The 144,179-nt window shown below is 39.4% G+C and overlaps 1 protein-coding gene across 1 annotated transcript; it reads right to left on the bottom strand.

Moving 5' to 3' along the window:
* Nucleotides 1-27,191: 27,191 nt before the first annotated feature.
* On the bottom strand, nucleotides 27,192-118,515 carry ADAMTS20 (ADAM metallopeptidase with thrombospondin type 1 motif 20). The gene is made up of 39 exons (XM_065691669.1): nucleotides 118,320-118,515; nucleotides 117,668-118,014; nucleotides 102,117-102,273; nucleotides 97,339-97,598; nucleotides 89,683-89,766; nucleotides 88,849-88,973; nucleotides 88,338-88,378; nucleotides 87,929-88,034; nucleotides 86,707-86,853; nucleotides 85,943-86,084; nucleotides 84,529-84,633; nucleotides 74,903-75,048; nucleotides 73,383-73,564; nucleotides 73,150-73,286; nucleotides 71,870-71,987; nucleotides 67,948-68,043; nucleotides 66,987-67,153; nucleotides 66,750-66,879; nucleotides 65,454-65,580; nucleotides 64,555-64,765; nucleotides 63,870-64,034; nucleotides 63,070-63,234; nucleotides 62,382-62,504; nucleotides 61,182-61,289; nucleotides 60,282-60,446; nucleotides 59,770-60,060; nucleotides 59,293-59,454; nucleotides 58,100-58,276; nucleotides 39,363-39,530; nucleotides 38,141-38,314; nucleotides 34,831-35,001; nucleotides 34,253-34,453; nucleotides 33,989-34,118; nucleotides 33,737-33,831; nucleotides 33,544-33,638; nucleotides 33,017-33,150; nucleotides 32,217-32,308; nucleotides 29,131-29,235; nucleotides 27,192-27,901 (listed from the first exon to the last, which is right to left on the bottom strand). The coding sequence occupies exons 1-39, from the start codon at nucleotides 118,408-118,410 to the stop codon at nucleotides 27,812-27,814; spliced, it is 5,730 nt and encodes a 1,909-aa protein (XP_065547741.1). The 5' UTR covers nucleotides 118,411-118,515; the 3' UTR covers nucleotides 27,192-27,811.
* Nucleotides 118,516-144,179: the final 25,664 nt, after the last annotated feature.

The raw sequence follows: 144,179 nt of genomic DNA, 5'->3' as shown, positions 1-144,179 counted from the left end.
CATAAATTTCTCTCTATTGGAGGCATTTGTCTTATTCTCAGAGGCTTAATTGTTTCTTCCTTCCTCATCATCGTTACGTTTCTTAAAATATGTCTAATTTGTAGGATAGTACCAAAAATGCATGGGAGTACATATAAGCTCTGAGCAGACTAGCCTGATGCTGGAGGGGATTGAGTAATGCTAAGCTCTGCTTGAAAGCAGGTCACTCGCAGTACCTTGCAGGACTTTCCATGGTTCTTCCCCAATTGGTTGTGAGTTTTCAGGGATTTAGCATGAAACAGTTCCTAGTGGAAAGGGTGCCGCCTTTCCCAAATAGTCATTTAGCTATCCTGTAAAGGTTTTCAGACACCTTTTTTTTTTTTTGTTACTTCGCTGCTGAACTATTTTGACCTCCCTCGTCTTGGAAGTTGCTGTGGTTCTGCTTGTTGCTTCAGTTGGAGCCAAGTCTGAGGACTTTCAGTAACAGGGCTAACACCTCCCAGGGCTTGAACCTGGACATGTTCTTGATGTTCTGCAAACCTCCTGGTTTGGTCCTGTTTTGATTTCTTAATCTCATCCCTTAGCATGTTTCAGAAAGAGCCTCCTAATTGCTTAGTATGGTGTGGCCTTGCTCGTGGCATCTTTTACAGATGAGACAAACACCTCAAAATTAACAATCCTGAAAGTCTTATATTTTGAAGTGTTCAGCTCAGACCTTAAGAAGACGGCTAGAAAGCTAGCTGGTTTCTGGGTTGCGTGAATTTTCTCTGAATCCAGGAGCAATTTCATGCCTGAAGAATTGGTTCACTAATGCATTTCAAAAGTTGTTTCCTTGTAATAAAATAAATAATACTTCTGCTCTTGTTTAGTTTGCATTAGGGGCAATGGGAGTTTACCATAATGGATAAGAAGGAGAAATGCCTAATTACTTATTACGTGGTGTGATGAAGCCTATAGGCCTCAAACCAGTTGTCTTCCACTGTATAATTGCTGTATATTGCATTACACTTCAACCAGCTTATTGGAGAAAAAGGCTGAATTAGGAAAAGAACAGTTTTCTTCTTCAATTGCTGAAAAGACTACGCAGAACCATCACAAGATTCTAGTTTTAGATACTGTTTATGGTTTCCTTAAGTGATCCATGTAGTTTTATACAGGGTATCTAATCAGTCTTACACAGCGAATGTGTTACATACAGGATACCCATTGCCTCTGAACTAGGGGATAGGACCATGGAACTTGAGGTTCTATAACCTTTCAGAGCACATTTGGGTTTTGTAACTTTCAGTAATCTAATTTCAGCCTGTCTTTTCTCCCCAAACACAAGTTTACCTCTTCTTAAAAAATGAATGCTCTAAACATCTCAAAGTTACTGCAACACTTCCATTTTCCCTTTGGATTGCTCCTCCCTCTTTCGCATTCCTGAGGAGTTTCTTCTAAGAGCTGTGGAAACTGAGTAATGCTCAATTTAGTGTTACATTTCCAAACCCATCTTGTTAAATAGGTCAGAAATTTGCTAAAGCAAGCCTGATATTTTCCCCTTTCCAAAGGGATAATGTGACCCTTGAGGACGTTGACGCATTTGCGGTTAGGATGTGCTAGGGAATAATCTGCGGTAGGACTATATTTTCAACAATAGAGTAGTTCAATGAAAAATCCATTTACATGTGGCCATTAATTTATAAAGATCAGACCTATAATGCTATCACATCTGCGCTGTACAATATTTCTTTGTCTAATCTCATTTCATCCCCAGGTAGTGGTTTGGTACAGCGTGTCTGAAGTGACTAGTGAAACTCACTTGCTTAGAAACTCCCACTCTTGGTTCTAATGAGCAGTCTGCAAAGCTGTAGTGGGGAACTGATGATTTGCTGAAGTCACTCACAACGCAGCTTTCCTTGCAAAGAAGGTACACCTCACAAACAAGTGTCCACAAGCACATACCGGCCTCAGCCGATTACCTTCTTTTTGTCCCACTTACTTAGATGGAGCATCAGAATTTCTTCGTTCGTAAAGAAGAGTCTTGAAAAGCAGGCTCTTGAAGAGATGATGATGAGACCAATAGGGGAAGCTTACAAAAGGTAAAAAAGACAGAAGTATGGTTCATTTTACTGGTACAAATGGAAAAGTCAAGGTGAGCCTGATGATGAGCTAAGGAAAGGGAGGAGAAGCTTACTGAGCAAGGCAGAAATTTTGATTGACTGATGTTTCACTTAACTGAGCAAATGAAGGTAGTTTTTAATAAAAGAATTTGTTATGTTTCTGATAATATCACTATCCAGTCATCTAGGTAGATTGTGTTACTTAAAAGTTAATTCATAATTAATTGACTCTGCCGTTTTCAGCATGAATATGGTTCAGTTCCAGCCGGGGTGCCCACAGAGAAATGTGGGCAGCAAAAGGGACTTGCAGTAGCACCGCAAACACTGTGAGGTTTGTACTTTGTTGCTGTAAGACACTTTCTGCTCCTTACAGCCTTTTGCAGCTGAGGTTGTTGGATAGTATTTATAATGCTTGATAAACTTAATTTTTCTATCTGAGTAGCTTTGGATTTTCTGCTGCTAAAATCAAAGACAGACCATAGATGCAGAACTAATATACTAACTGGATGTTTATTCTCCTTCCATCTTATTTTACTTTGCTATCAAAACATATTTTGTTTCTGCTAATCTAGAAAATTAAGCCGTAGTAATCTAAGGCTATTTACCCTGAATGAAACTATTCACATGGAGCTTTAGTATGCTGTAACTTACATAAATTGACTTCACACCTTAGCTGATTGACTTATTTAACTTTCCTGAGTGACCCTGTGTAGGCAGCCCAAACGGTTTCATTGGCAAAATGAGGACTGCTCTTCAAGCTGTATCTGTTATGGCTACCCTCAGCCCCTGTCCTGCCCTTTTTCATTACTCTGAAAATTTAAGAGCTTGCAAGGGGCCCGAGGCCAGCTTTAGCTCACTGCTGTGCACTGTGCTTCAGAGACAGCCTTTCACTCCCACAGGAGCTTCTCTTCCACCTCTGCTTCTGTGACACTTCATGCCCCCACCTAAGCAGATTTGCAGAGTCAGGCCTCCCAGGGCAGGGCACCAGAATGTCTTCTAACATTACCCACGCACCTCCATTTTTCTCCTTTCCCTTTCTGACAGATTTTCTGCTTCTTTATGGTATTATGTTAATTTGGTATTTTTCCTGCAGCCTTTTTCAACAGGGACTCTCTCAGATACGTTTCCTACCAAACAAGCCCTCAAGTAGGAAATGCATGAGTGCCCCCTCTTGTCTGCTCTCAAGTAAAACAGCTCCACCACCTTTTCCATGGAGGGAGAATAGAATAAAGTAATTTTGCTTAATTAGTCCATTTGCATTTCTTTACAGACTGAAATGGAATAAAACAGAGACATCCACAGCCTGATAAATGTAGATGTGTGCACATGCTTGCAGTCTGAAAGGCTCTGCGGTTCTGATGTTTTTGGTGGGGAGCCTGCTCAGAAGTACAGGCGCACATATTATTGAATGAGCATTAGGTTTTCTGCCTACTCCACATTCTTCATTGTTTTCTCTGCAGACAGAGAAATGCTTTTGGTATTGCTTTGATCACAGAGATCACAGACAATAAAATATTCCCTTTTTTCTCAGCCCTGCTTGAACCTTGGGATTCACTTTTCCTTGAAACAGGGTCTTCAAAATGGTTACGCCATGATATGAAGTCTGACTTCCCAGCTAGTCAGACCCATAAATATTAACATTCTCACGGCCCCTCTAGAATAATTTAGGAAAAGAAAATATGTCTGTCCTTTTGAAATGTCCTGGCTGATGAGAATGGAAGTGGCAAACAGAAGAGGCAGCACAAAAGAACTACCAGGAGGACGGATCCCTCCGTGGCTTCTGTAGCTGTGCTGTCAGCTTCAAGATGTCTGCAGAGCTAACAGGGCTGCTGTCAGGGTGCTGCACTGCTGGGTGGGTCTATGGGTTAAGAACTACTGGGAAGGGAATTCATGTAATGATTTGTATGTTTAGGGACAGACCCAACCCGGACCATCAGCTCCTCGCAGTTTGACAACATAGCAGGTTGGAGCGTAAAACCCCTATTTTGTGCATTTAAGCATTTCCCCATAAAAAGCCCTCAAAGTTTTTCATATCTTAAAGTGAAGGTCTGCAAAACAGCCTGATATATTTTTTCTCTCTCTGTCTTTGCCTTGTTTTTGTTCTCCTGCATAGCTTTTGGTTTGCTGGCTGGAAAGTGACCCCTGGAGACAAAGTTAATCTTATTTCAGGAACTGTGCCCGCAAAACAGGGAGATGACTGTTGAGTTCTGGGTAAAATTAAAGAAAAACAAAACACAATGCAGCATGAAAGTCCATGTGAAGGCAGTGCTTGTGAGCAACGCCACGCTGCCAGTTACAGAGAGTAAAGGCTCTGATTCATCTGGGTAACATGCAAGCCAAGTGCTGTGTTATCCCGCTAGCATGTCAGGGCTAAGTCTCTACCATCTAATCAATATGGCACTGTGCCTGGCCTAATTAGCTCCATTTCTTTAATTAGGCCAGGCAGGATGCTTTGCTGATGTGGCCACGCTGCTTTGGGACTTTGGTGAGTGTCTCTGCTGGGCACAAACTGCTTCATATGGACCTGCCAGCTTGCAGGGGTTTGAGATCCCAGTGCATGCTGTGCAGGAAGCGGGAGGTGTTCTCGTGGTGTTTGTTCAAAGTCAAGCCCTTGCTGAACCCCCAAGAGCTGGTCAATGACTGAGGAACTTGTGTGCTTTGCTGGTGCTGGAGTCCTCTCCTGGGGAAACAAATGATCCTGTAGCAGTCGTGGGGCACTGCTCTGTGGAAAGCACGTTTCAGGGCTTTGCCTTATTAGTCTCCAAATAATGGACTCCTCGGTCACAGTTTCTGTCTCCTGGGCGGATTCCGCAGAGGAAGGAGTTCATGCCTCGTTCTTACTATAATTGAGTTAAAAAGTCAGTCATCCACAAAACACGAGTCCACCAGAAATGGGCTTTGATGAGTCCCAGAGGCTTGCGAAGGGATGTCTCTCCCAGGCCTGCCGGGTGGGTTGACGCCAGCCACCTCCCCGTCTTTGTTGCCCAAGTCACTGGGTAAGGAGATTCACTTACCTCTGATTTACTCCATTTTTCATTGAAGCTTTTCAATGCTAACTTATTTTTATTTTCTTTACAGCTTCAGGATATTTTTGCTTTCCTTGGATACCATTCCCAGATGAAACTACACTGTATTGCCTTGGATCTCTGCCAGAGAGAATTACAGATGTTTCAAAGGAAATGTGCAGAAACCACGCGGCTGAAACAGAATAAATTATGCTTAAAATCAAGGAAATGTCCTAATAAGTGAGAAATGCAGCAATTTCTCTGAGAGCTTTTTTCTCCCTGCCTTTGCCACCTGTTTGATTTTTTGGCTTTTACTGTAGTATGTGGTACAACAGCTGGTTCTTCCACATGAAAATTCTACAGTAAGGCCAAAGTTTTAAAGGATTTTTAGAATTTCTGAAATTGTCTAACTTCGGAGTATTTGCTAAAATGCACAGATATATTTCTTTGTCTGTATGACAAGAAAACATGTTTCTGGAGCAGCTGTCAGAGTTGTAGGCCCTGCCTGACAAACTACAGGTAGAACACTTGACCCGGTAGCCTAGCAGAGCTCCAAGTGTTGGCAGAAGCGTTCTCACCTTGAACTGGTGGAGTACAATGAGTCCCTGCACTCAGCTGGTGACACATCACTTTCCATCTGCAATGTGCTGTAGTCAGAAAGGAGCATTACTAATTATTTTTGCCTTTGCATAGCTTTATCCCAGGTGAATCCACAAACCTGAGTGATGTGCTTTGGCTCCTTGCTTTCCATTGCAATGCCCATCACCTGCACATACACGTATTCCAACAACGTAAAATACTTCAAGATCTGTTAATTCTAGGCTATTCTTCATTTACTTGTTTTCCCTTTGGAAACATTCAAACAAAAACCCTACTTGAAAACCTGGTCCAAAATCTCAGAAAAACCTTGTCCAGCAGAAGGTACCGGATTTTCATGCCTTCCTTGCCAAGCCATAGCTATTAATCATATATAGAATCATAGAATAGTTAGGGTTGGAAAGGACCTTAAGATCATCCAGTTCCAACCCCCCTGCCATGGACAGGGACACCTCACACTAAACCATGTCACTCAAGGCTTTGTCCAACCTGGCCTTGAACACCACCATGGATGGAGCATTCACATGTCCCTGGGCAACCCATTCCAGTGCCTCACCACCCTGATAATATCTGATGAGATCTTCACGTAGTCACCTGTTCCAATGCTTGCTCATTCCCTTCAAGCCCTTCTGAAGAATAGGCATTTCCACCAGTCTCAGGCAGGAAAATACATCTCAGATTGCAGTTTATCTAAAGAGGTTGAAGGTATTTTTCTACACAGTTGTACTGTTTGCTACATTTTCCTCTTTTGTGTTTGGCTTCTTTAATTTACCATAAGCTCATACTATCTAACCATACCTGAAGCTCACTGTCTCTTTGGAACTTCCCTCGAGATCCATGGTAGTCACAGTAATAGCATTCATAAGATGAGATCATCTGGTCTGTTATGGAAGAAAAATGTAATTCCACAGGAATTTTATTGTAATTTAGCATGCATTTATGTCTGCTTATTTGAAAGTTTATCTGGATAATGAATTGTATCCCTTAGGCATTCCATAATAGTTCTTATTTTAGTAATATTATATCTTCAGTGCATTTCTAAGACCAAAAAGTCCTTGTCAAGCAAAATGATCAAAACTGAGTGTAGTTTCCTCAGTGCAATTTAGCCCAAATTTGAATTCCTTTCTAGCTATGTATTTTAATTATGCAAACTAGGGACTCAAAACAATTTTCCTGTGTTAATAGAAAGCACAACAGATTTTCCCAATCCTGAAAAATGCAAATTTCTTCAGCCTTTTCTCAGCTCCCAGACTTACTGCATTTTGATGCTTCTTTGTACTTAAAGCTCTGATATATTTATAGCATCGCCTCTCACAATACCAGGATCTCGCTGTCCTGAGTTTGGTTTGTAAATATGCAGTTTGTTGTTTGTTGCTTGTTGCTCATGCGTAAGCTATAGCTTACATGTTCTCTTTTTTTAACATGTGATCCTTGGTCATCTGCTCTCTGTTTAAGAAGAGATCGAGCTTTTTCTCATGGAAGACCAAGGTGTTTGAAACCACGGAATCAAAACACATGATGACCTGTTCTCAATGCATCCACAGTGTAATACTAACCAGTGTGCCCAGTTATGGTTCTTACACCACCGAGATCCACATGTGACCAATAGTTTCCTGTATCACTTCACACACTGCCAACTATTGTCTCCCCGTGTCTCCCACAGCAGCCTCAATCACGCCTTCCCTGACTGTGCTGTCATGGCCACAGGGATTGTTTTCCTTTGGACTCCAATAATAAGTCAATTAGAGCAGGATTAGCCTCTGGGAAGTGAAACCAGTTCCTCCCTCTCTCCCAGGGTAAGGACCTTAAATGATCTGCCTGAACATTTTTATTTCCTTCCTTTTGTTTTTCCTGCAATCCAGTGAATCTCTTCTCTTCTAATTAGCTTGCCAGTAGGCATCTATCAAACGCTTCTCTCATTAACTTGCTGCCAGCAGAGTGCTTTGTAACATCTTGTCAGGATACAGCCAAGTTTGGTGTCTGATAGAGCTGGAAAACAAATAAGCAACACAACCCACCCGCCCAAAAAGGCTCTGCCTGGCTCCGTGCTGAGTGTTCAAGCAGGAACAAGCTCGTTTTCCTCCCTGGCTAAAGCTCTCATTTCACTCTTCAGGCAGTTGGGAAGAATCATGCTGGATTTTTGGTCCTTTTTCCTAAACACCAGCATGCCAGCGTTCAGAAAAGGGGGCTGCACTTCTGGTCATGGTTTTCATTTCCTGGATTAGGACAGCAAAAGCTGTGATTAACCAATACAAATGAGCTTTGGCCTTTTCCTTTTAAAAGGCAAGCTAATTCAAAATATCAGCCAGCTTGCTGTGCCTGTACTTTAAAGAATCTTCTCCGGCTCCTTGCCATCCCCTCAGACCCATGCTCCAGCCCCAGGAAAACCTGATCCTCCTCCTGTTTGCCAGGCTGGTCTTGAAGGCATTTATCCCAACATTTGTGCTGGAAGGCCCTTGGGGTTATGAATTGCCTGACAGCAGTTTCTCACAAGCCTCCATACTCCGTGAGCCTGGGAGCTGCAGCTACAGGAAAGGCATGGAAAGAACCAGGGGGGCACTCCAGCTGTGACCACAGCTGTGTGAGTTCTCTCTGCATCCCCTCCCGCTACCCTAAGCCAGGCAGTGGCTTCCCCATGGTGTTTTGGACTTCTGCACTCATGTTAAATATGAGATGCAGGATGTCAGTTTTGCTGCAGGGCCACAACCATCAGTGGGCAAGAAGAGGAGGAGGAAGATGATGGCATTTGCTGGCAAATGAGTTTGTGAGGAGCTGCAAGAAAAATAACACGGAATGACCCTGAGACCTGTCTGTGGACCCCTTTTAGGTGATTGCTCTGAGACCTAAAAAAGGTGCAGTTTGTTCCTAACAAAATCAGTGTAACTGTAGCCCTATAAATACCTGTCTGTAACGTGGGCCTCGATTTAAGCAAAGAGCATAGCAGAAGAGTTAGATTAAGAGAATCACAGCACGGATTTTTGCAAGCAAGGCCGTTGAGGAAAGCTATTGGTTCCCAAATCTGGAAATTTGCTGTTTCTGCTTTTAGCTTTTCGACCTGCTGTCTGCTGCCTGCAAGGAGCCTGCAGATTCAGCTGAACGCTCTGGGTGCTTTGCTTGGTACCACGCTCTGAGTTGCACACTCATGAATCTTCGTCTTCTGAACTGCAACATGTTTCCTATCTTTTAAACTTAATAAAGCAAATATCCGTTGACAGGGAATGAGAGGTTTATGTCAGGTGGAGCCAGTAAGAGAGATAAATGTAGAGATGTACACACAGGGAACGTTCAGGCAGTTGCCAAGCTTCATCAGCTCCAGTGATGGCTTCACGCATGGCATTCAGCAGTGCTAGTGCCCAGTGTGGCTCTCCCCATCAAAGAACTCTCAGCTATCTGGGCTGGACCCGCCGTGCATCAGGGTCTTCTTGACATCCTCCTCTTGGCAGCGGGGCTGTGATTAACAGCCTGGCCAGCCTGGGCCAGCGGCCTCTTGATAAATTCAGTGCTTCAGAACAAAGCCATCATTCTCCAGAGCAGTTGAATGTGCCATAATGAACTGAAGTAAGGCAGAATGTAAAAGGCAGGGAGATACAGGCACTCTGCTGGAAAGCAAGGTCATTAAAAATAATGAGCAGTCTTTCACTTCCTTCTTTTTATTAACTTTCTGCAGAGGACAACCTGGCTCTTTATTTTTAACACAGCCTCCACTTTACCAATATCCGTTAGACAGACGGCCAAATTTTTTCCTGCAACATGCCCCACAATATTTAGAAAAACAATAAAAATGGAAAAACAAAAGCAAATCTGAGCTCCCCCCTCCTGCATTCTTCTTCTCTGCATCCCTCAGCTGATTGCTTTCCACTAACCCCTTTGAATTCGGCAACTCCTCCAGCACTTTGTGGCTATCACCTGCAAAGTGGCACACAAAGGTGCCATGCCCAGCAGAGTTTGAAGCACGTGTGTATTGTCCATCATTTACAACCAGTGAAAATTTGAATGAATGAAGTTTTGCAAGCTCTTCCTTGGGATGGATGTTGTCTGCAGCCACTGACAGAGCCCTGGCATCCCAGTTTGGGATGGGTAAATCAGTCCTGCACTGCAGAGCATGGACAACATGGGCAACAGCACCCACCAAGCATCGCACAGAGTAGGCTGCTTTCCAAATGACTGCTCAGGCTTGTCCCCCCAAACCCTTAGAAAGGTCTGCTCACCAGAAAGCAGGCTGTTGATTGCTCTAGTGGCTGTCTCTTCCCCTATAATCTCCATAAACTCCATCCCCTGCTCAGAAGTGGGAGGTATGATCCTGCCCCCACTCTCTGCACCAGTGCCGCCCCCAGGCTCCCCTGCCCACACCAGCTGGCCAGGCTTGTAGTGCAGAGATTGCCCTTTGTGGACACTGAGGTACTGAGTACAGTGAAGATTAAGCTGAGTTACAAGCAACATTAAAAAGTGCCCTTACTATAATCAGACATGTGGCTCAAATCATCGCCCCAGATCTTAAGAGCTGTCGAGCAGGATTTAAGCTTCTAATTTACAATCGTAACTTGTCTTCATTGCAGCTTTAAATTGAATTTTTTATTTATTACTGCGATTCTACCACCCGGGTCGGGGTCTCCTAGGCTCCTAAAACCCAAAGCAGCTCTCCCAGCCTCCTTGGGTGAGATGGGTCCCTGCTGGCCCACAAGGCACTTCCCTCCCTGCAGCCATGCACAGCCCCTCTGCACTTGGACTGCAAAAATCTGCAACGAGGCCAGAAATTAAAGTGTGAGATAAACTGAATGTAACATCAAAATAAATAAGCAATGCATTTCCATCAGGCTTGAGAAGGAGTGGGAAGGGGGAGGGAATTGGGGAACTGGCTGATGATGGGAAGGGTAAGGGAAGGGGAGGGAACTGGCTGGTGACAGAGAGCAATATCACGCAGACCTGCACTATCTGCTGGTTACAGCCCAAAGCACTGGGAAGGCCTCAGAGGTTTAGTCATGGTGGGCAGACAGAACCAGATCTGCTCAGGCATGTACAGCCCCAGCTGAATTTAGCATCAGCCAACTGCATTGGTCCTGCAGCCTAAAGCACCCAGAAAGCATCCTTTACAAGCACCTCCACAAGTGATTGCAAAGCAATTTAGGGACTACTGTATATTGCTCTGACAAGTTTGTGTAACTTGCACATGCTTTGTGATTTCTCTGGTGTAAGCATTCAGAGAAGAGGCTGAAATACTGTGCCTGCCCTCCGACCTTGGCCCAAAAGCTGAAGCAGAGTAATTGTTGGTAACACTTATCCAGAGAATTTAAACTATTTTTTTTTATGCTGCTTTGACGTGGGCGTTCCTCCACACCTTACAGACCTGGGCTGTGTCTCACATCGGTAATCAGTTGAATCACTGGCTACTCCCAGTCTCCCTCTCCTGACACATTTGTGAGCAGGCTGTGATTTCTGCTCACTCAGAGCTCTTGCAGGCACCTCTCGGAATGAGCAAGCCATAATGCAGGAGAACGCAATTTCAAGACCATGGGCTGAGGACACATCTGCCATACACCTTTTTCTGAGGTTCGTTTACGTCTGAGGCTGTTTGGATGCCCCTGTCAACGGCAGGTCTGGTCCAAGCAACCCATGCCCGGGTCACATCACCTACCCAGGACCCCCTGCAAATCCACAGTGGCACCACCACAAGGTAACGCCGCTGGGAGCCCACACTGCTGCCTCCCAAGTGGGCAGCACACAGCGGATCTGGAGACCCGCATTCCCCTAATATTGGCCCATGACAGTTCTCCGCCGAACCCTGTGGACCAGGAGAATCTGTAAAGTATTTGTAGTCCTTTTGATCTGTTGTGGCCAGAGGAGGCTTTGGAGCTCGGAGGGGTGCTGAGGGATAAGCTTTTACAGTCACGGCTCAGTACCAACAAACCCAGTTCATGTGCTGGGCAAGGACAGGTCTCAAGTCACTGCTTTTCAGTCCAGCTTGTTTTCAATCCTCCTCCGTCATTAAACACGAGTATTCCTGAAGAAAAATTCCCACTACTTGTCACAGTGTTTTATGTAACCAAATCAAGCATTTTCCTACATGACCACAGCACAACTCCCTATCGTTCACATTAGTCGTGTTAGCCTGGATTTACACTGCTGTCACAACTGCCTAGCACTGATCACCTGGTAGCAAAGCAAATATTTAAGTCTGGGTTGGTTGCAAATTTGCAGTTGAGCTGTTCTTCCCAGTTATAATTGATAAAATGCATGTTGTCCTTTCTGACAAGGAAGGTCTGGTGACATTTTCAGGTTACCTTCCTATGGCATTTCTCGCTGTGTTTGCTATCCATACCCTAGCTAGTTTTACAGCTACTTCCAGCAGCGGCAGAGTGAACAAGACCATACACCATCAGTAGGCTTGCATTTCATGTTGGATGTTCAGATTTCCAGGTTGAAGATCTGTAGGATTCCTTGTGTGTATCTGGATTTATCCGCACAGCTATTTGTAAAGATTATGTCTGTCCTGGTTGGGACTGAGCCAAATTTCCAAAAATCTCAACCCTTTCCTGAGCAGCATGAAACAGCAGAGCCTTTGTTTCAGTCAGTTCACTACAGAAGGCCAGAGGAAATTCAACTAGGAGAAAAATATTCCTTGTGCTTGCGTATCATCATATATTAGTCTTCTTCCTCCTGTTCTACCAATTGCTGTGGGCTATACTGGTATACAAGCTACACACCAGCTGAGGATTTGTTTTAGTAAATCCCTTTTGGGTTTACACGCCAGCAGGGCCTGTGCCAGTGACTATCTCTGACAGCCCAGAAGAGATAGGAACTGTAATTGATTGTGCCCCTGAGAGTTTTCCTTCCTGTTTGTCTGTGTGAGAGAATGAGAGAGACTGTCTTTTATCTTTTGCCAGAAGTGGCTTTAATCCAGCACTGAGCTTTTCTTCTTCGCTCATGCTCCCAAACGCAGCAACATTTGGTATTTGTGGGGTGGGATCGGCAAAAGGCAGCTTCAGAGAACATCTTGCTCCATAAATTTCAGAAGGCAGCCTTTTCCCTTTACAAGAGAGGCGAGGGAGGCAGCAGAAGCGATGACAGAGCTCAGTTCTGAAGACACGGAGGGAACAGCATCACCACACCAAGCCGTGCCCCTGCCACGCTGAAGGGCTCTGGCAGCAGGGCTCTGGCAGCAGAGCTCTGCCAGACCCTGCTGAGGCAGCTGGAGAGGTCACAGCTCACCCCATCTCTGCTCTTCTAATTCCCTTTTCCTTCCAGAAGTCCACATCCCAGTCTACAGGATGCTGGGAAAGGAGCAGGCTGCTTTCACACCCAGCCTGAGAGATAGTATGGAGGAGGCTGGTTTCTTCTCCATGCTGCAAAGTGCAGTGGAAGGATGTGAGCTGATTCCCCTCTGCTGTGTCCACCCTAGAGGTCATGGTGTCTGGAGAGGTGTGCCATTCCTCTTCCCATTCCTGCTCTCCTCACCATCGTTCCCTGAAGCTTGGGGGCTGCAGTTGCCTGTTGGCTTGCCAAAGCAGCTCATAACGTATCCTCCAGACTGTAGATGTCTGTCTTCCTCTCCTAGTTAGATTGCTCTAGTTAGCAATTTGCAGGCCAAGCAGACCTGTGCTGGTAGAAACTGATATCAGGAATACCATCTACTGGAAGTGCACAGACTATGTATCATGCTGTCTTAAAGTAGGAAAAGAATAATGGTAAAAAAATATTTGGCCACATTTTTGGACAAAGTAGTGACACAGAACTTGGGATATTCATGTCTTTTCCTGATTCTGGTCCAATTTTACTCTATAGTTGTCTTAAAATCTCATAAACTGAGTAATTACAAATCACACCTTCTTAGTGTCTGTAAATTAGAATCATAGAATCAATCTTAGCATAGCCCATATTGGAAGGGACATTGAAGGATCATCTGGTCCAGCCTTCTATGGGAAAGGCAGACTAGATGAGATTATCTAGCACCCTGTCCAATTGCATCTTGGAAACCTCCAGTGATGGGGACTCTACCATGTCCTGGAGAGATCCTTCCAGTGAATGATTGTTCTCACTGTAAAAAGTGTCTTCCTTATATCAAGATGAAAACTCTTCTGGTGCAAGTTGTACCTGTTATCCCTTGGCCCTGTTGCACCATGTGGCTTCTCAAGGAGAAAGAGCCTCCAGCTTCCATTGTCTTTTCAGCTGCTATTTAAGTACTGGAATATTGTGATGAGGTGCTCACCCACCCTGAGCTGTGTCTTCTTAAGGGAGTATTTCTCAAGTGCTTTCATTCCCATTATCCAGATAATCTTGAAAAGGCTGAACAGGAATATTGGAAGTTGCTTCCAGTATGGAGGAATGTGGATGGTGACCAGCAAGAGTAAGGACTGTGAGCAGCAGGGCAAGATCCATCCAGTGTCTAGTAAATGGTGACATCTTCAGGGATCAACACAAAACCAATATACTTCAGCATCTTTATTAAAACTCTGGATAACTGAATGTGATGGGCTCTTATAGGTCTGCAGATATCAATTTCCCTTATATTCAGTACTTGTGAAACCAGGTTTGATGTACTTTGTCCAGTTTTGGTCCTCTTCAGTACAAGAAAGACATTGTCAAAGTTAAGCAAGTGGAGTGGAGCCACTAAGCTGCTCAGGGGCTATAGCATGAGGCATATAAGGAGACACTGGGGGAGCTAGGCTTGTTCACCCCATTGAAGAGATGTCTTTATGGGGACCTTAATGTCTACAAAAACTTAACGGGGGTATAAAGTAAAAGAAACCATACTCTTTTTGGAAGTATGTAAGGCAGCAGACACAGGTTGTAATGCAGCAAATTCCAATTAGATAGTAAGATATGCAGAGTTTCCCTACTATGAGGGTAGTTAAACTCTGAAGAAGGGTGCCCAGAGATTGTAGAATCTCCATGATCTCAAGGTTCGTTCCAACCCTAACCATTCTATGATTCTATGTTCAAAACTCAACTATGGGATGAGATCCTGAGCAACCTGATCTAGTTGGCCTTCTATTTAGAAAGACAGCTAAGATTGGAGGGATGGGGTTCTGCATTTTCTGTGCAATTTTTCATTCATAGATGAAGATTTTTCCCCTTCATTGTTTTATAGGGCTAAAAAAAAGAGTCCCTGTGGGGCCTGACTCAGTCATCTGAAGAGGTTTTTTCTTCTACAGTAACATTTTATTACTACTGTTAATGAAGAAAAACCCCACAATGATTGCATTAAATGCCCTGCAGAAGCCTAAATAAATTTTATCAGTCTTCAAACATTTATCAACCAACCTCATTTTGTTTAAACATCCGTGTTAAAATAGCTTGAAAAATGATCCTAGGTGAGTCTGACAAGCCGTTTTCCATAAAACCGTATCAACTAGCATGGCTGATACCATTCTGCTGCAAAGAGAACTCTTTATCAGTAACTCTGATGTTTTGCCAAGGGTTGACACTAAGCCCAGAAGCCTGTTTTCAGATCACTGTATTTATGCCTTTAAAATAATGGCACACAAATGAGCTTACTTGCAGGCTTCTGGAAACATAAGCCAAAACTTTCCCAGTTGAGTGCCAAAGACTGCACATTTGAATAATGTCTGCAAAGGCCATGGGAATGGCAGATGCTTAAAATGAGGTCATGTTTATTTATATGTTGAACATGAGTTTAGGCATCTAGCTTCTTATATGAAAATTATGTAAGTGTGAAAAGCCCACTTCCAGACAAACATGGTTCTGCTTGTGATCATCTGCTTTGCTTATATGTAAAATCCTGCCAAAAGTGGGTGTAGGCAGCAGGAACTCGTTCAGCATGGCCATGCCAGCAGGGGAAGGGAGGGTTTCCTCCACTGCCAAGTGTCAAAGGCAGCATCAGACAAGAGCAGAGGTGTGAAACAGTGCAACATGAAGATACACCTGCATGGGAATTTGCCACGGAGCAGGTCTGGCATGGAATTTGAAGAAAGAGACAGAGAGGGAGGGAGAGGGAGGCGACAGGGAGAACAACCCTTAAAATCAGAATTCAAGCAGTAAGTCCTGCCAAGTCCTACGAAACTACTGCTGCTACGGGTAGGGCTGTCTCTGAGTTCAAAGAATCTCACCTGCTGCCATCAAAGTGTACTGTTCCAACAGGCTACATCCCATCTCCCAGGGTAGGAGCTAAACCCTGCTATAAGAAATCCAACTGAATCTCATATGTGGTATTACAAGTCATAAGTGCATCTCAAGCAGCCTGTGTCAGCTGTGGCCAAAACCCACAGGAAAGAATTTTGCAGCAAATATCTTTGCAGTGCTGAGGTCCAGAGGTGAGATTCTGAAGTCAGATCAATCGAAGTACATGCTTCAACAAGGCTGATTTTCCTGGGCGGGCTGCTGTGCTCATGTGGGTGCATCACACATGATAGCCAAACAGGCTTGTGCAGAACAAGCCGAGCGTCCCTGCACAGCCCTGCTATATCACATAAGCTTTTCATCTAACACTGGCTCCTGAATGTGTAAGTAATTTTTAAGTGGTACTTCTGGCCAGAAATGGAACATATTTAGACACCAAATTAAGATTAAATCACTGGGAATTCGATGTCTAAACACCCTTGAAAATCTGGTCCTATGGCTTTCAAGTCACCGAAAGACATGTGTAACTCTTAGCCAAAGGACTAGTCTGATCTTGCCATCTATTGATAGAAACCCACAGCTACAGCTGGGAATGTATTTTCTTTACTATCTTTTCCAAGCACCTGAAAGGCCGGAGCCATTCAGTCTATGAAAATCAGCTCCTGCCTTCACCAAAATGAAGAGCTGGTATTTACGGGGTATTTCTATTGTCCCTTGACAGGCTAGAAAAAAGGCTTTGTCTCCTTTATTGTTTCTAAAACAATAGCAGCAACTGTTTCTAATATTGAACAGTACATTTACTCTTCAAACACAAGCAGTTTATAATGTGGGATGTCTGCTCCATCTCCAGTGCCCAGTTTGAGGGCACAGTTCTTCAGTGCAGGCCACTTTCAGGTTTATCAATTTGATTCCTCGAAGAAGCAAGCAGCCCAAACTAATAATAGTTAAGAAAAAAAAAAAAGAAAAGAAAAAGAAAGAAAGTCTAATAAACTATCATGCTACTAAGGTCAGGGGAGATGGTTCCCAACCCTCCTCTGCTTCTCAGGCTTCAATTCTTCCCTACCATATTTGTTCCTGGCCTTCATAGAATCATAGAATCATAGAATCGTAGAATCATAGAATCATAGAATCATAGAATAGTTATGGTTGGAAAGGACCTTAAGATCACCCAGTTCCAGCCCCCCTACCATGGGCAGGGACACCTCACACTAAACCATCCCACACAAGGCTTCATCCAACCTGGCCTTGAGCACCACCAGGGATGGAGCACTCACAACCTCCCTGGGCAACCCATTCCAGTGCCTCACCACCCTAACAGGAAAGAATTTCCTCCTTATATCCAATCTAAACTTCCCCTGTTTAAGTTTGAACCCGTTACCCCTTGTCCTGTCACTACAGTCCCTGACGAAGAGTCCCTCCCCAGCATCCCTATAGGCCCCCTTAAGACACTGGAAGGCTGCTATGAGGTCTCCACACAGCCTTCTCTTCTCCAGGCTGAACAGCCCCAACTTCCTCAGCCTGTCTTCATACGGGAGGTGCTCCAGTCCCCCCTCGTGGCCTCCTCTGCACTTGTTCCAACAGTTCCATGTCCTTTTTATGTTGAGGACACCAGAACTGCACACAATACTGCAGGTGAGGTCTCACAAGAGCAGAGCAGAGGGGCAGGATCACCTCCTTCGACCTGCTGGTCACGCTCCTTTTGATGCAGCCCAGGATACGGTTGGCTTTCTGGGCTGCAAGCGCACACTGAAGCCGGCTCATGTTCATTTCCTCATCGACCAGCACCCCCAAGTCCTCCTCCACAGGGCCGCTCTGAATCTTTTCTTTGCCCAATCTGTAGCTGTGCCTGGGATTGCTCCGACCCAGGCCTTGCTTCTGGAGAGTATGCACCTGCTCTGCAGTGGCCACCTTTCTTATGCCTAAGTTTCCAAGGCTTTTTTTTTTCATGCTTATTTCAGAAAGGAAAAAAAATATGGACTATAAGACCTCACACACACAAAAAATCATTGATGGAGGGAGAAGAAGCAGTCTGGCAAAGGGGTGGATCAGAAGGAATAAAAATGCTTTTCCTTCTCCAACATCCCGAGGAGCTTGTGACTCTTAATGTGGGAGGACTGAACCTTGCTATGTAGTCCTGAAGTTAATTTAAAATGGGATCAACAAAGTACTTGAAAGAATGAACCTCTGCCAAACGATTAAGCTATCAAAATATGGCCAAAGTATGTTATATAAGCGGAGTTTAATACAACTGCATGGTAAGAAAATATATGGAGTCGCTTAGTCTGTATGTGCTACAAATCAAAGTGCTGTGTAATTAGAATTATTTTGTCACCATCTTGTGGGGCATTAGGGTAACATGTGACATGCTCCTGATTTCAGCTTGTGGGTCCAATATGTGCTGAACAAAAAGGTGAGGAAGTGATTGCTCTGAATATCACACTGGTGCCAGGGCACACAATACTGTTAAAATGGGCGTTTTAAAGCTCCTGCAGTTTTACCGTGCTGCTGAGCAAACCTTCCTATTTACAGGCCAAATATTTCTCCCAAAGGCTGTATGCAGATTCTTATGAAAGCTGGCGCAATGAAGGGGGAAGAGAAATCAGATTGCTGACATAAACAGTTCTGTCTTCTCTGAGAACGTCTCTGTTTCAGCCATCTGATTTCAAATGGTTTCCTTAAGCCCTAATTTATTACTTCAAGTCAAGTCCAGAAACTGCGCCTAGCCTGAAGATGACTGGGAAATACACTCCCGCTCTCCATCGGCCCAAGCAGTTGGTGTCTGATGCAAACTTTTCTGGGTAAATGTGAACCAGATGTTCCCCAGTCCTAACTTGTGAACTTCTGTCCCGGGTTTCTAATCAGAGTTAGGACGAGGTGGTTGGGGAGCTGCACCGTAGCAAGGGTCTCTCTGGGTAAACGCTGCTCCAGACACCCATCCGAAGAGCTGCTGCAGAGCTCCTCCCTCCCTCCACCTCCACCAAAACACAGAGCATGCTCTTTCCAGCACACAAAACAGATCTGTAGTGAGCAAACACGCCACACTCTGGGTTTCCAAGAGATGTGCCGAGCCTGCATCATGGCAAACCCTCTGTGCCAGCTCTGCCCATGGACACCTTACAGCCAGCCCTCCTGCTGCTGCCTTGTTAGCCAAGGGCATCGTATCGGAGAGGTCTGTGATAGAGGAATCTGAGGTCAGGTTCTATTTCCCAGCCGTTAATAAAATTTCCCCTGGAATAAAAGTCGAGGAGCTGGCGCCACTTTGTGTTATTCAAAACCACAAACTTCCTCTCGCTCACAATCTGCCAGAATTGCAGACTCTTGTGCAACTTCTTGAAAATTCAAGATGCTTTCCTCAAGTGAGCATCCCCCTCCTTCAAAATGCACCCAGGGAAAATCAGTGATCCAATTGAGCATTGCTGCTAATGAGAAGAGGGAAGGGTGATGGTGCCCCAGCACAACAGCCCCATGCATAGGAACATATCAGTGTTTCATCCTCCCCTGCCTCCCACTTTTCTTGGTGCTGTTTTGGACTGTACAGACAGTATGCAGCCACATTTGGGAGCAGCATGTGCCAGAGGCTCCCTGCAGAAAGCAGGAATCCCTGCCTTGTAGCAGGGATTTATACCTATAGACATACGGAGGTGGACTATGCTGTGCCACTACTTAGTAGGGTAGATGTAGCCATGAAGGCAAGGTTTTATTTGATGCCTGGCAATACTTGTTTAACATTTCTTGTCTGGATAGCCATATTTCCTTGTTAAGAAGTACCTTTGGCTGTAATGCAGGTATGTAGGGAGCTGGATGGGAAATCATCAAACTGGTAATCTGATGATTTCATCAAACTTTCATCAAAGTGATCTCCCACTTTTTAATAGCATATGTTACCTTATGCCTTTCGTTGTTCAGTGTCTTAGCAGTCATCCTGCCCTGAGGCCTCTGTTCGTATAGGACATTATAAAATAGACCACTGATGTCAGCTGAAGCTTCTCGTTATTGCAGTGATGAACTTGTGAAATTTGTTACAGGTAACAAACGCTAAGAACAGTCAAAAACCCTAAACCAGACATTTTTGAGATTTGAAGAAGACATCTCTCATATTTGATTTGCCTTGCCATTCCCGACAGGCTGAAAGGCAGGTGGCTTCTGAACTTCAGCAAGACAGAAGGAGATCTATCCTGTGTAGGACACAGCAGACATCCCAGTGCCAAGCTTCGGAGGTGCCCTGCCGTGTTGTGTGAGCCACAGCTGCACCACGGGACATCCAGGGTTCTTGATGCTCCTGCAGAAAGAGATAGGGCTTGGTTATGAGACTGATAGGTCAGGGCTTCTGGGGAACCAGCTACCACATTGCCTCTAGGTGATGCTAAGACATGAGCTGCACACTGACCACTGAAATCCACACAGGAGGCAAGCAGCTCCCTCCTTCACTGCTCATGGACAGAGGATCGGCATGCTATCACTGGAACAAAGACTGGGTCTATGAGGTGAGTGAGGAAAACAAAATTTCTTACCAGCTGAACAAGCAGGGGGTTTATATACACAAGGCAGATTCATTGGCATGCTCCTTAATTCAGCAATTAGGAGCATGCTCGTCTTCGGCAGAAGATCTAGGTTTGAGACCATCATCTCCTAGTTGCAGCTATGTCGGGAGGACTGTCTGTCTCCTGCATGCCAAAAGATTATATTAACCTCCTCATATCTAACATTCTGATATTTTAGCCCGGACTTGGCATGGCACTGATCATATCATTTAGCTTTGGCAGTGTGAATTAGCAGCACAATGTACAATTAGATAGATCTTTAAAGCAAAATATGTCCTTAGATTTGCATGCAAATTCTACTTTCAGAGCAAGTGATTCTAGTGTAGGTATGGGGAATTTAACCAGCAACATTTCTAATACAACAGAAATTCTGAATAGCAACTCCTGATCAAAAAAATGCCATCAAAGTTTCTGTGTTACAACATTGCTCCCGTATTCCTATTAATGATAGTATATTATGCAAAATAACCACGCGCTTTGTCCCGGACAAAATAGTAGAAGACGACACATGGCCGGGAACAACCCCCCCAAAAACCCCTGAGGTCTCAAGCATGTGGAACTGTATCCCCACCCTAGATCCATGCACCAGTGCAGAATTACGCGCATATTACTGGGATTCAGGGAAGGGCTAGAAATACACCCTGCTATGGCAACTCGTGGGATCAGAGCCAGAAGTCTTTTATTGCACTGAACAGTGGCCACACCAGTTTGCAGAGGGTTTTTTGGTAATGTAATGTAATATACTACGTTACAAAAAAACCCAAAGCTTTGTGAAGCTGCACCTCATGCTTGTGCCAGCTTTTGCCTTCTGACATGGAAAATGCCGCTGGCTTATAAGGAGTGTGTATGTGGGGAATGGGTAGAAATATATAAGTATGTGGTTGGTTGAATGTGTGTTTCAGCGGCAATAACTTACAGATATGATACCTCACTTTGCTCACCAAATAAAGCAGAAAGAAAAGATTTTGAAGAGCTAAGTTCTCCAGAGGATGGTTGTTTTGGTTAGAATCATCAGGGTCACCCAAAAGATATTGAACAGCCTTTGTGGTACACAGAACAAAACATAGAGAGAAGACACTGCACAGCACAGAACTGCCTTTTGATATATTTTTGATTAAAATTCTATCATTCTTACAGCTTCTATGTAATTTGTTCTGGCTGTAACAACACAACAACACTCATAACAGTGGTGGGGGTTTTGGTTGTACCAAGATTTTCGGGTACCCAGAAGCTTGTTTCCATTTTAGAGATTTCCCTCCCTGTCCCTCTGCTTAACCAGAGGCATAAGTTACTGCTGGGAAGAGCATTCCAGAGTTCGCTTCCTTCACTGCTTAGAAAATATGCCGAACGTTGAATTTCATATGAAGCAATGCTGTCGACAGCTGGCTGGGCAAACACATTGCAGGAGGGCGTGCTTCCAATCCAAAGAAAATCTCCCTTTTTTCATGCCTATCTATCTGCATTCTCCATAGATCTATCTCAAAATGACCCCTCTGAGTATTGACAGCACAATACCAAAAATATACCCAGCCACATAAGAAAAAGCAGAAATGAATTTCTAATCCTGGCATGGGAGAGGGGATGTTAGAAGCAAAATAATGTCCTTTTTTCCTGTGCACTTCCTAGTACTGCTTTTATGTTAACACACACGTTATGTGTTTTCCCTTTGAGGCAGCAACTATGAATTTACTTTTCTTTTTCCCTTCTCTCCCAGAAGTTGCAAGCAGGAATTTAGTTAACGAACTGGGAACAATTAGTTTCCTAGCAAAAGTAGTAATAAATTCAAGATAGAAAACAATAATTGAAGGGCAAAAGAAATCTTGGTTAAATACCTTGTAAACCCTGATGAAAGGGGCTACTGGTGGCAGCTTGCTTAGCCCTGTGTTGCAGACCTTCCAGGAGCACACATACTAACTAGCAGGGCTGCAGCTTTCTTTACTGAGGTGTTAAATAAGTGTTCCTACAACAAACCTTGGTTTTTTTTTGCAAGACACTTCAAATACAAAGCACTAAAAAGGAACTTTCTGCCCCTTGGTTTTACAAGCTGAATTTCAATTTGCGTTCTGTGCAACCACACTTTTAACTACTCCAGCTTCCAGAGGAGCATCAGAACACTCCCAGAGAATGATGAACTGACCATGAATGTCATTACCACGGCCAATGACTGACCGCCAGAGACAACTGAAGTGCAAAAAAGGATTTCATGCTACCAGGCATAAATATATGCTGGTGCTATGAATCATTTTAGCCTTTTGCATATAGAAAATTCATGAGCTCTCCTTGAACGTTTATTGCTTCTGTAAATCAAGACTGTAAAATAAGACCGTACAGTGATTTCAAAAAGAGTCTTTCAGTATTCATAAATGTGGGGCTTTGCTTTCCAAAGCGAAATAGTAATGATGTGCAAGACAGAAATATCTTGTTTTATTTCAGCTACTCGGAGAGAGCGAGTAGTTCTCTACCGTTTACAGTGCGGGCTCTCCTTGTTGCATGCTTTGCTTAATTATACAAATAAGATTTGGAAAACATATGTGGACAAGAATATTTTATTGCAGGAACAGAGATAAAACACACAGATTAAAGAAGGAAACATTTGCTCATTAAAAAGGAAAAGGTTCTGGATGGCAGCACAGAATCAGACATGAGACAAATGAACGCATGCACAGCTGTTCATGTTTAAAGGCAGAATATAGACATAAATACAGTTAGATCTTTGCTCTGCTCTGCTGCTACAGTATTTTTATAGAGTCAATTCAAAGGAATATCTGTCATCTGAACACAAGGAGAAATTTATCAGAAACAGAGCACAGATTGCTTCTCTAAAGCCAGGATAAACAAAGCCCAGAGAAGCCTCTCAGGCTATGGTATTGCAAAATAAACTTAACTGTGCAAAAGCAAGCCACCTTCTGAGGATGAGAAGATTAAATGTCAGCTTCAGCTGCAAGTCAGGTAGCTTGCTCTTCTGTTTAAACAAAACACGGGTGATTTTCTCCTGCTGTCATCACAGTTCCTGCTCTGAAGGAAAGCCAGTATTGTGAAGCAGGAATGCCCTTCCAAAGCAATACTTTATTTTTAATATGATCTAGTCAGCCTATTTCCAAAGCACACCAGAGAGAAAAAGAGAGGCTGATGAGGACCCCTCAAAGTTTTTTTAATGCTCAGATTCAATGAGACCATTCTGAAGATCACAAAAGGTGGCCAAGTACTACCGCAGAGCAAAGCAGACCAAGAGAGACCATGAGCTGTCCATAGGATACAAATGCTTCCCTAGGGTTACCAATCTGTAGCCTGGAGGACATTAACTCGTATGGATTCTGCCACACTGATCTCCAGTCATACTTTTAACTGCATTAAGATACCATGTATCTGTTTAAAACACTAGCAAGCCTTCGGTATTTCATGGTTCACTTTCTGCGAAAGTAGAGATATGGAAATCTATTGCATCATGAAGTGAATTTTTGGAAAAGGCCCTGGTGGGCTTCTTTAGAGTGCAATTGGGAATTGTTTCAATTTATAAATAAGGCCAATATGGATTAACTGCCAACATGGAATACTATGAAATATCAACAAAGATCTTTAAATATGACACTCATTTTAATATTCATTCCCTATTTAAATATTCAGTTATCTTGCTTCAAAGGTATCTTTGCACATGGCATTCTTGTTCTCTATTTTTAGAGTTAAGGTTTAAGTATTACAGCATATTTCTGTTCTAATTCAAGTTCAGTTTTGATAGCCACAGTATATCAGTTTTCACAAATGTATTCTTTATGGAAACTCTTCATGGAAACACTCCTCACTAAACCCATTTAAAGCCCTGCAACTCTTGCAGGATAGCAATATTTTACTCAGATTCTGAATTTCTCAGGGATCTCAGTGTAATTGCAAAAAATTGCAAAGACAAAACCCCCTCCTTGACACATGTGACTTTTATTTCAAATAGTCAACAAAACCGAGAAGTTGTGCTAAATATATTCCAGTTTACAGGGGTAAAAGAAAAACCCCAAAGCTTTCCCTCTTTTTTTTTTTTTTGAGTATGTCTTTGGGTATTATAATCTTTCAGTTAGACAAGAAACATACATGACCATCCATCAGAGACCTGTATAAACTCATACACGCGCTGAAATCACAGTCATAGCTCTTCCCATGAACACAGGGGATCACCTGGTTGTACAACACACACGTGTCCTGGCTCAAGCACCTGCTTTTCTCTACAGGAAGAGTGGCACAACGAACCATGCCAGAATGAATTCAGCTAGGATGGAGACCTGTTAGACCAGAGCCAGGGTTTCTGGGTTTCCAGCTCCTCTGCTACCTCCAAGATATAAGCTTTGGGGAAATACAGGTAGAAGACATCAAGATGATGTTTTCATCAAGAGATGTCACAAGTACTGCCGCATGGCAGTACACCATTTCATAGCACATCAAGTGACATTTTGCTATGTAAATGTGAGCAACAAGGTCTTATACATCTAATCCATCTTCAGCATTCAATATTCAGATAAACCCTAAATATGTGTGTGTGTGTGCATGCACACAAGTAAGCCAGTGCAGTTGTGTCACCTAATATTTGATGCTGTCATTAATGGGATTGAAAATGTCCTCGAAGACGTCTAACAATGCATTAGAATCATCTTTAACTATTACCATTCTCTGATCATTATTTTCTGTGTATGGAATAGCGACAGAACGGTTCAGCATTTCATTTCCTCGGCATCCGCCAGGGGTGGAGAGCTGACTGGGTGCTACCGGCCATGGGCAGCTCTGCACACTCAGATCCACGAGGTGGAGCTCGCAGCACTCTCATGGAGCACCCTTGTACTCTGGCAGCATCTCGCCTGCTCAGTGCGATGGAAATCCACAGCGATGTCAGTTAAAGGAGATGGAAACGTCATCCTGCATTGCAGAACCCACGGTACTCATTTTATTGCATGGACCTTGAGCCATGTCAGCATCATCAAGTGTTCATCAAATCATCATCAAAATATCATCAAATTCTTCAGAACTGATCATCAGGCTTATGTTTTTCTTAAATTGCCCTTGGGATGAAAATAAGTTGAAAAGGGGTGACTGACTACACCCTTTTTCTCAACAAAAACAAAATCCTCCCACAAGGAATTCACAAAATGCCAGAACACACAAGTACTTCCCCCCTATGTTAGGGCTGAAACTGCAAAGCAACAATAAGAGAAAGATTGAAAAAACAGCAATACAACACAGGGCTGTTTTATGCAGAAGTTGATGTTGGGCCACAGAGTTTGTTACAATTATAGAAAATCGGTTTTGACTCAAAAATCACTACCATTACCCAATGAAAACATGCTGTGTTGAATACTGGGTTAAAAGTCACTTTTTGGAGTGTCTTTTCAGTAGATTTTCAGACTGATTTTGTAGCAGCTGAGTTAAATGCTTCCTAGCCTTTAACTGGAGTTCAGGGCTGAAGAGAAAATGGTCCTCCTGGGGATGGGGACTGCAGCTCTCCTTCTGCCAAAGTAGGTGTGGAGGGACCATACCATAAAGGAGTTGATCTCAGCGCAAGGAAGATTATTTCAGATTTCTACATTATTTCAGTGAACAATGTACAGGACAAGCTCCCAGGAAAGGTATAAGTGAATATGGGGGGTTGACCAGAAAGAGTTCACAGACATGGAGTTTATACCTCTGAAGTAGGATTTGTTACCATGGAAAATACTCCTGTGACTATAACCTGCTTGTGTGGCAGTTATTCCAGTATAAATCCATGCATGTTACTGTAAAGAGGTATTAAGAATGTACTTACTCTGTGCATAAACGAGTTGAAATGCTTCTGTAACATTCTGTACTAAGCATTTGATACCAAAACCAAAGAAACAAAAAAAAGGCAAAAGTACTCTGATACCATTCACACAAGCACATTTATTATATAAATATTTTATAAATTACAAGATTTTAATTATAAATGTAGACATTTCTAGGAAAATAACATTTTTATATTCTTATTAATGTTTACAACTAATATAAGGCACATAGTGCAAAAATACATTTCTGATGCAGAGATCACAAGATAATTACCTACATGTGTTATCTAAAAAGTAGCTGCTTACACTTCTGTGGTACAGTGTTGTTTGTAACTAATACATATTGCTAATTCCTGGCTAGCTCTTTGTGGGTAAAAGTACGATATAGCTGCCATTTGACCTACCGATTGTACAGACATTCAAAACAAGTATTTGGTTTACAGAATGCATATTGTCAGGAAAAGCATGTACAGTTCTCTGGTACATAATGTATGTTATCATGTATGTAGGAAATTGTATTCTGAATACCTGAGAGTTGGCCCTGAAATGTATTCTCTTTATACGCGTATATTTCTACAGTTCTGAACTGTACAGGATTACAAAACAACAAATCAAAGAGCTAGCTTGCTTTTTAAACCTTGAAACTTTCCATCTGCTTACTTTTCTGGAAGCTCTTCGAGCTGTATTTACAAACACTGAAAAATCAAACTGAACCAAAGATGGACACCAAAAACACTGCGGGGCTTGTTGCTGCCTCTGCCCAGGGTTTTCGCTAAGGTCATTGAAAACCATGTTGAATTGGAATATAAGAGGGGCACACACTACAGCCTTTACTAATATGCCATTGGCCAGTATAAAGGAGTAAACGGGAGATGGAAAGTGCTTAAGTAAATACATATTCGTAGAACCACATACAAGATGCTACAGTAAACAGAATACACTGCTTTTACAGTATACTTGGACAAGAGGATTGAAAATCAGATTTCCAAGCCAACTGTTTCCTTATTTTCATTTCCTGTAACCACAACAAAACTAAGCCTAGATGTTTAGCATGCTATAGAGACTACAGAGGTTAAACCACACTTCTTGGGATTACTGCTAGTATTTGAGCACCGCAAAGAATATAATGAAAGGGATAGGGAAAAAATATGCTTTTACTGACAGAGGAACACACAGATCTATAGAACCTGTCTCAAGTATGTTGGCTGCATACTTTCTTGCTGTAAGTTGTTGACAGATAATTCCTAAAAGGTTTCACAAAATTAGAAGTATTTGAAATTATTACCTGTCTTCTCTACATAGCAATAACTCCTCCCTTTCTGTATTTTAGTACAGTTGATCAAGAAAACCAGTAGAGGATAAATTTTACTGAATACTGTAAAAAGAATTGCACTGATTAGTTGCAGGTGAAATATTAAGATTTTGGTACAATTTAGAGCGTTTCTCATGGTAGTAACCTCAGTGCAATTTACTTGCTAATATATGCTGCACATTGAATGAATGCCTCTCTATTAAAACCTGAAGGTTTGTGATTGTGATTTATGCTCTTGCTAGCCCACAAACAGGTAATACATCCCTGAATAAATACTGAAGAAAACGGGAATCCTTAGTAGTGAGCATTACAGCAATGAGCATTACAGAGATAAAAGAATTACAATATATACATATACACAGCACCTATAATTTGCATAAATGGCAGATGTCCCTCCTTTGATGCTCTTACCACATCAGAGTTCTCACTGTATTTGAAGTTGGAGACCAATAATTGTGTTAGGAATACATTTTCCACAAAATCCTCCACATCTTCCATATATTTTAGTACCATCCTGGGAAACAGAGAGAACAGTCAACCAACAAACGCAATTGAAGTCACAGTTGTGCAAAAAGCTCCTTGAGGTTTGCACACAGTAGGCCCCTTGACAAATTTTACCTACAAATACTAAACCAAAACACTGCATCAGATTAGTCAAACTGACACAAAGATCCTTTAACAGCACTGCCATGCACCTCTACTTGAGGTGATCCTGCCCCTCTACTCTGCTCTTGTGAGACCTCACTTGGAGTATTGTGTGCAGTTCTGGTGTCCTCAACATAAAAAGGACATGGAACTGTTGGAACAAGTCCAGAGGAGGCCACGAGGATGATCAGGGGACTGGAGCACCTCCCATATGAAGACAGGCTGAGGAAGTTGGGGCTGTTCAGCCTGGAGAAGAGAAGGCTGCGTGGAGACCTCAGAGCAGCCTTCCAGTACCTGAAGGGGGCCTATAGGGATGCTGGGGAGGGACTCTTTGTCAGGGACTGTAGTGACAGGACAAGGGGTAACGGGTTCAAACTTAAACAGGGGAAGTTTAGATTGGATATAAGGAGGAAATTCTTTCCTGTTAGGGTGGTGAGGCACTGGAATGGGTTGCCCAGGGAGGTTGTGAGTGCTCCATCCCTGGCAGTGTTCAAGGTCAGGTTGGAGGAAGCCTTGTGTGGGATGGTTTAGTGAGAGGTGTCCCTGTCCATGGCAGGGGGGTTGGAACTAGATGATCTTGAGGTCCTTTCCAACCCTAACCATTCTATGATTCTGTGATTCTTTCCCAGCTTACCATCCAATGTTGTCTTAAACTGTGCATACTTACCATTCTTGAACAACTTGGTTTCCCACACAAATCAAGTTGGAGGTAAGCAATCTATAAGGGTACTCTGTAACAGTGTATCTTTAATAAAATGCTTTTTGGGGGTGTGTGGGTTTGTTTTTTTTGTTGGTTTGGGATTTTTAATATATTATTAGATATCTTCAAAACTTCTAATGAACCTGATTAATATAACAATATGCTCTTACAATCAGTAAGAGAAGGGCAGGCAGGCAGTGTTGATCTGGACTAGGTTCTGGGCAGTGTGATTAAACATAGTTTTTGCATTACATCTGGAAGAAGACTTAGATGGGTCAGAGACCTTGGGCACTACTTTTGATTCGCAGCTAGCTTTCACTAGTGACTCATCACTTGCACCACTGGAGGCATGATATTCAAGTCATAAGAGCAGGTAAAGGAAAACAACACTGACTTACATGGGATTTGTGTATGTCAGCGGTTGCGTAGTTGCCCTGAGCAATCCACCTAACTGTACTGGATAATCGCAGACCTGTACCAGCCAAGTTAATGCTGAACTGTCCCTAATAAAGCAAACAAAAAAAGGCAGAAGGTAAAATAAAGAACTGATAAACAGAGCTCAAAACACTAAAACACTTTACATTGGCATATCTGCACATATCACTTAGGGTATAACTACATAGACATTAAGTACTCGCAGGTGTGTACTTAATCCGGTTTAGTTAAATCGCACTATACCCCAGACATATCTGCAGGACAGACACACAAACAAGCCATTCTGCTGTAAGCGCCACTTGTGCATCAGCTGATCCGTAGCATCTGTCTGCAGTCTGAATACAGAAATAACATCAGACAATTCTTTTAGCTTCATTTCTACATATTAAATTTTAGTTTACAAAATGTACAAACTTGCAACATGCAAGAACTAAATACTTTATTTAAGTGCCTGAACTTTTTGGACATAAGATGGTCAGGACCTATTGCTATCTGGAAATTACAGACAATCATTTCTTAGCCATCCAGTTTCTAATTTTTGCAAGTACTCTGGCCGAGCATCGTCATCATCCATTTCTTTTTGAGTATAACAAATAACACAATTGAACAGGAGCATATATGGAGGTTAAAACAAATAAATTCATTGCTAAATGAAATGTTTTGCAATACAAACTACTCATAACAATTTATTGATTCTAAAGTATTTGCATATGCAAAACCGCTCTCTTTGAAGATTAGAGTTAAAACAGAATCAGTTCATGAGAATAAGAAATATATTAAAAGCAACAAGCTGCAATGCCTTGGTAAATCTACTGGGGTACAGAAAATGATGAAATTATGAAACTGCATTCACACCAGTGCAACCGGCTGGAAAGAAGTACTGCCTCCACAAAGAGCCAAATGGTCAGTTGAGGCAACACCATAGTCAGAAAACTCCTGCACACTTCCATACAATTCACTGAAGGCCTGAATTTCTGTATTGAAACCTAGTTAAAATTGCCGAATCCTCAGATCAAAGCTTTAGCAAAGATAATGTTTCTACTACGTATGGTGGCTTCTGTATTTTATTGCTTAATATTGTCATAGATATATTTATATTTATATATGAATGTGTGTGTGGGTATAGGTATGTGTGCATGTATTAAAGTACAGTGTTCAGCCTTTATTCTTGTGATTCACTGGAAATCCTTTGTAAAACAATTAGTATTGTAGTGTTTGATACGGCAGATTTGTTTAGAGAGCACTTCTGTGTAAAACTGCTGTCTTTATAGCACTCATATACTCAGGATGAGCTAATACATGGATAGGGTAGCTTGTTCTTCAAGTGCCAAAAAAGGGGAAGATTCCCATTTAATGAATAAAGCATCTGGAGGGAATTCAGATAAATGGTGTGGAATGCTTTCCACAACTAATAGGACCGAAGTAATTCCACTTACAGTGATATCATTTGGCAAAAATGAATGAGAAGTGCTATGCACAATTATAATGACAGCTTAACAGCTCTCTGACGTGTCATGCAGCATAATCAAGGCCAGGAACAGATTTCAAAGTCTGATAGTGCAGGAATGCAGGCCTTTTTACTGCATTAAAACTGTTAGTTTCAGTGCAGATCTTACAGATGGAAGTGCATAAGTGCAAAGCCGTGTAACCAGGATGACTTCCCAACAGAAGTAACAGATCGCAAGTAGATTTGTATTGTACTAAGCCCAAAGAATCTGCAGGTTGAAGGTATGCAATACTGCAACTGATTTTTGCCAGGGGTCTCCCTTATTTAGGCACTTCATTTGTAACTAAATTGCACATAAATCATCTCTAGCTGCCCTTGAATACATCCACCCCTATAGCCTGTCTAAAGTTTAAGCACCTAGGATAGATGGACAGCAGGGATTCACTTCCATGCAAGTCTAAGCTAGTCAATCTTATCCCCCTTTTAAAGGGAGCTGCAGAAAAAGAAATATGCACTTCCAGAGGACAGCTGACCTCATCCTAAGGTATCTAATAGGGTAAGACTAGCCAAACTGCTTCCTAGGACTCCCGTTTCTGCAAATGGACTCCCAAGGCCACCCAGGCTGACTGGTTCAGGCTAGGGCTATGGCTGCATTTTAGCAAGAACACTGCAGTATGAACATATCTATAGAGTGAAAATACTGAGTTAGAGAGCACAATGTCTGTACACGGGGGGGAGTTACTTTGGATTAACTCTCATCTAGACCCATGGATCGAGTTCGCATTAGCAGTTAGAGTGCCTTAAGGTTCTTCTGGAGCTCATTGTTTGATTTCGTTTCATCCAAAAGACGTTGTTCTTGTTTCTCAAGATTGCTCTGTGATGTGAACCCACAAACAGTAAAATGGGACAATACAGAGATTAATTTAAAAAGCACCATCCAATCCAAACTAAAGCACTAATGCAGAGACACCAATGGATGTATACATTTTAGATTATGCTGCCCCGCAGGATTATACTGATAAATGGGTAGCCTTCAGAGATAGGAAGCACAGGGAGAGAAACAGAGAAAAGACAAGAAATATTCTTCAGGATTGCAGGAAAGGAATTTTCCTCCTCTTCCTTCCTCACTGGTGGAGAGCAAAGATTGAGAAGAGGTTGGGGAAATACATAACGTCCGGAAGGAAGGAGAGCAATAAATAGCAAGCTGGATATACATAGATGTAGCCTAGAGGGAAAGTGTGAAATAAACCACCTCCCTCTCCCCATTACCATTATGTAGGATTGTACATTATTATTATTATTATTATTATTATTATTATGTATAATTGTACATTGTCTACCCCATTACATTACATTAATGCTAGGAAATATATTTAATGCATGTACTATGCCTATTATTATACACCTGGGCATACTCACTAAAAGGCGGAGAGATGGCGCAACGGGAGAGAGTAAGGAAAAATATACCTATTACTGTAGTACACTGATTAGACAGAATAGCATATTGGTTTAGAGCCTTATAGTTCTAAACCAGTCACACAGATTATTTCACCACCCACACTTTTACATGCACATTTCAAGGAGATAAGAAATCGTACGTACCTGCGGACATCTGGCAGCACTGTAGCAGTCTCCAGCTGTACCAAAAGGAACTGCTCTCCCAAGTATAGTCTGAGCAAAAAGAAAATCTGTGGCTAGAAGACAGAAAATTACTCAACGCTGAATCTGCTGCTTTAGAAGTTCAGGTGAACAGTGTGAAAAGGCATTAAGATGGGGAAGGTGGGTTGGTTTGGTTTGCATCGGGTGGGGGTTTTGTTTGGGTTTTGGAGGTGCTTTTTCACGTGTTTTGGTTCAGTTTTTTAGAAACTACATTTTAAATAGTCCATTTTGGTTAATGCAACATCAGTCCAACAAGCCCAGTTTTCTTTCTGAGATAGGAGGGGGGTTAAGAGGAGGTTGGGTGTGCACATGGACACAGCTCCAAGTGAGCTGGTTGTGAGACACCTTGCCACCTTCAGGGGTGGAGGGGCTTGAAAGTGCTGCAAGATTCCCTGTCTATTTAGTCTGTCTGCCAACAACTAAGAAGGGACTAACTACAGCATAGGAAGACTTTCCCAAGAAATATATTCCAGGGACTAAAAGGAAATGGGATAATGGTAACAAAACCTTAGAAACTAGCTTGCATATAAAATATGAATTTGTAAGATTTGTGACACTTGCCCGCTTGGGACAAACTAGCAAGGGAAGAGGCCGCAGTTTCTCTTTCTTTGATTTCCATTCACTTCCTAAAGGAAATTAGAATTTACTTTGCCCAAAACTGCACAACTGGATCTATAAGTGGGTCAAAGTGGTAATTTGGTATTCATGACCATGCAGTCTCAATACAATGCCAAAGTGCTTACTTTTTATTTGCATGGAAGCTACATCAAATCTTATTTTGCTAAAAATTGTGAAGCCAGCTGCAAGGTAATCATTTCGACAGGTGCAGTCCTGCCTTCTGCTTCCGTTGAAAGGACATTCATATGGATTTTGCAGCCTAAAGAATAGAAAAGATCATTTTCGTTTTGACATTTTTCCATAACGTAACTTTATAGTGGAAAATAATTGCATTGCACTATGCCACATAAATATACTAAACAGCTACCGAACAAGAAGCTCAGCTATTAATCTTGGCTCAGCTGAAACACTAATACGGATTGAAGCCATTTCAACTCTGGTCAAGATAGAATTTTTCAATAATCATTCAGTGCAATTAACACAATTTCAGCTTTGAAGGATCCACATTTCTGCATGTGTGTTTATATGCCTGAATATTCAAAACAGAAAACCAGGGAAAAAGTTCTACTCATTTGTTCTCAAAAAAAGTATTATTTTGTTCTCTTTGGGAGGCATAAATGCACTTCATAAAGTTACAAAACCTCTTTTTTACCTGAGTCCATAAACTTCAGAGAAGTTGTCTGCTTCACCTTTTACCAATGTCAAATATTCTTTGGGATTCTCTAAGTGCATGCCTGAGCAGTAAATCTGGAAGAGGAAATATAGCCCTTTAGCAAGACCTTTATTAGAACAGTATTGTTTCATAAAAATATGTGCTCATAAAAACTCATTAATATTAAGATTACCTTTATCATCCTTCCCTTAATGTTAAGTAGGTATTCACCATCCTTTCTAATCCCTTTTTTTATCTGGATATCTTTGCAGGTGGTATGAATTTCACCTTCAAAATGAACGATTAAATCATATTACTATTTCATGAATAGAACTTAGGTTTAGGACTTCATTTTGCATAATTGTGCTCCAAACATATTTATAGCTTTTATAGAAGTAACCTGGAAAAACATTAACATCAGCTGAAAATTACAGCTGTCACTTACATTCTTCTTCATGGCAGACCTTTGTGGCATCTGGTTTTAAATGTGGCAGGCACAAGTCACTGGATAAGCCATTTTCAGTCATACATTCTATGGTTCTCTCCTTTACCCCCACTCCACAAGACACTGAGCACTAGACAGAGATAGACATGAACAGTTAGTTTAGAAGGTAGTAAATAATTAACATAATTATGTCAGTAAATTTGTTGTGGCATTCATTTCTATTTAAGGCAACTATAAAAAATGAGCTTGCGCATCTATACTCACTTTGGTCCACTTCCCCACTCTCCAGGTAGCTGATTGTGAACATCCTTTGATATTGCATTTATAAATGTACGGGGATGGTTCTACTGGGCATTCTCGGTACATTACAGCTTGAAGGCCACGGATGTGCTGAGTTTGAACAGAATGGATTCCAACACAGTATGTGATCCTCTGCTGGTAGCCAAATCCACAGCTGGCTGAGCACTAAAATAAATGCACAGGTATTATTTCTATGGAAAATGAACCTTTCTGCAGCATTGTAGTTACAGATAAGTCAGTTTTGATCCTTGCTTTGGCAAAAAATGTCTCATCTGATTGATGGGTGCCACCTCAGAGCTGGTACATCAGTGTGCAGAAGTGAAGGTCTACAATAGTTATGCAGGTAAGGGGATGGAAAAAGTTTACACACCCATGTTCAGATGAAAATACACTTCTTTGGTTTTGCTCTGCACACAGAATATACACAATACAATATTAACAATATTGTATTAGCAATATAGCAATATTGCTAATTATTAGCAATGTAACATTCTTAACTGGAAAGTTACATAAAAGATGTGCAAGCAGTATAATTACTTTACCTGGGACAGTTCTCCTGTAAACACAACATATTTAGAGGGAGCTATCCTGCAGTTTTGGGTTGATGGAGGCTTTGTGGCAGGATCACAGAAGCTGTCGTCTACTTGGAGCTGTTTTTCATCCACACACTTCACCTTGCGGTGTATTTCCTTTCTTCTGTATGATGCCAAGCACTGAGAGTGAGAAAAACAGTCACAGTTTTTGTACTTAAACTGGCCATTTACAGAACAAAGTTATTTGTAAAACAGCAGCAGCACGGTTTATGACATCTGCTATCAGAGTCAGACTCAATTATTCACTGTATCAAAATCCTTTAATTTGTTTTCAAAGTTCAGGTACCTCTAATGATCTGAAAAAACAATAGCATATAATAACACCACACTGTAACTGTTGCATGAGACAGAGGAGAAAATGAAAATGTCAAGCCAAGATTACAGGTTGAGTGTAAAAGCTCCTCTGCTAAAGGAATATTACACTGATAAGAGAAAACAAAACTGCCTATTAATGAAACAATGCCAGCTTTGGGCAGCACTGCCTGTTGAGCCTATACCTTTGCCCTGAGTGCCCTCAGACCTCTCCCCATGGCAAGCTGGTTAGATGGAGAGTCATCACAGTTCTGCTAGGACAGGATGAGAACTTTGCTGCCAGAAAAGTGGAGGTACTTCCTAAGTACAGACTACGTATCAACAGCACGTCCCCAGTTACGGGTGCCTCAACTAACCTGTCTGAACCTGCTGTGATAAAAAAGGAAGGCTCAAATACACGAACTCCAGTCTCAGGAGAGGCAATAATCAATAATTACACCTACTATAGTCAGACCTGAACCTAACTTAATTGTAACTGGAACTCAAAAACAAACAATTAGAAGACTCATCAAGGTCTGACACAGAGATCAAATCTATTGTTCAAATTGTATTATTGACTCAAAGAAGCAACTTGAAGCACAAAATCCAGGAGTTGTACACTAAAACAGCTCTGCCTGATGAAATCTCTAACTTTATTGGGTTGGATCTTGAAAACGTCAGAGGATGGAGACTGAAATTCCCTGTTTCTCAGCCTGCTTTACTGCCTGAATTGTCCTCACAGAGAAAATGTTCTTCAGAATATTCGATTTGAACCTCTTCGGCTTCTTTGGCTTCATCTTACTCCTGTTGCCTCTTGCCTTCCCACCATACACTGTGGAGAGCCTGGCTCCATCTTCTTGGTAACTTCCTTGTTGATACTGGAAGGCTGCTGCTAGATCTGCCCAAAGCTTCCTCTTCTCTAGGCAGAACAAACCCAGTTCCTTCAGTCTCTCCTCACAGGGCAAGGGCTTCAGACCCCAACCATTTGGAGATCCTTTGCTGAACATGCTCTAGTTTGTCAATTGAAAGATTACGCAAGGGAACCAAAGGTAGAGGTAAGGTCCTAAGACCTCAAGGAGAAATATAAGACTCATGATATTAAGTGCTTATAATCCCCAAGTCTTGCTGAATGATTGCCTTCTTTCTTGAAAAGCTGAGGTGACAAAGAGAATGGCAGGAAATCAGAGAGCAGTGGAAGTAAATTAGTGCGAGTCTTACCTACCCATTCAGTGGATCAGCAAGAGACTGTGACCCAGTGAGGGAAGCCATATGTACATTAAGCCTTTAAGAAACCTATTCACTCAGAGAATGAAAATGTGTGGATTTGTACCAGGAGGTTGAGTGTGGATACAGTTGGCTGGTGTAACCTGCAGAAACCCCTGATTTTTTAATGGCATGAAGCTCAGAATATTAGGCACATAACGAATAACCTGGTCATGAGGTAATGGGGAGAGGCAGAAGAATCCTCTTCATTATAGAATCAGAAAATATCTCAAGTCGGAAGGGACCCATAAGGTTCATCAAGTCCAACTGTGCTTTATACATTAGTCTTTATTTGGTAGGAGGATGCTGGCTGCCGCTATCAGCCAGCCTCCCAGCTGCAAGCTGGAGAAATGCCAGATCTGGAATGTTTTCTGCTATGCTGTGACTGGTGAGGTGTGGAAATGACACACGAGCACTCAGAGCTGAGACAGCTGGGCAGAATATTGCAAGTCTGGTGGAGAAAGCACTGCACCAGGAGAGGAGTACAGATGGGTAAACGCTTGAACTACTATTAATACTAGAGGTAGAGGTCTACATATGAATCTAGTGAGAGAAGGGAACCGAACACAAAAATTCCAACCAACAGCAATATCCATGTAGAAGAAGTTATGAAGATGTAGTGAAAAACAATGTATTTGTAGTGGAAGACTCCAAATACCCAGTTGTAATATTCAAATGTTGTACAGGAAAGGAAAATTCACCCTCATTCTGTGCGAGTGTACATTTGTGCTAAAAGGACATTCTGATCCACTTCCACTAATTCCTGATTTTAATAGCTTCATATAAAAACACTTGGAAGAAATATATATTGTTAACTTCCCCTCATTATAGCTTAACAAAGGGACATGTAAATCTACACTGCATGAATACAATCCAGATTTTGCAGAGCACCAGCAAATTATCTATATGTTATCAGTGGTCACTTCTACAGCATTATGTCCCCGAGGCTTTTGAGTCTTCATAGTCAAAGCTTCAGGGGGGGTTCCCCGAGCAATTTAATAGTGCACGCTATTAGGATGCCACAACTGTACAAGCTAGGTTTTTTTTCCATGTTACAGTAAGAGTCAGACTTGTCTGGGCATCATTTCATGTATTATACAAAGACCAAAAATTATGTGTATGCTTGCGTGCTTGGATACATGGATACAAAAGTCACTAAATTTTTAGCACGTAGGAAATAGTCAGCACATCTGATGACATACTTGGTAGGAGAATGCTGAGTTTTATTTTGCTTCTTACCTTTTCTGGTAATATTCTATATTAATCTCCATGAAAACACTGCTGACCAAAGGTTCTACCTCCCAGGTTTTTACTTCCAACTGACATTTCATTTATATTTCTGTCCTTAAAAAGTGATTTTTTTTATGACTTTTCATAATTAGGTTCTATTAGACATTTTATGCGCTATGTAAACAACTCTGTATTCAAATTACATGATGTTATCAATACTGACTTGCTCAGAGCACCGCTAGAGCTTTTGTCTACAAGTGAAGACAAGCAAATCCTGTATAAGAGAGTAAACAAAGCCTTTGACATTTTTTTAGTACTCATTTTAGTTTGACATGCTTGGCCTTCAAGATATCCAGCATGGACACATGTTATTCCGCAACGTAACAGCTCTTAGATATGGATCCAAATAGGGAGGGGGAAGAAGAAAGAAAACACATCACTCAGTTGCTTCACACAAATTGAAAGCCTTACTTACCTCTTGCCATTCATCTGCCAACCACTGGTACTGCATGCATGCAGGCAGCCAGCAGTGCCTCCTGCTAGCGGGCCGGGTGTCATGATTGCACATTGCTTCATTCACTTCACCCAGGCCCTTCAGCAGACAGTAGATGTCCCTTTGCTGAATCCCTACTCCACAGGATACTGAGCACTAAAATTGATCAAAATTAGTTATGTCAGTGTGAAACAAGACAGTGCCCAGTAGGTGATATGGCTGCCAGTATTACAAGTTCTTGGGTTATTCTTAAAAGTATATTTTACCTCCCAGCCCCTACCACACTCGTGTTTCACTGTACATGAAGAAATTGATGCTGAAATTGTAAAACTACAATTACAATAAAAATTTGTAAGAAATATGGAAAATGAATGCACGTGAGATACCCAGACCTAACTTAAAAATTTACTGTTAGTTTGAATTTACAAGATAAATTGAGGAAAGTCCCTAGTACCTATACAGTCCAAGGTTCAGATAACCAAATACTTTCAGTTTTCATATATACTTAGTTTCAATTAATTTAAAAGAAAGAAAAAGAAAACATAATAGACCATTTGCTAATTTGTGTATTTAATTGTGATGTGCATAAACCCCCTAACCCATCCTGACAATTATTTCCATTGATGCACTGTGCCATGAATCATAGAATCATAGAATAGTTAGGGTTGGAAAGGACCTTGAGATCATCTAGTTCCAACCCCCCTGCCATGGACGGGGACACCTTGCACTAAACCACGTCACCCAAGGTTCTGTCCCACCCAGCCTTGAGCATCACCCGCGATGGAGCATTCGCAGCTTCCCTGGGCAACCCATTCCAGCGCCTCACCACCCTCACAGTAAAGAACTTCTTATTTATATCCAATCTGAACTTCCCCTGTTTAAGTTTTAACCCGTTACCCCTTGTCCTGTCACTACAGTCCCTGACAAAGAGTCCCTCCCCAGCATCCCTATAGGCCCCCTTCAGGTACTGGAAGGCTGCTATGAGGTCTCCACGCAGCCTTCTCTTCTCCAGGCTGAACAGCCCCAGCTTCCTCAGCCTGTCTTCATACGGGAGGTGCTCCAGTCCCCTGATCATCCTCATGGCCCTCCTCTGCACTTGTTCCAGCAGTTCCATGTCCTTTTTATGTTGAGGACACCAGAACTCCAGAATAGGCTTTTGTCTTATACTTTCATAGAGAAAGTAATTACAGCAGAGTTTACATACCTCTTTCCATCTGCTGGCCTTCCAAGCAGGACATCTTCCAGCTCTACATATTTTGTATGTCCGTGGTTTTTTCAAATGCCTGCAGCTTCCTTCTTCTATTTTAGCTTGGAAGCTATTAAAACAATGCACATCACGAACCTTCAAGCCTTTTCCACAGGAAACAGAACACTGAAAAGAGAAATGTATTTCAGTTCTTCATGAAAAATCTCTAATGAGAAAAGCAGAAGCAGCTCTGGCCTTGCCCAAAATGGACTATATAGGAATATATTTCTGTATTATGACTGTATTATGGCACAATATCTACAGTAGGTATCTGAAATTTGTGTTAGCTCTTGTTTAGTTACTGATCAGACGCAAAACATCTCTCTTTTTAATTCTTCGATGTTATTGACAAATACCTGAGCTCAGCCATCCATACCCATGCATGAGACAGACTGATTAGAAGATCTCACAAGAATATGCTCTTGTAGCCTTCTTTCCAGTACACACATCACTATTTTCATGTAAACATGATGCTTATTATAAGCATTAAAGAAAGGAAAATACCTAATCATGGGTGTGCATGTTTCTGGCTGGCACCTCCCTTCCATGAGCTTTAGGTATCTTGTTGTATGACATAAAAAGGCAAGAGAAGAGGTTTAGACACTGCAGGTTCGGGTGCAGTCCTTGGTCTTGTGTACAATAGATATTGAGGCATGGTCTTGCCCATGCCACCCCAGCATCCTGTCTCCTCCAGAAACAGCACAGATACATACAGGCTCTAAGACCTCCTTCCTTTCATCATAAACCCAGCAGGCTGCAGTGGGTGCAAATCCCACCCCAGCAGTACGCGCTAGCCATGATGAGAGCATGTCTGACAGATCAGTCTCTTCTGGCGAAAGGGCCATTCCTCTGTTAAATTGCTGGACTGCTGTGAGGCTTCTGTGAGGCTTGATTTTAATTCTTCAAATCGGGACTCTCTTATTCACCTGCCAAGCAGAGCTGCAGGTTCTAGGGAAAGTTCAGTCAACCACGGAACATCATCCTGTCAAACAGCTTTGATCAATGGACACAAGCCCTTTTCTGTCTGGAAAGAAAACATGCCTCATTTGTCCTAGATTTCCTCCGTACTTTATTTTACACTTTATTTCTACACAATCAGGGAGAGAATGAATATTAAAATAAAAACATAATTTCTAAGTGGATGTGTAAAGGGATATAAACATAGACTTTCTTCAAAAACAAAGAGATTTCCTTTTAATGTAACATTTTCATCTTGGTCTCTAGCAATAGACGCTAACTTAACCAAGCACTTTTAAACACACGTATCTTCCATTTTCACGAGATGAAGCTCAGCGCACACAGCTTCCAGAACAAAACCTGGCAAATATTTGCCTGAGAAAACAGCTGGAGAAAATTTGTTAAAATATAGAACAAGCAGCTATAACAAATTAACCTGTGAGGTTGTGAATTTTTCACTACACTTTGCTGAAGACAATCTCAGCTGACTCACCTGTCCTCAATACCACAGGGATTCTTATGTGCCCTTGAACATTATCTGTGTAATCTTAAAGGATTCATTGAAACTACCAGTGTGTTCAAAACCACATCGTTGTAGAATAAAGAATAAATTCATCACACAGTACAATGGATAGCATATTATATACTATATATATATATATATAATATACTATATAATACAGTATAAACTATAATTGTATTTGAAAAGAGTACAGATTTGGCCACAACTTGCCTTTTACACATCTGCTCTGCAATTCCAGTAAATAGAATGTTTGCTTCTAAATTAAATCTTTTTGTTATCAGCAAAACCTTTCAATTTATCATTTTAAAATATGATTCACGTAGTTTTGCAATTTATGCTTCATTAATTTAGGAACTACAGTAAGATAAGAAGATAACAAAATTACCCCAAGCTTTTATCTATGAATAACACAGGTCAGAAAACTTAAAATTCTGCTAACCATATAATTATAAAAGCCTTTCATAAAACTCAGCTCTGAATTCAAAGGATTTTACTATCAAAGCAGGCAAGACAATATGTATGCATGAAAACTAAAATACTGATACTATCTTGATAACTGATTCTATTCTCCCTTATAGTTTTGGGACATTTTTCTCCAGGAATTTCAATTGTAAAATGTAAACATAAAGGATCCCTAAATTCTGGAGATTCTTCCTTTTTATTCTTCAACGGCATGTAAATGAAGTGCGTCACAAAGTTACTGAACATCCCCCTATGAGGTGTTGCAAAACACAGTATACCCATCCCTCTTCAATGGCTTTCCTCCGTGGAGGAAGCACCACCTTGGCTCCAGAGGGCTATCAGGCGGAGGGAAGCCTTCTAGTCTTCCTGGGGGCAGCATTCCAGGCTAAGAGCTGCAACCAAAAGTGGTGTCCTAAGAAGTTTCCACTTCAGGAAACGAGGCTACCACGCCACAGAATTGTATCACAGCACAGAATGATCTCACTCTTTCATTTCTCATTGCCCTCAACATTAAGACAGCACTTTTCAGTGGATACATATTTGTTTATACAGCTACCTCTTATTCCACAAAAATGAGATTATTGTACAGGGCTAATGGCTACTAATAGCTATGGAATATGCAATGAAATCTCTTATCCTGCATCTCAGTCTTCTAAAGATGTTCCAATAATATCTCTACCCATTACATACAACACTACGTTTACTTCTGCACAGAGCATTTCTGTATATAAATTCGCTATCTTACTCTTTCACATATTCATCAAGTTACAGATCTGATCTTATGTTTCCTTGTATCCAGACCTCCTGTTGAGTAGATCTTACTCTGAAAAAAGAAACTTCACTGTGAAAGAGGTAATTCACTAGTAACCTAATACCATGGGTTTCAATTTATGAGCTTTTAAAGTTGCTGTGGTTTTTGTTTTGCTGTATTGTAGTTTGTTTGTTCATTGTAAGTCCTGAAAGTACACTGAAGTTTAATTTGTTAGGTAACGCGTGTTCATTGTTTCAAAGTATCAGGACTGAAAGATCCTGATACTTTTAAAAGCTAAAACACTCTAGACATCAAGCAGCCATAAACCTCTGCTTAAATACGGTTTACCCGGACTTCAAACCACCAAATTAAGAAGGCATTTCTTTAACACATGAAAAAGCTAATGCACTCACCCTAGATGCAGACAACTCAGGATCATCAGTGGACAGTTCAAGAGAGTATATGTTCAGGAGAGTACTGCAGGTACAGTATTCTCCTGCAGTTGGTCAGATTCTGGCTTCAACCCTTACCACAGCACGCTGGAACATCTAGTCTAGGTCATGTTTGCCTAGAGAGGTTGGACTAGATGATCCTTGAGGTTCTTTCCAACCTGGCATTCCTATGATTCTATAATAATATATAAAATTAGTTCTTCAAGGGACCATTTCCTTACAGAATGCCTTGGCATCAGATGCAGACATGTTCAGCTGTGTTCTTTACTGGATGGTGACCCACCTTCAGTAAGAGAAATGAAGACTACTTCTGTCCAACACAGCTTCTCATTGGAGACTCCTGGCAGGTAGATAAGCATTGCCTCTCCTCCAGCACAAAGAACAAATACCAAAGAAAGGAAACCAAGTCTCTCAAATGCTGAATTAAAAGCTTTAATCAATGTAAAGTGAGCGAAGCCTCTCAACTTTTCTATAAGGGCAGAGGACAGCTCCTCCTCAGTTATTTGAACGAGTAATATAAGCTCCATAGAAGATCTCGGAGTGGTACTCCCAAGTGGCTAAAGGCATCTAAGCACAGATTACAGGGATGTGTCTTGCACTGACCTCTATCCCTGCCATCGGTGTTTTCCTTAGAGATCTGCATTTTGCACACACTGACCTAAGACACCTGCCTAACTTCCTTTCAGCTTTGGATCATCAAAGTGATGTGTGCACAAGTGAGTCAAAGTCTCACTTGTACAGAAGTGAGGCCTTATTCTGTGCTCTGTGTCCTTTGTGTCCTTTTAGTGCATCTAGCTGGTTGTGCATTTCTTATAAGACTAAATTTTGCCCTTCACAAGCCCATGTTCCTTCTTGTAGCTTCTAACGCCTTATTACACACTACCTGTGGAATATGGTCCTCTCATTGCTTGGTGCTCACCCTGTTCTGCGAGGTGCTCTGGCAGTAATCTTCCCAATACTTAACTCTCCTGACTGGGCAAAGTACAACTGCACTAAACTCTCTTGCTGCTTCACCTCCTTCCATTCAAACTTGCGCACGGTCAAGAACAATGTAGTCACTGTGACTCAATGCATCTACAGCTTGGCTTCACTTGTATGACATCCCACACAATTGGAGCCTTATGAAATGTATGTTTTGCATATATTTTCTGTAGATTGCATGTGTAGGAAAAAAATCCATAAAAACTTTAAATTTCAAAAGAAATATGACCATTTCATTAAAAAAATGCAAGTTGAAAAAACCATCCTGTAACTGTTTTACACAGAAAACCTAGCACTTGTCTCAACATTGGCTAAAGTAATATTTCCCATATGTCAGGTTCTTTTAAAAACATAAATCTACAGTAAAAAGCTGGATTTGATTACTATTGTTCAAAGTCATTCCATAATGCTGGTAACTAGGATTCATCTGTTTGGGTTTCTTTCATAGTAATAAATCCTGTGAGGATCAGCCTGACAGAACTCCTGGTGTTTTCTGTGGTACAGACGGACTCTCGGACAGGCATGCCTATCATCAGTTCCTGCCAAATTAAGGCTCTTTCTGCAGCTGATATGCAGAGTTCCATTCAACGCTTTTTAACACATTTGCTATTGTTATTATTTCATTGAAAAGTTGAAAATCTTGGATTATTTGGTGGATTTTGCCCCAAATTTCTTCTATTTCAAGGGGGTGTCTTGTGTAGGTTTGCTGATATCTCAGTGGACTTCTGGATACTCAAAAGACCAGTAAATGGAAAACATATAATAGTTTCTCCTGTATTCATATTAGATATACAGAGGCTTCAAATACAAATGACTGTGACCAAAAGCAATATGGTAAATGCTGGTTTTGGTTTGGATAGAGTTAATTTTCTTCATAGTAGCTTGTATAGTGAACAGGCTGGGGGTGCACAAAAGGTTTGGAGGGGACATGGCTGGTACAGCTAACCAAAGGGATATCCCAGACCATATGATATGTGCAGCAATAAAATCTAAGGGGAAAAAGAAAGAAGGGAAGGTTCAGTGTGATGGCATTTGTCTTCCCAAAGTAACCATTACAGATGATGGAGCCCTTGTTCTCCTGGAGATGGCTGAACACCTGCTTGCCCATGGGAAGTGGTGAATGAATTACTTGCTTTGCTTGTGTAAGCTCTTTTAAAACCATGCTAGAAGTAGACTAGGACCTGCTACTGCACAAGACACTAGTAAAACATTATTTGAGCATTAGTTAGTTGAGAGTTACTTCAACTTTCAACTTGACATATTAGAACTAGCTCTTCATGGGCCTGCCCTCTCCCTGTTAGCTACATCTCCCCAGGGGGTCCTTGCAGTGCTTGAGCATCAAATAGGCATTTTTCAGCTAAGAGTATTGAAAAAACTATTCCTACTGAATTCTTTGATTCAGAGTCAGTAATTCTTCACTAAAATGAGCACAAACGCTCGTGCAATTAGCTCAAGCATTCAGAATGACCAAACATTCTATCACTCTTGAGAAAGAGTGGATTGAGCTTCAAGAGGTATGTAATTTACTGTTACATGTAAGTGTCACCTATGTTAGCTACAGAAGTTACGCTGAAGATGCTTTTAAGTCACTTCATTGAGCACAACTTAATTTCAAAAGTTCAGTGTTATATCACCTTCATCTGGCGTTCAGAAAATGTCTTGATTTGATTAAGTCCTTGCAGTTGCAGTCTGTAAGTCCATTTTGACACTTTTCTAACAGTGCTTTTGCAGCTACAGCAAAGGAAGCAAGGAAGGCCAGGCTAAGGAGGACTCAAGAGACTTCATCCAATCCATCACAGTGCTCAGAGTCTGGATGGGCTATACCTGGACCATTCCTGGCAGCAGTTTGTCTTCAATGACAGGGATGATACAGCCTCTCTTGCATGAGCTTCTCCACTGCAAAACCATCCTTATACTCAGAAAAAGTATCTTAGGATTTAATGACAGTATCTCTTGCTGTTAAATAAGATGATTACTTCCCATTCTACCCTTAGCAGACTCGGAAACACCCGATATAACCACTGATTATGTTTTGAAAGAGTATCTCATTCAGTCCATTCTTCTATAGACTTGCTCTGGAAAAACACAGCTTCCCAGCCTTTCCTCCAAGTGTCTTACCATTCATGCTGCTGTCCTCTGAACCCTCCAACTGTCTGCATGGTATTTTACGTGGATGCGTCCAACCAAGACTGTATGCTGCGCATCAGCTGACGCACGAGACACAAGATGCCATAAAAGCATGTACCCAGCAGCATATACCCAGTATTACTCTTCTTTGTTCAAGTTCTTTGTGGCCTTCCTGGTTTGCAGAGTTCTAAACAACATTTGGAAGATAAGCTGTAGAATTAAAACCTACTTTCTGCAGTAATATTTGCAATCATACTGCAAACGTCATGGGATCTTTGAGGTAAATTAATAATCAACGCAATTTCCTCCTATAAGCGTGAACTGCATTTCCGCTTGGGCTGCAATACTACGCCCTGATCCAAACATCACCTAGATGACATTCCCACCACACAATTTGACTGGATCTCTAAGCTCAGTAAAGTTTTTTTTTATTATTTAAATCAAGCAAGACTGTATTCTAATGACCAAATGCACTGCCAGTTGAGCCCAGTGAGTTCCAACAGGTCCCTTTCTCTCAAGTAGGTGAATAACTGCTGAGTGATGCCTACTTGTAGAAAGCTCCTAAATAGCCTCCACAGTTACTGCAAATTCCTCTCTCTGTTGCCTTTGCATGAAGAAATAAAAGCACCCGTTGTATCTGTTTGACCTCTTGTGCAGTCTCAAAAGGTGAGAGGGAAAGACATGATAGGGCTTTCAAGAAAGGACCTGGTCATCTGTTTCATTTGTGCTAAACTTGAGGTAATGGATAGTGCTTTGCAATGTCAGAGAGGCCGGATTAAAAGACTTATTCACAAATCTAAGTAGAATGCATAAATGAAATTCTGCGGATGATCATTAAGTGGAATATGAAGGGTTCTGGTTTCGATTTTTCCAACAGCTGCAAGGAGTATTGCTGTTCATCTGCTATCCAGGCATACTGCTGTTTTGCCGAGCAGGCTCCCTCATTAAGGTTACTGCCAGCTGCACAGGGCAAAAAAAATCAGACCATGTGGTGGCAACTTTAAATATCGGCTAAATTCCTCTGTAGCATCATCAGCCCATTGCTGCCTAAAGCCTGGCATCCTTTTTGATGCCAACTACAGAGCATCTGCAAAACATGCTCAGCTTCCCACCTACCACGATACTCAGCCAGGCTTCACTTTGCTGTGTATCGCCAACCTGTCCATACACATCTCATAATGAGCCTGTAAGCTTTTCCAGTAAGCAACTTTCTCTTTGTTTTACCTACATAACACACTTAGCACGATTTGACCTTCAAACAAGCTTTTAGCTATTACAGTAATATAAGAAAAATGCAACAGCCACAACATCATGTCAGCAATTGTAGGATTTGGCTTCTATACTACCTGTATCTTTAGATCCTGGTGAATATTCAGTTATATTCTGCCACAAAGAGCGAAAACTCCTGATACCAGGTGAAAACCTCAAGCTTTAGGGGGACTGAGAACTGATAAATAAAACAAAAGCCTTTCATAAAAGTTCACTGTAAAGCCTTAAAAATACTAATCATATAATTCAGAAAGCAAAATCTAGGCCTAAGCAATATTCAAGTCTAAGTTTCATAACAAGGAAACAAATTTGACTCAAATTCTGGACAATAGCATACAGGGAAAAGACAACCATCTTCCCATTTTCTGTAAGAGTATAATCCAAGGCATTAGAAAACAATTATGTTGTATTCCATGTTGTGGCAAAGCCATTTCTCATGGATTATGGAGAAATTAGTGTGAGTGTTGATGAAAGCCTGTGTGGCCCAGGGGAAGAGGAGGAAAATAACATGAACTGAACAGTGGCAGAAATACACAAAAGGCTAGAAAGAGGGAAATTCTTCAAAGAAAATGAGTATCATACTTTATTGGACTCAGTAGTTGGACTCAATGAATAGTTGAGTCAAAGCCCAAAAATCAGACTCAGTTGTCCTGAGTGGTTGTCCCCAGAAATTATTTTCTTTGGGGTTTCAGTTTCCCTAGAAGAAGAGCTCATGGTCAGACACATCAATAACCTAACACAGAACCATCTACTGGTGGCAAGCATGCTAACTCTGCTACATAACAGCATCAGTGACATGAAAACGCCTTGTGCAAATCAAAGATATTTTGTGTTTCTGTTAATGTCTACTTGCTAATTTATCAAACAATAATCACAATTTCATGAGTTGATGATTAGTATGTTCTCCTTCAACAATAACGACATATCACATTTGGCATCTCATTTAACACTTCCTTTTATGGGTTGCATTTCATCTCTCAATTACAGTGAAAATTGTATAGTTATTCTTCCTGCCTTATGTGCTCTTGATTTGAATCTATTGCATCTGGTAACCACCTGATAATCAGAAAAATACCAGGTATTTCTGCCTCCTTTCAGCAGCCATTTGGTAGGCTCTGTGTTGCGGTTCAAGCCCAGCCGGCAACCCAGAACCACGCAGATGCTCGCTCATTCCTCCCTCTTCCTCCCCCCACTCCCGAAGGGATGGGGAGGATAATGGAAAGAATGTAACTCCCATGGGCTGAGATAAGAGCAGTCCAGTAAGTAAGGTATAACACAAACCACTGCTGCTACCACCAATAATAATAATGACAAGGGAAATAACAAGGGAAGAGAATACAGCCGCTCACCACCCGCCGAATGATACCCAGCCTGACCCTGGCAGTGATCTAGCCCTTCCGTGTAACTGCCTCCAATTCTACATCCTGGCCATGACGTGCTGTGGTACAGAACACCTCTTTGGCTAGTTTGGGTCAGGTGTCCTGTCTCTGCTTCCTCCCGGCTTCCCCTCCTCCCTGGCAGAGCATGAGGCTGAGAAAGTCCTTGGTCAGAGTAAACATTACTGAGCAGCAACTAAAAACATCGGCGTTATCAGTGCTGTTCCCAGGCTGAAAGTCAAAAACACAGCACTGCACCAGCTACTAAGAAGGAGAAAAATGACTGCTACTGCTGAACCCAGGACACTCTGCTACCTCATGTACAGGTGTTAAGTGTCACTGAAGGGTTTGGATGTACCTCTGCTAAGAACTTCAGCATCAGCCCTCATTCAAGCAACTGTATCACTGTAGTTAATGACAGTATATATATATGTACATATATATATATATGTATATAAGCATTGTGAAGTATGACCAGCTAATTAATTGCCACGAGGGACGGAACAGATAAACAACATTGCTCTGCCAGCATTCCTGCTACAACATACCTGGTACATGTACCTAACTTTTATCGCGTTTCAGCTGAATGATATATACAACAGACAGCTGAGGCAAATCACAATTAGAAATACAGAACAGTGGTAAATTAAAAACAAATAATAACAACAACAACAACAAACAAAAACCCACGACAAACAAACCCCCTAAAACAACACACCAGACAATTCTGCCTTACCTTTCCTTCTGAAATCAGTGGCAAACAGGAACGGAGGTAGACCCTCACTAGGTCTTTCTGAAAATCTTAATCTACAACTATAAATTTGTGTCTAATTTACAAACTGAATAGTAATACTGCTCTTGGAACCTTGGAACTAGAAGATCTTAGGGTCCTTTCCAACCCTAACTATTCTATCCTATGATTCTTTGCCTTTGGTACATCATAGAAAGTATTTGGTACAGGCACTTTTACCATACAACACTGCAGACGACAATTGCTGGCTTGGCCAGGCTTCAGCAAGTCTCATCTTTCTTTATTCTACAGTCATGTAACACTAGTAACACCTTTCAGCAATTACATGAAGGCAGGAACACTGGAGACAAAGTGAACAAAGTGCAAGCATCAAGAAAGAAGGGAGGCAGAAATGAAGATAGGAGATCTCAAGGAAATCCAGTATAAGCAAATGAAATGCAGGGTTTTTTCACCCTCTTTTTCCAACAAATGGATAAATTTCTGGACTCATTTCCCAAGCAGAGAAAAACACATGCATCTGTGTCCATTGAGCAGTTATGTTCACAAATCTCCAAGAAAACCAAACAGCAAGCTAAAGTGAATCCATTGTTACTGAAACAGTGTCTGGTTGTTTGAAGAAAGTACATCAGAGGCAGGATAGCCTCCTGCCTCTTGTGAAGCTTTGGAAAACTGAACAAATGCCTGTGACTGACTTAATCTGCATTTTCACTAAAAGTAATGTTCGCCCCTTGAGAGTGACATTTTATTCACAGATCTTCACAATAAAAGTTGGACCATATTTTTAACATGATGAAGGATCTCTGGTATGGAAGCTACATCTGCATAACCAAAAGCATTGCACAGAAAAATAAAGCATTCATATATTTTCTTTCCATAATTTAAATATATGTATTCTTCTTTTTTATCCAAAGAGATAGTCCTTCAGTTAACCAACCACGAAAGTAACTAGAGATAATGCCATCTTACAATGATAGACCAATTAGTTTTAGCCAAATTCACAAAAACCTGAGGCAGAAGAAACACTGGATCCCTGCAGTCTCTGCAAACACTGCAATCTTTGGTCTATCATTCTTAATCATGCTAGCAGCAGCAAAACAGTAGCTTGGAAATTAAAGGAGTAACTAACAGATGAGCTCTGTCAGCGTCTCTGCTCTAAAGCAAAGTATCACTTCACTTATTTAACTCTATTAGAAACTAAGGTCTTGTATTGGAACTTTAAAGAAAACTGGAAATTAATATATACTGCAATGATATAGTATTGTTAGATATTTTTCAAAACATAGAAGCATGCAAAAATATAACTTTATGGCACTTAATAGCAACTAAATAATAAAAATAACACAAATTATTTTAAATAGGGATTGAGGGCAAAAACATGAGTAGATTTTAGATCAAAAAGACATTTTACCTACCTTCACATGTTGAATTCCAATTTGTTTTCCACCTAAGACATTCTCCTGCATATTTTCCATTTACTTTCTTTCAAAGAAAGGACTACAAGTCCCATAATAGAGACTAGGGAACATTTTGTTCATTTCCTAACCTGTACCAGGTAACCAAAATATTGGTGTATTCACCATCACAAATGTTGGGAAATGCCAGTACTCTGAGATATGTTTAATAACTTTTAAATTTGGGTCTCAAAACCACTTTGAACCAGTACTTATGAGTTGTGACTGGAGTTTTCAAAACTGCCGCATATATTAAGGCAGCTCAGAATGATTTTCACAGGGATCTGACCATGCAGAACCCTTCAGCTTTTCTGAAGGTTCTAAGTGCAAGAAAAGAAATAAATACAGCAGTAGCTTTGCATTCCTTTCAGCTTCATTAAATGGCTCTATGTATTTAGGAATGGTGTTAAGGACCACCTGCCTTTTTCACCTTCCGGTATTCTGGGAGGTTTCTGTGCAGATTTTGTTTGGTTGGTTTGGTTTTTACTTTGACTTACTTTTACTTGTCCTCTTTCTAAATGGAGCGTCTGAACGCTCTTCAAATCTCCACATGCAAAAGCGTTTCAGGAATGTAAAAAAATATGTCTTTAAGATTAAGAGCTGAGAATTATGTTATGATACTCAATTTTCTGTATCTTTTGCCAGGGACTAAGTTGGAGCAGGACTGGGCCATAAAATTATAGCTTCAGCAAAAAGTTCAACAGCCAGTACCTTTAAGCTTTATCATCAAGGATTATGTGCCAAGTACCTATTCCAGTCCACTGACATCAGATGCTGCTTTTATTGTTAACAATATTTATATATTTTTTCCCTGTTCAAGTGTAAAGGCTCCCCCCATGAAAGCAATGTCACTAAAGTATCGCACCAAGTTCACTGCAACACGAAGATTACTCAGTAGTAAAACCCCCTCACTTTCAGCAGAAGCGGTTAGTTTCCACCCTTTCCCCCCGCCCCCTTATTTTTTATTCTTTAAGGACTTGAAACATTAGCATTCCTTAATATAGGACACATTAAATATAAAGACAAAGCCACACAACATGCATAAAAAAGAAGGGTTAAAATGCAACTGTATTTCACAGACACAAGTCACAGTCATTAAATTAAATTATCACACATACATTAGAACTTATTTATTATTTCAAGCTATACAGGCAACATAGCACCAATAAGGATAAATTTCCTCTATGCTTGATGAACAATACACAAAAATTTGTTTTTTGAATTTTGGAAACAAGTCTCTTCTTTCATTTTTACCAGAATTACCCTAAATGAAATCCACTATCCCAAGTCTGGTTTATGACATTATTTGGGTAGTGACATATGTTATCAGTTCTCTCTGAAAAGGTCCCTCCCATTTCCAAAGTTTTTAAAAATGAATAGCATATGCTAACATGAAGATTTCAGCCAGTGGGATATTAAATAAATGTGCTGTATCGGTAATGAGGTATTCTGAAGTTCGACATTAGCCAGCAGCAGAAGTAGAGGTAAAAGACTGAAGCTGGTTTTGAAAACCAAGTTCACTGATTCTGAATTCCCTTTTAATATAAAAGATTATCTTTAAAGATATAAATACTTTTTACACACAGAAAAACTGAATGAAGGCACTTATCTTACATAGCAAGTTTTTTTGCATTAAAATGAAAGCAAGTAAATATTTTACATGGACAACTTTGGGCTGCTTCTGCTCCTGCAGAAGTCAATGGCATGCCTGGCAATAACAACACTGGAAGGGGACTGGGATGTCAGTTCTTAAAAGGTAAGTTTATATTTATTGAAAGTAGTAGTAGATTTCTTCCACTAGTGCAAAGACAGAACTACGCTGAAATTATATTGGAGCAACTACAGTGGAAACTGAAGAACTAGAAAAACAGCCACTTTAAATGAACATTACATTGTGTGTCTGCAGGGTAATATGTAATAGCAGTAAGATATTTCTGATACTTGAAAGTAAATTAGAAGATGAGCAGATCCACCCTTTTTATGCCTATTTTCTCTGGAATCACAAGTAATACTTATGAAATTACAGAAAAATCCTAAGAGTGAAGTAATAAAAAAATAAATCTTTATTTTACCAACGTTCCAGACAATCAAAATATAATTCTCTTTTATAAGGGTCAAGTCTTGCCTGTATCACTAACCATAAAGACACCTCAGCACAATCTGCACAATTCTGTTTCTACAGAACTCAGAAAGGTGACCATTCTTAACCTCTAGTTTTGTGGGACTTCTGTTTTAATATTATTTGAACAGTTGGTTAAACACTTGTCTGTGATACTTAGTTTTCTGACTAACAACAAATTACCACTGAGACAACTAGCTTGTTGTTAGTATTTTGTTCTTTTAATAGTGTTTGAACAATGCAAAAGTACTCTGCACAAGTACTATTCTGGGGAAAGCTGCGTCTGTCCACTTTTAATCCAAGATCCCTTTAATTATAGAAAGTATCTTTAAAGCCTTTAATTAAGAAAAGAATTCACAGTTATTATCTGACTTCACAACTGGTATAGGGTAAAATTTTAGGACAAACTTCCTAAGTCCTAACTTTAAAAAGAACTGGATGTATCATAGCGCAACTCACAATACGAATGTGAAGTAAAAGAGCATAAACCCCAACATGCTAAGAAAACCAAGTGCTAATGACTGTGCTACAATTAAATCACACTGGAGAGTATAAATCTTCTTCCATTAGAATTCAAATGAAATTCCAAATGTAGATGTTTTCAAGAAAATCTAACAGAAAATAAAAACCTCAAGATGGACCATAACTTTATTACACACTGGACCATATCTGGTACTGCTTATCAACAAAGCTGTACAATGACCATATGTGAAACTGTTCAGAGGAGGAAAGTGTAATACCTCAAAAAGACTGAGGTGAAGCAGAGTATGCTACAGAGCAAAGGCACAACCGCTCACTTTTGTGGCAATACTTATGTTCAAGTTACAGCAGCTTCCTGTGCTGCATCTTCTCAGATAAGACATGCACACAGTAACTTAACTGGTTTCAAATGTGTTGTGAAGATAATAGACTACTGCAACAAGCTTTAGGTAACACCCATTTACAACCTGGATTCAGTAATCCAGGTATGTATTCTTCCTAAAGGAGTGAAAAAGGGTAAGAAGCAAACATGTATTTCAAGTTATGACACACCTGGTTAAAATGCCTCTGATAAAATTTAGGCTGCTATCCACACTCATACAATAGATACCACTAACTGCCTAAGAAGGAAACCTGCTGTCTGACTACTTGCCTTTCCAAGGGTTTTGGTAAGCACTGAAAACTTAGGAGGGGGGCAAAAATAAAATCAAACTCCTATCAAAATTATTGTCATCCAAAAATGCAAAGAAACTTTCCTCACTATGTGAAGCTGGAAGGTATTGTCATGCCATATATGAACAGCCTATTTTATTTCTCCAGTGTAATTCCTCCTCACACTCTATAAAACCTTTAAGAAAATATATAAACTGAAAGGTAATAAAAGCATATATGTATCAGGAATTTTGAGAAACTTACACTTCTTTTCTATTGCGCAGCAACAACCTAGGAGGCATAGAAAAAGAGGCTAGAAAGGAAGACAGGAGCATTTCACCAAGAGATAAATACAAAATTCTTCAAAGAAATTGAGCTAACAAGGGGAAGCTTTAGTTAGTAGTCAGATACAATCCTTGAAGTGAAGGCATCACAGAAAACCTCCATTAAGAAAAGCATACTAGATGAGTAGAAGAGTTACCTCCCATTGACCAGCAGAAAGAAGAGTAAAAAAAAATGTATGTTCACATTTAAAGTTTTGCCCAGGTACCAGGCCACAGCTTTGGCACTGGATATTTCCTAACTTGCTACTGGGTGTCTAATTATTTCCCAGCCAAGTACTGCTAAAAGTAGTATTTTGTTCTCTAGAACAGAATACTAGAAAAGCTACTTCACATTGGTGCTACACACGAAAACTTTGCAAGATTATTTGTGTCTTTCAGATTGTATCTACACCCTGCATCTGAAGATTTGTTGCATCTAAACACAACCACTGATCCAACTAACAGTTGATTTGATTACATTCCCACATACTTTTTTATCAGGTAACAGATGATTGTTTGGCTAAGAATACTAAAGCACATGGATATAGGAAATACTACTCAAAGGAAAAAAAAAAAGACTAGTATGGAAAGTAACAAAGCATCATTCTTGAACTCAAATTAGATAGATTATTCTAACACCCTTCTAGCACAAAATTGTTGCATCTAGTCATTACAGTTCAGTTTTAAAACCTAATGGTATCTCTGTGATTTTGCAATACTCGCTCTTTTAATGCTTTAAGTAAAAAACAAATTCTTACCATTAGGGTCACAAAACCTGAACCTCTCTGATGAAAACCAATACAATAAACCAGAGGTCCTATTGCATGGACTAAACACAAACCCCCAATAATAATGCACTGTGGAAATAAGAGATACAGTAAAAGTCTATACTAGAACAAAGTATTCTTAGCCAGCTGTCAGAATGCTATGGAATTTTTTCTTGACATTATACAATGTGGCATATGGTTTCCATACTTCTTAGCTTGTAATTTATTCATTCTTTCATGAAGTTTTGGATCATTGCCTCAATCCCTTCACTAATGAAACTAGAGCAGTCTTAAAGAAAAATATCCAAGATATAGGGACCAAATTTACTGGTGGTGCAGCTATATTTACCTCAACTATTATTTAACTTAGAAATAAATCATTAGTATGTATACATAAAAATATATACGTCTGTACAGTAGTTTTGATATATTAAAGAAGAGATAGTGTACTTAGATACGTATCAATTAGGTAATGAAATCTTGAAATCAGACACTATAAAGTGTAACAGCCTATAAATGCTAAACTGCAGAAAGCATCAACCAGACTTCTGGCTTCAAATCATAAACAGAGCCTTTCTTGCAACTGCCCTATCATGCATTTACAAGATATGTTTTATTTTAATTATATTCTGTAAAATTAATCAAAACCTGAAGGAAACGTACTTACAAGGCATATTGCTAGAAGTCTTCTGTCCTCAAATACATAGTGATAGCTAGCAGAAGAAATTAGAATGCCCCAATATGGAAGAGAGCATAAAAGACACTAACAACTGATAAACTAGGTCCTTCTCTATGGTTCTTCAGGTCCTTGACTCAGGATTCTGAATAAGTCTTAGCTAATTTGACTTTTCCCTGAATCTATTTCCACTGGAATCTAAAATCCAAGAGGAAACTCTCTGGCTATGCAAAAGCCAGAATAATCCGTAAGTGAATCATTTAGTTCAGATGTGGTTTATACAAAGCTACATGAGAATAAGCAAAATGTTTTTAAAGCTATTTTGATAGCCATTTCTGAACTGAATGGGCCAGGCAGGGCCAATATTTAGGAGGCTAAGGAGTTGCTCTAGGTAAAGCGATTGCTCAGAAATTCCCTTCCTTCTATTCTCCCTCTCCACCTATTGCATTTGTACCACATATGACAGAAGTAAAAGATGGCAGATTCTATTATGGCAAATTACACACCACATAGGAAGCTGCCCATTTCAGTTTCTACTTACACAGTGGAATCTCACTAGTGGGTATAAAAGTGTAATGCACTGCTGTCCAGACACATAAATATTACTTAATACTTATCAAAAATAGAAATAGTGGGTTTTCTGGTTCTTGATGTCTTAACAGAGAAGGGAGTAAGTGCAGATAGGACATGCTTGATGTCTCCAGTCTCCAGCCTCCAGACAGTGTCCAGTCATTAACAGTCCCCTATACTGGAACCCATTATACGCTAGAAAGGCATAAGATAGGCAAAGCCATGATCTATTGATGAACTATCACATCGCTAGTGAACATGCCATAGATGAAGGCTAAACAAAGCTGTCCGTGCTAGGTTACAACAGTTTCTGTGACTAAAACTTCTACTACTCTTTCATAATAGTTGTCATCAATGAAGAAATTTTGCATTGCTCAAACAGCAACAAAAAATAACTGAAGTTTGTGTGATGACAGTGTTCAAACCAGCTAAATTACAAAAAAGTGTTAGCATATATAGTATCTGAGCCTGCTTTTATTTCCTGAATCTGCTACATTTTTTTCTGCCCAATACCATGTGATAGCGTGATGAAAGTAAAACTATTACTGAGTAACCGGAGCTTGCAATAATATATAAAAGAGAGGCCACAAACTCTCTCCGATTACGAGCTTCCATTCTAAACTTAAGCTTTGAAGGATTAAAATGGCTTTTTATGTCAACTGAGATATAAACCAACATGAAAATCTTCGCAAAATTAAGCCAGGTTCACAATGCATTACAATAGCTTACAGGTAACTATTAATGCAGGACAAACTATGGGGATGAACAGGCTGTGAATAACTTTCAATCTAAAAGGAAAACATTGAGTTCAAAGGCAATTGTGTGCTGAACGCCCTACTTGTCTTAGTACCTGAAGTACATTAATTAAGATTAGCAAGTCATTACTAATTATTTGCCTAATAGCTAAATAAGATTCCCTGGTGTCTGTTAAACACAAACACAAAACTCTGTTTTGCACAGTGGAAGAAAGAGGTAACTGTGGTAAATTATTAATTCAAGCTTTCATTTTAGTCTACTTGCAACAAATTTTATAGTGTTTTTAAAACCACAAAGAAGTATTAAGTTGAAATTGGACAATATTTTTAAAAATGTTTCAACGTTAATTCAAAGAACCAAAATAAGCAATTTTACCATTAATAAAAAAAAATTCAAATAGAACTGTTGCCCTAGCCCAGCTCCCAGAGCTGTTAATGACAGGCTTTTAACTGATTTTGATGGAATCAGGACTGGATCCAAGCTCCTTTGATTGCCATTATTCTCCTTAGAATTAAGCACAATAATAAATATTGTCAAATTCAGAGCTTGGGGAAATATAATGTACTCTATAATGTAGAGCTTGCTATGATTCCTTAATATGTTAATAATCTGCTAGTGGCAATTTGAATGATTAATAGTGATTACTGCAGCATTTTTGCACATTAATAGACAGTGACATGTAGACAATAACATATTATAGTTACATACATAATTATACATAGACAGCTTTAGTCACTGTTTTAAAATCACAAATATAAACTTTTATACACAAATGTACAAGAAACACGGAGCAAGATGTTTGATGACAGAGTGTGATATACATGCGTTATTTTATACTTAAATATACTATTAGAAAAAGTTATGCACAGAAAGTTTTTTTTTACAAATATAAATATGTAGATAATACTACATTATAAATAACAGCATATACTTTTAAATTTAAACACAGATCAAATCATAGCCCTTCAAAATAGAACAAACTATTAGGTATTGCTTTCGGCTATGATGATTTCTGGTAATTTTCAAAATATTCCCTATGATGTTTTACAGAGCATGAAACTGTTCCTACTAAAGTAAATGGCTGTTTCCCATTTAATTCAATGACTGCAGGAACAATAAAACTACACAGGCTATATTCCACATGCATTATTATTTCACTGTTACCAAATGAAATAATAAGTTTTAAAAGGCCTGGGGAAACAGAGTGACAGAAAGAACAAGAAAGCAAAAAATACTAGTGAATGCTATCGTACCGATTTCCATGGTCCCCGATGCCATGAAACATCACCAGGGCAAGAATGCACATTACATTGTGCCATATTAGGTGGCTTGTCTAGAATTTCACAGTTTTGATCACCCAACATTTGGCCAGTAGGAAGCTGACAAATCACCAGTCTTGTCTTTATTCCATCTCCACAAGTTTGAGTACACTGAAATAGAGAATTTTATATGCAAGGTCTTTGTTAAGAGATTCATCACATACTATTAAATCAAAAAGATATAGCAATATCAGTACATGTCATTATTTACTAAGTCTATTGCACATTACCTGGACATTCAATTCAAGAATAAGGACTTACAGTCTAATCTCATACAATGAAAAAAAATTTCACCAAAATGTTTACCAAACTACATTTTAATAGTTTATCAAGTGACTTTCTACAAAATGCTTCAGTTACAGACAATCTCTTATCTCAAAGTGAAGTACCCATTTATGAGAATAAATGTGCATATATACTATTTGTCTTTGATAGGAGGAAAAGCTGGAAATTGGTCCTAAACCAATTTTTTCTTGCCAGAAAACAGAAAACTCAGACACTGGGCACACTTTCTCATAGTCTAACTTCTACAGACTAAGTATTACAATACTTAGATTCTAATTTCTAATGAGGTATTAAAAGCAATTTGATCAAAAGTGAACATGTTCTAACAGTTTATAGCTTTTCACTGTATTTCAGTCATCTTTCAGAAGCATGATCATATTGTCATACTTCTGATTTGTAAGTACAACCCAGTAGATACTACTATTTGCAGTTACTCTAGGCAGTATCCATGAAATTTGATGTAATAGCATTTCTTTATAGCATCTTTCACTCTTTTTTAACTTGACCAGCAATTTCACTGCAGGTTTTCTGCATACAATTCATCTATTTGTAACATAAAATAATTCTATCTTTCAAAATTCAAGACACTACTGCAACACTCAATTATAGGTTGTACATCCTGAGCCTCACATAAGGCTTACAACTTTTGGATGTGCATTTACACTATTCATATTTACACTACAGTTGAATTTGATCAAAGTTCACATAATGAGGTTGAAAATCATTCTTTTTAAGTGAGTAACAAAATACAGTTCAGTTCCATTTACAATCAAATAATTATGTTACTATTTCTAAGTTTATGTAGTAAATAATATTTCCCTTTGAAAGTGAAATGATCTTACTTCTCCCCAGTTCCCATAGTTCCATCGTGGGCAGGGTCCAGAATCACAGTGTCTTGACTCTGGAGGTTTTGTTGCCTCATCACAATAACTAGCACTTCTTCCTTCCTCATCTTGACATACTACCACTCGACGGTGAAATCCACCTGCACAAGTACTAGAGCACTACCAAAATATGCAAACATATGTATCACCATTGCTTAATCAGAAAAATATCAAGTATGTTGATTACAACAATTTTAAATTATTATTTTTAATGTTAACTAGCAAAACTGAAAGCTGCAAATAAAAATTTCTACTATATAGAAGTTTTACTTTGAAATCACAGAAAAATTACATTTTTAATTTCTTTTCATAATAATAAAAATATTTTTTAAATACACATGCTTCTCTTTTGACCAAATCTGTAATATAATAGCATTTCTAGAAATGTTAACATATGTGAAAGAACAAATACATATATTGAAAATAAATTCTTACTGCTCCCCAGGGTCCAGTTCTCCATTGATATCCTCCCACCGAGGGACGGTTCCACTGGTTTATGTCGCCTTGTGGGTGGTGCACCGGCAGGTAACCTATTTCTGGAAAACGGCTTGGATGGTCATGTGTTTTTGGAATATGATGATAAACTGGTGGGCATGATGGCATGTTACATTCTTGTTCTTTGGAAGGTCGGCTTTCAGGATCACAGTAATTCTCGTCGATTTGTTGATGATAGTTGACACAGATAACTTGTCTTGTTACTATCCCACTATCACACGTAACTGTGCACTGACCAAAAATAAACCCAAAGTTTATGACAGAACATTGATAATTAATAACAAAAGAAGTTTATATTTACTTCTGACAATAAGAAACATGTATTTTGTTTTTTTCAAGGGATGCAATTTCAATCACACTTGCACAGAATATGAAGCCCCAATTTCTAACCAGAACCTTTGGCCAATAACCTAAATAGACACATTAAAAAAATAATTACTATTAATACTTACAGGGGACCAATTTCCAACTTGCCACTCTCCACATGGGCTAAAGCAGCTTGAAATTTCAGCTGGTCGTGGTAAATGAGCACAGAGAGATTCATCTGCTATTCCTCCATGAGCATCTCTACAACTCACATAGCGAGCACGATCACCCTTCCCACAGGATGCAGAGCACTGTTAGAGAATAATCCAAGCTCATCGCACTTTAGGAGACCAAAACAAGATCATGCAAGCATCTAAACTACTAACATAGCATCAGCTTGACTTTAGAATTAAACACCAAGAACCAGATTTCCATCTCACACTGATGGAGCCATGCATTCAGGAAGGAAACTGAAATATCTTTTGAGGTCCCTTCCAACCCTTGGGATTCTGTAATATTGGTGGATGGTTTAAGGTTTTACATCATCAAGTAAAACTAACTTTCATCACTATCAAAATCAAAAACTCCTCTATTAAACAGTTTGTGTAGAAACCATTTTTCATAATCTTTGTTTTAAAAATTAGGCAAAACTAGACCTATAAAGACCCAAACTGTTTAATATTGCTATTCACAGAAAAGATGTAGATCTTATTTTAGAATACTCAGATACTGATCAATTCTTTAAAAAAACACTTCCTTGCACACTCTCAATCATATGAAAGCTATTTTGCTCAAAACCCCAGCTCCTAGAACCCTGGTTTCTTCCCCTCCTTATTTTCCCTGGCTACATTTGAAGCATACAGAATTTGCTGGGAGAACCTTGCTCCTCCTTAAGAAACAGGTTCTTCACAGAATATCAGAATTCCTTTAAAATTTATCACTAACAGATTTCAGTCTGAAAAATAAATCAATGAGAACTTTGTGGAAAAATGGGAAAAGGAATGGAGGACTGCTCTGTAAGGTGTGAATGCTACTACATTACATACTGGGGTCCACGATCCATATCTCCATTGAGTCGCCTTGCCCACATGAACTAGAGGAGATGATGTAGTCCATAATTCTGTATTTTCTGGGCAAGAGGGCAATTCACACTCCTGTAAGGGTGAGAAAAAAAACCTTTTAAGGTAAACATTTTGGAAGACCCAAATGCAAAGCAAATGGCCCCTGTAAAGAGAGAGCCTACCATTATAATGAGCCAGCATTAATTAACAAGTAAATACCATTTTCTAATTTATCCCTGGTGTTATTCAAAGGCTTTTTATGAAATTGTTTTGTTTCAAATCAAGATGCAAAGAAAATGTATTTGATATTAAAACTGTATTATTAATAACTAATAATATTTGTGCTTTGAGAAAGAACTGTGCTGGGCAGCTTGCTGGAGACAACAGGCATAGACATTACTGTCTCCTGTTTCACAGCCACATGCTGTACAGAAGAACTGACTGAAGACAGTGTCTGTTCTGTCCCATTCTTTATACCTACAGCTACTAATAACACAAAATTGCCCAGTTTCAGTCAACAACCAGACAGGTACTGCAATTCAAAATACAAAGCATACTCAAACCCGGTGTTTTCATGTGCAAGTGGAAATAAATTTATAGCAATTACTTGGCTTTTATATTTTTAAATCCTTTTCTTACCTATTCCCCTTGAGAGAAGAAGAAGAGTATGCCCTCAAGGAGGTACACGGTTACCAGCATAGCCAGATATAAATGAAAACCATATTAACACCATACTGAATCATAATTCATGACTACAAATTTTGGAATTAGTAGTATTCCAACATCTGAAGCTCTTTTCAAGTAACCATGTCATTCTTTTAAAAACTATATACAAGCAAAATTTTAGAGAATACCAAGCCAGTCAGGTGCTCTTATTAAGCACCGTGGCAGGCAGACTCCTTATAATATTCTACATGTTGAAGCTTCCCCCTGCCAAATAATCAAAAGCCTTTGGACCTTTTCAATCATATACCAAATTTTCAAATCTCCAATCTCCAAATTACTCTTTTACTTAATTCACTAGGCCAAATTTGAAATTCAGGACAAAATAACAGACAGATTCAGTATTTTTTTCCTCATTTTAGAACTCATTTTCTGCAAGTTCCCTCAGTCACTAGACAATACTTACATTTAGATGTTTTTAACTAAAAAGTACAATCAACAGAAAAGCATTTTTCAACTTACTTGGTTATCTCTAGGACGAGTAGCAGCATTACATTCCCTGTCATCATCCAAAATAACTCCGTAAGTCCCAGTAACACATTTGACTGCACGCATCTGGTATCCACGGCCACATGTCACAGCACACTGTTAAAGTCAGTAATTTCACACACTTGAAATATATGAACTATTTATAACAAAAAATTTTTCTTAAATTATTTTTTTTATTTTAAAACTCTTTCTAGAATGAACAGGGATGATTACTGGGATGGTGTTAACTTTCTTCATTGCAGACTATATGTTGCTTAAACCATGTCCATAACACAACAATATTCTGGCTATTGCTCAATCAAAAGATTACTTAAAAGCAATGGGACATTATATTAGGTATCAGCGTGATTATCTCTAATGTGACAAAATAATACATGAGAAAATCTAAGCGGTTTGCTATCTACATTTTCATTATTCTAGAGATGCAATATAAACACATGTAAAAGTATCTCTGATATTAAGGCTCAGCATCAATGACTTAGGCATTTAAATAACATGGGTATTCCTAAATTACAGCTTAGATAGCCAATAGGAGCAAAGAAATATGTGAATACAACTGAAGTAATGGCTTAAGATACAATTAAAGTGTTTAAAAGATATTGTTTTGTGATCAGTCAGCCTGAACTAGAAAACAAGATGCCAGGAATCCTTCTGTACTCACTGATCCCCAAGGCCCTACTTGCCAAGATGCACATTCATGAAGTTCACATGGTGTTATTGATTCTGGTCTATCATTTGGATTACAGAAATCATCTCTCAGTTGTTCATCATTAAGTTGGCACCATACTTGACGACGCTTCATTCCTTTGCCACACGTCACAGGACACTGTAAAATTATTACAACTATCAGTTTGTAAATGCATCAGCATTGGCTTCACTTCCTTTTAGTAATCTGTTGGATTTTAAAGACCACATAAATAACAAAAACGTTCTATGCATGTAAGTAGTCAAACAAAACTAGTTATTTTATGACCTCTCAATTTCCTGTAAACATCAACCCAAATGCTAATACAAAGGAATCACTATTAAGTGTCTAAAGTTTAAAAATATGAGTGCACACATTACAGTTTTCACAAGGAAAAAAGTTTAAACTATCCATGATTTTTTTGTACCCATATAATCTATAATAAAACAGAATTCTGTTCTCCAGTTGGTTAGATGGTTTTCATTGCTTTATAAAAAATGAAGGCAGGCGTATTACTGTAGAGAGATTTACACTAAGTAGCTTCACTTTGTGATCTTAACGCAACAAAATTTCAGAGTAAAATAAACTCTTGAGTGGTTTTCAGAAGTTCTCATTCATTTGTACAACTGGGATGTGTATCAGCCAAATCCCAGGCCTTCAGAATTTTTATTATCATGTGCCCCAAAACAGCCAAAACAAAAAACCCCAACACTTAAAGCTGATTCTTTTAATATCAATGAGAAGGATGAAAAGTGTCTTCAGTTTTACTTTATTACCTCACTCCACCCACTAACAGACCAGCTCGGACATAAGAATTCATTGCAGCTCTGTGTTACAAGTCTTGAAAGTCCCTGGCATTCTCTGTCAGGAAGATGACGACCCAAATTGTTCATACAAAAAGCTTCTCTGGTTCTGACACCTCTCTCACAGCTCCTAGAACACTGTTATGTATAGACAATATTATGAAACAGGAAACACAACACAATAAAACCAGGTCACAATACATAAACAGTCTTAAAGGTGAAGACACTATTAATTGTGTTTGACAAATGTGTCTTACATTTAATCCACAGACTGTTCATTCACATGAGACAAATTTGGCACTCTGTTTAGTAGTTCCAAGGTAAAACTCTTTAGTGAAGGCTAAAGTACTTATTCCTTTTCTCTAAAATACCCTCAGAACTTAATTATTAAGACTGTAAATAAAATATAACACCTTTAACCATCAGATCTTCTCTGCTGACTTCCAAAACCAAGCTGCAAACAATTTAGCTACAGTTTCTTACAAAAATATATCAAAGGTGCTTAAATACAAAGATTGGTATTAGCTTAGCAACTCCTACAATGCTGCACTTGTCAAAAACTATTTTAGTTACTTAAACTAAAATGTTATAGAAATAAAAATTTTATTTGAGGTAACCAGAACTATAATGGTACAATTATAAGGTTCTGAATTTGTACCTCTGACCATTCTGTGTAGTGCCAACTTGTTAACATACAGTCACCGTGGCAGTGCTCTCTAGTAGGCGGTTTCTGCTGATCAGCGCAGTACTTTTCGTCAACTGGAGCACTGAGTCCTTTTGAAATGGAGTACTTCATGCAGTGGATCTCTATAGACCGATACCCTGGGCCACACTTTGATGTGCAGTCACTTTTGCCAACACTGCGCCACCTATAAGAACAAACTGTTATAGAAAGCTAACTGTGTTTTAAAAAATAAGACCACAGTGAATAAAGCATTTGGAGCATGTACTAGGAATTGTCATGTAAATACAGATATACATTTTAGGGAACAGACAAAACTCTAAAATCTATCTCATGACTGGAATTTTCAAATCGATATGAAATAATTAGACTCATAGGCTTAAAAAACACATTTTTAAATTCAAAAGAACTTTTGTCTTAATCTCCTAGGTGACTTTGAAAAACATAACCTATAATTCTAACTGTCCATCTTTCGAACACTTCAGCGTGGGCTTTCTTGGGGTGCAAAAACACAAACCTGTTTCAAATTAGATCCAGTTATGGCTACAGTTCTGGTGAAAAATGTATACTGCCCCAGAAATACAAGGTTTTGAGTCAGGATATATAAGAGATTCATAATCGTAACAAAAGACTTTTTACTTTACCAACAAAAATTAGAAAAGCACACTAATTCTACATAGATTCAGAAGTGGAATCATAATGCATAAACCCATTATGTGAACAGATTCGAGGAAAGGAAAAAAAAACAAGAGAGATGAAGGAGGTAGAGAGGAGGGCCAGGGCACAAAGCAGTATGTATTACTTTGTTTCAATCTCGTATCAACAGAAACATGTTAAGACCATAACAAATCCATCAGTCAGGAACCTCTTTTTACCTTAATTCACACTCCGTGTTACACTCCTCAAAAACATCTGGTACAGTGGGTATAAGTTCACATCTTTGATCAGACACTACTACATGATCACTTTTACGTATGCATGTCATTCTTCTTCTTCGAATACCTTGAAAAGGAATCAAAGAAAGCAAATAATGGGCTAAAATAACAGTGTTTTTTTTACACTAATAGATTTCGTCCATCCTTTAAGAACTACCTCTTTATACAACCTAATAATTGTATAGAGGAGATTCTGTACAAACATGTTGCTGACTACATTCCAGGTGGGAACAACCTTGTCCCGGTAAGCCCTGCCATTTCCCAGGTGTAGTACAATGGTTTCACAAGGATATCAAATTCCAGAAAACTGCAATGAGCAACAGTCCGTTTATTTGACAGGCTAACTACTCAAAAATGCATCACATCTGTCCTTTTCTAATTGTCAAATTTGCAAACCACCATGGTAACTTAGAGGTTATAATCCTTTTCTTTAAGGAATCAGAAAACTGGATCTCAGCGTACCTAAAAGATCTGGAGTGCTGGGAGAAGTACTACAGCTCACACATGCTGAGCTTCTCTAGCACATGTCTACAGCCTGACTCAAAACCAGAAGAAACTCACCATCACAAATCTACAGGCCAATAGGAGTATCTATCAAAAATCTGTGTAAATACACTTCATATATATATTTTTCATATACACTTCATATATATATTTGTCTCCTAAGAAGGAGAAAACTGACTGCTGCTGCTCAAAACCAGGACAATATTTCATACATATTATGGTTTTATTTTGACACTGGAATGACCTGTAGAATAACAGATATATTTTAAAATGTATCTTTAAATAGCTTTACCCCATGCAGCAGATAACCAAAGAAGGAAAATAAATACATATGAAAGATACTAGACAAATCAGTGGTCATCTGGAAACAGGATAACAGAAGTCTAATACATATTAGTAGGAATACAATATCATTTTTCTAATGATGCATTAGACTTGATTCAACTGGTGTTTTTTTTATAAACCACTCCTAAATAGGCAAAAGAAAGGAACACAAATGCAGCTTTCAGTATAGAATTCCACTGCATGAATGCTGAAAATAGCAAAAAAAAAAAAGCATAGTAATAACAAATAGTAAAACAAAAGCCCTTAAAGGCTCTGCACACCTAAAGTTTACTGACAGCATCGAGCTCCTTCCTTACAAGTATGGATGAAAAATCCAAGTACTTAAGACTAGTCTCTTTGTAAATGCCATAAGGTCTTTGGTTCTGGTGACAAAATAATTCACAGTACCTTGACACATCCTGCTGCAGTCTTGCCAGGGTCCGTAAGGATCCCACGTATACAGATCGCTCCTGTCTTCTATTGGGATATTGAAGGAATAACGCACATCAGGGTTGTATAAATTCCCTACACACAAAACCTTAATTGAGATAAAATGATAGCTGTTTTTCAGTGAATTTGAACATAAAATTATGAAGAGAATGTTCATGTAGCAAAGTTTTAAACATGAAAAAAGTAAATGCACACCTGTAAGGTTAGCTCTTCTTCGACTCTGTCAGTGCTGTTAATTCGTTCTATTGTATGGTTTGAACCACTGTACTCAAAGATGGCTCCTTGTATATTGATTTCTCTTTTTGACATGCTCACAACAAAATTTCCATTCAAGAGAAAATTTCCATGAATATCAGATAAAGCTAAAAGTAAAACAAAATATTGGAAATAAAGCATCTATTTAATTAGAAGGTTCCAACAATGAAAACTCTTAATACTATAATCTTCTCATTAACACTTAGCTTTATTTTAGTCCACGTGTAATACTTTAAAGTTATATCAAACAGTTTCTAATGCATGAATTCAATCCTAACCATCATTAACTTTCACCTGAGCAGTTGTCATGGATTTTCCTGTAATAACAACACAACTCCAATAACATTTGTTCTGCTGAAAGGCTGACTGCACATGCAGTCAACTTTTAAATTTGGTTAGGTTCTCCTACTGTAGCAGGAAACGATCATTATCTGTACTTCTGCCCTACTCTATAGCCCAAGTTCTTGTATTTGCTAGAGCTACTTTTAGTGTAGTGACTTTTTAAAGTAAATTTTAAAGTAAAAACAAATTATTAATTTATAACAATAATTTAATGACCAATTTCCATCACTAAAGATTAATAACAAGTTAAAAATGAAATTTAAGAATAAAGTAACATTGACACAGCAAAGTAAAAAATTTACAAAGTCATGCAATGTGCTATAATTCCTATTCTCTGACAAATGAACACACACATTCAAGAATTAGATACCTAACAACATCTCACTCATTTTTCTGAAAACTAGTATCTACAGAGAGACGCATGCAAATGATGATACAATGTAATCAGATATTTGCTCTAAAGACTTCTATCAGACTTCTGATAATACATGCCTAGAGATGAGCTCTGGCAAGAGCATAAAATCTATTCATCAATGTTATACACAGGAGGCTTTTTTACCTAGGTAGTTGTCATCTTCTGGTTTCCCTGAGTAACTGTGCTGCTGAATATCAATGTTTGTCGCTCCTTTGGGAATATTTACTACAACATTGTAACCTGCAATATAATTATTCACAAATTAATTATATATGAAAACAGTCAAATACTAGTAAATATGAACGTATAACTAGTTGTATTCACAAAACCCTACAGTACACCAGTGACAACTGCTGCTGACTGCCTGCATCTTTTATTAAAGGAAATGTGACTATCGTCATTAATATGAAATTTCTTTGTTGGTGTTTTTTTGTTTTGTTTTGTTTTTTAATCAGTTAACTGAGCATTGATTTTCCTAACTCTTCAAAATTCATTCCTGTGCTCAGGAATGTGAATCCAGTTCTTCACCAATAACATGAGTCCAAAGCACTCAGAAAAATCTCTAGAGAGCAGCACTACTCCAGAAAGCAGTCAAGTATAACAAGTGGAACTCAAGATACCTCCTCACAATTTAGCCACAAAACTTTTCTACTATAAAATGAACAAATTGCTTAATATGACATATGCTGACTCCCTGATGATACAGTTAGCTTTTCCCACAGCACTCAGCAGTCCTAAACACTCAAATACTGCAGTATTGCAGACCATACACATAGGTAGATATATTAGATAAACTAGCCATGCTTGATGCACATTCTGATACTTAAAATGTTACCCTAGTGCTCTCCCTTCAAAATACAAATGATCCACAAATGAGTCATCTTTACCTCCAACTACTATAATGGTAGCCTTGTCATAATGTAACAAAATAAGTATCATCAAAATCTACTTTTTAAAACTGTTACTCTGCACATAAGCATAGGTTTAAAAAAAAAAAAAAAGCTGTTTCTCACAGATGCTACTCACAAATTCAAATGGATTCTTATGGCCAAGAAAAAAATGAGTGTGGCAAAAATTGAAGAGAAGTAACAAACAAAAATGTGCAATCTGATGTGTTAACATAAACTTAGCTAAATTTTCCACCTATTTTTCTGGGTTTAACAGTCTTGCCATTATTTACCTTTAGTTACTTGGCAAACCTCTGCAAGCAAAGATTAAAGTGGCAATATCCTTTTCAAATTGTGCTGGATTTGGCTGGGATAGAGTTAATTTTATTCATGGTAGCTAGTATAGGGCTACATTTTGGATTTGTGCTGGAAACAGAGTTGATAACACAGGGATGTTTTAGCTACTGCTGAGCAGTGCTTACACATCCGCAAGACCTTTTCTGCTCCTCATCCCACCCCACCAGTGAGCAGGCTGGGCATGTCCAAGGAGTTGGCAAGGGAAACAGCTGGGGCAGCTGACCCCAACTTACCAAATGGATGTTCCGTATCATATAGTGCTGTGCTCAGCACATAAAGCTGGAAGAAGATGGAAGGGATATTTGTAGCAATGACATTTGTCTTTCCAAGTAACCACTAGACATGATAGAACCTTGCTGTCCTGGAGATGGTTGAACACCATGGGAAGTGGTGAATGAATTCCTTGGTTTGCTTTGCTTGCATGTGGGGCTTTTGCTTTATCTATTAAATTGTCTTTATCCCAACGCATGAGTTTTTTCACTTCTACTCTTCCAATTCTCTCCCCAGTCCTGCTGGGGGCGGGGATGTGTGTGGTGTAAGTGAGCCGCTGTGTGGTGCTTAGTTGCCATCTGGGGTTAAATTATGCCAAATTTCACATTTCATTAACTTCCCAGCGACTTTTAATCCATAAAACCCAATGCCATGTATTTAAATGAACATTTAACCTAATCACAGGTCCATTGCATTTACCAGCTGGGGGCAGCACTGCAATTGCAAATTGACACACTGCATGCTCTAGATAAATACAGTGGTCAATCTTCTGACTTACTGCAAAGAAAACCGAAAGACACTCAAAAAAGCCCCTCATATTGCACACTGAAAACCTTGTAGTAACACACTGACAGAAGACAAAATATGGGAGGAAACTATAAACAAAGCTGCATAACACATTGTCAGTGATAGGAGTATAGTAAAGGCACTGAAAATTATCACTTTTCAGGAAATTCTTAGATATTCTAATTTTATGCAATAATAATAGCCAAATAATAATTATGTGTACATAATTAGGTTACCATTTCCTAAACTTGGAGCTAAATAAGGTAGTATTTCACTGTAATGAATTTCTAATAATTGTTTAACTAGTGTTTAAACACTGAATTACAACATTGTAACTGTATGACTACAAGCATGTACCACAGGCTGTTATAGTTTAATTCCAAATTTTGCCTTAGTAAAACGACTTGTGTCAGTACAGAAAGGGACTAGGTGAAGTTAAAAGAATAAGATTAAGAGCATGGATTTTAGCATACTTATTTTGTGATCCTAACTCAGAACTCTTTTGGAAAACAACATTTCCTCAGACAATATTTTCAGTCATTAGCCTAGGGATACCACAGAACTCCCACGGACACTGAAGTTCTAGTGATCAGCTGACTACAGCCTCTTGTTTGCATTGCTGCACACCAGTGTGATAATCCCAAAGGTTACACATACTGTCCAGCAGTATAATTCACTATCGTATTTTATATGCTATAATTCCTATTGAACTTAATTTAAAACATTTAACTACGCTTAAAACCAAAATAACAAATAAATAAATAAATAAATAAAGCAAGGTTCTCCTCATCCCAAAATGTGTCAGTTTCTTTCTCCTCCAGCTTCAGTAGAAAGGAAGTAAGTCTGTGACAATGCAGAGAGTGACATTCTCAACCATATTTGTATAAATGGAAGTTTTATGTAACAGTCACCATCATCAAATGTATTTGTGACAAAATTCATGTGCTACCTATAAGCATAAAGGTCTTTCACAGTGGTGGGAAACAAAACCACTGACAGCCCTTTACTCAGAATTATTAAAGTCATACATTCTTTTCCCTTAGTGTTTTGACTGCATGTTCAGAAATCCAGTCTCTAATAGCTGACTGTGTCTTCTCCCAGCTTCTTGGGAGAGACACAAAAAAGTGACATGCATTTCTATGGGAAGGGTAGCTATATCCAACCTTTACCGTTTTCGGTACTTTTGCTTGGCTCAAGCCCTCTGCCAGGAAAAGAAAGTAACAAAAATAAATTTGTTTGACCACCAATTCCTTTGTTCTATAACGACCCTACTTGGCAGCTCCCCAGGTACCATTTTCACTTGGCATGAGGTCTCTTTCAACCAATGAAGTGGCATGAAGGAGCATTTAAGAATCTGTTATTAACCCAGAGACTTCTGTCCTTATGTTCTACACTACTACACTACTACAACTACTTAACTACACCGCTAATCACATAAAATAAATAGTCTCTCCATAACTCTCAAAAAGGACTACAGATAGAACTACCAGTAACTCAAAGTAACTAAATCAAAGAACTAGGAATCACCAGGATTACTCAGAAGTTTCTGATTCACTGCATGCCAATGAAGAGGAAAGAACATAAACATTGCTGGCCATATTCTCTGGAAAAAGAAAGCTCACATTTCACAGGCTATCTTTTTCACTGCAGGAAAAAAGGAACCTCATCAGCTGCTCACAGCACATCCTTCTTGCTATCTCTTTACACAACCAAAAGGAGACAGTGGAATAACTCCTTCAGCTGCATCGTTTCAGATGAGAGAAAGTGAAGTAGGAAGCATTCCTCCTTTTAAAATACTTTTACACTCATGATATATTTTATTCGTGTCTTTCATTTCGACCTTAAAGGAGTATGGCTTTTTCACCTTTAATAGGTTAGTATGTCACAGTGTTTGCCTCTGCACCCTTGAGAGGGTATGTGACTGAAAATCAGAGAAATTTCTTGTTGACAGCAGCCCTAAAGAGCATACTTCCTTGAATGTAAAACATAATTTCTAAGCCATACTGAAATGTGCATTAAGATTAAAACAAAACAAACAAACATACCATAACGAGCACTGTTGAAAGTACCTGCAAGAGTCTTACATGAAGAATTATCACCACCACAGATTCCACATTTGTCTCTCCTTGCCTTGGAATTCAAAACGTGATCACAGCCTGCTTGCTACAAAACAAATGAATAAATGAAAAATTACAATAGCCCTGTGTAATTCAGCTAACTAATACAACGAAAACAAAAACGTAAGCTTCCTACTCCCCAGAAACATTCTTATTCACTGTATATATCTGGTCTTCCTTGGTAATTCATGAAAAGCCTTCTATTATTTTAGGTGCTGTGATATAAGGGCAAAACACAATAGTGCTGTTGTACTAAAAATGTAGTCAAAGTCCAAATACACTTAGTATGTCAAAAATTGTAGAAGAATAAGTAACAATATGTAAAGATTTGGTATTTAAGAAAAATCAACATAGTGTATACATTTTAAGTTAAATTTAGATTAAAAAGTCTTGGAATCCCAAAAGCAGTATATATGTGCACATGGTCATCATTTCTTTTAAAGTCTGTCATTACTGCAAAAGAAGCAAAGGAATACACTGAGACTATACTGGTTAAACTAGTATAAGTACCATTTTTGTTTATGTATCTTTACTTAAACGTCCCTTTATTTAAAAGTATGATAAACTGAAAATTCTCTGCTATTTCCTCTTTCCTCTTCCTTCAATGCTATAAGAAAGCTACATTTTCAACTCATCATAAATTTACTCAGTTTCACTGCAACCAGCAAAACCTCAGCTTGACAAAAGTCTTGAATTGTTATAACATAGCACCTTGCTTCTCCCAAGAAAATCCTATGGCACTTCCGTAACTGCTAGTAAGCAAAGAATGCTTAAAGGATCCCTTTCAAGGGTCAGTTCCTTCTGACTTTGTAATGAAATAATAAATACATAATATATCTGACCTTGGATTTTATACTTTTTCCTTTGATAGCAGAAATATGATGGCAACAAACATGCAGCATGTTTCTTTCCTCCCTTTATGCCAATATTAGATCAGTTTCTCTTTGCTCACTTGTACAATATTAACTCTCTCGCATATGAGGCTTAATGAGGAAAGACTGTGGATTTTCAGATTCAACTGTTTGTTCTTCACTTAATTGCCTCCATTTCCGGGTCTTTAATTTGGTAGGGATTAAAATCATCTCAAGTAAATTCAAAACACCTTGCCTTACATGTTTTCAGTAATGGTTATTTGGATTAATACTCAATATCTAATTTACCACCTGCTAAAATTGATTTTAAAAATTAATAAGTTTAGATTTAAATACCCTGCATAAGCCTTGAACACAAAGGTCATTGGTTTCTGCTCCACAGGGAGTACCATCAGCAACTCTGTCCTTCAGCTGATAGTAGGAAGTTGTTCCAGAAACTCGGCAAAAAAGTTTACAGCGATCTTTCATTGAAACTGGAAAGAAAATCCAACAGGTTTCTTGTCTATTTAAAAATTTTAATTAAAGTAACATTTATATTTCATTTATTGAAAAAAATTACAATCACTTACTACCACTGTACTTTGGAAGCCAGCGAACAGCAGATGTAAGGCCGTTGATATTAAAGTGTTTGCCATCAAATTCAGAGCACTGTTGCTCCCGGAAGTCTTTTTTGCCTTTTGGACATGAATCAGTATTACACGATCGAAACTTCATCCTGCGGCCAACACAGTACTTTCCTCCACTTCTTGGTCTAACAAAAACAGGTAAATGTAAAACACACTCACTTTCTAAAACTGCAGCTTTTCATGGAAAGAAGCTTGAGCCACTGACCTGAAGGGGAATATCTCACCCAGCATTTTGCCATCTGTTACTGACTTTGCCCACAGACACTCTCATCTTCTATTGCAGACACTGTGTATACATTTATAACCAAGAGAAGGAAATAGAAAGTCCATGCAAAATACTACTGCTGAGGTAGGTGTTAAATAAGATGTTTATTAACGTCTATTACATTAGTATTTCTCCTACAGTCATAATTATTTTGCCTAGGAAAAAAAAGCATTATTAACACTTTTACCAATTCAGCCGAGAGTACAGCCCTATTTCTACAGAAGCAGCACCTCCTTCAGTAACTTGAAAATATTATTTCACAGAGTGACAGAGAAAGAAGACAGAGTTAGGAGCTGACACACTCTTTTCTGTAGTCCTAATATCAGTTTCAGTTTGAGGATCAAAAGAGCTAAAAAGGGAAAATTGTGGAAAACAGCCTCCTATATACTGTAAAGTCTAAAACCCATTTCCTAACTCTTATAAATCCTGCTACACATTAATTCAGTATTACTTAGGTTCCTGGGGAGGAAAAAACAACAAACAAAAACCAACCCAAAAAAAAAGGCACATTGATACTATCAGTTGCTACAGACTGACAGAGGCATATCTAATGGGAATCTAGCCTACCACCTGTTATTCATCAGAGAAAATAAAATAACCTGGGGTAGTTTGACTGAGGTTCATTTATCCCACTGATAATACCAAGATGACATAACTTCCTAGAAAACCCCAGAAACTACCCAGGCTGTAGCTATGGTTCTTTTTCTGGAGAAGTTCTCATTGACTTTTATTACAAAGAATGAAACCCACAATGAATTACGCAGTCGATGGAAGCTTCTCATTATAAAGGTGAAAAAGCCTTAAATCAAAGCAAATCAAGTGTTTTGCTAAAATTTTTACTAAGCAATGTATCTATTTCTTCTTGAAGCTTTAACTCCAAAGAAAGCACCTCAGTGTTTAAAGAAACTCTCGGCATTTAAAGTAAGGCTAGAAAAAAAGACCCTGCCAAAGTAAGACTGTAGAAATACCTATAAATATGAATGATATAGCTGAGAGACAAGAGTAATCTAAAAGTTCTCTGCATATTAGAGTCTGTTGACTCATCTCTCTTTTCAAACATGGCTGAAACAAGCATTTTTTATTGGTGCTTTGACCTAATTTGCACAACCCACAATACCTTCATTTTGTTTTGAACCAATCCATTAGGTCGGAATATATTCATTATGCAGTAATGTATAAGAACAAAAAAAAAACATACTCTGGCCTATTACACAGTCTGATGCTGCTCTTGATTCCACCTCCACAAGTTCTTGAACACGAGCTATAAGGTCCCCATGGTCCCCACTCTCCATCTACAGGACGCATCTCCATTTCTCTGCTCACACAAATTCCATGGCGGCAGTGCTGCACAGTCGACAGAATACAATTTGTGAGTCAAGCAAAAGTTTACTGTATATTTTAAGCACAGAAAGAATAAAATTTAAGAGCTCACTGCTCTTAATCTCAGTTTAGACATGTTCAAATTCCTTTAAGATATCTCAACCAGTAATCACATTTTCCAAAATGCTATCTAGAGTTCTTTGCTCCTTATGAAACCTACTGGATGCTGAATACATTTTAGGGCTTGTCACTTTATTCAAATGCCTATATAAGAAGCTCAAAATCCTTGAATTCCTGATGTTTTTGTAATTCTTAGAGCAAGATACTAAACTGCAATGTCTACTCTGTTACTTCAGATTTTAGTCCTGATGAAAAACTACCTAAAAATTCACCTAAAGGTGGAGTTTTATTTCATCTGCTGGGACTTACACTATTCAGACAATGAACACTGTAATACTATTCTGTTGTGGTCAAGTCAGTTCTTCACCACCCCATATCTGTAAACTGTTATTATTTATTGAAAGTGTAATTATTAGCTTTTTATTAAGAAGAATCAAGTGATCAGTCCCTTGCTTCTCAGTATTTGTTATCGAAGTCCCTGATTCTGCAAATATTTATCCACTTCAGCGATTACTCAAAAAAGTACATGACTAAGAAGTCTAAATGAGAATCTTATGATTGGTGCATGTGTGACTTCATTCAAAGAACCTGCAGGAATTACCAGCACTAATCCTATTGATGACTTACAGCATCTGGAATTCTAATTCGCTTGTATGCTTTAGAAAATCCCAAGTGGTATATTTGATCACAGCATAGTGGAATAGTTTACATACTAAACCAGGATATTTACAAGATACTAAAATGTCAGCACTGTATCTCCTGCTGAATTCTGTGTGGATAATGTGTCCTCAACTTTGTCCTTGACTCCATACACCCTCTGAAGCATCAAAGACTGCCCGCATCTGGAGACAAGACATTGGGCAGAATTGACTACATGGGGTCAGTGCTCACACACAATAGAGAGAATTCTTTATTTTAGATGACTGTTTGCAGACTCGGGATTAGACTGATCATTAGGTTTGTTGTCAGGACAGATTCTCCTAATTGTATTGACAGGGAGTGGCTTATTCCATCTTTCCCTGCAGTACATAGATGGATCACTCACTAGAATCATCAGAACAGATTACTTCAACTCAACTGCTTGTTATTTCTGAAGCTTAGGCTTTGCCTCTGTGACACAAAACAGCTTTGAATTAGCTTAAAGTCTAGAAGGATTTTGGTAACCAAAGTCTCTGGCACATAAATCTATTTAAGAACCTCTGACACACAGAAAATAAATTAACTCAAAGATTCCACCCTTTTATAAAACTAATTTAAATATTACATGGAATTTTCTCAATGGCTATTATAATGTTATAAATTTATTGTAGGAACTATCAATTAACATAGATTTCGCTGAAAACACAGAAATTACACGTGCAGTCTTTCTGAATATACCTGAATCCACGAAACTCAAATGTCCAGTGACTTTTATCGCTACATAAAATAATTCCTAGATGCAACATTTTACTAATTTGCATATGCTTTTATTATATTGATACTTACACTCATGTATTAACACTCATTTTGCTCTCAAAATAAGACTTTGTCACAGAATCAGATTTTTCTTTTCTGAGTTCTGCCCAAGTTCCTAATCCAATGTGGAGATAAAATTGACTGCATGTATAATTCTTCACCACACCAACTTCCATACATGGGCCATACCTTTTAAACCCTGAATATCTCCCTCTAAGAATATGACCATTCAAGGTGATTTTCAAGCTCAAAGTAAACACAAAATGAAAGCTAGATCATCCTGTCATACACTATTTAAATGATCCAACAAATTAGCCAGATCATCACTTGATTCTAAGACTAATGCTTTAACACCAGAGACATCATTACTTCACTACATATCTGCATATGATTTCTCACTGCAGTGCTTACTGTTAGTATTTATTACTTTTTTCAAGATGCCTTTAGAGTACCTTTGTACCCAAGCCTTCTATTACCTATCATCTAGTACATAGCAATAGACATAGACTTTTACATAGTGCACCCATAAGATAAGTATAAAGAAACATCAAGGATGTGCCCTTCCAAGAACTGTGATTAGCATCTTGGGAAGTATTTTTTTTATTACTATAGGCTAAAGAGTCTAAGTTCCCCTTGACAAAACTGCATCCAAAAAAAGCATCTAAAAGCATATGGGACAGTGACCAAGCGTTTAGGTTCTTCTTCCATCCACAGAAACATTTACAGTAACTTGAAGGGAGATTTCAGGAAAAGACAGAGTTGTAAAATGAAATTTTATACCCACAACAGCATTATTCTGACCCATAAAAATGCAAAGCACATGTTCACATCTGGGATTTTATAGCTTATTAAACAAACTTGTCTAAGCTATTATTGTGCTGCATTCCTACAGAAGCAACATGATGAAGTCACAGTAGAAAACTCCAGCCCCAGACATATTCCAGATGTTCCTCTATGCTTGCTTGAATCATTGCTTCACCGAGAATACTATGATTTACAGAACTTTTATAAAATTAAACATTATTGCTAATAATTTTTTTCCTACATTTGGTACGGCATATATAATGTATGCATTATGTAAACCAGGTATTACTTGTAAATCCAAACATAGTGATTGCAGCAAGTGGCAATTCTGTTCTAGTCACGGTCAACAGTTGGTTTTCTATCAAACCCACAAAACTTCTGACCCAAATCCACATGTAATTATATCTTTCAGAGATGAGAAGGAGGGTTAATGATTCAAATTAGGGATCAATGAATCTACAGGTACCCAGATTTATACTGAAGAGTCACCTGCCTATAATAAGCAGTTTGACTCTTACCTATGGACTGAACTATAATGTGATAAACTCATTTCAGGCACTTCCAACTTACCTTATAGCTAATTAAACTTGCTAAATTCCCAGAAAAGTAATTTTGAAAGAAATTATTAATGTGTTAATTGCCAGGCTATGATTCTACAATTCTATGAATCAAGGAGAATGACAGATGGATACGAGGGAAAAGGACCCCAAGTTCACTCTTACTGCCTGTATTTTCCAGACTACTCCCAGAGATACACATGCTTTTTGAAGACAGGGCAAAGACTGCAACATTGATGCTCAGTGTATGAGAACACAATTTCATGCATTGGAGCCCCATGTAGCATTGCAGGAAAGGTGGCTTAAAAAAACTATTGATCTATTTCCAGACATCAGCATGTTCCCTCAGGTGTTACTGGTAGCTGCTGACGCATCTAAAAGGAAAGATGACTGAACGCTGAAGACAAGCATGAGGAGAAAGTGAAAATGACAAAGCATTGCAGAAGTGGACACAATGGTCTGTATTTTCCCTTCCAAATATCCTATTCTATTGTTCCGATTTCTTTTTGCCCTACAAAATACAATTTCTTCACCCCTGATATCCTGACAGGGTTCTGAGAATGACTATGAGCCGGTGAATAGCACAGGAAGAGATAGTTGTAGTGGACCGAACATGGGAAAGGAAAATGGGCACAGCTGGTCCCACAAAACAGGTGAAAACTAAACACAGTGCTGCAGGACAAGATCAGTTCACTATACAGCATCCGGCCTGTAGCTGATGTCTGCGCATGAACTGTCTCAAAGTAGATTCCAATCATGTAGAGCTGGGAAAGAAGCATCAATCAGAAGTTACACAGATTCAGCACATAACCATATGAGTAGGGAGAAAAGATGATAACACCCACTCAGATGAATGCCAACGTCATAAATCTCAAAGCTGTTTTTTCTGGCTGTATTTATGCCTATTGATGTTCCCATTCATTCGTTTGAATGAATGTACTGCTACAGACCTCACTCTGCCTTGTCTGCTGCAAGTGGATGTAAGGAAACATTTAGCTGCATATTTGACCTATGCTCTCCATCTTTTTCCTTTAATACACATCATCAAGAAAGCACATTGCTCAAAGAACCTAGACAAGAAGCGGGGCATTGAGCACATAACAACAGCAAAAATAGACTGGCTAGTAAAATGACTATACAAGACATAAGAAATGGAGCTTACAGAAATGTCTAAGTTGCAACTATGGTAGCTCAGGTCCCTGTAGCACAGATTCTCAGACAGCTCTACAGTTAGTACTCAGATGATATTACCTACAAAACGCACAATACTTTAATAAATTTTTCAATGTTTTAAATTTTTTTTGTGAAAAAAAAAAAATCTATACATTTTATTTCTCCCTTGAAATATTCCCACAGAAAACTTTAAATCTTTCTGAAATCACATCTCATCAGGAAAGTATTTCACAAAAAAATCCCTGTTTATAGCAAAATTCTTGGTTTGAGCCCTTAAATACACTCTACTCTGCTTTTGCAGTTGAAAAGATCTGCTGCTGCTTCCCAGATGGTGAGCATATCCCTCTATCACCCAACTCTGCTAAAATCCATCCAAATTTATCATACTTACTTTACATATATATACCTATAATTAATTATGCTTTTAGATTAACTATTTCATGTATTACATTTATAAGGTAGTTAAGTAATGCGATGATTTTAAAAGAAATCAATACATGGGTAATACCCTACCAACTGAAGTACAGCACTTACTTCAGGATCAGACTTGTACTTTTACTGATCAAAGCAATTTTTTGTTGGTCTGCATCCCCATTCTCAGTTGTCCCTGTATCCCTCTCTTTATGTGGCTATAAAGGGACTAGGATGAAATCTTAATTCACTCAGTAGCTATTCTAGATATTTTTAGAGACACTAGGCTCAATATACAATATATCTAGAAAGTGAATAGAAGTAAGAAACATTTCTCTAAAGGCACAAACTTTCCAAGCAAACTGTGATTTGTAAGGTGGATTTTTTCTTGCTGTTAAGCAGCTTTTTCTGCCATTTGTATGTCCAGTGTTTAAGTAGCAAAATGACACTGTGAAGAACGGTTCCAGGACATGGAAAGGTCTGGGTCAGAATCACATAGATACTTCCTACCTGTTCTTTCCAACGTCCAAGGAATTAACTGAGTATGAGCCTATTTGTGTAGTGCTCAGGAATCCAGGCAGGATCCCAGTGCATTTCTTTAAAGTGTATCAAAAAATAATTAAAAAAAAAAAAAAAAGACATCTTATTGGGTATTTTGTTATTTTTATAGCAAAAAAAAAAAAAGACTTGTTTCGAGAATGCCACTCCTAGAAGATAGATCGTTTCACCAACTATTCTTCTTTGGAGGTTTTGGTCTTGTTTGGTTCAGTTGTGCATCACCAACTACAACAGATAAGTTAACCATTACTGGAATATCACATAAACTACAGTGCTAAAAACTGCATCACTTCATTTTACAGAAGCCAAGATTCTGAGCCAGGTGTAAGCTGGAGACAGATATATGTAAGGAGAGTTTGTCTATCAGTTGGCTTGTAACCAATTTGCTTACACGTAATAGTGTAAGTCTTTCTTTTCCATAATACCACAACTTACTACTCCTTTTAACTCTACTCATTAATAGTATTTTGTTGCCGTTTGTTTTGTTTGGGGCTTTGGGGAAGGAAGGTAGGAGGTGGGGGTATTCTAAAATCTGAACACACATGCCAACATGCCAAAACCTGAATCACTCTCCAAACTCAATACTTGCGAATTTCAGAAAGAAAGGAAAAAAACACCACCAAAACTTCCCAAGATTCCTACGCTCAAGGTAAGGAGAAATCTGTCGTACTATCCCAGTGTATAAGCACAAGTAAATTCCTCACTACAGAAACCTTGACAAGAATAGTCTCCCCAAAAATAAAAAAAAAAAGGCAGTAAAGAAATCAGCTGAAAGCATAATCCAAGCAGATGATACCAAGAGCCTGCTGGTCCATAGAAATGTCCAAGTACAAAGAAATTTCTGACTCGGATGCAATAGGAAGATCTAAGAGGAAGTGAAGCAAAAAGATCTGCTCCAAGTTGTTCACATTTCCTAAACATCCATTAAATTAACTCCTACCTGGAACGTGATGCTAACTAGAATTACAATAGTTAAGATCAGGAAGCCAGGCTAATTAAAGCAGTCCAGCTGCCGTCCTAATGGAAAATAACTCTCTTGTATATCTTGTAATATATAGGGGCCTCCTCTGGTATCTTGGTCCTCAACACAGTATATAAATACTGTTATTCCCATGATATATTGTGTTTTAAATTTGTATATATAGTTTATACCATCACAACTAAAATTACAACCATGTATACAAAATTCATTGCGGCACCCAGTGAGCAGGCTACTTTTGACTAATCATACAGTTCTTAATTCTGAAGATACTCTCACGGTAGCTTTGATTACAGAGATAAGGCAGAAAAAAAGCACTAGTAATTTACTATTTTTCATGCCATTGTTCCTCATTAAACAATAAAAATAACATTTTAATAAAAATGTATATTGTAGTTATGTTAAATACTTGCATTTAGGAAGACAACTCAGGAATGCATACCTTTGTATTTAATAATATCTCTCACAAAGAACATTAGAAACACTTTCAAGCAGTGACTAATGTAGTCCTATGCTGTGTAGAAATTCACCACTGCAAAACTAGTAAATGTTTACATATAACATGCCTAGATATATGTAGATATATTCACTATCATTTTGTCTCTGAAGTACCAATTAGGCCAAAGAATTTAAAAGCTGCATCCTCTGCTTCAGGGAAGGTCTGCATGATGTTAGAAGAGCTGCCAAATAGGCAAACAAAAACCATCGGAAGCAATGAGACACAAAGTGAGTATCAATGGAGTGACAAACTGTTCTCAGAAGCAGCAGAACTGCTCCTTATAGGCTACTGTCAGTCCTAAGCACTCAGAATTTGTAAAAAGAGGAGATGAAGAGAACTTTTCAGGTTCTTCAGCAGAAGCCAAGCAAGCAAATATAATTCATTTTTGCAGATAACTCCAAGATGAACAAAGTACAGTTCGATCAGCTCAAAGAAATTTGACTAGACAGCAAATTGAAGTAAAAGTGAAATGTTCAAATTCCCAAGAAAGTAATTTCTTTATTGTCTACAAGACACTGAAATGTTCAGCTGCTGTTTCCTTTTAACATTTTAAGAAAATGCTACCCCTACCTACTGCTAAGATTATATACATAAAGAAGTCACTGAGTTCTACAGGCACCATAACATATACAATACACAATTCTATTTCAAAATACATGCATTGATATTATTATCTGATATTATTATCATCTATTATTATTAGATTTTATCTTCTTGTATTTTTAGGGAAGGAAATACACAAGGCCTATTAGAGCACTCCATGGAGCAAGATCCACTAATTAGACACAACCTGAAGAATAACTGAAGAAGTGAAAAAAAAAAAAATCACATGTCAAATCTAAACTTAAAAAGTTGATACTAAAATTACAAATGCATTAAACGGATCTTTTCTGTATACATCACAGCAAAACTGCTGCAAATGCCAAATACAAATTTACTTAGCTTGCTGGTAAATATTAATTACATTTACTAGTCTCCATGTCTCATTCCCACTAACATCAACAGAAACTTGCTGACTGAGCTTGAAAGGAGCTGTCTCTTAGACAGGAACAGATGACAATTTGTCAGATTAATTGCTGTTCTTTCTTACATCTTTCAGGGGTAATGACTGTAATTAGCTCTTCACTTCCCAGAGAAAACTGGTTTCACTGCAGTAATTGCATAAAATAGGTTTTTGTATTCTTATATAAAAGAAGTCCTCTGATGTTGGCAAATTAGAGTCAATTGAACTAAAGATTACACATGAAGTTTATATAAAGACAAACTTCCTTTCTGATCAGTGACTGACTGAAAAATGGGTTAAACATTGAAACACCAGCTGCATGCACAGGATTAATCAAACAAATCTTCCACTGAAACCTTCAAATAACTTCTCCTAATCTTGCCTGAGAGAAAGAAACCATTTGAGACAGTTTACCCACTAAATTGTAATCCATTAAGACAGTATTTTCAAATTTCTCACTTCTACTGTCTTACTAAATAAGGGGAAAAAAATCTGTAAAGATTAAAAGCTACTGGGGGAAATGCAGTAATGACTAAGTGAAATGTAGCAGCCTTTTATACATAGAAATTAGACTAGATGTTTTTTAATCATCTTTGAACCTATAAAACTCTCAAAAGGAGTTAACATTGCTTCTACAGGCTGTGACACTGCCAAAATACACTACTATTAAAAATAGCTCAATGTAATAAATCAGCCATACTTAAGATAATAGCTGTCATATCTGAGTACGTAAAAAAAAACCAAACTCTGAAGTGTTTATTCTCATAATCCCCTGACAGGTAAGAAAATACTTCTGTTTGCTTTTGGTGAACTGAGACATTGAAAAGCCAAAACTAGGTCAGCAAAGAACTTGAGCACCTAATTTCTGTTCACTTCCCAAACTACATACAAATCCAAAACAATAACCCTCAAATCTTCACTAGCTCTGGCTTCAAGCAGCCTCCACCATTATTTCTATTAGGATTCTCTAAGTGACTTGACTACATTTGCTAATTAGATATTAATGACCCTATGGACAGTCCCAAACAAGCTGTATCATTTAAGGATATAGAACAAGATCTGCATTCAAAAACAACCTAGCAGATAAGGAAGTAGTGAACTGTACTCATCACCCCGTCTTTGCCAAATAAAGCAATGAGCAAATGTGACAAAGTATTCAGTCCATACTTCATAAAGCCAGGCAGTCCTAAGCATTAGAGAAGAGCTTTTTAGCACTGAACAGATCCATGTACCCTGAATTATGTTGTAAGTCAAGACAGTATATGAATGCAAGTTATGTGTGGTTACAGCTTTTACTGAAGTAGGTGAAGAGGTACTGATACATGCTTCCATATTTTGTGTGAAACAGATACAATGCACAAACATCTACTGAAAACAGGATTCTAATCCAAAAACTCAGTGATATCCAGTGATATCCAGTGATAGGACAAGGGGCAATGGGTGTAAACTAGAGCATAGGAAGTTCCACGTTAACTCCCTTTTTCCAGAAAAGAGTACTCCTGTATCTAAGTTCTCATACTTAATTTACTGTGGTTCAGCGAAACAGCATCAACACAACAAACTGGGGGAAACACTCTGTTGGGATTTTTTGTTTCCAGGAAATTCAACTGTGCACCACTACTGATAAGTAAAAAAAACAACTTGTTATGAATAATCTGAACTTTTCAATCAGAAGAAAAGATGGCAACTTTCCCCTGAGGTCTTCCACCTATTTTTAGCCAACGTGGTATCTGTAAACTTTTATAATTATTCTGAACAGACAACCTATGTTATTTATATCACAACATTACAGGACCGTACGAAACTGCAGATAAAGTCATGTAGGTACTATTCACACAATCAGCACACTACAGGCACACTACTGCCACAAAGTGAGCACTGATATTTCTTATCTACAGCAACAATTTTACCATATGCAAGCATCAAGAAGCAAATCAAAGCTTACCATTCCCACACCACAAACAGTTCCATCAGCCAAAGGCATGTGCTGAGTACGACAACCCTTGTGAACCCCTTCTGTGCTTGTGCACCATAAGCGTTTGCATTGTTTCTAAAAAGAAAACAAGATTACTTTTTTGGTACCTGTAACATCTTTTTAGACATCAGTTGAATATTTGTATTGTTTTCTTATACTATGTGGCTTCGTGTTTGCTATTAGTAGTACAGTTTTTCACAAATAAAACCCCAACAAAATAAAATGGATTTTGCTTAAGGCCAGGCAGGAATGTGGAAAATTTGAAACTGATCCCATTAGAAGTAATAGATAACTTCATTTTCTAATCCAGTAGAAAATTCAATAAAAAAAGTATGTAAGAGGTTACAGTTGATACTATGCAATACTTAGGAAAAAACTCTAACTGGAATTCCTCTTAAAAATAAGGTGCCTAGAAAATTAAGAAAGCCTCCTTTTCAAACTGTTAAAAGACTCTTAATGGACAAGTACCCTTTATGGATTACAAAATTTACAAAGCAGTCTTCAGTTACCCCTTCTTCAGGTCTTTCAATCCTCCTTTACTTTTCTATAATATTCCCGTGAGGCTGGACTCCTTCTAAATATTTTACTTCACAAAAATTTCATTCAATCTGAATCCAATCTTGAATTCCCTCTTTTAAATAGCTCTAACCAGCCATGAAATACTAGTAAAGGTATTTGAAACTTGGTCCAAAATCTAACTCTACATGACATCTTGACAGTAATGAATGAAGCCATAATGTTATATTTGTGTCTAATTCATATTGTAGTGGCCACATTAGGTTTTCAAAATACAACTTAATTTTCAATATTCATCTACTCAAGTTTTCTTTTCCAGATCCCAATTTTGCTGTAAATAAATTCTTGGTTCAGTACACAAAATGTACACTCTAACAGGCATGAAAATATTTTTGACTTTTCAGCAAAGTAGAGGGAATCTACTCTTTGGACCAAATATTTAGAACAAATATCTGAATTAATATATTAACTTTCAAGCTATATTTTTTTAAAAAGCACTAGATGAAGCAGATAAAGAGTAAGATAGATAGCTATAATCTGAAAACATCTGTAGAAAGCATTGAAATCACTCCTCTTCAGTAGTTGCAGAAAGCCTTAATTTATGCAGCTTTAGATCCGTTAAAGGCATTATAATCACATTCACAGGTGTGCAAATCAAAATTAATGCATCCTATTTTTTAATTCTGTATATTTCTAGCATATGGAGCTGTGATGCTCTCCACTGCACTCTCCACCCTTCACTAAAATAGCTCCTGAACCTTGACATATTTCAGTATAAAATTCTTCTAAAACCATGAAGAATGAGATTTCATTTCTAAACCCACCATTCAGTAATTTTTTAGATTAACATGATCTGTTGTTCACTCACCAGATACGGGCACACTTGTGACCCAAGACCAAACATAAGTTCACACTGCTTGTTGACATCATACACTGACCCAGGGAGCTGAGAGGAAAGATCATATATTCTTCCACTAGGTTTGTCTAGGAGGCATTCACCATAACCAGTACTGTTGTAAGAACAGGAATAAAATGTGAACAAAGTGCTCTTAATTCACTGGGAACCTACTCAATCAACACTTACAAATGCATATCTCAGTGAAGTTATGGGTTTGCATTACTACCTGCCTATATAATTACTTTAATTAAAATTTATGAAATATACTAGGTCACCTGATTTTCCTTTATTGTATTTTGCATTAAATCCACCAAACAAAGCTTCAGGTTTTTTGCCTGCTGGCTGTCATTTCTCATTTTCACATTCTTACATGAAAAAAAGAGATGGTACTGCCTAAATTTTACATAGCACTTATTTTTAAATAAAAAATTCCAAAAATAAAGTGCGCTTATTCTGACTTACTAAAATCATACTAAAGGTATTTTCAATAATTAATATCACTAGGTCAGAAAAAAAAAAATCTTCTTAGCTTTACATGTTGAGTACCACTTTAACAAAGTCATGAATCATCCAAAGTGTTAAATACATGCATTTTTCTGGACAACTGAGGCCCTACAAGTCAATGATTAACCCTAAGAACAGCACAAAACCAGTAATACACAGAATTGGAAGACAAAACAAACTGACAACAAAAACAAACCCAAACCCAAACCCATAGCATTACTGATACTTACTCAAGAAATTCAGTGATGTATTTCTGACTGCATTTTGACCAGGTCCATGGACTTGTATGGTAATTTAAAGTTGGAGCCATCACATGGTATTGATGTTTAATCCCAGCTTCTTTACACTTAAAACTGTCATCATGAGGCACATTAAATCTAAAAATCAAACCAGACAAAATCCCAAATTCAGCAACAATTAATTGAAACTCTCTTTGTTGTAGCAGAAAATGCTTGAGGTTTGAGTGTGAGAATGCCTTAAAATTTAACAGGAGATAGTATGACTATCTGACACCATGGCAACGGGCATCTTCAAAATGCCTTACAATATTCTCTCCTTAACCAAAATGCTCCTAATTCCAGGCACAACAGAATTTTATAATTACATATTTCTTTAGCTCATCAGAAAAATTAGTGTTCCCAGAGTAAGCTGCTTTGAATGAACAACCTGTCTCCTCAACTGATTATACAGGACATCGCTAGACTGTCCATAACATACTAGCCCAATATTCACATCATAACTCTTTCTATTCAGTAACAAAAGCAAACTACAGAGCACATCAAAACCATATGTATGCACCTAACACGTTTTCTTATTTTATATCTCAGTTTAAGTACCACGACAAATGCAAGGTATCTAAAAGAACTCCAGGTACATGAAAATCAATCAGTTAGCTACTGAGTTCTGTAACATCATCATTACCTACAGTGTCATGCCTCACTGAGCTAGAATATAGCACCCTTCTGCCATCACTGATGAGGTATGCTTCATAAAATAAAATACTGTCATCTCCTATTACTTCTCTGTGTAAAGTATTTCTCTTTGTGTTCCTTTACTTGTATTCTGAAAGGATCGACCATAAGGAAGAATATTTCTGTATTATATTAACAATTATTTTTTCTTAATGGTAAAGTCCTGTAAGGGCTAGAATGCAGCTGGTGTTAGCAGGATTATGCTGCTTAGCTAATATATCTGTCCCAGTTTATATGACAGAAGGACAGAAGACAGCTGGCCAGTACTTCCCGTAATTCAAGATATGAACCAGGTTATAAAATTCACTATTTCTCTACAGCTAGGTGAGGGAGAGTTGGCTCACTACAAGAGGCAAAAGTAGCAACTCTTCTAAAAGGACTTACCAGACTGCACCCTATTAAAAACATAGAGCTCATCACTAGAAATTGGTCATTCAAAAGGGAGTAAAATAAAACTACTTACTGGAAAACAGGTACTTACACATGTCCAAGTTCATGTGCTATAGTAAAAGCAGCACTCAAGCCATTTTCTTCGCTTATGGAACAGCTGCGTAGTGGGTCACACATCGTACCTAGCTCTGCCAAACCTGCAAAATTGCATCCTTATATAAAACCTTAACAGAATGACTTTTCACTTAGAAGTGACCTTATGTATGGTACCCAAGTTGAAAGTCACACATCAACTATGCAGCAAATTTACGCAAAACAAACCACCTGGCACCAAAGTATGCGCCAGGGCAGAAGAGCACTGAGAAGTCTATTTTTTTGTCTGTGTCACTTAAATTTTGCATCTATTTTCTGATTTATTCCTAAATGATTTTTCTCCCTACAGTGAAATTCTCATATATTTTCTGTTATAAAACCATACTGATTAAAAAAGAACAACTCACCAAGAGTATCACACTTCTCTCTTGCTCTGCAGATATCCTCCCTTGAAGAAAAAAAAATAAAAGTTTAAACTATTATAGCAAATAAAAGAACATTTTTAAAGTATTTCACTGTTGCTATATTAATTACAGCAATTGCAAATCTCTTTTACAGTCCATTCAAACAATTTGTGTTCTTTTGAAAGAAGTAATTTAAATTCACCAGACTAAGCTCACTGTATTGATTTCTATTTAGCTTGCAAATAATAAAAATTAAAATACTATGTTATTTCTCTAAAATGCAGAAGGCAGATCAAGCATGAAATGTTGCTGAAAAATGTGCAGATGCCAATAGACTTGAAACGACCTTAGGCAGTGGACCATCTGCCAAAATAACAATGTAAAATTCAGGACAAATATCAAACAGTTTGAAGTGCTGGAGTTTGTTCAACTTGAACAATAGGGTGGTATGGGATGGAAAAAGCAAGAGAGAGAATAGATTTCAGTGAATGAACACCAGAACCAGATACTGTACCTAGTGATAAGAACAGCAGTGTCATGATGAGAAGGGTGAGCATCATCCAAAGTGTTTTGTGCTTGCTGCCATAAGCAAAAATTATGAAGAGTGGTAGCTGCATTAAAAGTGATAGCTGGTCCTTCCTAAAAAGGGATGGCAAAAAAAACTTTATTAATATTAATGCACTTGCACTTATTAACCTTGTCATTTGTGTCCCTAATCTCCAAAACAGTAACTTTGCATGGAAAAGAAGTCAGAAGGACTCAATGCAAGAGTTCACTCATGCAGATTTGTAGGATCAGATCTTAATTTAGCTAAGAGCCATCGGTCATGAGAATTCATTATTTTAATCAACGTTTATGAGCATCCACCATGTGTTAAATACTAAAAAAATAAAAAACCAATGAAAAAACCAACAGCAGTATTTATGATAAACAAATTTAAGAATATGTATTTGAAAAGTGAACACTTATTACAATCTTAAAATATTATTTGTTATGGCTGAAACCCCTTTATTAAAGCTGTAATTTCCTTGTTATGTTTCCATGTGTATAACCACACTTTATGACATCAGCTTTCATATGGTATCTCGTTTATGCCCATTCAGTCAACAGGAGGTGCTAATATGTGAGACATAGGGAAATACTGGCATTCATAAAGTCTCTGCACTTAAGCTCACATTTGATATTTACTGTCCTACTTAAAAAAAAACAAAACCAAAACCATTTATAGTTAGAGAAAATATTTAGTATTTAAAACTGAAAAGTTTCAAACCTTGGAATTACAATGCAAATTCATATGTTTTGCTTTATTCTATTCAAAATAAATCTTTTTTATATTTATTTTTCCTACCTGTTCATTGTGAATTACAATTAATTTTACAATAACTATATTTATAAGATTTCCAATACTTGCATCTTTATAGATTGCTGCAACCTAAAGAGAAAAAAGTCAGATTAGAATATTAAACTCATCTGATAAACCACATATCTTTCTGTCATGCAAACAAGTTATCAAAGAAAAACAAGCTTCTAAACAGCAGATGCCTCATGCATCCATCCATACCTTTCCACCGAAGCATATGACAAACCAGAAGTAGCTGTCCAGTTTTTTATATTCACATAGCTATAAATTATATTCATTCCCAAACATTTAGACACCATGTCTAGTACACTGTAAAACCTGTAGTTCATTGGTAAAATATCAAAGAACAAAAGTAATGTTACTGCGGCTGTCATAAACCAACTTAGACCTATGCAGACAATTTGTAGCATCACTACATAAAGTATCAGAGGATTTTAGAAAGCAGCTTTGAACCAGTATGGTTTTGCCCTTGCTTTTAATGGAAACTGGACTGAGTTGTAAACCGATATTGATAATATACACAACACACACAAATGATACTTTCCTCATTTATAAAATTTGCATTTACATACCCAAAAGGCATCTTTTTTACATATTTTTTCAGCCAGATAGTAAAGGTCATGATTCAATTCCATACACTAAAGTAACCCATTTTCAATGTTATTCTTCTTAAAAGCAGTAAAAAAGTTTATTCATTCTCAATAATTTCAGACACCAATCCATATGCCTTCTACCATTCTGCTTAAAGCAGACCTGTCTAAACAAGAGTTGCCACCGAACATGGAAGTACCAGGCTTTCCTCCCTTCTGGCTTGTGCCAAAGCTGTAAGGATACATGAGTAAGAAAATCAAGAACTGATCCAGCAGAAAACAAATTCTTTTTTCTTTTATTTTTTGTATCATGTTGTAATGTCAACATGGTCTCATTCCTGGCATCAGCTCCTCTGACACAGGTGCTGACAGAGGGAAAGGTGCATAAGAACTGACTTCTTTTGAAAAGAGCCTACACTTGAACTGGCCCAAATCTCTTACAGAAATACAGCCTTGCTGTGTATGAATCCTATATACCTGAGACCAAGTAATTCTGTTAGAAGCTGGAACTGACAGAGTACTGGCTCCCAACTCAAACCCTCCTTTTCTCTAAAATAGAGAACATAATGTGCAGCATTGTCCTTCATTCTTTTATTGATACACGAGCTGGAAATAAAGGATTTGATAAGGGCAAGAAGGAGATGCAGTTTCAGAATCCATGTGGAGAGCACATTTCAGAGCAGTACAGCTATTGTCTGCTTTCATAGAATCATAGAATAGTTAGGGTTGGAAAGGACCTCAAGATCATCTAGTTCCAACCCCCCTGCCATGGGCAGGGACACCTCACACTAAACCATCCCACACAAGGCTTCATCCAACCTGGCCTTGAACACTGCCAGGGATGGAGCACTCACAACCTCCCTGGGCAACCGATTCCAGTGTCTCATCACCCTAACAGGAAAAGAATTTCCTCTTTATATCCAATCTAAACTTCCCCTGTTTAAGTTTTAACCCGTTACCCCTTGTCCTGTCACTACAGTCCCTAATGAAGAGTCCCTCCCCAGCATCCCCATAGGCCCCCTTCAGGTACTGGAAGGCTGTTACGAGGTCTCCACGCAGCCTTCTCTTCTCCAGGCTGAACAGCCCCAACTTCCTCAGCCTGTCTTCATACGGGAGGTGCTCCAGTCCCCTGATCATCCTCGTGGCCCTCCTCTGGACTTGTTCCAGCAGTTCCATGTCCTTTTTATGTTGAGGACACCAGAACTGCACACAATACTCCAGGTGAGGTCTCAGGAGAGCAGAGTAGAGGGGCAGGATCACCTCCTTCGACCTGCTGGTCACGCTCCTTTTGATGCAGCCCAGGATACGGTTGGCTTTCTGGGCTGCGAACACACACTGCCAGCTCATGTTCATTTTCTCATCGACCAGCAATGGTCTCTCCTCTATATGGTCTTCGTTCTTGGTTACTGACCAGCAATTGTTCAATTATTCTCAGGTAGAAGTAAGGAGCATCTCTCAAATGAAGAGCTCAATTAGGCATAGACACATTCAAACACCTTTACCCAAGAAAAGATGCCTGTAAAAGCTCAAGCACTATTTAGACAAAAAGTATTACCTGAATTTGAATGGAATAAACTGCCATTTTGCTACTATTGAAACCACTTTTAAACTACCACAAACTACTGAGCTCATAATGTGTTCTTATAGTTTCAGGCCCACTTTGATAAACCTAGAAAGGTTATTTCTGGATCTTTATCCTCCCCATGAAGTATCACAAACAGTCATTTTTTGACTGACAAACAGTCAACAGTTCTTGAATGAATTGTCTTAGGTAAGCTTGTGCTAAACATACAAGTAACACTACTCCTATTAACCTACATTTGAGTCCAAGTATGGATCCCTTGTCTCATGGCAACTTGCCATGATCTCCAAACATTTAGTTATTACCACTGCTTTCAAAAGATCAGAAATCAAGATGCTGTGTTGATAGTGAGATACCCTTATGCAATGGTTTTGGCTGGCATAATTTTCTTCATAGTAGCTAGTATGGGGCTATGCTATGGATTTGTGCTGAAAACAGTGCAGATAATACTGGGATGATTTAGTTATTGCTAAGTAGAGCTTACACGGAGACAAGGCCTTTTCTGCTCCACATCCCACCCTAGCAGCAAGGGGGCTTGAGGTGCACAAGGAGCTGGGAGGGATCACAGCCAGGACGGCTGATTCCAACTGACCCAAGGGATATCCAATCCCATATGGCATCATGCTCAGCATATAAAGCTGGGGGAAGAAGGAAGAAGGAGGCGATGTTCGTAGTGACAGCATTTGTCTTCCCAAGTAACTGTTATATGTGATGGAGCCTTGCTCTCCTTGAGATAGCTGAACACCTGCCTGACCATGGGAAGCAGTAAGTGAATTCCTTATCTTGCTTTGCTCATGCGAGCACCTTCTGCTTTACCTGTTAAACCGTCTTTATCCCAGTGAATGAATTTTCTCACTTTTGCTCTTTCAATTCTCTCCCCCATCCTGCTGAGGGGAAGCAAGGAAGCAGCAGGGTGGTGCTTAGATGCTGGCTGGGGTTAAATCACACCTTACTAGTGAAAGAAGGTATATTCTGCAGGCTAGCTGAACACGTGTGAAGAGAAATATTCAGGAGTTGAAAGCCACAAACTGAACCTGAAGTTTTACCTCGGGAACTGTACAGGCTAAAAATCATCAACTGAGACCTGAAATGATAGACCAATGCAGGGAATGATAAAAGATCTGGAATATGAATTTATTAACTTTAGTGGAACAAAAAAGGCATAAGTACTCCCTGCTCCTGCATTCTACGGAGACCTCTTTCAATGCCCTCTTATTGGAAGCAGTGAAGAAAAAAAAAGATGAAATGAGATAGGAATTTGATAGAATACACCATTTCTTTACAATTTCCAGATCTACTTGCTTTACAATGATCTAAATCCAGTCTTCGGAGAAGTAGGAGGTAACAGCTAAGACAAAAGGAAATTAGTTTCAAGAGATTTTTCAGACTCCTAAAACCAGAATCCATACCACAGAACAGTTCAGACTGCACAGCAACAAAAGAAGAAAAAAAATAAATCAAGCTAGGTGCCCTTCACTGGAAGGATCCCAGCTTTCATTTCCATGCAATTCTCAAAGACTAAGTCAGATCTTGTCATCACCACAGCTGTGGCTGTCAGGTGAGTAGAAGCAACTTGGTCACAACAAAGTTCAGTTTCTCTTGATATCCCTGTTGTAACTGTTCATTAAAAAGGGACTGTAAATTGTGGCAATGTCCTGTTCAGAAAAGTGGCTAATAACATAATGTGCAGTACAAGTTAGGACCCTGCCTTGATGAAAATAAAAATACCAGCTTTTAATACCATGTTATAAATGGCACTATATAACGCCATTTTCTGATTCCAGTCTCACTGCAAGTTAAATGATCTAACTTGATGCTGTCCCAGTCCTCTCCTTGAATGCATGGCTGCCCCCTACCGTGCTCCAACTCTAGCACTCACATGACCAGGCAGTCAGCCAAGTTCACAATCTGAGCTGGCCAACACAGCCCTACCACAGGTGGTTTTGCATGTCAAGTTTTCTTTTCAGAAAGGCAAGATTACATTTTCTTGCTGCAAGCAGACTCATAGCAGACCAAGAAGTTTTTTAGTACCAAGCTAACTGTATAAGCAGCACATTTCTTGAAAAGATATCAATAATCAGGTACCTTACTCAGAAAATGAGGACAGTACATTAAAATGTATTGTGGAATCAGACTTGATGAGGTTTTGGTGCTTTTACAGTAAATTCCAATGTCTTAATGAATTATTTCAGTTGCTAAGATCAAGCCTTTGTGTTAGAGACTTTGAACTGTTGGAGCATAATGTGCCCAAGAGAGAGTCCTCCAGCTACTAAATCTAAGGCAGTACTTAATGCCTGCTCTGCTGATGCAATGCTTGGAGGAACAAGAAAGAACACTGTAGGTTAAGCAATCACAGACTTCTTTATTTTACTTATCATTTCACATTTAATAATGCAACTCTATTGTATTTCAATACAAAAGTTTTGATAAAGTCCTATGACAAAGGTATTCTTTGTTCTCTTAAATACATATTTCCATCAGAACTAGTAAGTATTTCCAAGACAGAGTGTGAATATTGTGAATACTCAACTTGCCAAGATTTATGCAATTTTGAAGAGATGAGAAAATACATTCCAGTTCAGTGGGATTACTTACATGCTGAGAGTTAAGCCTTTGCAGGTTGAATTGGATAAGTGACAAGACACTTAGAACCCTAAAAATATTTAGCAGTATATTTAATTTCTTATTTTCCACTCATAAAACAATATCCTATAGCAGCAAACTTACTTTGCTTTGCTCTGTGGATGCCAATATAAAAAAGAAGAAAAAAAGAAGAAAGAAAAATGGCCCAGGATTTCAAAGGTTCTTCTGGGAGCTGGATGTCTAAGTTTCATTAAAATTTAATGGGATTTACATGCTAAAACTTTTTAGGTTTCTTTAAAATCCAAGCCAAAACTGAATATCCTTAAAAGTTTCAGAATGCTTATAAAAGTAGAGTATAATGCTTGATTCATTTAAAAAGCCAACAATCTGACACAATACCCCATAACATCCTGTTAACAGGATGTTAATGGCTGCTTGACCAGACACAAGTACCAGTTAAATCTAATAATCAAACTTATCTGTACATTAGCAGAGAGGATAAATTTTAAGTTGCACTTCTTCCCTTGATGGTAATCAAATCAGACTAATAATGGTTCTATTTTAAACACTAATAGGCTGTGGGTCAAGAAGTGACTCACCTGCATATTGATGACTTCTAATACAGATTACATAGCAAAGACTGCGAGTCATTTGTTTTCCTACTCTTCATATTATTAATAGTTTACTGAAAAAAACCCAACCCAACCCCCCAAAAAAACAAAACAAACCAAACCCCAAACCTATTATGGGGAAGGAGAAGGACGAGTAAAGAAGAGACTGAAGACTATCTTCATATGAGTTATTTGATTTCATGAAGCTATATATATATTTGAGTAGAGAGTTGGACAAGATGACTTCCAAAGCTCCCTTTACAACTTCAAGAAGTGATATGAACAAAGATATGTATTCAGGGGTGGGGACTGTGAAGAAAATCTTTCAGAATTATGATCTGATTTTATATTAAAACCCTGCATTTATAACAATTAAACATTTCTAGAACTAACATCTTAAACTTTTGTTTCAAGATTACCTTCAGAAGCAGCAGACGTACATGTGGAATAAAAGCTGCCAGAAGATGCCAGCTACGCCTTACTATTTTGCTGTGGTATTCAAAGATACTAAATTCACATTATAGATGTAGCATCTTATTGCATGCCACTACCTCAGAGCCAGCCCTAAGCCCTAATTTCATAGCATAGATAAGTAAGCACAAGAATGAAGCTACAAGCTTTTTAGCAAAGAACTGGTATTCTTTCACTCACACGTGTATTTTAAATGCTGTATCTTAAAAACAGTTCATATATAGATTCTCTTCAGCAGCAATTATACAATTCATAACCTATTAATCTAGTAGAAGTCCAATTATGCAAGTAAAAAGAGAGACGAAACATTGCCCTGTAAGGTATAGTGGTTGAATATACAACATCTGCAGATTCAGGACCAATGTTTGTTCTTAAGAAAGTATGTCAGGAATAACATTAGCTATAATCACAACAGTGCCTCATGAAAATGACACAATAAATGTTCCCTTCTATCTTATTGTAAAGTTTTGTCAAAACCAGCTTCCATTTTCAAATGATTTAACCATTACATTTGATTGCACAGCTCTGGATTATAAAGTAACTTTATAAAAAATGTCATCTTTAGCATCAGTTGTTTCTAGAATAATTCCAAATTAAGTCTGTACTTTTAAGTTAAAAGAAAAATCCACCTTTCAACACAGATTTTTTTCTGTAATACATGAACTTTCAGATCTTCACACTGCTACCAGTAATAAAAATAAATCAGAAGACTTAATCAAAGTATGCTATCTCCCTTAAAATGTCATTATTTCTCTTATAAAAGCAATAAAAGAAAATTCCATCTTCTAAATTTAGGTGCCTACATCTGTGTAATAGGTGACAGCACCTCTACTGCCATTAGCTGGAGATCTAGAATGGTGAGCAGAACTCAGTTCAGTTGCCTGACTACACATTATCTAGTATCATGTCAGATGCTATGGGTTATCTATACAGAACTGGCAGATATGACACATGACCCACATGAGACTTGCACACCTTTGCGAAGCAGCAGTCGAGGCCAAGTCAAATGTTCTATGGCATCTTAAATGGCCATAGACACTTACATAAAGCAAATCAACTGATCTCAGTGGAAACTAGAGAGCTATTCTGTTCATCCTAAAGCAGATGTCTATATCTGGTTAAGTAACTAGTTCTCTTACTTAAAGCAGATCTCTATAGATACCTATATGTAGGTGTTTTAATTTGCCCAATGTTAGATGCAGTTTCATACAAATGAAGCTTCTTGAATACACGGAAGGACAGAAATCTAGAAATAATTATTATGCAGACTATTTTAGCAGGCCTTTTCCTTAAAAAATGGTTCAACAGACATCACAATAACCCTTTGATTTTACAGAGCTTATTTTACTAGATCCTGAATCAATACAAGAAATGACTTTCAGTTCAAGAGAGAATTCACCATAGAAAGAGCTCAACTAAATGACACCAACTCAAAGTCTGACCCATATTAATTTGAAATTACTTGAAAAGCTAGGATTATTATAAAAAAAGCATTTGTTCACAATGCCTTTTAACCTCTGCCTACTGCAATATATTCATACATTTAACTCACTGAAGCATAAGAATTCTTCTAATGCAACAGCAAATCAGGAAATAGGTCACACCATTTCACCTACACTTACTGCATTAAATTTAAAAGATCTCTAATTTGAAATTTGGGCCCTTTTTTTTTTTTTAATCTTTTATGGGATCTCTTTCTTCTAGTACAGATTTGAGGCAAACCACAAGACAAGGAGGTTGCAGAAGAGAAAATAACAAAACAGAAATAGCTGAAATAGGTAATATTTATGAGCTAAAGTTTACTTACTATTGACATCAATGTTAGTACGTAATGCTGTAAATTCTGTCCATGGTGATTAACCATTTTGGTGTCAGCTGTAACCATCACTTCTACATATCTTGGATAGGAAAGAAAACGTTTTTTCCTGGAATGTGGATTGCCACCATCCTCTATAGATAGGTTATTTAAAGCATACTCTAAACTGAGAGACTCCTGTAAAACTTTGCTCTCTTCATTTAAACTGCTGAAGGCTGGATGTAGTAAAGTGCTGCTCTTCAATTCTTTTTCTGTGAAGTAAGAAAAGATTTACTGTTGAATGCAGTTTCTAAATTTAAAGAGAAACAGTAATCTGTGCCTTACAGTCTTTTGTAGTTGCTCCAATAAATGGAAAACAGGAAAAATGACCATATTCTTAATGCTTGGAGCTTTTTTCTCACTAGGTTGCTCATATTAATAGAATTTTCATACACAACATCGGAAAAAGAAAACCAAAACAACAAAACACACAACAAACCAAAAGACCTCTACTTTGGTTCAGTACATATTATCTGTCATTAAAAAAGAATCAGGAATAACAACACTTGCTTGATTTTCAAAGTACTAAATCCTTGTTCTGCAATTACAATCAATAAATAGATAGCATCACCTTCCTAAAACTGAGCTAAAGAAGAGAAATACCTTTCACTACAATCTTTTGAATGCAAGATGATCGTAACTTGCTTTCTGGCCTTAGTATCTCTGGAAAAGCAGAATTCTCAACATACTGTTTCTGAGTATAAAATATGCTTTAAGAATTCTACGAATTTTCCAAAATTCAAAACCACTTGCTACCCAAGTTACACCATTAGTTTTGCAATTTATATTTTCAAACATCTGGACAGATATTCTTTAAGAAAATAAAGTTGAAATTTTATTATTTTCCTTTTCTTCAGCTAGCCATACTAACATCCTCAGCCTTGCTTAAACATTCCAGAAGTGAGAGTGCATTCAAAATGCATAAAAACAGATTTCAATCTCACAAAATGTGTAGAATTTTAATGAGACAGGATATTTCTAAATGCCAAGCAGAACCAAATCACAGAATCACAGAATCCCAAGGGTTGGAAGGGACCTAAAAAGATCATCTAGTCCAACCCCCCTGCAAGAGCAGGGTAACCTACAGTACATCACACAGGAACTTGTCCAGGCGGGCCTTGAATATCTCCAGTGTAGGAGACTCCACAACCCCCCTGGGCAGCCTGTTCCAGTGCTCTGTCACTCTTACAGTAAAGAAGTTCTTCCTGATGTTAACGTGGAACTTCCTATGCTCCAGTTTACACCCATTGCCCCTTGTCCTATCACTGGATATCACTGAAAAAAGCCTAGCTCCATCATCCTGACACCTACCCTTCACATATTTGTAAACATTGATGAGGTCACCCCTCAGTCTCCTCTTTTGCAAGCTAAAGAGACCCAGCTCCCTCAGCCTCTCCTCATAAGGGAGATGTTCCACTCCCTTAATCATCTTTGTGGCTCTGCGCTGGACTCCTTCAAGCAATTCCCTGTCCTTCTTGAACAGAGGGGCCCAGAACTGGACGCAATATTCCAGATGCGGCCTCACCAAGGCTGAGTAGAGGGGGAGGAGAACCTCTCTTGACCTACTAACCACTCCCTTTCTAATGCACCCCAAGATGCCATTTGCCTTCTTGGCCACAAGAGCACACTGCTGGCTCATGGTCATCCTCCTATCCACCAGGACCCCCAGGTCCCTTTCCCCTTCACTACTTTCCAGCAGGTCAACCCCCAACCTGTACTGGTACATGGGGTTGTTCTTCCCCAGATGCAAGACTCTACACTTGCCCTTGTTAAATTTCATCAAGTTTCTCCCCGCCCAACTCTCCAGCCTGTCCAGGTCTCGCTGAATGGCAGCACAGTCCTCTGGTGTGTCAGCCACTCCTCCCAGTTTTGTGTCATCAGCAAACTTGCTGAGGGTGCACTCAGTTCCCTCATCCAGGTCATTGATGAAAATATTAAACAGCACCGGTCCCAGCACCGACCCCTGAGGAACTCCACTAGTCACAGACCTCCAGCTAGATTCTGCGCCATTGACCACAACTCTCTGCCTTCTTCCTTTCAACCAGTTCTCGATCCACCTCACTACTTGATCGTCAAGCCCACACTTCCTCAGCTTATCTATGAGGATGCTGTGGGAGACAGTATCAAATGCCTTACTGAAATCAAGAAAAACCACATCTACCGCTCTACCATCATCCCTCCACCTAGTCACTTCCTCATAGAAGGCTATAAGGTTGGTCATACATGACTTCCCCCTCATAAAACCATGTTGGCTGTTCTTAATGACCCCCTCATCCTTGATATGCCTAGTGATGGAGTCAAGAATAAGTTGTTCCATCACCTTTCCAGGGATGGAGGTAAGGCTGACCGGTCTATAATTACCCGGGTCCTCCTTCTTGCCCTTCTTATAGATTGGTGTGACCTTTGCCATCCGCCAATCCTCAGGCACCTCGCCCATTTCCCATGACTTACCAAAGATGATGGAAAGTGGCCTAGCAATGACCTCCGCCAGCTCCCTCAGCACCCGTGGGTGCATTCCATCCGGACCCATCGATTTACAGATGTCCAGTTTGCATAGCTGATCCCTAACCCAATCCTCATCTACCAAAGCAAACTCCTCCTTTGTCCTGACTCCTTCTGGGGCTATAGAAATCCGGGGCCCTCGGGGAGAGTCTGCAGGAGTAAAGACAGAGGCAAAGAAGGCATTCAGCACCTCTGCCTTCTTTATATCCTCTGTCTCCAGGGTACCCACTTCGTTCAGCAGTGGGCCTATATTGCCTCTTGTTTTAGTTTTATTTGCTATGTATTTGAAGAAGCCCTTTCTATTGTCTTTAACCCGACTAGCAAGATTGAGTTCCAAGGAGGCCTTAGCTGTCCTAATTGCCTCCCTACATCCTCTAACAACTGTCCTATATTCCTCCCAAGCGGCCAGCCCCTCCTTCCATAATCCATAGATTCTCCTTTTCCACTTGAGTTTGCCCAGCAGCTCCTTGTTTAACCACGCCGGTCTCCTAGATCCCTTACTTGACTTCCTACTCATTGGGACGCTCCGATCCTGAGCTTGGAAGAAGCGGTCCTTGAATGCTAACCAACTATCTTGAGCCCCTTTACCGCCTAGTACACTTTCCCATGAGACTTCCCTTAGCAGTTGACTGAAGAGGCCAAAGTTGGCCCTTCGGAAATCCAGAACTGTGGCTTTGCTAGGTATTCTATTCCTCCCACACAGGATCCTAAACTCCACCATCTCATGGTCACTGCAGCCAAGGCTGCCATTGACCGTCACCACTTCGACCAAACCCTCCTTGTTGGCGAGTACTAAATCTAGCAGCGCTGCTCCCCTAGTTGGTACGTCCACCATTTGCATTAAGAAATTATCATCAATGCACTCGAGGAACCTCCTAGACTGTGAATGACTGGCTGTGTGAGTCTTCCAGCAAATATCGGGGTAATTAAAGTCCCCCACGACGACTAAGGCATGTAGTCGCGAGGCTACTTCCAGTTGCCTGTAGAAAGCCTCATCAACTCCTTCGTGCTGATCAGGAGGTCTGTAATAGACCCCCACAACTGTATCACCCGTGCCAGTCAGCCCCTTGATTCGTACCCACAGACATTCCACTTGCTCCTCATCCGAGCTGCTTTCTCCTACTGTGAATCTCCACTCAGTTGTGTTTTCTTTGAAACCAAACAAACAAAGCCTGTATGCTTCTATCAAATGAAAAAAAAAAAAAAAAGCATTTATATCACTAGGCTTTAAAAAAAATTTGTTTCCAACATAATGAAAAACACTCTTAAATAGCACTAGTACAATAGTAAAGGTTGAGAAGTGCATTGCTCAGACAGGATCTTCAAAGGCTTCTACATCGTTATATCCCAAAGCAGATGGTATCTCAGTGTTTAGAACGACTCTACGGATACCTACAATTTCAAATAAATCTTTTCTAACCCCCCTCTTTTGTCTAGTTACTGTACTTTGATGGTAACTGCAGGTGCCTTTCTCACATCTCACTAATTTTCCAACTATAAAGATGCGTGCAGAACTGTGAAAAACAACTACTGCACATTTTCTGTTAAAAAACTAAAAACCATGTTAGTTGAAAGCACAGTGCTTTCTACTTACTGCTTCATGGTATTAACAAAGCTTTTTTGTCTTTCTATTCCCTTTCAGTGCGTACATTCTCACTCTTAAGTTACTCTGCTTAATGATTAACCTATATACTGTGAATCTATGAAAGTACAATCATACACTTGTTATATATCCTAATAGTATGTGACAAGTGCATTGTAAATTACTCCACTTTAAGTAAAACTAATTATTATGAATGTGCAATATGAATAAGTTATTAAAACACTCATAAGGACAAAAATCTACATTAATGGGTAACATTAAATACTCCCACTAATAAGGAAGACAGATGTCCTGTATTATCCATTAGACTTGCACTAAGTTCATTAACTTTCATGAATATAAGCAACAACTTCTGCAGATTTACTCCCTAAAAGTTTATATTTGGGATGTAGGTGTAAAGTAAACCCATAGAGAAGTTCTTACAATATCATTCTTAATTTTTTTTTAAACATGCACATTTTGTCCTACATTTGAATTAGCCACTAGCAGAAAAAAAAAAGAAGAAATGGCTGCCAAGCCTCCATGTAGCTTCTAATGGAACAATCTGGAGATGATTAACTCTTTAAATTTTTTAAACATCTGACAGTTAAAAGAGGTCACATTAAAATCAAAAGTATGACTATACCTGAAACTTCACAAGGTTTATGAGATTTCTGATATTTAAGTTCTTCATGCCTGTATATAAGATGTGGCTTGTTATGCTCATCTTCATGTTCACCTCCATCCGCTTTCATCAGAGGTTCTAAAAAATATTCACCATCATGTGCCTTAAAGGTGCCCATCTGAAAGTAAGAGAAGTAATTGATTTATTTTCCGCTAAAAATATTGATATAAACATAATTTTCATTGAAATAATTACATAAATTTGCACTTGAGACAGAGGAAGCTTCAGTACAATGGGGAGATGGAAGCTTGAAGGTAAGGCAAAGAAATTTGCTTTCAGAGACTTGTCTCACCAGAATAACTCATAACAGACTACTCTATGTATTAACAATGTATCACAGGTAATCACTATGCAGTTAATAAAACAAAAGGGATCACAAACTTAGAGAATCTAGGTACAAGCAAGCAGGACCAGCTACGAAATGTGCAAAAGCAAGCAGAGGTCCTCAAGAAATTAAGGAATTGATTGCTGTCCAAATTCTAGACTGGTTTGTCACCTTCTATCCTTTTACATAACTTATATAGTATTGTATTCTGATCATAGATTAGAAACAGTGTTAACCCAATATTCCTTTTTAAAGGCTTCGAAACAAGTTCCACGAATTCAAAGTTGACGGTTTCATTAATGCATTTTTATCCTCGATTTCACCCCCAGCCTCTACAGCAGACACACATGGGTAACTATGTAATGGGAACCAAAGGAAGCTGGTTACTAACAAGAGCACTGGCACATACACGGAGAAAAAGGACAAAAATCAAGTTCCTTTCCCCCACCCCTCTACCCCACAATCCAATTTCATAATTTTAATTAATAATTTCAATTATGAAATCATAAACCTGAATCTCTCTTACTGTATTTCTAACCAAATTCGTATCTTTCTATGGATTAAGAACCTTATTTCAGGACAGTAGGAGGAGAAAAAAACATGCAAGAATTTCATCAAATTCTTTTCCAGACTTTTTGGCAACTTCCAAAATTCAGTCAATTAAGCACTTAAGAGTGAGCAGGTGCACTGCATCCTGTTAGCTGTGGCATGTTGACCAATAAGAGAACAGTGATAATCTACATAATATAGTTTAAGAGATTAAGTGTTCATTACAACCTTGAAACTCAGGGTAATAGAGAAAGTGGCAGAGCAAGACAGACGAGAAGTGAGAATATTTTTTTTCCCCCATGCAACCTACAAATAGCCTTTTAAAATCTGCTGCGTACTAACTCAGTGTCCAGGATACTGTACTGGAATTATATTATCCTCTTGAATTCAGGATCCTTCAAAAAAGTTACCAATTTCCTGTGTTTAAAAGTCTGTTAGGCTTCAAGGCATATGTCAGACTATCTGTAATCTTGCCTGATACATACCATACACATCATCCAAAGTTACTGTAAACCCATTGTGGTTGGATGCTCTGCATCACCTTTGTTGCAGAATGAAAAAAGGCCCAACTAAGTAGCATTTTTCCTTTCAAGACTGCTTACATCCAACTCAGACAAACACTTTTCCCCCCAGTTCCATCTAAATTCTTTGCAAGTAGTTTTTCTGCTGGATCTTTTACATGTTCAGTTCAGCCTTCTCACATCCAGTGTTTCCAGGGCATGTGATTTGTAGAGGACGGCAGATCGAGCGTACTGAGAATGTTATGTGCCTCCCTGGAAAGGACCTCAGGAAGAGATATGCCACAGCTTGTCAGTTAGCCCTAAGTAGGTGCAACCTTCTGGGCAAAATGACAGGGACAGAGAAGAAGAGCCTGTCACTCAGGGTCAAAGAAGCAAGAACTAATGCTAAGATTCATATTCATGTTGATGTTTATTACATAAATTATTAAATTCCCAGTTACAATACATGATATATTTGACCCCATACCATTTGTGAACACTAACTTTCTTTTCTCTTGATATGCCATAAACCCTATCATTATGTAAGAGACATTTAAAATATAATCCTTTAGATTTCAAAAACTTTATTCCAAAAATTAAACAGTTTTATTCCAACATATATTTTACTTCCCTCCTACTCTTTCCAGTACCTAAAGCAGATATGCTGTATGTGTCTCTTCAATGGCTTTTCGAATTAGCAGGCTCTCAAATTTTACAAAGAAATGGTTTCAGCTACAACAAACATACCAATTAGGAGAATAATAGCACAGATTTAATACAGAGTTTGTGCTCAATTTTAAACTAAACTCACCTTCCACAGTATCAGACTTCCACTAGAAAAGATGAATGGCAAGAACAAGACTTTATTTTTCTACCATTTCCCAGTCAAAAAAAACCCAACCCCAAACCATCATTAAGACCTATGACTTTGAGTGAGTCTGATCACTGAAAATTCCACTCAGACTCCTTACCCCATACTTAGTCAACCAAGAACTACCAGAGGAAACAACCTATCTAGAAATTCAAAAACGTATTTATGCACACATTATCCTATCCAGTGGTTTAGGAAGAATCATCATAAGGCATGGATCTAAGTCAATCTAAGATTGATGATACTCCAAAAGAAGTATTTCTGCCTTGCCCCTCCTGTAGATGTGCACTCCCACACTTCTCTGTTTAAGCACTAGCAATTGAGATCATGTACACTGCATACCAACTCCTCTGTACAGTTAAAAATATATGCCTCCTATCAAAGAAATATATTTTTCAACTGAAATAGTAAGGGTCACTTGGCACACAGAACCACTTTTCCTGGCAAAAAAAGCAACTTCATATCAACAAGAGCTTACTGGACAACCAATCCATCAAGCAACTCAGAATAGTGCTACAAAGCCTGTGCATCAAGCTGAGCCTAGCAATGAATACACGATATAAAATGCCTGTAAACATCTGCAGCTCAACTTTCATTACTCTATAGTCTAAGTATCAGAACTCTATCAGAGCCATTCTTAACTGAAATCCAGAATCCTCTGCTGAAAAAGAAAAACACTGAAGTCAGCTAGAGAGAAAAGAACAAAACCGAAAAAAATCTCCTCTGTTATAACCAAGAAAATACAAAAAAACACACCATAAACTTATAGCCCAAAAAGTTAAGACAGACAGCTAGAAGGGAGGAATACTGTATTGTTTCATGGCCTCAGAATTATTCCTAGCTTTTTGCTTTAAATCAAAAGATTAATACAAGAAGAAACAACAGCGTCTTTAAGACTGGAGATTCCACCTTCTCAGACACTTGGGGTAATTACGTTAGGACAATGGAGCCCGGGTTCCTCTCACTTGCTTACTCTCTGTCCCACTGATTCTTGCATAGTGCCCTAGGATCAGCTGCCTGTTTAGATATAAAAGAAATAGCTGATCAAAAAAATCTGTAATACGACAACTTTTCAATCTTTCCTCAGTGTATACATAGAGAAGCAAGTAATTACTATCACTGACTAGTTAGGAATACTTACAACGAGCTGTCTACAACAAGTTTTTTGTACATCCCCTATCCAAGTTGAGAACTCCTCATTATATTGTATGTGAGAAAGACCAAAGTATAAGCAATGCAAAGGGTTCTATCTTGAAAAGGTATATGATATTTATTATTTCAAACCCGAGCAGATATTGAGATTGAAACCACCAATTCAAATCCTTTAAGTTATCCATGAAGACTAAAGATGGATTTTGATCAGTTACAAATGGTTACCTTTTCATTTTCCTAACGCATAGGTCTTCAAAAATTCAGTCACCAACTATTTTGTTTTATAGTTCTTCATACATTAATAAGTAATACTTAATCTGGCCACAGATTCTGCTAATACAAATAGAGCTATTACTGTGAGCTAGGTGCACAAGGAAAAGGGCTGTGAGATCCAAATTAAAAATACTTCTGGTAAAACCAAATAAAGCAAAGTCACTTAGATGTACAGAGGCAGGTTGTTGAAACAGGAGCCTGAGCATTTGCAGGAAATGAAATCAGAAATAAACTGGATTAACTTATCATCTACAGATGCCTCTCAAATAATTTAACAAGAAATCTGCCTGAAGCATTCTATTTCTGTTCTCAGATAAAGAGGTAAAAGTAAATTTAAAAGATCTCTTCAGCAGAAGTGGAGTACAAAATTGAAAACAGTCTCTTACACTTCATAAATAAGTGGTCCAAAGAGGGAGTGCTACTCGGGACTCTGCATATGCCTAGATTTGAGGAAATTTATGAGAAAATCCACATGAGAAAGATTATTTATTTCTTGGATTTAAAATACTCTGGATAAGTTAGACACTTTATATTAAATCAAGGTTCAATGGATCAACACAGCTACTCACTATATATGGTATGTCTTAGTGCTTTAAAGTGGCTTAAAACTGAATAGTCTTAATCAATGCATTTGCTCTGTTCCAAGAGCAGTAGAAATAAATATTGCAGAAGTTATGGTTAAAGTATGTACCATACCCACATACAAATTGTATCTTTGTGTATAATGCCAACTTCATAGAACACATGGAAAACATAAGGGATATATAGCAGGCTCCAGAAACATGGAATTAATATGTCCAACAGCAAAATTGGAAAGGTTTCAGAAAAATGCCAAAGAACAACTGAAAGTTCTGGAAAACACAACTCAACTGGCAGACTCCTCCCAGGTAAGCTCCACTCCCGGGCTCAAGTATTTTTCATGCCCTTATGCTATGACATCTTAACTCAAACTCAAAAAACTGCAAGTAGTTTACAGCAAAAATACTTTCATGGTCAATCACTAAATCCCTTCCTTTATAATACCCTCTTTTTCCCCTGTCCTCCCTCCCCAGTGTGTAAGTTCAAACCTCTTCCATCCAGAGGGTCCTTGACACGCTTGTAAGGTGGGCTGATGCCAACCTTATGAAGTTCAACCACGACAAGTGCAAGGTCCTACACCTGGGTCGGAGCAATCCCAGGCACAGCTACAGATTGGGCAGAGAAGAGATTCAAAGCGGCCCTGTGGAGAAGGACTTGGGGGTGTTGGTCGATGAGAAAATGAACATGAGCCTGCTGCAGTGTGCGCTCGCAGCCCAGAAAGCCAACCGTATCCTGGGCTGCATCAAAAGGAGTGTGACCAGCAGGTCGAAGGAGGTGATCCTGCCCCTCTACTCTGCTCTCCTGAGACCTCACCTGGAGTATTGTGTGCAGTTCTGGTGTCCTCAACATAAAAAGGACATGGAACTGTTGGAACAAGTCCAGAGGAGGGCCACCAGGATGATCAGGGGACTGGAGCACCTCCCGTACGAAGACAGGCTGAGAAAGTTGGGGCTGTTCAGCCTGGAGAAGAGAAGGCTGCGTGGAGACCTCATAGCAGCCTTCCAGTACCTGAAGGGGGCCTATAGGAATGCTGGGGAGGGACTCTTTGTCAGGGACTGTAGTGACAGGACAAGGGGTAACGGGTTAAAACTTAAACAGGGGAAGTTTAGATTGGATATAAGGAGGAAATTCTTTCCTGTTAGGGTGGTGAGGCACTGGAATCGGTTGCCCAGGGAGGTTGTGAGTGTTCCATCCCTGGCAGTGTTCAAGGCCAGGTTGGATGAAGCCTTGGGTGACATGGTTTAGTGTGAGGTGTCCCTGCCCATGGCAGGGGGGTTGGAACTAGATGATCTTGAGGTCCTTTCCAACCCTAACTATTCTATGATTCTATGATTCTATGTGAGGCCTTCACCTTTTTCTTCCTGCTCCACTGTTGCAATGTTTTCTAGTGAAAGCCTTAAGAAGCATAGCATAGTTACTGAAGAAAAAGGTACTAAAGGTTATCTGATCATGGTACACTGCCAACATCTGGAATATATATTCCAGATATATATGATATTTCAGAAATGATATTTCAGAAATAATGTATCATATATATTTCAGAATATATATTTCTGATAGAGGATAATTCAGTTAGAAACAAGAGGCAGCGGTTGTGAGCTAATATTTTAATTAAAACTAGAACTAATATAATAGAAATAGGAAAATAGTAATAAAATAACAAATATACTAGCTAAGCAGCAGGGAAGAAATACCTAGCAATGAATAAGTATTTCCTGGTGGAAGACCTCTGCAGAAGTGACTGAAACCAATATATTTTAAGTTCTTCAAGAAATGGAATAATATGCTAAATGGCTATTACAGGGAAAAAAAAAAACACCTTTCATTTTAAGTGTAACTCTGATCTAAATACTTCTCCTTGCAAATTCTGTCATGTTAAGATTTCATGAGCAGACTGTAATCACACCTTTAGCACACCTAATCACACCTTGACCAGAACTGATGAGGAATCCACTTATGCTCAGAAATGTCCCAGTCTGGAAAATCACCTAATCGCTGGTTAAGTAAAATTACAGAATTCCAGACTGGACTGTAAATCCCACATAAACTCCTAAAGCAATTTTACCCATTTGTATATTTGCCTCACATCTGATCTAGCCATACTGATAACTGTAGCAGTGGATCCAGCATCCTTACTGCCAAGTTACTTTCATTCAGGAACACACACACACACAAAAACCCAAACAAACATATTTCCATATTTTCCTTTTGCATAATGCATAGGGGAAAGAATATTCTTGCCAGAAGTGTAAAACCTGGCATTAGGTATTCTGAACATCACTTTGTAAGGCTATTCTAGGCAAGAAAGTCACTGAAACCTAGTAAAAATTGCATTCCTGGAGTTTCTAAATACAGATGTAACAACAAACTGGCTACATAGCCGAGTATTTGGGAGAATGCTGCAGTAACAATCTCAAAGACAGCTGGAAAGAGTTCATGGCAATTACCAAGAGTCACGGGAGTGGAAGGGAGAGAGAGGGGCAATTTAATTATTTTTACCTTTATATACAATTCACTACGAATGAACTAGACAAGTCAATTAAAAATTATGCATAACAGCTTTTTTCATAGATGTATACATGGAGATTTCATTATGGAAAAGGCAGCTATTCTGCAATGCCTGTTGAAACTGGTTAAACAAAATGCGTATATACATAAATGGTGGTATACATGGTGGCAAATGGTATCACATGTAGTTAGTGAGCAGTCCTAGTGGTGTCTCTCAAGGCTCAGTGTTAGGGCCAGTGTTGTTTACTCCCCTCACTGATGATCTGGATGAGGGGATTGAGTGCACCCTCAGTAAATTTGCAGACAACACCAAATTTGCTGGGACTGTTGATCTGCTGAAGGACAGGAAGGCTCTGCAGAGTGATCTGGACAGGCTGGATCAATGGGCTGTGGCCAATGGTATGAGGTTCAAGAGGGCAAAGTGCCAGGTCCTGCATTTGGGCCACATAATCCCATGCAACACTACAGACTTGGGGAAGAGTGGCTGGAAAGCTGCTTAGTGGTATAGGACCTGGGGGTGCTGATTGACAGCAACTGAACATGAGCCAGCTTGTGCCCAGGCAGCCAAGAAGGCCAGCAGCATCCTGGCCTGTATCAGGAACAGTGTGGCCAGCAGGGCCAGGGAAGTGATCATCCCCCTGGACTTGGACTGGCGAGGCTGCACCTTGAATCCTGTGTTCCGTTCTGGGCCCCTCACTTCAAGAAACACATTGAGGTGCTACAGCGGGCTCCAGAGAAGGGCAACAAAGCTGGTAGAGCATCTGGAGAGTGAGTCTTATAAGGACCGGCTGAGGGACCTGGGGTTGTTTAGTCTGAAGAGAAGGCTCAGGGAGGACCTTATCACCCACTACCTGAAAGGAGGTTGTAGTGAGGTGGGGGTTGGCCTCTTCCCCCAAATAACAAGTGATAGGACAAGAGGTAACAGCCTCAAGCTGCACCAGGGGAGGTTTAGATTAGATATTAGGAAAAACTTCTTCACAGAGAGGGTGATCAGGTATTGGAACAGGCTGCCCAGGGAAGTGGCAAAAGTGTTCAAAAACCATGTAGATGAGGCCCTCAGTGACATGGTTTAGTGGTGGTCTTCGCAGTCCCAGGGTAATGGTTGGACTTGATGATCTTAAAGGTCTTTTCCAACCTAGCTGATTCTACGATAAAAGAGCTTTTTGTTTGGCTGGGGGGTTCTGGGAGGGAGGGAGTTGTTTGCTTTGATTTCTGGTTTTTAGGTTTGGGCATTTTTTAACATCATCAAGCAAACTGTTCTCACAGAACACAGACCTAGGGGATCCATATGCTTAATCCTGGAGGAAACTCCATCATATAATCTTGTCTGTCTCAGTAAATGTCAAGCAAATTTACATTTGCAACTTATCTCTCTTTAAAGAGAACTTCCTAGCTTTGATGTTTTTAAGTACATGCAGAACTGCCTTTCTCTTTTACTGGGATGAATACTTTTTACTGGAGATGAATAGCTCCATAAACTCCTTTTAACCTCACATGTGCCATCAGGCAGTTATCACTTAAGTACACGCAAACTGTGGTGAGATTTTCACCTGTTTAGTCAGCCACACAGTAAGGTACCTTGAGCACTTTTGTCAGTATGCGTATACCCAGAAGGTATGAACTGTTCTCAGTGTCTGACTTCGCTACCATAACCTATTTTCTACATGAGTGTATATCTGAAATAGAATGACAACCGGGACTATTGCTGACACATTATCTTATGTGGGAAGCCTATTTATTCCCCAGGAGTACAAAGTTTCCCCAAGATCCATGATGGCTAACTGTTGAGTAATACCTGGGGCTGGAAGCATTAACTTAAGACCAAAAAAAAAGCCACCAAAACCAAACACCATTTTGCACACAACTTCAGTAATTTAGCTCACCTAGTGACAGCAAAGGGCTGCTATCACTCCTGTTCACATACCTTCTGTAAGTTTAATGCTTTATATATATATGTATATATATATATATAAGTAAATCCAAATCCAACTTTCTGCGGCTGCCCACAGCTTTCCAGTAAATTCACCTGTGTCACAAAGCCAAAATGGCAAAAAAAGAATGTGGCTCTATAAAGGCAGCAGTTACAAACAGGCTGCAGGCATGGAAATTTTACCAGGTAAATTTGTGTGGTAAACAGAAGGTACTCAATTGTGTGCCAGGGAAGGCAGCCACCAGACACAGGATGTGTGCAAAACACAGCCCAGTGACGACTGAGAGACCTTCACATAAAAGGTGACATAAGCATGTCCTAGTCTGTTTAACAAACAATTCACTCAGAATTACCAGTCAGAAGTCAGACACATAGGCAGATCCTAATGCTTCCCACAGACATTTTCTGTGACCCTTCAGCTGCACAATTCACAACCCCATGTATTTTATCAATTTGCAATTACCATCTGTATTTCTTGATCTGTGCTGGTCCATGTGTAAAAGCACAGTCTCTATGGAAATACTTTAAGGAAAAACAGAGGTGTAAAGAGCTTGGGGAAAATGTAGTGCGGATGTTTCAGGTTTTTTGTAACAGCTGCAGAGGGGGCCTAAGCTGTTTTACTATTTTATAATAAATAGAACAGTGAACAGTAATTTTACCAAGACAGGTAGAAACTGACTCAAGGATACAGGGTCATGTTCCAATAAATTCAAGTGGTATGGTCTCTCTCAGATGTATATGAAAAAAACATCTAGCGCCTCTATGTGAGAAAACAAAGCTAAAGAGAGGCCAGTTAGCAATATTAAAGATATGTTCCATTCATTCTGTGACCAGCAGAGCTAGGCTGGGAAGACTTCAGACACCTCTTACTGAGAAAATGCTAGATCAAGTGTTATAGAAGTGAAAATACTTAAAAACTGGTCCTGCTTGTGAGAATACATATTAAGAAAAAGCCAACAGCAAAACAAACCAAAGTAAATGGGATAAAAATTGTTAAATAAAAGTTAAGTCGAGAGCAAAAAAAGAACAGGAAAGAAAGCAGAAAAAAAAAGGAAAAAGAATCAAATGAAGCAATCAATCACGCACAAGTATCTTTATCTAGACCTTTTCCATGCAGAGAAGGTAGAGTTCAGCCTACTTCCTATTCTTTTTTTGTTCTGTTAAGCTACAAAAACCAGAGCAAAAAAGAAAGAACATTTTATCTTTTCTTTGCAAAGTAAAAACAAAAAAACCCACAGCACTGAATTTTTTGACCGTTCTATTGCAGAGATTCAAAGCTGGAGTCTCACCTGTATGACAAATTAAACCAGAACTATTAAGTGGAAGTCATCACATCAGCCAGTCAGCAGCAACAGAATAATAGAATAGTTAGGGTTGGAAAGGACCTCAAGATCATCTAGTTCCAACCCCCCTGCCATGGACAGGGACACCTCACACTAAACCATCCCACACAAGGCTTCATCCAACCTGGCCTTGAACACTGCCAGGGATGGAGCACTCACAACCTCCCTGGGCAACCCATTCCAGTGACTCACCACCCTAACAGGAAAGAATTTCCTCCTTATATCCAATCTAAACTTCCCCTGTTTAAGTTTTAACCCGTTACCCTTTGTCCTGTCACTACAGTCCCTGACAAAGAGTCCCTCCCCAGCATTCCTATAGGCCCCCTTCAGATACTGGAAGGCTGCTATGAGGTCTCCACGCAGCCTTCTCTTCTCCAGGCTGAACAGCCCCAACTTCCTCAGCCTGTCTTCATATGGGAGGTGCTCCAGTCCCCTGAGCACTGAGGACTTACTCTGCCCAAACAAGAGTTGATTGTCTTTAGTTGACATTTTAAAATTATCTTTTCCTAGCTTATGGTGGACTCTGGGTTAAGATTAAAATGTATAAAAACATGTGTGGCTTATGGCTATTCATAAGTTTACAAACGTAACCCAAACTCTGAAAAGTAATTAGCCTTTCAGATTTAGAAGGTAACTTATTTGAAATGACAGCCCATGAGTTAAAGCATTAGGTCAAAAGTAAGCATATCTTCCAGTTACAAGTGTTAAAGCTTTAAACTACTGTGGTTTTCCAAAGAATTCATTGAAGTTATTAGTGCCAAGTAGCACAGAACTGAGTAGTAAATATCTGGAGTCTTTTATCTGTACTAGATCTCCACAAGAAACCAGATGCTTGCTATGCTAGAACCAGCTTCTAGCAAGTTGTTTGGGGCTTTTTTAACCAAACAATTAAAAACTACATTTCATTAAAATAAATGCTAGGACTACCTACTTTTCCTTAAAAGGAACCACTGCACTCACACATAGTAGCAGGCAGAATTGTTTTCAAAATCTCTCACAAAGGTGATCCACTGACCCATATTAATAAGAAAATAAACACAACCTCTTGTACTGAGGAAATTCTGAAGATCCACAGTCAGGTTCATATTTCTGCTATTCTCCTGACAAAAGTAAGCCTGAAGTGCAGTAAAGGAGCGTTACCAACGGGTTTTCTTGAGGAAGGAGTTTGTCACGCAGACCTTGTTACGCTCCAGAAGCTACCTGAGAACAAAGCAATCTTGCCCTCCTGGGCTGCAGAAAGCTGATAGCTATCAAAACCATGCAAGAAGAGATTTGTGTATCTTCCCGCTCCTAACTTTTGCCAGCCAGTGAACATGTGAAATTGCTCTACGCACCAAAGACTGTATACCCAAAAGATGTGCATTTCCTCCTTTCTTAGCTTCCCCTCTCTCACAGCAGAGTCACATAAAACACCTTTGGCATTACGCTGCCTCCCAGCTCACAAAAACTGACTCTAACTATCCTCAGCATCAGTCACATTCCTGACCTCCAAGAAAGAATATCAGGCTTCTCAAAGGACTAAATAAACTGTTTTTATAGCATGCACTCAGGACTAAAAAAACATAAATTAATTTTAATAAAGGCTCTTTCTTCAGGCAGGGGCCTGGTAAGAACTGAAGGCTCATTCTAGTTATAAATGGTGATAGCTCCCTCACTGGTATTTGCTTGTATTTGTCAATGAATCTGTAAGCTGTATGTTCTCAAAAGTTAAATGATTTTTAGTTTAGTTTTTACCTCTTTAATTTTGCTGACTGGATAACATTTGAGAGGTCTCTTTAGTCTACGTGCACCCATCCTCAGCAGATTTCGTTTCCCATGTTTGTAAGAAGCTATAATTGACTAATGCCGTAAAAGCGGAAAAAAAAAAGCATAAAATAATACAGAACTTAGGAAAATAAAAAGTGAAATAAAAGTATGAATTTTCAAAAGTTACTCTAAAGATGCTTCTATGTGATCAGATGCTCAACTAGGCACCCAGGCCATCACACCAAATGACCTTCTGTCTTTGACAGCACCCCAAACTTCCCTAATTACACACTCCCTCCTTGCAATTACTACAGACTCCCTGCTGACCTTCTAACCTCCCTTTGCCATTTGCACCCCTGAACCTAGGGCATGCTCTGAAATATAACACAACAAAACTGCATACAGGGTGTCAGGAGCCATTAAGCAATGCTCTGTGGGTACTCTGGGTTATACTTGCTCTTGGCACACTCAGAAAAAGGCTTAACTGAGAGTGAAAACAGAAAGCAGAGCATGGCGGGGAGAACACACTCAGCTTGAGAATGCAAAAAAAGAAAAGAAGGAACATGGGAAGCAGGCTTTGAAGGAAGGCAGTGGAGAGCTTGGGGATAGATGCCTACAGGATAGAATGAATGTAAGTACCTGGCTTAACTTCAGATCACCCAGGCATATCTTTGAAGTAACTTTTTAATTCCACTATCAAACTCCCTATACCTTTTTATCTAAGTCCAAGTCCTTTTTTTTCCTCCCTAGCTTTTACAGCATTGGTCTACTGCAACTGCTCTATATATCCAAAGCTGGAAGGTAAAATTATACCTAACAGTTGAAAGCAATCTCTTGTATTTTAATTTCTGTATGTCACGCTCAAGTCCAGCACTGAGGAAAATGGATCCTACAAAGAGAAGGGATCTTACTTAAAAAAAAAAATAAATAAATTACAGGGCTACTAAGTCACTAGTATGGTTTCTGCTGTCTCACTCACAGTAAATAGTATCCTACCTCAGCAACAGTCACACTTCATTCTTTGTGTGTATTCATGAGGCATGGTGCTGTTCAATAAAAGAGCAGTAACTCAAGAGCTTATTTTTGCAGGTACATTTGTTGTATGCACAAAACTACGGAATCCTTAAAACCTTGAGAAAAAGAATCTTTTTCTATTTTTTGAGGGTAGTCCCGCCTGAAGAGGGGAATGCATTCAGCGAGGACAAGATCTCTCAGGAAAATCCCACTAGTTCTCCATCTCCTTCCTTTCACATCCATTCTTCCCTCAACTCAAAAAAACGCTGTCCCCTGGCAGTCACATGAGGTGTATAACATTTACTTTGAATCCATAGGATGACAAAGAACATTACTCTGAAGGCTCTGAACCAGGCTGGAGGATATGCTGTGCAGATACAGGCAACCAGCTGGCTACGACTGCCACATCATCTCCCCACAATCCCTCCCTGGGGAACCATAAGCATGTCCCACAAAAAAAATTACCCAGTACCCATGCAGGGCTCTGCTTCCTCTTCCAAAAACCTCACCAGCCTCATTAATGAGAGGTAAGCAGCCACAACACTGGGTATGCTACATGCCCTCCACAAAGTTGCGTCTGCCTGGGCAGAAAGTCAAATGAGCAGTGAAGGTCCCAAGCGCCCAGGGACAGCAAGGTCTTGGCTGGTGGCTCAGACTAGGCTCTCTGTCAGCCACACAATGACTAAGGACATCAAGTCCAGCTGGAAGTGGCAGTGGAAGTCCACAAGGCTCATCTAGAGGAGGCAAAAGGCACTCGGGGATTTCCAAATGGACACGTACGGGATGCGGACTGTAATGTACCGACAAAGGAGAGAGAGAGACACAAGAGAAGTGAGACATTCCAACTGCTATAAAGAAGAAGGCGGTCTTGTACTGAAGAGTTTGAGCATATATGATTCAAGTAATGAAAAGTGATTGCTTGCAGAGAGCAGTGCTCTTTACAGAATAAACGTGAGAAGTTTTAAAATCTTCTCTTTTGGTAACTTTTTTCGCCTGTTTTAATTCTGTCTCTCCATATGTGCTGAAAATAATTTCTCTGAAAAACGTGTACCTACTGCACTCAAAAGTTGTTTCAACTACCTGTTATTTAGCAGTTCTCAGACTCTTCAGCACATTGAGAGCATGCCATGGTATATGACCTTCTACTAGGCAAAAAAAAACAAAACAACCACCCAACCACCACATATTTGTGATTCCCCTTCTTTCCTACTCCCTCTGTGAATGCAACATATCGGGGTGTTCGGGAGGTTGTGAGTGCTCCATCCCTGGCAGTGCTCAAGGCCAGGTTGGATAAAGCCTTGGGTGGGATGGTTTAGTGTGAGGTGTTCCTGCCTATGGCAGGGGGGTTGGAACTAGATGATCTTGAGGTCCTTTCCAACCCTAACTATTCTATGATTCTATGATTCTATTCTAATTAGGTTTTGGATAATGCAGACAAGAGCCAAATGACAGCTCTGTCTGTATAGCAAAGTGCCTACACAAAACTGTGATGAACACAGAATTACTGTTTTCCAATGCTTGCTCCTCCAATAATTTCCAAGAACTAGCCCAAGCCTACAGACCTCAACCCAAATATAAGGTGGCATATATCCAAATACCCAAGAATAAGCACAAGACAACAGTGGTGTCTCTCACAAGTACCAAATACTTCTGATCCTCTTTTCCACCATGTGCATCACTTTCTTTTAATACACATTACACCCTCCTGCACACATCCAGCCAACTCCATTCTATTTCCTATACGCTACTAGAAAGAGACTAGAATGCAAAGTTGCATTCTTTCCACTTCCCAAAAATAAAGTCTTACACCTTTACTTTTCTGTGTGACTGCAAGAAACTTGGAACAACCTCAATGTAAATTCACAGTAATATTTACAGCACCATATTTTTACAGTATGCATGTCACACATGCTCATTCTCAGCATGTCAACAGTGATGCGGTAAAGCAGTAGGTATTAGTCTTCTTGGTCCTACACACAAAACTGTAAGATTTAGCAACACAGTACAACTGTCCTGTGCTACTAACAGTTGTGTGCTACTATTTCTCCATTATAACTTCGGAAGAATGCTACATAAGAATGCTATCAAGGGAGAAGTAAAGAATGTATACTGATGCAGTTTTGATTTGTTTGATAAATTCAGTTCTTCAGAAGCATTTTACAGATACACTCCCACTTAAGTTGGTAGGAAGCTTCCCATTCACTTTTAACAGAAACGTGATTAGAGAGCACCACTACACACTAATACACAATACTACACAACACACCTCTACAGCACTGCTGAAAGCAGAGGAAGAAAAATACCAACACTAGTTCTTCTCTCACCATTTTAAGCCCCATTATTCCTCGCTCATAACCACACAGTATCTATAAAGCCACAAACACATAACTGATGCTGACTAACGGCATCATTTTATCTAAACAATAGTTTACTGTGTTTCTGAAGCATGTTTTTTCCTCTGCTCTCATGCTCTTGGTGTCAGGAGTTACATCAACCAATTCTATTACAGGCCAGCAACAGATCCTTTGAAAGCAGCATTTGTATATCCCACCAAAAAGTATCATCATGACAGCAAACTGCTGATGCCAAGATATTTTATGACCAACTACTTGGAGCGATGCCCGAGAATTTCTAGCTCAGCTCTGTGGCAAAGGCATCCCACTACATTTCTTTCAGGAAGAGAATATGAATGGAGACACGAGGCAGTAACCAACATGCTTACCAAGCCACCACAGATGCTGAAGACAGCCATGTGCGTCTCCTGCGCATTGACATGCCCACGGTAGAAACAGTGGCGCAAATCAGGCGAGGACTGCTTCTGCGGGGCCCCTACGTGCACCACAGTGTACTGAGCAGCAACAAAGCCTGCATCGGCACTCAGGTTGAGCTGGAAGACCTGCCCGTATGCACTGAGCTGGTAATGAGTTCGGAAAGCAACGGGCTCCAGCGGCGCCTCCAAGCTCCTTTTTCTCCTGCTGAAGTGATGCGTGTGAGGGAAAACTTCTCCAAACTCATTCACTCGGACAGGTGTGACGATTTCATAGGAGGAGAGCTGCTTCACCAAGGTCTCTGCAACAGAGAGCAAGCGGCTCAGCCTTGTGCATCAGCACGCCAGGAAGCTCCGCACGGCTCCCGGCGCTGCACTAGCCGGGGGTGCAGTGACAGGAGCGGGCAGCGAGGGCTGCCTCCAGCACACCCAGCCACGGCCCGCTTCAGCCGCCCCGGCCCTGCCACCCCCACCGCCCGCCCCGCTTCCCACCCTGCGAGGAAACGCTCCCTCCTGCCCGCCCGCGGCGGCTGCCCCGCGGGGCACAGCGCCTACCGCAGGGCCAAGACCCCCGGGGCAGTCGCCGCCTTTGTTGCCGCTTGTTTACCTTGTCCCGGGTGGAAGCGGACCCCCCGAGCCTCCGCGACGAGCGGGCACAGGAGGCACAGCAGACCCGCCAGCCACCTCGCCACACGCATGGCTCGCTCCGCGGCGGGCGTGCCCGCAGCGCCCCCGGGCCGCTGCCTCAGCAGCCGCCGGCCGCCCGGGCAGGCTCCGCATCGCGCGGCTCCTCCATGCTCCCCACCTCACCGTCCCGCTGCCTCCGCGCTCCCCTGCGCCCGGCCCCGCGCCCCCAGCTCGCTCTCCGCCGCCGAGGTGGGCGGCCCTTCCCGCCCCTCCCTCCGCCCCCCTCGCCCCTGCCCCGCCGCGGGCGGGAGGCGAGAAGGTGCCCGGCTGCCCTCAGGAGGGGACCATCCCCGCACCCGCGCTTCAGAGCGGGCCCCGGCGGCCGGCCCGCCCCGGGGCCGGACCTGGCCAATGGCGGAGGGCAGCCCCGGTGCGCCGCCTCTCCCCCGCTCACCGCCCGCCCGGGCCGGGCCCACAGCAGCGGCGGAGCCGGCGGGAGGAGGCTGGGGGCTCCGGCGCCTCGTCGCGCTGGCTGTCACCCCTTGTCTGGCGGTGGAGCTCGAGGGAGGTGTCATTTAGGAGAAAAACCGGACTTTCGAGAAGCCTGGCGATGCCGAGCTCGCCCTGAGGAGCGCAAAGGCAGAGCTGCGAGGTCCGGCGGTGTCCCCTCGCCCACAGGCACCCGCCGGGCACTGTCCGCTGCAGGTGGGCTCCAGGATGAAGGCGCTTCCACGCACAGCTTCGCAGGAAGGAGATCTCAAGGCCGGGTCTGACACCATGGTGGCGACAGACCGGACTTGTTTTGTTTGAACACGGGGTCCTCCACTAGGTTGTTCTGTCCGGGCAAAGTCTCCGTAGAACTGCTTGTAGCAGCACTTGGGGAGCCATGCATCCCATACATAAAGCCTGTGGATTATCAGCCTTAGGTAACACAGGTTGTTAGGAGGCCGTGCTCTGACAGGTGCTGAACACACTGCTTTCTAGGAAAAGTAAGGAGTCCTGGAATGTGCTTTAATGAAATGTAATTTTCAGTTGTTTGGTCCTCAAATCTAGTTCTTATAGCTTAAATAAACCTACATTGAATCACCATAGAATGGTCTGGGTTGGAAGGGACCTTAAGATGTTTTAAGTGTTCAAGGCCAGGTTGGACAGGGCTTTGAGCAACCCAATCTAGTGGAAGGTATCCCTGACCATGACAAGGGGCTTTTGTCTTAAGGCTGTTTCATCATCTGACTTACCTGTTATTTTAGGAATCTCGTGAGATAGAAACAAATGGAAGAAAACATGTTTTCTTCTCCTGAAATGAGGGAATGAGCTGATCAGGCTTTGAATGAAGGTGACTAGTTTTGGAAGAACCTTCACTGCTAGAGCAAAGTCCGATATTCTCTGTCAGTGTTCAGGATTGTGGAAAAGATATCTGGATTGTTCCAAAGTCTAGTGGTATGCATCATAATCTTGAGAATATTAAATCTTCTAGGGAATACTGAGTTGTCTTCTTGAATACTCTGAAGACGACAGCTCTCAGATGCATATTAAACTCTTTTCTCTATGTGGGTCACAGATAAGCACTGTTATATGTCATGAAACAAGTATTTGAGATCTGAAGGCTTCTGCAAAGTGAGAACAAACGAAAATCCTATGTTTCCAAATACCATGAATATCAAAGTAATCCAACAAGAAGCAGGAATTCCAAACTATTTCTTTTAAACTGCCTACACTGGAGAATACTGACCATGACATGTAAACAAAACTCCAGTTCTCAGCATTGGGTGATGAGAAAGACAGGAGGTGGGTGGAGAGAGCTTTATCCTCACCATCACAGAAACATGAAGATACAGTATCCCAAGATGTCAGTATCCCAGTTGCAGAAAACTAACCCCTGGGGTACTCACATAGTGGTAGAGCAAAGTTTAACGATGAATGCTTTCATTTTACTAACTGTAGTAAAATGCGTGAATAATGGGAAGAAATTAAAGGAGCAATTGTTGCGCATGCCTGAGATTTCTCCAGCGAATCAGAATTAGCCCCTTTTTGAATCTCACTTGTTGAAACAGTAATCAGAGTGCAGCAAGTTACCTCCTTCCTTAGTCAACTGAAAAGGCTTGTCAGTGATTATGTAAATGGGCACTAGTTCATTAAGCATAAGCAAACACCAACTGATTAAGATGTGATGTTTCACTTATGATTTGCAAAATTATTTTTCAAATAAGTCAGCAGAAGCGTTAAGCATTGGGAAAGTCAGAGTTCAGTGTTCCAACTTCAAGCACAAAGCTTCATGGTAGCCCACTTCAAAGCAAGTATCAGCAGATGACTCAATTTTTTAACAATTTGTGTATACATTTATGTATGTATTTCCAATATTTTAGAAAAGGCAACATTTACTTCCAATTTTGAATATTTTCGAAACAATAAGATCACTTTTCTTAAATCTGATTTTAATGGGCTTAACTTTCCCTGTATTCTCCATTAGAATGGAACACCAGCTCTTCTGTAGTAAACGCTGATGGTCTAAAGATTAACTGTTTAGAGCAATTTAAAATTGACAACATTTATGTAAATTGCCAGTGTTGTTCCAGTAGCTCCCGGCAGTGTCATGGGGCTACTGCTCAAAACCCAGTGCCAACTGAGACAATTGTTTTTTCGAAGTTTCATCCTAAACAAAAAGTAAACTTACAAACATGAAGCTCATGATTCAAGCAATGTCAGGCATTCAAATCAAACAGCTTTTCATACTTAGCAGCAACTATGATTTCAGAAACCACTGAAGTAGAAGGTATTAGGGACACATCTGATTTTCAAATGCAAGATGGGTTAGCTGTGCAGGAGCAAAGGAGAATAACAAGGGGGTTTAGGCAGTCCTAGTAGTATTCACATTACCTGAACGGCTTTGGGCAATAACCTACGGTCATTCAACCTGACCTCTACCCATATGGCATCAGTTTGAATCTTGTGAGGAGTAAATATAACCCCGTATATCAAAGGAAGGGGTGTATTTCTGTTATGAAGAAACGTAAGTACACCAGAAAATTCAAAAAGGACGGAAATAGTATGTTTGCTACAACTTTAGGAGGTAGAAAGGCGGAGTTGGGCACAAGGTTGAAACTAAGCTGCAGAGTTATGGCAGCTGTTTAAAAGAGCAGAACTGCAAAAATACATAATGAAATACTAAAAATAAAATCTCTAATGAGGGGCTGAGCACTGGAACAGGGACACAGAGACACTGTGCAGTCTCCATCCTTGTAGATCAAAACCCAACTGGACAAGAAAGCCCTGAACAACCTGAACTGTCTTTGAAATTAGCTCTGTGTTGAGCAGGAGGTTGGCCTAGATGACCTGTAGAGGTTTCTTCCAGACCAGATTATTCTATTATTCTATTAAACAAAGAAAAAAAAGTTCCTGGAGGAAGTTAAAGAGATGAGGTGATGAGGAAGAAGAAAATAATTAGACCTACTGAAAGAACAGAGAGTGGGCAAAATCAGAAGAAACAGAAGAGGAAGAAAGGAAAACCAACTGGGAATATTTGATAAGATTTTTCAAGGCTAGAAGTTATAGAATGGTAAAGCTCCAGCTAAGGCAGCGGAACTGTGCTGGTTTACATCTGCAAATGCAGTCCTCAGTGATGTAATGGATTCTGACTTCATTAAATCTGCATTGACATTAAAGCTTGCTATTGAACAGTTTGCTTTCAAAATGCCTCCCACATTAGTGAAGTAAATCCATCTATTTACACTGTTTATTCTTTTCACTTATCTCTTTCAGCGGATATGTTTGGAATGAAGACTGTTGTGCCAATTACTTTGCAAGTGAATGAAATACAAGGGTATTCTGTGCTCCCTCAAACCAGTGCTCACTGAAGCCTTGCTCAGGGTTTCACTAGGATTGCATGGACAAACGGAATTGCAATTATGTCATGATTATTCAAATATTTGCATTGTACACTTAACATGCTGCAGTAGATAAGGCTTACCAGATAAAAGAGTAGGGTGTGTAAAAATGCACATTGAGTAGTTAATGAATTTCTTCCTTAGGTTCAGTATGACCTACCACAGATTAGCTATTAAATCCTTTAGCTTGGTTTTATCTCCATCTTTTTAAAGTGGTCTTTTATAAAGTGGTTTTGACTGAAAATCACAAAGCTGGGAACAATAACAGTATAAGAGTCAGTTGCTCAGAAAAGGCAAAGGCAACATTTAAGTAAGTGAACTTGTTATAAAAACCAGGATATTAACGAATTTTATTTGGAAAAGAAGACTATAGGAAGTATATATTTTTCTGCCTTTTATTTTATCTTGGCATTTTACTGTCTTGTGGAATACATTTTAAATCAATCCTTCAGGCTCTTTATTTACTGTTCTTGTCAGGACACAACCCACCTCACAAATCTGCCTGGTTCGCAGCCACTTATTCATCAGCTTGTCTGATGCTTATCCTGAGAAGTCCCAGAGGTTATATTTATACCATATATACACACATCATGGAGCCACCTGATGCCTGGCACGAGATCAAGAGCAGCTCGGGTCCCCACTGCTCAATTCTACTGTTGTGTGGAGCAGGCCCAGACGCTGAGCCTTGCAATGGGCCTGGCTCAAAGCCTATCCCATGGCCCATCCTATCTGTGCCCTGCCATGCCTCCTGCACAACTCCAGCTGCAGTCAGCTGCTGAAGCTGGGCTGTTGGAGGGAGATGGCTGGCTGGACCGCTGCATGCGGGTGAATCAGTACTCCCTGTGCAGTGGCAGCTGGGCTGTCCCTGCCTGCCCAGCCACTGCTACTGCAGGCAGCTTTACTTTTCTCATGAAACTTGGGGTCAGCAGCATCATCCATCAAAACACTATCACAGAGACTGCCTTTCAGCAAGGACTCTGGGCGTAGTCCAAATAAGTTAAAGCCGACACAGGATCAATGCTGTTTGCGCCATCCTCCCACCTAGCTCTCTCGTCCTTCACCTTACCCAGCAGCATCCTGCCTGGTCCTCTGCTCCCCTCCCAGATGCCTGTGCACCCAGCAGCCCAGCTGCAGCTCCAGGAGCTACTGGGGAGGAGAAAATCTACCCATGAAACCCCCACAGTACACAAGGGCAGCATGTATATTAGACTGAATTATAAGTGTATTGTCGCTGACATGAGTAAAATAGAAGCTAAATGATCATAGGGTCCAAATAAAAGGCATTTAAAATAAAATTATCATTGGTCAAGTATGAAGTAAAAAGAATGCACACAGCACAGGTCTAAGGTTTTCTTTAGTGTTGAGAGCTGGATGGGAAGGTCTATAAGCATTGGAGTAGTGTATGAAGGTGAAGGTGTGAGGACAGCAGGGATGCTGCGGGAGATGCTTGCAGGTGAGCCAGGAAGTTAAACCTGGCATGGCCACATCCAGCCCCGCTGGGTGGAGCTGCAGTGGACTGTCCCTTCAACCAGTCTGGTCACTCCAGGGGGAGCCCAGGAGCTCATCACTGTGTGCAGTGTGGATACTGAGGGGACCAGGGCACAGGGGGGCAATTCAAGATGATCCTGTAGGTCAACCCACACACCCACAGAAATTAAAGGGAGTGAAATCAATGAAATCATATAGAAAACAGTAGAAATCTGTAGGTGTTTTGAATCATATTGTAAACTGATTCAACAGTTTGAGGTAATAATCTTCTTAATTCTGAGGCTGATTCAAAAGCTCTTCTGAAAACAGACATGCTGTTTGTGGTTTTTTTCCTATGGTATGCATACATTTATGCTACTGCTTGTATTCACACTGTAATAGTTTTTGGACAATGCTGTCTTATTCTAGGCTTAATATCTGAGCATTTACTCTTCGTTAATCAAAGGTAACTGAAAGTTCATTACTTTTATATTATTTAACATGAAGACTTGTGCCAAGTTTTATCTGATGAAATACAGGCTTACATAGAGGCTGGAAGGCACTGCATACCATACCATGTAATTGGAACTTGCTTCCTTTAGTTCTTATTGAGATCGTGCGTTATCTTAGATATGAATAATTTTGCAGTATGTCTATAAAAACTAACTTACTGGCAAAAAGTACTACTTGCAAACAAGTAAATATATGCCAGGCAGTCATAGCTACTAATTTAAGAAGCTTATGGTTGATTATAATGATTTCTGTGTGTTATAAGAGAAGACAGGCATTTTAATATCATTACAAATCCCTTGGGAAGAAAAGCAAGGGGGATTGTGCCAGCTATAAGGTATTACACCCAGCGCTGTGCAAGCACCATGGACACACATAACAGGGCTCAGTGTCCTAGAACAGAAGCTGGCAAAGTGCTCTGTGCTTTCTACTAACCCTGGGGCGGGAATCCTGCTCTGAACTTCACCCTGTCTTTGGGCTCCATCAGCACAGTGCACCAGGCGAATTTCAGCCTTCAAGGGGAGACAAGCGTAGGTCCCCACATACCCTTAGAGAAGAGTGCGTAAGGAAAAAACACTCTGACCTGAGATGTACAAGTGAACCCATACGAATCATTCAGAAAAATAAGAATTACTGTACTGTGTAGACAAAGACATGTGCACTCTGCCAAAAAAGCAAGCTTTTTTTTTTTAAGTCACAAGCACACTGCAGCTGTTACTTTGGCTCAAGAGAAAGTATTCCCTACAGTAAAGAGACATAGGGCCCAATTCATCTCTCATATCAACCCTGTCAGTTATGCCAAGGATAATTCGGCTCACATAGCACTCTCCTAGCTACCAGCCTTTTCCAGAGTCCCACTCTGGGTAGTCCCCTAAAATTTGCCCACAAGAGAATATAAATTTAGCATTCGAAGACAAAAAACAAAGTCATAAAATGTGAGCATCAAATTGTTAACAGCAAGTGAATTGTTCCTAATTGTGATAAGTCAAATCTGTGCTTACCCAGTGGTACTCTGTGCCATTTAGGAATGCTTGCTCTAGCAGGAACTAAACTCCTCAAAACCAGAAATTTTTATTAAAATTTATGTTCATACGTGTGAGCTGCACAAAGACTGCAAGGATACAGAGGCATCTGAACTTCATTCACCGCACTAAGTGTGGCTCTATAGCATGATAAAGAAGATGGTTTAGAGCACAACACAGAACATCACAAGGCATCCTCATATCACAGTGTAGTGTTTCAGGGGAAATGTGAGCTGGTTTTGCACTATTTTCACTGTTCTCACATTATAGTCATATTATGCAAATGTGGGAACATCACACGTTCATGGATCTTTGTAGTATCTCACTGCACAAGATATTCTCATTCCTTATTAGAACACTGTTCATATATTAGAATTCCTAACTCTGACTATGCAATTGCTGAAGGCAAAAAGAGAGTGAAATTGTGTATGGCATTAACAGCCTATTCCTGGAGAGAGTGTATGCTTCATGTCTTGCAAGAAAACTTCTAGGGAAAGAGTTGCCAGCTCTCCGCCAGCTGATAATGACTTAATTCACATGCCAGAAGCTACCACCTTAATTCTGGGCTTTTCTCAAATACACAACTTTTTTAATCTTCCTTCATACACTGCTTTTCCCAGCTGGGAGGTTCACCAGGAAAATACCAAACTGACCATCAAGACAAAGGACGGGTGAGGGCTTCCATGGCAAAGCACAAGATGTATGTAAGGAGCTGTGTTTACTGCACTAGGCACAAATAAGATCAACATTCAAAGTTATGGGTGGAAAACCCATTTCAGTTATATTTTCAATCTGTTTTGGAATCCATTATTCGGTAAGGCCTTGAGATGGTGTTATGTCCATCTTTACTAAATCTGAAAGATTATCTCCTGATAGCCAGATTGTAAATGCTGACCTTGCAGAAAGCAGTGATGCCCTAACTGGACTAATTGATTACATCTTCAGGGAATAGAGAAAAATTCTCATTTTTATAAATAAATCCAAATTTAGTGGTTGATTTGGGCTGAATTTAATTTTAGATTTACAAAACTAGTGAAGGAGGAGAGTTGTTTTATCCCAGCCAGCAGTTACCGAATTCATCCGGGGGAAAAACCCGTGTTTAATCCTATTTCTTCCAAAGATTTCATCTTATATTTCCATGAACTGTTCAGTAGAGTAAGCTGAGCATGCTTTCTGGATGGTGTTCCATTGTATATTACATACTTTCCATATCTTTGGTGGAAAATCTGTTACAGTATAGCACTTAGATCAGCTTTCTGTTGCATGGTTTCATCTCAGGAAGGCGGCAACAGAAAATAAGCCACAAGATCATACATCATTCTTCTTGAGGTCTCTGAATTGGGTTTACTGGTCAGAATTTCTTTCCTTATCACTGGAGTAATTTCATATGCTTTATTTTTGGCAGCTTGAAAGAAATAGCTTGAACGTGGGAGCTTTCCCAGTTCTCTCTTTTACATTCAATGGTCAAGAACTTTGAGGGAAAAACCCCCTTAGATTTGGTCTGAACACAGGAACTAAAATAAGAAATTGGTTCAGGCAGTGAACAGAAAGGTAACAACTTTATATCGCACCATGCAGGTCCCAAAATGTGTGCCTTGAATATTTGTGATCCTGAACGGATTTGAAGAGAAGACTGCTGAATGGACAGGTCACCAAGTGTACTAAATTTGTAAGTTCTGGGAGTTTGATGTAGAAGTACAAGGATACTTCCATCAACACTTCAAAAACAGATTTGATAAGAGCTTACAATATTTTCCTGAGATGCCACTATTACACTTCATATAAGACTTATAAAGCCACTTCCAGCAAGGGAGGCATTTGGCTAAAACTGGTATTTAGAGGGAATGCATGCTTTCATTCCCTCTTCTTATAAACATTTCCATTTCCCTTCTTCTTCTAAACATTTCATTTCTAAAACCAGATAAATATAAAGCTTCTGTACTCAATGCATTTCTTACCAAAGAATGAGAAACCCCTAGTCCCACTGTAATTTTAACATTAGTCTCCCACACATGCATAATGATAAGCTTTTTTCATTACATTTCAAGACAATAATGAGCACTTCTATTCAATACTTACTAAAATTATAAGACTGCTCCTTAATCACAGAATTACCTAGAGGCCTGGGAGGGACTTCTATAGCATGTGGTCCTCTTACAGGGAAATGTAGACTTCCTCCTGAAAACTGCTGTTACAAAGCATGGAACTACAGAGAATTGTATATAGCAAGTTACCTGGAAACTAGCCATTCTTTAAGACTGTCCACATTAAATCAGTGCTCACAGGGACACATTACACGTGGCTGTGTGTTGTTTGCCTTTCTGTGAAACTGTTCAGGCAGAAATAGTAGTTACAGTGATTTCTGAATGCCTGGATGTTTATGTTTCCAGAAGAAACAGTCTACATCCTAGTTTATACATAATGAGATTTTATTATTACAATGTTGTGCCATCCTTCATGGCGTGGCATCTTCTTGCCAGTTAGCCCTATAGAAAACAAGTACAAAGTGAGTAAAAAAAAAAAAAAACAAAACTCTAAAGTAAATTTAGTATTTGGATTTGGTAGGGAACCCAACTCAATTATGAATAAGGAAAGCATTTTTAAATCCTGAGTCATCAGTTTCTGAATTCTTTAATTTGCAGTTGCAACACTTTGAGCTAGCTAAAATTAGCAGAATATTCCCAGGGAAACCCCTAGATTAAAATACAGGTTACAGAAATGGTTACAATCTTGTCACCAGTATGTGAAAACGTCAGCTGAATTCCAGCCCTATTCCCTAGAGCAGGTGGTAGTAGGAAATAATCTGATACAATGCTCCCGAGTCAGCAGGTGGGGGCATCAGTCAGGCTTTTCATAAAAAAAATAATCAGCCTCATCAGAAAGATTAACACTAGATACAGAAAAACACAATTCCTCCTTAACGTGCATTTTAGTGAGTCATTTCACAAATCATTTAACTAGTTATGGTGACTCAAAAATAAGTGAGGGCCCCATCCTAATTCAGAACGGTATGTCACTATACACATCAGTGTTGTTTGCTTACTTTCTTTAGGATTGTTTTTTAACACTCACTCTATGATTTGCTCTTTAAAATGAGTGTAAGATACTGTCAAACATCCATTACCCTGTGATCCTTCTTTCATCAGACTTGGTGGTTCTGTGTGTGCAGTCTGTGCCTGCGGATTTCTCTGCTCTCAGATTGTCACGGATGACCATGCTGGTTACGCTCTTCCTACATGCGTTGCTCTCCATGCATTGCAATAAGAAAATGTTACTTTAAAGTATGCAATCATATTTCTTTGATGAAGTAATGCCATGTGCTCTGCTCTTCTCCATTCCTGAACAACATTTTCATTTATAGAGTTTTATGATTTTTTCTCCTTTCTAGCAGTTCATTTGCTGAGATATATTCAGTACAGAGAAACAGACTTACAAAATGCAGTAGATGATAAAGCTGTAAGAGTTCCTTATGTATAATGCATTTTCTAAAACACCCAAACAAAAGAACAAAAAACCAACTTTGTTTTCAACAATGAAGTTCCTTTAAACTTCTATTTCTAAAGGACCTTGCTGGTAAATGCGCTCTTTTTTTTTTTTTAACAAATGTCCATATACACATTGTTCTTATCACTGAGTCAAGGCTGTACACTATGCTTAGTATTAGATGGGGTTTTAACTCATAGATATGGCCATTAGATACAGTCTTTCTGATTTTGAAACACTTTGCTTTCAATTTTCTCAGAAACATGCTAAGAAGAATTATGTTCCCTAGTTGCTGAAAGATATTTTTTGCTAATAGATGGAAACTTTTCCTACGGATTTTAGCAGTCTACTTGGACACACATAGCTTGTGTTAGTGAATACCCTAACAATATGCTCTTGTCTGCACTCAGTAATGCATTATATAATACTTCAGGCGTAGTAAAAGACTCACTCAGAAATATGGCAAGCACATTATCTATCTGGGACTAGAAATTAAACCATGTTACTTGCATAACACTACTATTATTACTGTATCTTACTCCTGTTTGGAAAATAATTATCTCTTTCCACAGTTAGAGAACACCCCGGACCAAATATTTCTGTGAATTGTATTGTATGTGCCTAGTGAACTCAGCCAGCTTTGTCTGATATCTCTTCATTCTCATTTATAGGCAGGCATGTAAAACCTTGCAGAGAGACACTTAAATAGAATATCTGTGTGTAGATATCTGTAATTTTGCTACAATGTCTTAGAGATTAAAACTATTAGCTGCAAAGACTGGCTGTGACTGACTGTTAGACAATCAGCTATCTGCCTTACTTGGGTCATTCCTTCGAATAAATGATAAAATAGCCAGAACCAAATCTCTATAACCGCAGGAAAAAGCCTACAGGCAACAGATGCATTCCCTGCTTGACATGCTAAATGTGAATATATTAAGAAGACCTCTCATGGTTTAGTAATTAACAATAAGAACTGTTCATCACACATATAGAAGATGGTCTTATCAGTATAATATTATGGAGCTTGTTGTTTCAGCTTTGCTTAACTCATTCCCTCTGGTTTTCCGTCTTCTGTTATAAAATCTTCCAGTTTATGAAAATGCTTCTGGCTATACACTTACAAGTTATATTCACCACAAACAGTATATCCATTTTTGTATCAGAATGTTTTAGATTTGTGTAATGCATCGAAATATTAAATAAAATGCAAAACATATGAAAAAATGAGTAGATTTCTTTTTAAACGTACAGTATCCGCTAGGTAGCATTATCATGTTAAATACTCTGGATCTCAGTTTTCACACTTGCCGTATAAGTGGATATACTTGCCATATAACTCATACAGATGGAGGTAGCAGCAGACAGCTTCAAATTCAAATGGAATTGTCCTAAAGTTAGAAAACTAGAAAATGGTGCCCTTTTACAGGAGGTTTTAAAGTAAAAGTAGACCAAATGTCATGTATCCAAAATGGATTCTTGCCAAGAAAATAGCCTGGTAGGAGATTAGAGTGAAGATCACCTTCTCACAGCAATTAGTCCAGTGACCTGCCAGAATCCTGGTAAGTGTATTGACACCTGGGAGGAAGAACAGGCACAGAGCCACTGGCCATCCACGTCAGAGACAAGAGGGCAGGAAGCCAGGCAGGACCACAGGATATTTTCTTCACCCTTATTAGAAAGCAGGGCAGGCTCAATGAAGCAAATATTTCTTTCCAGATTTTCAGGTACTGGAAACTGATTCATGGACTTTCTTCTTATTTGGAACTCACTTGATTTGCTGCTGGCAAATATGCAGAAAGGTAAACTTCTCATGGTGAAATCCTTTGTGCAAAGGGAAGCAGCTATGAGCACTCATCTAAGAACATACTCAGAGGTATTTTTGCCCTGAAAAAACCCTGCTGGCATTTTGACAGCTCTCTCCTTAGATACCAAGATAAAGGAGTGACATGCAACAGTTTGTTCTGGGAGCAGCTGATGCCAAGTCATGCCAAACCCAAGGACTCTCTATTCTCCTCTCATGTAAGGCCAGAAATGGAAGGGGCAAACACTTATGCTGGGGGACCTCCAGACTGGAATCACCAAGGAGAGCAGGAGTCAGAACAAATGCAGTACGGCACACTCCTCTTACCACTGCAGACACTAAGCTGTAGGGCCAACTAAAAGCAGTGACAGTAAGCAATAGCTTTGGGATCGAGCCAGAATGGCATATGCTGTTTAATCGAATCTGATTTAGGTGGTGTATACAGTCATGACTCACAGCACAATTAAAGAACATGCCTTATGTTTCCCTCAGATACTCTGCAGGACTCATACAGCAATGACAACAGAATCTTCTTATCATCTTACAGCAGAAATATTGATGAGATGGTCTTCGTGTAGTGTGAATAAATACCTTTTCCTACAGCAGTGAAAGGGGTTTTTTTAATTGTATTTTCAATCACTAAAGAGAGCTACACCTTAGAAAACAGAAATGCAGAGGAAATAGCTTATTATTTCCAAATATTGACATTAAACAGCTGCTTTATTAATATCTACTTTTATCTAGCATTTTTAGTGCAGGGAGGGAGATTATCTTTATTGCTATAACTTTGCAAGTGGCTTGGCTGTATCAAAATCTGACCTGCAGGTCAAGTCTGCTTCTGTTAGGGTATGCCAAAAAGCACTTTAATAAGAGGAGATGAACAATGAATGTCAGAAATCAAACTTCTGTAGCAAAAACTGCTGTACACTAAACAATCCAAAGCCAACCTGATTAAATGCGAAGCTGCGAGTGGCTCCTATGAGAGTGGGCAGTGGGGGAAGACTGCAAGGAGCCCCTGCCTCATTCTGCATGGCCTGCTAGAGACGCAGGCACTGCATTCCTCTCCCAACAGCCCAGGTGGTGCACACTGTTAGTCTCCTCTAAGGGTTCCTCTTCACTTAACTGGACAGACATGTCCCATTTCACCCTCTGATTGTGCTTCCCAGAGCAAGCAGCAGCTATAAATAGGTGTTACTGTAAGCCTCACCCTTGCTCTGGACTTTCAGTGGTGGGACAGATCCAGCAGCACAAGTAGGAACTTGATGGGGCCAGTGCTGCTGCTGGTGACATCAGCAGCAGTTCTACAACTAACATCAGGGACCACAGGATTGATTAAGTGTGAAAGAATCCTAAAAGCACTCATGTTTTTCAGAGTTAATAGTGTATTTTTGCATGAGCACAAATAGTATCAAATTTACCAGTTAACAAAGGCAGGTGTAGTTTCACCAAAGCAGCAAATTTTGATCACTGTTTAGAATTTAACTCTATTCTTTGTCTACTATAAATCTTAAAAAATAGAAATGTTTCAGACTTTTACAAAGATATTAACTTGGTTATTAGAATTATATTTAATTTTTAAATATATTTTAATTTTTAAGAATTGTATTCTATACGTGGTTCTTAAAATGGTACATCAAGAAGTATTTAAAGACATTCTTCTGGCTAAAATATTAAATACGGAGGAAAAGGTTTTTTACTTCAAGGTTTTTTTGAAGGACCAGAAATTTATACCTATTTCTAAAAATTGGTATTTTAGTATATTTAAAAAAATAATAGATTTTAACAAATTTTAAACTACTTTGCAATAGATCTATGGCTTCCTCAAATGCCATTAAACTGACTAAAAAGTTAAAAATATTACTGTTCAATGTGATTTATTTTAGCCTTATTTAGTTATCTGTGTTGGATGAAATGTAAGTTGCTCGGTACACATGAATATATATAAACATTACGATATGTTTCAGTTGTGAAGATGTGCATGATGTTCTCAGTTACAGTCTTTTTAATGAAAAAAAGTTGGGATAATGGAGAACGTGTGTTTGGGATCAAGGGCCCACACAATTATGTTTTTCTATTTGATTTATCTCTAATATCATTGAAGTGCCAGCTAAATATTTGAGCATTGTGACTCAAAATTCCTAGCACACCAAAGCATATGAGAGATTTGCCGCAGACTTCCGAGCTGCCAGATATTTCCAATTCAACAAAGCGCTGTCTGTGTCCTCTGAGATGCTGCTCACCTTGAAACCCAGCAATCTCAGTGGGATTCAGGGATGCAGCATTTTTCCATGAAAGCCCAGCACCTTGCAGTGCCAGGTTCAAACTGTGAATGTGTGTGATGGTGGTGCTCATACATGTCAAAGTCATATAAGAACCTAAGCCACTTTACAAAGTAATTAAACATTTGGGTGGGAGAGCTACCACTACAGCTATTCGTTAAAACAGCACACAGATGTTGCACAGGGCTTGTACAAACCTGTGCCTGTGAGCAAATGAAAAGCTTTTAAGATCACAGAGGAGTTTTTGAAGTTAAAAATTAGCCATGATTACATACACAATAACCTGACACTTCTTTTACACTTCTGTAAAGTAAAACGCTGTCAAGAAGAAATACAGTACCCTGAAGAAATGCCAGAACATCTTTACACTTCCTTAAAACGTGCTTCCAAAGCTGCTAAAAGTTGATTATTGAAGTATATCTCTTACTGAAAAAGAGCTGTTTGTTGTCATTTTGATTGACAATTAATGTCAGACAAATGTAAGACAAAATTACTTGCAGTGCTGTAGGAAAGATCAAATTATACAGATTATACAACCTCATTTTTTAACTTATGACCACCAAGTATACTAAAGCTAGTCTTAATGAACATCTAGTAGTGTTAAAATATATTAAGATAAATGTACAAAAGCATTCATTACAAGTATTCTCCTTTTTTAACTGTGACTAAGAATTTAATTAGTGGAATGTGCTTTATTGTGATCCCATTTCCTTACTTTTTTCCCCTGTTGTGAGCCAAATTCAAAGACAGCTCGAAGCCTCTTAGCACTGTGAAGCAAAGTTGAATGAAAGTGATGGAGGATATAACTATTTAACTTGATTGAATTCAGTTTACTGGATAAATCCTGAGCCAACCACTGCTTGCTGCAAGCAGACCCAAATAGTGTCACGCCACACCAGCCTGCCAAGCGGAGTAGAAAACAGGACTAGGGAGGAGAGAACTCCTGAGAGGCATTCCCATTATTCCCATTTCAGCTCCTAACAGAGCTGGGGGCTTTTTTCTGAGAAAAAAATAAAATAAAACAGATTTTCCAAGTTATTATTTTGCACTGTAATAAACCAAGTGCCAGAAGAAGTCGTATATGCAACCTGATCAGCACGGAAGCTGCAAAGGAATAAAGCAAATTCAATTTGTAGAAAACCTATAGAGGATTTAGCTTGTAAATTGTGGAAGGTTCTAGTTCAGTCTGATTTTTCAGAGGTTTATAATTTGCCAAAATCCAGGAGAATGTCAAGGCCAGTCCACTATAGCATGTACTACGTCTTTGTTCCAAGAAACATTTTCTTTTTATAAGCAGCATTTTTGCTGCAGGTACAAAACAACTCACTATTTTTATAATCTATTATCAGAGATGGCTACAACATAATGCAGTAATATTTTCAAATACAATCAACCCAAAGTCTGGTAAAGTTATGAACAAAGACAACAGGATCCTGCAAATGTCGCTTTGCACAAGCTCAATTCTAAGCGATCATAGAAATCCTATGTACCATAGCTACTTAACATTACTGGAAAGTAACTGAAGAAGTATTTGATATTTGGAACTTTATACTAACAGACACTTTAGGAAAACAACAACCGAAAAAAAGACAAGGCTGTCTGTACATTCTTAAACATGTGCCAGCTGGTTCTTTCCCACTTCTTATGAGAGGACATAAAAGCCAGACCTGTCTCTTTTTTATCTCCACAGACCAGGAGACTGAGATGATCTGTCAAGATCTAGACACTGAAAAGCTACATACATCAAGTGTCAGTACTCAGTCTGACTGCTGAGATTGACCTTCCTCTGCTAAGGCCTTTCCAAAGCAATAGAGTAAATGTAAGACATATGAACAAAAGACCAGGCTAGTGAGCAAACTTAGGTTATTATAACTTGTGATGTGGGATCAACTTGTGAACGTAAGCCAAGAATTCTTTTTTTTTTTTTTTTTCTCCATGGTAAAAGCACACTTATTTGAAAATATCCAGCCCTTAAAACAAGCAAGTTACAGAATCACATTTATCCTTGTCTATGCAACTGGGAATTAGACTTCTGGCCAAATTCAGTGTTAGAATTTGCAGCCCAAATTTCATCTGCCAGCGTGTAAATCTTGTCTGGTGTACGGCAGCCACATTCAGCAGTACTTGGGCAGTAAACACACAGGATTTCTCTGTAGTAACATTTTAACAGGAAAATTATGAATTATACTCACAGATTTCATGTAGACAAAAGTTAGACTAGATGTCTTTGATTACTAAAAATCAATTGAATATGTAAGGTCAGCAACAGGGGTGAAGACTATTTTTCAACTCATTTGCTTAGGTTCCAGCTGAATAAACCATTAGAATCTTATCGGTTTAACTGGGGAAAACCAGTGGTCACCTGTGTCAGTGACATACAGATACAATTCTCCATGTTTTAGGACTAGAACCACAGACAATATTATCCTCAGTTCTAGACAACAGTTTGTGGAAACCAGACCTTCTGGTGCAGCTAAGCTATTCTACAGAAAAGACAAGGGCATGAGTGCCAAAGTAATTAGGCACTCCTCTTGGAGCTTCACAAGGCTAAGGCTGTGAGGGAATGCTTGGTCCTGAATACAACCTGGAAGACACTCAGAACTGTTGTGCGTTGGGTAATGCTGCTGCCTACAAAAGCATCATTTAAGGATGCCATATCACAGCCCTGTTCTAACCATGCTCCCTTTCCAGTTGGAGCAAATATAGTATAGTTTCAAGACATTCATAGGCTGAGAGATACTCGCCCTCTAAAGAAAATCCTAAGATAAGAACATCCTGTGGATGGGCTGGAGCAAAGCAGCCAAAGGATCAAGATTTAGGACTGCTGGCTCTCACAACAGCTGTAGCTTGGAACCCACTATATAAAGATTTAACATGTCTTATTCGTACCTTATTTATTTCACTGTTACCCTTAAGTTTTTAATATATTCCCATAGCAGGTGCCTATGTATTTTTAGTTATCCAAATGTATGTATGTGTGTGTTATATTTTCCATCCGCTTTGGTAAGGAGAATATACTTCTCCTTTAAGAAATAGATAACTGAATTTGGATCTTAAACTATTTTTAACAAAGCAGCAGTTCATGATGGGTATTACTGCACATGCATACTAGAAGGCAAGTGCCAAATACTCCTGCTCAATTTCTCTAACAGCTGAAAGAAATAGTTTTTTTAAATATTCTGATAACAGCTGAATGGCTTTCCTTCAAAATTCTGCTTTGAGGAAGATATGTAAGTTTGTAGACCAAGAAAATGAAGAGAAAACACTGTAAACAAAGACTTGAGACATAAAGTGGTATCTAAACTATAACCGTAGCATCCCCTGAGAGTAAATAAATTACCCGGTTACAACAGTAATAATGCTGCATACTTAGATATCATGTTCCATCCAGGGATTTAAAAATGCTTCAGTGAAATATTAATAATCACAACTTTCCTGATGAATAGTTGTCATTATCCTCATTTCAGAGATCAAAACACTGTAACACATCATGATTTAAATGACTTGCTTAGCTTCACTCAAGAAATCCGTAGCAGAGCCATGAAACGTGTCCAGATATGAGGACTTCACATTTTAAGCTGTCAGTCTAAAGCCTTACACTTTAAGTGCAACGTGCTTTTGTATTTGATCTTTGTCCAGAGCTTCAAACTTTTTTTAAGCTCTCAGTTTAAAGTCTTACCATTCATATGCTATGTGGCTCACAAGAAAATGCTGTTAACACAGTTGGAGACTTTGCCTGAACATAAGTTGAGCATACCTTTCCCACAAATGTCTTTAGCTAAATCATCAACACCTTGTTATTGTATCACTTACCACAGTATGTGTGGATCTCAGAAATGGTGTTAAAGCGAAGAGAGAGTGAAGTATGTGGCTTTACATTCTTTAGAGAGCTATATTAGTTTGTACTGCCAACCTGGGCGAGATCACTTTCGCACCCCTCATTGAATGTGCCAGAGGTTATGTGAGGCATGTGCTCTGAGGAAGAATGTGCTTCAGCGAGATCCAAATCCATGATTTTAATGGTTGCAATTCTGTGCTCCAGTATGACACATACAGAGTTAGTTATGTCCCACTTCCCTTCCAAGTGTTGAGGATTAAAACTGCAGCAAAGCAGCTCTTCTAATCCTGCAGAGTTTCTGTTGAAAAATACCCAAGACTAGTCTAGTTGTCATGCTTGCTAGACACGCAGTGGAATCATGGTCTGCTACTTTTGTTTTCTTTCCTGAATAACAGTTCACTTCTGTTTGCTTAGAAATAGGCATATGTAAAAGAAGTATTCTTGAGTTATCAGACCCTGAGATGTTGTGCTTTATTTAGCAGCTTTCAGAACAAATTTGAGTTGCCAGTCCTGGAAGTTCATTGTCTGAATTCTGTCATCAGAGTAACTGGCTCCATAAGGAAACGGAAACCTCAGAAACGCTGAGGACTGAAATTCATCAGACTAAAACATTGGGACAATAGAAAAACAAGTGGAATTCTGGTAGAACTGTCACCTTTTTATTACAGCAATGGTAAAAACAAACTTGCCCATATAAACTTGAGATACCTTGTCACACCTTCACTGCACCATTATTTTAAGTGATTAACAAGAAGACACAGGGGTATGTTCATTTTTCCCTTTCATGTCATGAGGCATCAATACAAAAGATTGACAGCAGGAAAATAGAATAGAATAACCAAAGTGTATTATATTGAATGTATGTTAATGAGCGCACTCCAACAGCACTTAAAAGGCATCTTGTCCTGGCAAGGTTTGCAGCAGGAGCTAGTAACAGCAAATAAACTCAGAGGGTTGAGTAACTGATAAGATTCGCATGTGTTTGATTCACTCCAAGCATTCATGCAAAACAGCAAGCCTAGAAATTGCTTCAGAAGCTGTTATTGATACATTTTCATATCACTGAGTAGACGTTCAAACCCATTTCCTAAATTTTTCTTACACACAGGCAGTGGCAGCTAATGAACACATCTTCGCAGGTGACTGTAGAGAACATGCTTACTATAACCCATCAAAAACATCCCAACTAGAAAAACGTGTATGAGTACCAGAGTCAAAAGATGAATATTTAATTCCACTGCAATGCAAAATGAAGGGCTCCAAATTTAATGGTGGACATGGCACACTAACAGGCAGTTATAATAGTGCTACTGTCCACAGAGGAAAAGACTTCAGATGAAACCAGTCCAAACCTAAAGAAGATGGGGAACATATTCTGCTTCCATAGGACTTCCTTACCAGGATTCCGAAGAATGGCTGGTAAGGATTACATGGCAACATAAAGAGAGTTGCAAAAATGAGTGTCAGATAATTTCTCTATTTATATGTATTTCATAGAGTCACAGAATTGTTTGTGTTGGAAGGGACCTTAAAGATCACCTTGTTCCAATCATCTCTGACATAGGCAAAGACACCTTCCACTAGACCAGGTTGCTCAAAGCCCCATCCAACCTGGCCTTGAACACTTGCAGGGATGGGGCATCTACAACTTCTCGGGGCAATGTGTTCCAGTGTTGCACCAGCCTCCTAGTGAATCATTTCTTCCTAATATCTATTCTAAATCTCCCCTCTATCAGTTTCAAGCCATTCTCTCTTGTCCTATCGCTACATGTCCTTGTAAGAAGTCATCCTCCTTGCGCAGATTTGAGTTTCTTCCAAAAGGCAAGCTCTCATGAAGTCAACAGACAGAAGAAATGAAGCGTTACCTGACAGTAATTCTAATTAGAAGCTCTGGATACTACTAATTCTGGATACTACTTTTACCAAATGTGAGGTTTTCTTGAGATGTGCTCTTTGGATGAGTTCAAACTCTCCAGGAAATGAAATGGTCCTGGGTAGAAATGACTTCAATATGGACACTGAGCAAGATCCTAAACTGCCTTTGGGATCACTACACCGTGTGGTGCAGTGGATGCATGGATGGATGATGTAATTGGATGATTACTCACTAGCAGTAACTGACGCATCACCTCTTTGGGAACAGAGGTTTGCTGTTAGCGATTTATAACACAGGGATATAAGAGTACAGTGATCTCTTCAAACATGCAGCAGATTTAGGAAGATCCCCGGGAGCCTCTCTGGGGAAGTCTTTTGAGTCTGGCTCTTGAGGGCACCTCTGAAGAAGCCACGCAACAACAGCTCTGCCAGTCTCTGGGGGTCTCCTTGGTTGCTCTGGTAACATTCGACAATCACTGAACTTCTTTCTTCCCCCTAAAGGCAAGGAAGGGGAAATCCCAACATCCTGCAACTGAAAGAAAATAGCAAACTAATTCCAATGTCCTCATGAGCACCAAAAGGCCCCTTGTCTGACTGACCCACAGTTCTCGTTATCACCCTTTATGAGATGAAACTATGGGCCCTCTGTGGGCCCTAGAATTTTGAATGAAATTTGCCTACAAGAGCATAGCACTTTACTGTTATGTACAAAAAATACAACCATGGCTGTACAGAACAGCAGACCATAGTGTTGCATGCCCTTTCTGGCTGGCAGTTGTTGGCAGAACAAAACTATTTGCAATCTTTTCCACAGCTGCAAAGTACTCTTTGTGTATTCATTCCTCCAGGATGTAATGCTATTCAAAATGCAGAATTCGTTTCTCATTTAAAATATTGTATCTTTTGGACCATTAATTCCACTGCTGAAATATCCCATCAGTTACCTACGCAACAAGGTGTAGCAGGCGTATGCACCTTTTCAAGGACTAATTTTCAGACTGTTTCGGTTTATTCTGTAAGTGCACTGCTGTGGAAAGCATGCATGACATTTAAATGATTCCAAATGGCATTAAATTATTTGGCCATAACCTGCAGAACTGCGTTCAAGCCAGAAGCGTTGTGATTTACTGAGAGACAATTGAGGTCACAAATGTTTTGTGACGACTGGAACCCTTCAGTTTGAGATTCCCGGCTTTCTTTTTATCCCAGAACTGTAACATTTGGGAATTCAGAGTGCCTGATGTAGTGTACAACACAATGTGGCATACGGATATCTCGTGTGAAAAAATCCCAACGTCAGCCTCTTTACTGCCATCCAGAGGCAGGATAGAACCAATATTAATAACAACTACTTGTAAACACCATCCTAGAGACAGAAAAGCTTTGAAGAATATAATTGGCTAAAGCTGATGAGAAAGCAAGCAGAAATGATGGAAGGTATTGCACGCATTGCATTCCAACAGAAAATGGCTAAAAAGGCAATGATGAATTTGAAGTAAGATTAAAGGTTGTGTGATATTAGGATTTTACCAGCATGAATTTGGGATTTGTACCAGCTCACATGACTGAAGCAAAAAAAGGCATTATGAAAGGTATTTCCATCATGTGCCAATAAGAGCTCCAGGTCACACTACATGGATCATTTTATTCCTTTACCTTTAAGTATTGCCATCAGTAGTGTCTGCATACTACCCTACAATGTAATGTGTGCCGTTCAGTGTCCCTTCCAAGTGCATAGCTAGGGGAGAAAAATCCATTGTGTTGAATTCCTGCCGAAACAGACGGAAGTGTTATAAACTGTGAAAAACACAGTTTTGCTTTGGGCATATACTGGAAGCCCATGAATTTGCAAGGGATTCAGCTACAATGGCTTGGTAAATTTCCATGTTAGCTGAGCAACACTGGTGCACTGAAATGTGCTTTCTCGTACCACGGCAGGTAAAAAAAGGTGCTTTTGTCAACTTTTTCACATTGTGTTTGAAATCCCGGAAATTTTCAAAACTTCACTTAATTCTCTATACTTATTGTCTCTTCTCACAGTGGGAGTTCAATTTGTTCGTGCTTTAAACGCATCCATCCTTCCAAGCAACCAAACGACAGCAATAGATAGCTTAAAATACTTTTATGTTTCCGCTTGTGAAACTACACTCACCATTTGTTATTTGGTAACCTATTTGCAGAAACTGCCTCGTCACCTGCACAGTGCACCCCTGGCCCCTGCTTGTGCGGTCCAGCCCACTGCAGCACTGGCTTTTTCAGTCTTTTCACTCTCAAAGACCAAGCAGAATTTTCTCCCTCCTTCCGGAAGCAGCCCCCACACAGACATAAGCAAGGCTGAAAAGATGAAGTTAGCCTTGCACAGGCTTTTTTCACTGGGTCAATCCAACATTACTGATTTCACTGACCTTCCCACAGTCTCACAAACTTTGCTTCTCTTTCCTAACCTACAGTATAATAGGGCATTAAAGTAGCTTTCTCTGAAGAAGTGGTTCAAATGCACTGAACTGACAATAAAAACAACCAGCAATATCATAAAAGTGGTTTGGGAGTTAAAACATTGCACAGATGTTTAAGCAAATAACTGCTGCTGTTAGCAAGAAGATTCCTTCTAAGTTATGAGTTAATAATTTGGACAAAAATATTATCTTAAAGTTGAAATTAGACTCCATTTTGGTACTGATATAGCCATATCTGAATCCTAGAAGTGCAAAATACAAATCCAACAGCTTAGGGCCATCTTATGTCAGTTTAAGAGTTCCAGCTCAAACGGAGAGTTGTCCACCCTGTGAACGTGAACCGCGGGCACGAGGGTGCCCAGAGAGGGGCGGGCATGGGGGCCTTCCCCCGTGCCATCGTTGCTCGACAGGTTTGGCAGAGCATGCCCATTTCAAGACAGCATTGAGGAACCGAGGAACAGCACAGACTGATTCCTCCCCGTGCCGGAGGAGGCTGAAAACCTTGTAAGTAGGACAAATCTGGAAAGGACATAACCACCCCTGCCAGGAATTCCACAGTGGCAGAAGTGTCGCACAGTGCCAGGCACAGTTTTAGCGATTGAGATGGATCTCAGCTGAAGCTAAACTGCAATAGCACCAAGGACCACAAATTTAAAACTATCCTGTTCCAGCTAGGGATGTCTCCTCTGTGAGTGCCATGCAGACACCCCTTATGTCGTGTAAGGGGCCATTTAAATTTTGGAACTTATATGCACACTTATATGCCTGTGGGCTTGTAGTCCATGATAGTATCTCACTTCTAAATATGTTCGCATAAAGCATAAGATCCAGTTACAAAATAGTCTGCAAATAAATGGGTAAAGATAAATCATATGTACAAAATAAGTATGTAAGAACCTGTTCTTCAAAGCTGGTACGAATGTTAGAGGTTCTCATAGGTTAAAGAAAAGATTATGGGCATATTGAGAGTTCAGAATGTAAATGGTTGACATATGCTGTTCAATACATACCATAATGCTTTATTTTAAACTACTGATGGTAAAAGCATGAGGGGTGGGAAGAGGATTTCTGTTTCGCCTATTTGTCTTTTCCATATTCCTTGTAGTAAGAACAGCTATAGGTGTAGGAAATGCACACAGTTATGATCATGATATGGTGTAAACCTATGAAAACAAAGAAACTCATATTACTGAAGATCTCTTTCAGCACAGTCTGTTGAGCCTTAATAGTGGCAGCAAAAACTCCTAACAAGGGTAATCTTTCTTGACTGATTACTACAATGCTTAGTTATAAGGAGATGAGTTAAGGAGTCTTTTGTAGTGTTAGCCTTCATAATATCTACCTCTCCGGGGCTGAGTAAAACCTTTCAGATTTTCCAAAGACAGTTTTGATGCCTTAATTGCTATCTTTTTTTTTTCTGGGCTAATTAACATCAGTTCGCAAAAAATCTCCTGCAAGACATTGTAAAACATCACTTGTTAAAGAGATTGTGGGGCTTGCTCTTGACAAATGCGAAGTGACATTCTGCCGGTGTCTTTTGTGAGATCATATAAAGGAGCTGGTTCATCTACCAGGAAAAGAAAAAAATCCCACCAGGAACCAGTGAAAAAGACAATGCTCATCATACAGAGTCGCAGGGCTAAGTAAATGGTTCACACGTCTTGCTCACATGAGATGAAAGGGAGCGAATCTGAATTCATTTTACATTTGATCACAGACAAGGAATTCTCCAGATCAAAGTGTGCCATAATAATGAAGACTAACTAAATGCAACTAGATCCAAAAACATCTGTCAGGGGTTTGATGTCTAAAAATGGAAATCCTTTATATTAATGTGTTATTACATAACCACATGAGAACTGAAAGACTCTTGAAGTCTCATTTTGGTTTTGCATATTGTGGTTGAGAAAATTCAGCTAACGTAACCCCCCAGATAATGCTAACACATTGAGAGAAAAGAGAGCGAAATGGAACGATGGGTCTCCAGCCTCTGTTCTCCTTGTGTATGATCAGGCACTATTTTAAAACAGGCTAGCTGCAGAAGTGCTGGTGACCTGAATAAAACATATCAGCAGCATAGGAAATGAGGTTTATGGTTGTAATCCAATTTTCAGTGGGCAAGGCTGCACATCACAAAAACCTTCTCTACAATTAGCACTAATTGGCAACTTTTTTGGCTGTCTCTTTACAGAGGCCAAAAATTGAATGGACGTGGAGATTAAACTGTCCTTTCACTCCTAGGCATTCTGTGTTTGAGCAACAGCTGAGGTTTATCAGTATGGCAAAATGCAGCGTTTCTGACTGCGCTCTACCTGTTCTAGGGATGAGCAGACCTCGTTCTTCAGGGCTGTCAAAGCAACATGTACATGCTAATTAAGTTACAGCAGAAGACTGAAAACATTCCTTTACCTCTTCATTTGAAAGTGCTTAAAAGATAATGAATATTTGAAGATGAAATGGAAAAAGTGCAGAAAATTAAGCTCTGCAGAAGTGAACAAAAACTGTGTTTGTCTTTTTGATGGGAGAGGCATGTGTGCGCAGAAGGCAGCCTTGTTTCTTTCCCTTTTCCCTCTGATCACTCATTCACTGATGCAGTGTTTTACTATAGTAGTGATGCATCTTTTTTGAGCAGTCTGGATGCTCAGAGAGACCAATGCCCTCTCCAGATTGTATTTGGGTTAGTGAATTTCAAACCAAGCATTTGAAATAGCTGGACCCATACTTTTCCACAGAGGAGGAGGATGTTTTGCTGCAGGCAGCCTTGCTTCTGAAAAGCTTTTGGAAGCTGTCAGGCGTTAGAGCAGCTTTTGGCTCCGCAGTAGCTGGGACTTGTACTGGTGTGGAAGTGACCCTCATATTTCTGGGTGAGTGAAGCTGCAGTGCAGCAGAGACTTTGATCCGTTACACTCTAATGCAGTTTGCAAGGAGAATCAGGGAACAGAGCAGAGTTTCTGGTAGGTTACGAACTCTACCTGCTCTCTTTAATGCTGCCATTTCCAAGATGTGGGCTTTCTTATCTGCAGACGTCACAGATCTCTGTAGTTTCAAAGATATGCGTGTGGTTCTGCTTCTGTTGACATCAGTTTCTGTTCTGATAGCACTATTTTGATTTATTCTAGAGTCTGGTTTCTGTTTACTGCTGACCTAAAGGCCCTTAGATTGCTGCTATGTTGGTGTGGTCTAACAGTACTAATCTCCGGAAACAGCACTTAATGCTGTCTG

Source organism: Lathamus discolor, chromosome 1 (genome assembly GCF_037157495.1).
Source record: "Lathamus discolor isolate bLatDis1 chromosome 1, bLatDis1.hap1, whole genome shotgun sequence".
Classification (NCBI taxonomy): Eukaryota; Metazoa; Chordata; class Aves; order Psittaciformes; family Psittacidae; genus Lathamus; species Lathamus discolor.
Note: the sequence above shows the minus strand (reverse complement) of the source record. Positions and strands in the feature narration are given on the sequence as shown.

What these genes read in the sequence shown, in the direction of transcription:
- ADAMTS20 (XM_065691669.1), bottom strand. Translation starts at nt 118,410, where the DNA reads ATGCGTGTGGCGAGGTGGCTGGCGGGTCTGCTGTGCCTCCTGTGCCCG. An exon ending in GCACATGAACTTGGACATGT is followed by an intron (nt 86,854 to 87,928) that starts GTAAGTACCTGT and finishes TTTGATTTTTAG; the next exon opens with ATTTAATGTGCCTCATGATG. An exon ending in TGGCAGATGAATGGCAAGAG is followed by an intron (nt 35,002 to 38,140) that starts GTAAGTAAGGCT and finishes TCTCACTCTCAG; the next exon opens with TGCTTGGCATCATACAGAAG.